The sequence below is a fragment of the Meles meles genome, chromosome 14 (assembly GCF_922984935.1).
Source record: "Meles meles chromosome 14, mMelMel3.1 paternal haplotype, whole genome shotgun sequence".
Classification (NCBI taxonomy): Eukaryota; Metazoa; Chordata; class Mammalia; order Carnivora; family Mustelidae; genus Meles; species Meles meles.
In genome coordinates, this window is record NC_060079.1 from 24,536,269 (window position 1) to 24,642,287 (window position 106,019).

The 106,019-nt window shown below is 37.3% G+C and overlaps 1 protein-coding gene across 1 annotated transcript; it reads left to right on the top strand.

Moving 5' to 3' along the window:
* The first annotated feature begins 356 nt into the window (after positions 1-356).
* Positions 357-103,880, top strand: KPNA3 (karyopherin subunit alpha 3). Its single transcript, XM_045978347.1, has 17 exons — positions 357-508; positions 48,753-48,797; positions 68,634-68,723; positions 68,915-68,944; positions 69,035-69,087; positions 69,213-69,308; positions 73,019-73,104; positions 75,098-75,184; positions 75,534-75,703; positions 77,245-77,289; positions 90,302-90,433; positions 91,632-91,760; positions 94,375-94,479; positions 94,792-94,863; positions 95,015-95,177; positions 97,017-97,111; positions 101,320-103,880. The coding sequence occupies exons 1-17, from the start codon at positions 440-442 to the stop codon at positions 101,416-101,418; spliced, it is 1,566 nt and encodes a 521-aa protein (XP_045834303.1). The 5' UTR covers positions 357-439; the 3' UTR covers positions 101,419-103,880.
* Positions 103,881-106,019: the final 2,139 nt, after the last annotated feature.

Below are 106,019 nucleotides of genomic sequence, written 5' to 3' on the forward strand. Positions count from 1 at the left end.
CATGCTGGGAACTGTAGTTTTTGCCCGCAGCTCCGCGTCTCAGGGGGCAGTAAAAGCCGCTCGATCCGGCTCCATGGCTGGCACATGACTTGCATCCTCCAGAGATTGTGGGGAGCCCCTAGGGGAGGTGGGAGTCATCCCGAGAAAAGTCGGGTGGCGTCCAGGCGGTGGCCGACCCGGCCACGTGACCCCAGCAGGCCCGGCGCGCGCGACTCCTCACTGCTGCCCCGCCCCGCCCCGCCCCGCCCCGCCCGGCAGTCGGCCTGCGCCTCCCCCGGCGCTGCTGCCACCTCGCGCTCGGAGGCGTCACGGAACGTGCTCTCCTCTCCCCCTCCCCCTCCCATCCCCTCCCGCCCTCCCCCACCTCCCCCTCCCGCGCCGAGACTCGCCGCCGCCGCCGCAGCCGCAGGAGTAGCCGCCGCCGGAGCCGCGCGCAGCCATGGCCGAGAACCCGGGCTTGGAGAACCACCGCATCAAGAGCTTTAAGAACAAGGGCCGCGATGTGGAAGTGAGTGTGCTTCCGTGGTCTGGGCCCGTCCGTCTCGCCCGCCTGGCCGCGGCGGCCCCACGGCGGCGGGGAGGGGCGGGGGACCGGCGCCGGGCTGGTTCTCGCCGGCTCGCGGTGGGTCGGAGTTGGCCGCCGCCTCCCGTCACCGCGGCGGCGGGCTGGGCGGAGCGGGCGACGGAACCGCGGGCCGGGCTGCAGCCACCCTCCGGAACTGCCGGCACCGGGACCGGGAAATGCCGGGGTTTTCGGCCCCGTCACGCGGGCGCGGCCTGCTGTCGGCGAGGAGGGGATGTGGAACTGAGGCGGGGTCCGCGGGCCGGGGCCTCGCGGGCCGGGGATGCTGCCTCCCCTGTCCGTCGACCGCACCTCGTAGGGGGCAGCCGCGACTCGCGCCGGCCGCCGGTGCAGCCTCCCGCCCGGCGCTGCCCCCTCGGTGTCTCCCGCGCTGCCGCACATGGAGCTGGGGCTGTGCGGGTCCCCGCGCATATCTCCTGCGAGCCGGGCCCAGGCGGGCGGTGGCGGCCCGCCGAGGGGGGTGGGGACCAGCCGGGTAACTGACTTGTTTGAGGGTGGTGGATGGGGGAGGGTAGGATGCGCCAGGACCATTTTCTCATATTCCAGTGCTGTCCTTTGGACCAGTCTTGATAAGCTATTCCAGCTCGTACTCCTGTTACTGTTGGCATTTGGAGCAAGCTGAAGGTGGACAATAGTTTACCATCTATTGTGTTCAGGCTTTGGAAGAGACGTTGTTCGACCTCCGCTCACAGGACCTGTTTTCTTAGCCGTTCTTGTAGTGGGATTGTGCATGGGATAATAATTTCTTTGACATATTCTACCGGAATAAATTGGATACATAGCTTCGTACGGCCTTGTATATATCTCTTTCTTCAAGCCGGTACAATTTCCATGTGGTTGCAAAACTGTAAACATCTTGGTCACTTGGTTCGTTGCTACTCAGCACGTTGCCATTGTTTCATTAAGGTGACATTAGCAGGTACTATTTGCAAACTCGGCTTATTGAAGCAGCGCTAGAGGTCTCTCTGCAGCTACTGAAAGCAATGTAGTATACAGCACAAACTTCCCTGGGACTCTGACCTCTGGAATTGTTAGGGAGAACGTGGTTTTAAGTCCACAGCGTCCTTTTCTAATACGAGGTGACATGATTTGCAATTTTGCAATTCTTGATACAGGGCCAGTGTAACTAAGAAGTGTGCATTTTTCCTGTCTTAGAGAAGGTGGTGGAGAAACAGTCCGTGTTCTGTTTTGTAGAGAAACACACAAAACCCAGGCGATTTTTCAGAGCTACAAAATTAAATGCTAATTGGGAAAAACCCATGGAATTCCCATTTGAATAACACAAAAGTCATCTATCTCTATCCTGGTCATGGTTAAATTTCTTTTGCGAGAAGTATTTTTAAGCAAAAGTGAAACCTAGGAATGGCAACAAGACATTTTGGAACTGCCTCCTATTACTGGTCCACTTGATGATAGTTAATTTTGAACTTTTCCCATCAGTAATTGTTTTTGAAGCTTACCACTATTACAAAGAAAAACTTACGTAGTTTGAAAAATACTCATATTGTTTGTACCAAAGAACTAATAACATTGTTTCCTCTCTTGGATATTGGTACAGGGTTTTGTTTTATTACTTGCCTGTATTATTGTGTTCTGGGAGCTCAGTGCTACCTGGTAAGGATTCCTGCACTTAATAGGTATGCAATAAATATTTGCTGATGATCAGAATATAATTAATGACTTCTGTATGCATGAAATAGAGGCATTCCTGCCAAGCTTTTTAGCCTGAAAATAGTGGTCATAACATTACCTTTCCCAGGATACATTAGGGTAACTAAGGCATGAAATAGACATTCAAATGGTAGTTCTATGGGGTGGACACTATACTAAGAACTTCATGAGACTTCATTTAATCCTTATAAGAACTTTATGAACTAGGTATAGCATTATTCCTACTTTACAGGAGGAAAGTACTTGAGGGGAGGGAACGTGACAGTGCTTATGTAGCATGTACAATTTCATGAAGTGGGTATGAGCATTCATTCACTAATTGTCAATTCGATGTCTAACTGTTGGGTCTTGGGCATGCAAAAGAGAAAGGTCTTGCTCAGCCTGTACCTCAAGGAGTTTACAGTTCAGTGGGGTAATAGAAAAGTAAACTGATAATTACAATGTAGTACATCAATAAGTATATTCTGAGAAAATTCTAACTTGGGGCTGAGCAGTGGGGGGTGGGGTGGGGGTGGGGGAGGTATGTTCTGGTTGATTTCTAGTGGATGAATTGGAGTAAGCTGATCCTGAAAGATGAAAGAACCTTGACCCGGTAAAATGCAGGAAAAGGGAGGGCACAAGGAAGGGGCATTGCAGGCTTGTGGGAGGAGTAATTCAGCAATCCTGAGAGAATGCTGTAGGATTGCTGAGAGAGAAGGGAATATGACTAAAGGGTAAACTGGGGTCAAATGTGATAAGTAAGTGTCTCTGTTGTGGTTTTAGGTATAACCAAGACTAGACACTGTGTCTAACTTAGTTTTATCCTTTAGCAACTGTGTTAAATCAGAAACTTACACAACAGTTTATTTGTGACTTAAATAGTTGTGATTATCAGGCTATTTCAAAACAGTGAGATGCACTTTGATGAGATGTGATTCCTACCTTTTCATGTGTAGGATAGACAAAAGATAAAACATAAAATATACAACCAGCTGATATGTAAATAAGTTACTATGTGCAAGTATAAAATACATATTTTCTAAAGAAAATAAAAGTAAAGACTTATGCCTGTTCCATTCACAGGAAATTGTGTATGGGGAGAGGGTGGAGGAAGAGCATAATTTCATAGTCAGTAAAGAATGGCTTCATAGAAAAGAGGTTGGTGAATTTTATAGGAAGTATGTGCTAAACTTGAACAGGGCACAGAAGAAATTCGTGAATGAAAACTCAGGCGAAAAAGAGGAAGGAATAGTTTAGGGAGTGAAGAGATGAGACTTCCATATGGCCCATGGTGGTCTGAGAAATATGTCTTAGCAAAGAGTTGCTTGGACACTTACAGGGAGAGCTGAAGGAATTTATTCCAGAGTAGAGTTAGAAGGTACAACATGATTAGAGCAATTGAAAAAGGTCACTGGCAGTAATATCTAAAATTAGTTCTGGAGGAATAATGCTCTCATCCCATATGTAAGGAGGAATTTTCAAAAAAGTTGAGATTGGGGATGGTCATAACATCCAAATAGGATTTGAACTTCTCCTCCTCCTCCTCTTCCTTTTTCTTCCTGTTCTTCCTAAAACTGAAGTAGAGAAAAGGGATAAAATGTGTCCTGAGGTCTGTAGGTACAGATAAGGGAGGGGAGTAATTATCACAGATAGCAGTTCGGAGCTTGAGTAGGGGGAATGGATTTTGTAGCTAAAAACCAGGGAATAGATTGTGAAAAGGAAATTCTTAATTATCTTCATGTGCTTTGGAATGTGTGTTTTAATAGCAGTTCTTTTTATGTAAGGCATTGTTCTTGGACTTTTTTCCCTTTTACGAAAGTATTTAAAACTTTACAATCTACTTACAGAAAAGTGCACAAAATGGAAATTTTCCATTTAATGAATAGCTATAAATCAAACATTCTGGTAATTGCCACCCAGGTCAACTTTGCTTTTTCTTGCCCCTGTACACCTCAAGAATGTAACATTTTTTATCAGTAACAATAACTAATAATAATTATTTTTAAAATCTTAACATTTATTGTTTGCAATTTACCTGTACCAAGTATTTTATGTGGATTATTTAGTCTTCACAACAATCCTGAGAAGTATGTACTTTTATTATCCACATTCACTGCTGAGGAAGGTTGAGGCCCACGATTCTTAAGTAACTAGCCCTACATCATGGGTGAGGGGGTGTAAGCGGCAGAACCTAGTCTTCTAGTTAAGCAGTATGACACTAACACCAGAACTCTTGCTCATGTTCTTTGCCTGCGTGGAGCCTTAGACCTGACTTGTATGAAATACATCTGAAACTTAATTAATGGGAAAAGTATTTAAGAAATCTTGGCTATTTCACAGAAGCTCCTGTGTTGGTGTTTTAGAACCTTGCTAATAAAAATTTCTGATATCTTAATTATCATTTGGTTTATTTGTCTTTTTCACTATAAAAAGTTTCCTTATTAGTAAGGAGCTAGTTAGTTGGTTTTACCAAGGATGTAACAACCCGTATCCTTGGGCTTAACACTTAAACTTTATGCTTAAGTTTCTCATACTGGGGATAATACACATTTTCTCATCTGCAAATCTGACCAGCATTACCAAACTTGCTTCTTTTTCTGGACCCTCTGTTGCTAAATGGTATTACCTAATTGCTCAAGCTTGAAACCTATCCTTGACTCCCTTCTCTTCCTTTCCTTCACTTTTCTGTACTGGTCAGTTATCTGAAGAGCCCTCGTAATTTTACCTTTGATATTGACCTTATTTACTATAGCTACACTAGTTTGGGTCGCTGTCTGTCCACCTGTGTTAAATATGATAGTGCACCTGGTTTCCCTGTCACCAGTATCTTCCCTTCCCATTGTATCTTGTGGGTTGATTTTTCTGAAAAGTTTTCTTGTGTCGCTCTCTTGGTAAGATCATTCCTTAAAAGTCCTTAAGATGCCACACATAATTCCTTTTTTCCCAGCTGTGATTAAGGACAGCACAAAAAAAAAATCAGTATGATTTTCTCTCCATGCCTCTGCACACACTATTCTCTGTATAGCTTCTTTTACTGTCGGTTTAGTGGGGCTCACTCTAGCAAACTCTTGTTTCACTCAGACTCCTTCCTGTATCTCTGGAACACAAAGATTATAATTCTGCCTAGGATACCATGTCATCCTAGTTAAAAACAAAAAACAAAACAACCCTTCAGAAGTTCTCTATAGAGCCTTTCCTGACTGACCAATAACATACTTAGTACTGTTATTTTCTAGTCTTTTCCATCTCTCTAAAGCTTTCCTAAGTGAATTTTCCTTTACCTCTTTGGGATAAAGTGCTGTGATCTACAACAACTTGTGTGTGTGTGTGTGTGTGTGTGTGTGTGTGTGTGTGTAGCTGTTAAAGTATGTGGGCTCTGGGGAGGTGGGTGTGGGTATGGGCTAACCGGATGATGTTCATTAAGGAGGGCACCTGATGGAATGAGCCCTCGGTGTTATGTACAACTGATGAATCACTAAATTCTATCCCTGAAACTGATAACACACTATATGTTAACTAAATTGAATTTAAATAAAAAAAAATTTTTTTAAAGAAGTATGCGGACTCTGTAAAGAATCTCACTGAGGGTAGAGAGCTTGGGCTGTGAGTGGTCATTTAATGACCAGTTTTTAAAATTTAATAAATACTCTTGAGAAGAGAGACTAGATAATATACCTAAAAACACTGTACATTTGGGAGCGAATGGTACATTGTGATTCTAGGACATCAATAATTTCTTTTGGTGTTGACTCCATGGCATTGCTATTGTTGCCTAGCCCTCCTCTGACTGTCTGTTCTGCTGTATTTTTGTAACATGAACTAATTCATACTTGAATGCTGAAGAGGAATTGAAGAATTCATGTTGGTTCATATTTGTTTTTTGAGTTTATTTTTACCAGCACATTAACTGTTTAGCACTCCCGAGTAACAGCACTTGAACATAAACATGGGAAGTACAGGAACATTGTTGAACACAGCAAGTCCAACAGTATGCACATGGCCCTTCACCCATATTCTGCCTCTAGGCCCCATTTAACCCGGAGTTCTGTCTTAAAGATGCTTATTGCCCTAACCACCTTGATGTGTTACCCTCTTTTTTCTTAATTTTGCAGACCATGAGGTTTTTCAGGAATCTATATATCACACAGCATAGAGGTTATAATTATCTTTTCCTGAATTCACTAATGGCATAGAATCTCTCCTTGTCCTTCTGCCTCATTGATTACTTCTTTTTAGTTGATTTTGCCAACTTTTCGTCCTACCAATTAAGTGTAGGCATGTTTAGGATTCTGTCTGTGACTCTGTTCTCTATAGACTACTTTTCTTGCCCACATCAAGCAGCTCCCTTAGTTTTAACTATCATTTCAGTGTGGGGGACTTAAATCTGTTTTAAGCATCTGCTGGAAATTAATCAGTCATATGAGCATCACATCAGCTCCTTAAGCTCAAAGTGTTTAAAACTATGCTCTGCCCTTTTTTTTTTTTTCTTTTTTCTGTTTATGGCATTATCATCACCCTCACTGTGACCTGAACTTGAAACTTGAGAGACTTCTTGGACTCCTTCCTCATCTTCCACATTCAGTCAGATGCCAGTCATGTAGCTTGAATCTCTGTGCTGTCTCTGGATTTTGGCTCTGCCTCTCTATTCACTGCCTCCTGCCCACTTTTGGGCTTCATACTTATCATGTGGCAATTTAAAAGTTGCCCCCAAAGTGGTGTTCTTCCTCCAGTCCATGAGATCTTTCAGGGAGTCTGATAACTGATTATTTTTCCAGGCTCAACTTTCCTTCCCCTCTCTCCCTGCCCCTTTAAGCTCTAGCAACACTGGACTTCTTATATGCTTATACATAATCTGGAATCCTGCCCTCCCGTGCTTGCCAATGCTATTTCTATTCTCAGGGCAATCCTGCTGACTGGAATATCCTGCCCTGCCTCCTGTTGCCTGGCTAATTCCTACCCCTCTCTAAATACTCGACTCTGGGTTTAGCTCTTAGGAGAAACCTTTTTGGATCTCTCATCTTCCCAAGTTGAGTTAGGTACCATTCTTCGCTCCTGAATATATATCTTTCTCATTGCAGTTACACTAATGTATTTCAATTATGTTTTCTCTCTTTCTCCTACTAGATTGTGAACTTTTTAAGCACATAGACTCTATATCTCCTTTGCCTGCTTCTTATTACAGTGGCTGGAACAAAATAAGCACTAAAATATTTCTTGAAAGACTGATCTATAATAGGTACCACCAGCACAATAATTTCCTTAGAATACATTTTTGAACTGATGCTTTTAATCTTTTAGTGCCTTTTCCTACTGCTTTCCAAATCAAGTTCAAACTTTTATTATAATAGGTAAAGTGTTGGGAGGTTAAGACACATGCATACTGAAATAATTTTAAATTTTTTAAATTATTCTATTTTATTTTTTTAAAGATTTATTTATTTTAGAGAGAGCATGTGAGCAAGTTGGGGAGGGGCAGAGGGAAAGGGAGAGAGAGACCCAAGCAGACTTCACACAGAGGGCAGAACCCAACTTGGGACTCAGTCCCCAGACCTCACGGTCACAACCTGAGCCGAAACCAATAGTCAGACACTTAACTGACTGTACCACCCGGGTGCTCCTCTTGTTTTTTAATCATAGAAATATTCTAATATGTAGTAAGGTAGAGAGAATAGTATAATTCCATATGCACATCACTTGAATTTAATAAGTAACGGTTTGCTCTCTTTCATCTTTTGTTCCATCTGTATATATAACAGACATCATGACATTTTACTCCTGAAGACTTAAGGCTACTTCTCTAAAAATAATGCATTCTTAAATAAATACCATATCATGCTGACACAATAATTTCCTAATAATGTTTAATCTAGTCCACATTTTAAATTCCCCAGTTGTCCCTTACTCTTTCTTCCTTAACATTTGGTCATTAGAACCAGGATTAAACAAGGTCAGATAACATTTGGTTGTTTCCTAAGTCTTCTTTAATCTAGAATAGGCTCCTCCCCCCATTTTTTTTTAATTGTAGTGAAATATACATAACAGAATTTACCATTTTAACTTTTTTAAGTGTACAGTTCTGTAGCATTAAGTGCATTCACATTGTTGTGTAGTGATCATCACTACTCCATCTACAGAACTTTTTCGTCTTTCCTAACTGAAATTCTGACCTCATTAAATAGTAACTCTGCATTCCCTCTTTCCCCAGTTCTTAGCAACCTTCCCTCTACTTTCTGTCTTTTTAAATTTGACTATTTTAGGAACCTCACATAAGTAGAATCATACAATATCTGTCCTTCTGTGACTGGTTTATTTCTCTCAGCATAATGTCTTCAAGGCTCATCCATGTTGTAGCATGTGTCAGAATTTCATTTCTTTGTATGGCTGAATAATACTCAGTTGTATGTAGGTACCACATTTTGTCCATTCATCACTGATGGAGTTGGGTTGGTTGGCTGTTGTCCCTCACCATTTTATAAATGCTGTTAATTTGTTGAAGAAATCAGGTCAGTTTTCTTTTATTAGGTTGAACCACATGAAATTTCCATTTTTGAGTCAAGTTATCGTCAAATATCATCAATTTCATATGGCTCAACCTAATAAACTGTCCTAATTACTGGATATGTCTGTTTCTTTGTGATATTGCTTAACTTGTTCCTCCTTTGTTTTTTTTTTAAGATTTTATTTATTTATTTTACAGGCAGAGATCACAAGTAGGCAGAGAGGCAGGCAGAGAGAGAGAGGAGGAAGCAGGCTCCCTCCTCCTATTTCTTACCACCCTCTAGATTTTCTGTAAACTGGAGGTTAGCTTTAGAGGCATGATTGTCTTCAGTTTAAGCATTTTTTATTAAAAAAAACAAAAACCAAAAAACTTCCAGTGGTGATGCTGTGTACTTCAGACTATATCCCTACGGTGATACTAAGATCAGTGAGAGGGTTCAGATAATAAAGAATAGATAAAGATAGTTTAGATAAAGATAGTTCAGGTAAAGACTAGGGATGCCTGGGTGGTAAATTTAATAAGTTGGTTAAGTGTCCAACTCTTGATTTCAGCTCAGGTCATAATCTCAGGTGAGATGGAGCCCAGTGTTGGGCTCCACATTGGGCGTGTACCCTGTTTAAGATTCTCTCCCCCACCCCACCTCTTTCTTTCTCTCTACCCCTCCCTCCCTCTCTTGAATTTAAAAAAAAAAATAGTTTAATGTTACAATGTCATAAGCACTATATTTGGTGAAATGAATTTTAGTTATTTGGGTGCAATGTGATACAGACTGGGTAACATTTGAAGTGAAAGAATAACCTGACTTCTTGGTACCCAGCAAAGGAGTTAGAAAATGTATCTGGAGAATCTAACTTCAGAGTCAGTGACATTCTCTTTCCATGACTGTTCCTAAGTTGACTTTGGTTTCTTAGCATAGAGTTCAGCTATATTCAGCTATATTCACTTCCCAGTCTCTGTTCCTTTACTTTGAAGATAAAGCAATAGCAGAATCGTAAGGAGGATATATCTGTACTATGTGTAGTTTTGCTATTAAGAAAAATTTTGTCACAGCCTAGGATACCAACATTAATAGTTAAAATATGGTAAAAATAAATCAAGACTATACTTACTTGGAATTAGTCTTTCCGAATGGTTATTTTTTGTGGGCTGTACATTTTATTTGTTTACATATCAAACTTTCTTTTATTTTGAAATGTCAGTGTTTTCTGTGTCCTATACATTTCTCTTCTTTCTTAGTTAGAATCTAATTTACTTATTTTCTTGTTTCTTGAGAATTACCATTATGCATATGGATATCAATTTTTACTTTTATGTAAGTAACACCTTTTGGTTCTTAAATTTATAGAATTTTATCCTTAATTTCTGTGTTTGTGGAGTTCTTGCTCTTCATAATTCTTTTGACTGTCCTTCCCTTGCACAGTCAGCTTTCTCTTTGATATTGTCAGCGTGTTTACTTATAGTAGTTCTCTTCCCTTTTAATTTGATTCTTTGTATATCCTAGTGACTTGGATAATAGATGTATTAAACACATATTTATCATTTGCTATGGGCTGGGCAGGCATTGATAATGCCAAAGATAATAAATATAAACAATATTGTCCTTACTCAGTTTAGTCGGAGAGACTGATAACTAAGTATACTCTTGAACAACATGGGGATTAGGAATGCCCACCCTTGTGCTGTCAGAAATTCACGTGTAACTTTTGATTCCACAAACACTTAACTACAGATACCCTGCTATTAACTGCAAGCCTTACAGATAAGATAGTCAGCTAACACATATTTTGTATATGTATGTCTTATATACTGTGTTCTTATAATAAAGTGAGCTCGAGAAAAAATGTTAAAACCATTAGGAATAGAGAAAAAATAAATAAAATGGTAAAAAACAAAAACAAAACAAAACAAAAAACCATTAGGAATAGAAAATACATTTATAGTACAGTACTGTAAAAAAAATTGTGTGTAAGTAGACCAGCATAGTTCAAACCCATGTTGTTCAAGGGTGAGCTATACTCTGTGTATAGCATGGTACAGGTACATAATTTGCAAAGTACCATGAGAGCATGGCAAAAGGGAGTGACTATACCTGGGGAAAGTGAATGAAGTTATGCAGAAGATCACACTTGAGCTAGGTCTTGAAAATGAGTAGGAGTTTGCCAAAATGAAAGAAAAATAATGAAAAACAGTGACTGTGTCATGGAGTCTTAAGTCGTGATGTGTTCAAGCAGTAGTTGATGTGGCAACCTTTCATATATTCCCTTCACTTGGAGACCACATTCTGTTTTGACCTTTCTTTGCAAGGTACTTTTCTGCTATTAGATATCTTTTGGGGAGATTTTTAATCTAAGTGTTCCTGCCTCCTTTGGTTAATTAAAATGCCTTACTCTTGGGGCACCTGGGTGGCTCAGCGGGTTAAAGCCTCTGCCTTCAGCTCAGGTCATGATCCCAGGGTCCTGGGATCGAGCCCCGCATCGGGCTCTCTGCTTAGCTGGGAGCCTGCTTCCTCCTCTCTCTCTCTCTCTCTCTCTGCCTGCCACTCTGCCTACTTGTAATCTCTATCTGTCAAATAAATAAATCTTTAAAAAAAAAAAAAATGCCTTACTCTTTCTGGTTAACACAAAGCCTATCAAATGCAGTCCCTGGCATTTAAATCTTAAATGAGCTGATAGTGGGACCTAAGTTGTTCGCCTTGCAGAGGTGCTATGAAGGAATCTTTCATTAATTCCTGCCACTTAGATCTGCAGAGTTGTTTTCATCCTGAGTTTTTCATAGATTAGATTCTACAGCTTTTCATTTGGTTCTGTGAATTACTGTATATTTTTCAGTAAACTCTCCTGCACTCCTTCTCCACCTTTGTTTCTTAAACTAACTCAAGTCTGTTTTCATGGTTGGCAACATAACTCTAATTTAAGGTGACCAGCTGTCCTGGTTTGCCCAGGACTGAGGGAGTTCTCAGGACGTAGGACTTTCAGTGTTCGAACAAGTAAATTCCTGAGCAGATCTTAAGTTGGTCACTTTATTGTAATTGAAACAGTTTGGGAGTAAAGATAATGAGTTTGGGGAACCAAATGTTCAGATGGAAGTATCTAGTATGCAGCTGAAAATAATGTGTGCAGAACTAGCTTGCTTTGGTTATTTCACTCAGCAGTTTTTTGAAATCTGAACTACGTATGAGAGATAAAACAGTGAATACGATGATAACCAATAACTCCCTATGTATAAGGCACTATGCTTCTTGGAATAATAATAAGTAATTCTCACATAGTTGCCATTATGCAGGTGAAGAAAATGAGTTAAGAAATCTGCTTAAGGGGGAGCCTGGGTGGCTCAGTGGGTTAAACCTCTGCCTTTGGCTCAGGTCGTGATCTCAGGGTCCTGGGATCGAGCCCCACATTGGGCTCTCTGCTCAGCAGGGAGCCTGGTTCCCCCACCCCCTCTGCCTGCCTCTCTGCCTACTTGTGATATCTCTCTCTCTCTGTCAAATAAATAAATAAAATCTTTAAAAAAGAAAAAAAAAAGAAAACTGCTTAAGAACATACAACTAGGAGGAGGCAAAACTGGAATTCAATCCTAGATTTCCTACTTTAAAGCCCTCTTCCCTTAATAACCATTCTTCTACTCTGCCTCAGGATCCCTACTCAAGGAATTTGTGGATTAATATGGAAATGATGTAAAACCAAATAAACACTTACAATGGAAGTATGTTGAGAAAACAGTGGGCACGTAGGAAAGACTCACCATGCGTCAGTCAGAGAAGGCTTCATGGAGATGATTGTCCTTAAGATGAAACTGGAAAGTGTATAGGTCTTTCTTTGGTAGTAAATCTTGGATGGGCCTGGAGATAAGAGACAGCATCATATATTCTGGGGAGTAAAGTAAATCAGTATTTTTTACAGGTGGAGTGATTGGAAAGTTGGGTAGGATAGGCAGGGTGGGCAGGACCAGATTGTGAAAGACCTCTCCTGGGTTTTGTGCATCTAAAACCATGGCTTGGGGCACCTGGGTGGCTCAGTGGTTAAACCTCTGCCTTCGGTTTAGGTCATAATCCCAGAGTCCTGGGATTGAGACCCGCATCGGGCTCTCTGCTCAGCGGGGAGCCTGCTACCCCTCCCCTCTCTGCCTGCCTCTCTGCCTACTTGTGATCTCTCTCTCTGTCAAATAAATAAATAAAATCTTTAAAACCATGGCTTCAGTTGCATCATAGGAGATAGATTGGTGAGGGTGAGAAGGGAGCTAGAGAGGAACAGTGAGAAAACGCTCAGAGGTCTCAGAGTTGAATGGTCTGACTAACAGCGCTGGCACCGGGGTCCAGAAGCAGGAAAAGATTGTTTATTTGGCATATGTTAACCTTCTCTGTGTGTGTGGTTTGTTTTGTTTTGTTTTAAGATTTTATGTATTTATTTGAAAGAGAGTGAGAGAGAGAGAAAGAGCCAGCGCTTACGCACAAGTCGGTGGGGTTGTGGGCAGAGGGAGAGAGAGAAGCAATTCCCTGCCAATCAGGGAGCTTACGTTTGGCTTGATCCCAGGACTGGGAGATCTAACCTGAGCTGAAGGCAGTTGCTTAACCAGCTGAGTCACCAGGTGCCCCTTGTGTTAACGTTCTAGAACAGAGGTTAGCAAACTTTTTTTTTTTTTTTTTTGTAAAGGGCCATAATATTTTTCAAAGCGTAAATATTTTAGGCTTTGAGGACCATATTATTTATGTCACAACTATTCATCTCTGCTGGAGCATGAAAGCAGCCATAGATGATAGTTTGCCAACAGATGAGTGCGGCTATTCCAATAAAACTTTATTTATAAAAAGCGGTGGCAGGCTAGATTTGTCTTGTGGGCTGGATTTGGCTCAAAGGCTGTGGTTTACCTAACCTCTTTCTAGGATGATATGGCCAGTAGTGAAGACTTGGAATATAGTTCAAGCAATGGTATTTAGTGATTAAGATGATAATGTAGATGAGGGTTCTTGGGTATAAGAAGAAAAGAAGCTAGGGGAGGAAAGAACCCGAGGAAGTACATCATCTTAGGGCTGTAGTGAAAATGCCACTAAAGAAAAGTAGTGTATCAGAACTTAGGGGAGAAGAGTTTCCTGAAGGAGGGTCAGTAGTTGCAATATCAATGCTGCAGAAAGGAGAGGTATGGTGAAGGACCTGGAGTAAGCCATTCATTTTATTTGGCAATTAGGGCCAGGGAAGTGGAAAACTTAGACAGTGGAAGAGGCTGGGAGCTAGATTATGATGGAGTGAGAAGTGAATTGCTGTTGAGGTAGTAGAACCAGTCAGTAGAAACTCAATTTAAAAATGTAGTAGCCGTGGGAAGGAGGAACCAGAGGTTAGCGTGCAGAGGAAGTAGGGGTAGAGGAAGGCTCTTTGTTGTTTTCTATTTGTTTACACGCATGGAATTGACTGTTGTTTGTAGGCTGAATTGAAGAAGCCAGAGCAAAAGAGTTAAGAGGCTGGGTAGAAAAGGAATAAGTGCTTGTGCCAGGAGTAAGCAGGGAGCTGTTAGGGAGGTGATGTAAGAGATTGTTAAGTTGTGGTTGGATTTGGAAGTGCCTCAGGTAGAAACCACTTGAAGAAGAACAGACAGGAGTGAGGATGGGCTGAAGTATGGTAGGGAAACTGAAACAGATTATTTCTAATAGCCTCTATTTTCTTTGATATTGTTATCGCTAGAGAATAAAGGGTCTAAGAGAGGTAGTACCTGAAGAAAGGGTGATTTGGGAAATGCAGGTTATTTGAGGAGGAAAATACCTAGGAATAAAGGCCCAGCTGAGTAAGACTATATTGTTATTTTGTAATAGTTGTAAACAGTTTTCAGTTGATTGTATCAGATTTAGTGTAATTGCATTTTAGATTATAGTTAGAATTGTTAAACCAAATTCAGAGTATAGAGGTCATATTCAGTTGAATCATAAAAAAATTGAACTAACAGGAATATTAGGATTTAATGAGTCCAAATCCCATTTTCCATAGATGTGGAAACTGAGCACATAGAGAAAGAATGAATGTTGTCCACTCATCTGGATGGTAACCAGGGATTTTTTTTTTATTCCAGTACTTGTGTTATTTAACACAACACACTTAAAGATGACAAAAGCTATACTTTATTGATTGACTGATTAATTGATTGATTATAGGCTCCACGCCCAGCATAGGGATTGAATTTATGACACTGAGATCAAGAGTCGAATGCTCTACCAATTGAGCCAGCCAGGTGCCCCGACAAAAGCTATATTTTAGAAAACTTTCAAACATATACAGAAGTACGGAGAATGAGATACTGAATTACCATGTACCATTTTAAAACAGTTACAGTTTATGGCTGTTTTCGTTCATTTATATCCCTTACCACTTCCGTCTTCCTTTGGATTATTTTGAAGCAAATTCTAGACTTTTTTTTTTTTTTAAGAGAATGAGAGAGAGCAGGAGGAGAGGGAGAGAGAGAATCTTAAGCTGTCTCCATGCCCAGCTTGGAGCCTGAAGCTGGGCTCAGTCTCGTGACCTTAAGATCATGACCTGATCAGAAATCAGGAGTTGGATACTTACCTAATTGAACCATCCAGGCACCCCCAGGCATCATTTTTTTATGTGTCAGTATTTTAACATGTATGTCTAAAAGTTAGTTTGATTTTGACACCAATTCTAACTTTGGAGTTTTTCCTCACACCAAGTAATTTCTTCCATACCAGGAGTGTGTCCTATAATTCAGTTCAGTTCTGACACTATGTACCTGATAACATCAAATCCCACAGGTTAAAGGCTTAGTTTTATTATAAGATTTCATGTTTGTCCCCTACCTCCTTGATCTACCAGGTATAGATTGGAGGTTCTCACAATCTACTCCTCCTCCTGTTTAATATGCTGGAGTGACTCACAAAACCCAGAGAAACATTCTACTTACTAGATTACCAGTTTATTATAAAAAGATATAACTCAGGAATGGCCAGTGAAAGACATGCTTTCTCTTGCAGAGTGCCATTCTCCGTGTACCTCCACGTCTTCACACCAGGAAGCTCTCTGCACCTGGTCATTTTGGATATTTATGAGGCATGCTTAATTAAATCATTGGCTATTGGTTACTGAAGTCAATCTCCAGCTCCTGTCCCTTCCCTGAAAGTTGGGGTGAGTGGAGGGACCAGAATTTCCAATCCTCTAATCACATGGTTGTTTCACCTGGCAAATAGCTCCCAGCCATAGGTGACCTAGGGGGGCTTTCCAAAAGTCACTTCATTAACACAGTGAAAGACACCTTTATAGTTGTCAACACTTAGGAACCCTTGAGGGTTTTAGGAACTATCTGCCAGGAACACTGCATGGAAACCAGATATATATTTCTTACTATAAATCATAGTATCACAGTAAGACGTATAGTATTATCCTACTTAAAAACCCCAAAACAATGTTTGTCATATCATTAGCCAATTAAAAATGTACCTTCTTTTTTATTTTTTTAATAGATTTTGTTTATTTGAGAGAGAGAATGAAAGAGCACAAGCGGGGGGGTGGGGGGCGGAGGCAGAGGGAGAGGTAGAAGCAGGCTCCCCACTGAACAGGGAGCTCGATGTGGGGCTCGATCCCAGGACTCTGGGACTGTGACCTGAGCTGAAGGCAGATGCTTAACCATCTGAGCCACCCAGGCACCCCAAAAATGTACTTTCAATATAAAATTTCAAAGTAAAAATACTTGCTATTATATCATACATTTGGAGACCAAAAGACCCTTCTTGGTCAGTTGTTTGGGGTTGGGTGTGACATAGGAAATAAATAAACAATATTTTAGATAATTTTTCCCTTCTCTACTCCAACTAAAAAGAGAAATAAGGGAATAATCTTACCTCTGTCACAATAGGTCGATATTAATGTAGTTAATTTTTATGAAGGTGGAATAGAAATTGTTACAGAGGAGACTTCATGGAAATCAAGCTATCTCTGTGTTTGCAATATTTTAATAGTGATTTTTCTTTCACTTTTTTAAAATGAAAATGACTAATGAATGCTCTGCATTATCAGAAAGATATTAAAGTACTTATGTGTCTTTGAAACGGTTTGATACATTCCAGTTTATTATACCTTGACTGTTAAGAAAACATAAAAGTTTTCATATCAAAAGTAGAAACATTAGAATTATAGAGAGATCAAGTGGGACAGCAATGAATTTGTGTAATGGTTCTTTTTTTTTTTTTAAGATTTTATTTATTATTTGACAGACAGAGATCACAAGTAGGCAGAGAGGCAGGTAGAGAGAGAGAGAGGAAGGGAAGCAGGCTCCCTGCTGAGCAGAGATTCCGATGTGCGGCTCTATCCCAGGACACTGGGATCATGACCTGAGCTGAAGGCAGAGGCTTTAACCCACTGAGCCACCCAGGCGCCCCATGTGTAATGGTTCTTATATATTAAACGCTATGTTCTGGGATGCCTGGGTGGCTCAGTGGGTTAAGCCGCTGCCTTTGGCTCAGGTTATGATCCCAGGGTGCTGGGATTGAGTTCTGCATCAGTCTCCTTGCTCAGCAGTGAGCCTGCTTCTCTCTCTGCCTCTGCCTGCTTGTGTGCATGCTCGCTCACTCTCTTTCTGACAAATAAATAAATAAAATCTTTAGGAAAAAACCAAACCAGTGTGTTCTTTCTTTGCATTCACTATCTCAGAATTGCAAAGCTGGTAAAGATTCAGCTTTTCTGGATGTCTTTTTGATGTATACAGAGGGTGTTAAGGTAGATGTTGTCATTTTTCTGTATTTAAGGTAACAGTAGAGAGACGGGTAGAAAGCTGAACAGAGTATGGAGGAAGGTAGCTGGACAGGCATTGAAATAACTAGAGATTGGATAGTGTCTTCATCTTACTCTTAAATTCACATGTGCAAGAAAAAAAGGAGTTAGTAGCCTGAAAAGGATGATCATGTTAGCTGGGTATTGGGCTATAGATGGTAGAGGTGCAAACAAAGATGATAGAGAACTATGTGTTATACAGAGTTAATCTCAGCTAGCAGAGAGCTAGGATCTTTTTGTAAATTTGAAGCTTAATTTGCTAAGTTGAATCTAGTTCCAAGAATACCATTCATACACACATACACATTAAACATATATTATATAACATATAATATATATTATGTAACATATTATATATATATCTTGGTTTTAGAATAAGGTACAATTAGGAACATTTATTGAGGCTTTTTTTAATACTTCATAAAAACAAATTTTTAATTACTTCAGCATCTGGTGTTTTAAACAAAAACATAGGAAGTGGGTAGAATGTTTTGGGAATGGTGCTGCATAACACTGATTTGTGTACTAATTCATATTAGTAATTATTCACTTATTAGTTAAACTTGTAGTATAACTAACTAGTTATATTATGCTTTTATCTTAAATTTATTTGAGGGGGGAAGGGAAGATGAAAATATAAATCATGATTTTTTTTTTTTTTTTTTAAATAGAGATTTTTTTTTTTTTAATTTTATTTATTTGACAGAGAGAGATCACAAGTAGATAGAGAGGCAGGCAGAGAGAGAGAGAGGGAAGCAGGCCCCTGCTGAGCAGAGAGCCCGATGCGGGACTCGATCCCAGGACCCCGAGATCATGACCTGAGCCGAAGGCAGCGGCTTAACCCACTGAGCCACCCAGAATGAGAGAATTTCAGCACATAGATATATTCACAAATTTTAGGGAGAAAGTTTATAAACTGATAATTCCCAGTTAGAGCTATCACACTCTTTAATTATAAAATGCAAATTTACTCCTGTATGAAAATAAGTTCTCATTGACTGAAATCCTGTAGTAAGAGTGACAATAATTTGATGTGCCTGAGTACCGCAGTTAAGTGACTTTTGGTTTTGGCCTGGGTAGTGATTTCATGATTGTGAGATCGAGCCCTGGGGATCTACTTAAGACTCTCTCTCCTTCCCCCTCTGCCCCTACCCCCAAATCAATCAATCAGTCTTTTTTTTAAGTGGCAATAATTTAAAATGCTTTCTCATTCCCCTTGGACAGTTTACAGTTACTGTCATGGACTATGGCTGCAGGCAGCAATGTGGTGTTCAGTTATGCATTGCGTTTTGGGAACCTTGTTTTTGCTGGAATAAAGGAGTTTGTACTTAAATGTTTAAGTTCTATAAGGGCTCGATATTTGCTTTTTGTTTTCTAAACTTTGTGAATGTGGGGCAAATACAAACACTTTTCTTCATCCTTTTGAGCTTTGAAACTTTGGGAAAGTGGAATATTTGAGAGACTTGGAGCTAAATTAATCTAGATTTGGAGTATAGAGGGAGAAAAAACATGGACTATATACTGTGACTATGGTATAGTGCAGATAGCATTGTCACTGGATATGACTCGTGCAAGTTCAGATTTAACATTGGTTGTGTAGGATACCCTTATGGTATTGTGGAGCAGAGGGAAATAACGAATGAAATAAGATTCCTACTTTCACGGGGCATTTAACTTCGTAGGGTAAATAATACAGCTAAAGGTAACTATAAGGCAGAATGCAGTGGTTTAATAAAAGTAGATAGTTTGAGAACACAGAGGAAGGACAGGTGAATTCCACCTTTGATGATTTGGCAGAGCTTTATAGCAGAGCTGACATGAAGTGGACCAAACGTTTCATGGTTTGAACAAGATGTTGAATTAGAACAGCAGAGAAAAACACATTTTTTTTCCTTAAGCTAATTTATTTGTGAGCATGTGTGAATGAATTTCCCTCTGATTCATTGCACTGACCCAGAGCATTACCATGAAAGTCTCTGTTTCCCATTTGGTGTACTGCCCTGGGGGCCAACTGAAGACCTACTAGGTGGTGGAGTCCTTGCAGTCTTGTTCCTTAATCTCTGTGTACTATATAAATATTTTCTGTGTGTGCCGTGATGTGAAAAAGATCAGGATTTAATTTTTTTTAAGATTTTATTTATTTATTTGGCAGAAAGAGATCACAAGTAGGCAGAGAGGCAGGCAGAGAGAGAGAGAGAGAGGAGGAAGCAGGCTCCCTGCTGAGCAGAGAGCCCAATTCTGGGCTCCATCCCAGGACCCTGGGATCATGACCTGAGCTGAAGGCAGAGGCTTTAACCCACTGAGCCACCCAGGCGCTCCGAGATTAGGATTTTAGATTAATTTTAGATTACTTAATAGTTCCCTCCTGGTCATATGTTCTTTAATATATTGTTTAGCTTTTGTCAAAAATAGTTAGATAATACTTATAATAAGAACACATGCTGAGTACATTGTATTAGTTACCAGTGCAGTCTTCTGATATATTAGATATTAGTGTTTAGGGGGGCCCCCCAGCCAGGTTTTTCACTTTCATTCTGTGATTTTGTATTTATGAATATGATGGCATTAAGTGAGGATGTGATGATGCATTTAGGGTCATGACTAAACTTTAAAAATAATGTGACCAAAATATCCCTCCTTATGCTTTTCCTCTTGGTGAACATAGTAAGTACTGGACCTGTTTCTGAGAGAAGTATGTATACTCTTCACAGCAGAATGGGTATGGGGGAGGAAGGAAGGTTGGGCAAATCTGTGTAGGGCAGGGACAGCTTGAGAGGAAATCTAGAGCTGCCTTCCTCTCCCTTCCTCCCTGAAAAGGGAGAAGGAACCAGAAGACAAACTTAGTTTTAAAGTTTTGAATTTATAACCCTGAAGAAATCAGGCGGCTGGATACCCAGGCCTAGGTGTTACAGGAGCACTCTAGTTGTGTGATTGTTGGCAAGTGTTAAATTCATGCTAGGGCTCTAGATACTGGGGCTAGTGTGACATGAAATACCACCTCCTCCACCCGCAGTAGTATCGGAGAGGAGAAACTGGAATTCTGAATTTCTTACATCACAGAAGGAGGCACTAAGATGATTCTAGGAGAGTGATAGTTTTGTGCCACAGATTTTCAGAACACGTTACTTTGTGTGTGTGTGTGTGTGTGAGGTGAAAGATATCTGGTGCCTAGGGGTGTTTTAGGGGTCTTCAGAAAAGATTCAGCACCCTCTTAGTCTTTTTGTTCAGTTCTTCTGCTTAATATACTTTAGTAATGTTAGTTTGGCTACATAACAGTACTGTAAATAAAATGATCACTTTTGCTTAAAATAAATGTGACATTAATTAAATGTCATGTAAACATCATTGTAAGTTTTATTATAACACTGTTGAAGGTTAGCTATTGACCACTTACAAAATTTGTTTAATTATAAGGAATATGTATCAACTGCCAAGTGGTGATAAGCAATACAGCCAGTACATAATACAGTTTTTATTAGGAGAAAAAAATTAGAATGTTATTGGTAATTATATATTATAGAGAAATTAATCTTTGAAGGAAATTAATTTAGGAAGGGTTTTACATAATTTGAGCATTTCTCAGTAGGATAATGAACTTGTTTTAAATTAGAGGTAATACACATAATCGGTAATATAAATTCAAAGGAGAAAATGACACGTCACCCTCACTTGCCACCTCTCTTTCTGCAAGTAACAACTGCTTTTAATAAATTTTATTGGGGTATATTTATCCATCTTAAGTATTTAGCCTGATGAGTTTTGCAAATGATTACTTCCTTGTAAGCGCAATCACAGTCAAGATGTAGAATATTTCTGCCTCCTTCAGAAGTTCCCTCATGTCCCTTTGCAGTCCTTTCCTCCAGCCCCAAGCAGATACTAATCTGATTTCTGTCACTCTAGATTAGTGTGCTTTTTCCACAATTTCACGTAAAGGTAATCATAATACATACTCTTTTGTGTCTGTTTTTGTGATATAACATTAATTTTTTTTGTTCACTTGGAGTTCAATATTGTTAGTTGCTGACACATATTCCACTGTATGAGTGTATCACAATTTGCTTTACCATTCACCTGTTACGGACATTTGGGTTCTTTTCAGTTTCTGGCAGTTATGAGTAAAACTGCTGTGATACTTGTTTACAAACAAATGTGGGTTTTTTTCTCTTGTTGGATAAATACCGAGGAGTAAAATGCCTACATTATATATAGTAGGTGTGTATTTGGCCTTATAAAAAACTTCAAAACTCTTTGGGACCCCTGGGTGGCTTAGTCAGTTAAGCGTTTGTCTTCAGTTTAGGTCATGATTCCAGCCAGGGTCCTGGGATTGAGTCCCGCATGGGTCTCCTTTTGCAGTGGGAACCTGCTTCTCCCTCTGCCTCTGCCTCTGCCTGCTGCCCACCCCGCCAACTTGTGCTCTCTTTCTCTAACAAATAAATAAGTAAATAAGATCTTTAAAAACAACAACAACAACTTTGGAACTCTTTTCCAAGATGGTTGTAGTATTTTACATTCCCACCGTAAGTAATGTGAGTTCCAGTTATTCCACACCTTCACCAATACTTTGTATTGGCAGTCTTTTTAATTTTCAGCATATAGTGAGTATATGTTGGTATCTCATTATGGTTTTAATTTGCATTTTTCTGATGACTGATGATGTTTAGCAATTTTTTGTTTATACACTCACAATTTTTTGTTTATATAGTATCTGACTCTTGTTCATTTTAAAAGTTGGGTTAATTTTTCTAACTACTAAGTTGAGTTTTTTTATAAGCTGAAGATAAAAGTTCTTTGTCTCATACATGTATCATGAATATTTTCTCTCAATCTCTTGTTTGCCTTTTCATGTTCTTAACAGTGTCTTTTTTTTTTTTTTAAAGATTTTATTTATTTATTTGACAGACAGAGATCACAAACAGGCAGAGAGGCAGACAGAGAGGAGGAAGCAGGCTCCCTGCCAAGCAGAGAGCCCGATGCGGGGCTCGAACCCAGGACCCTGGGATCATGACCTGAGCTGAAGGCAGAGGCTTTAACCCACTGAGCCACCCAGGCGCCCTTAACAGTGTCTTTTGAAGGGAAAAGGTTTTAAAGGTTTGAAGCCCAATTTATCAATTTTTCTTTTATGGTTCATGCTTTGTGAAACATTTACCTACCCCAGAGTTTTTCTTATGCAAAGCTTTTTTTTTTTTTTTTTTTTTTTTTTGCCGTGTTTCCTTCTGAATTTGTTACTTTCATTTTTTACATTTAGGTTCATGATTCATTTTGAATTAATATTTGTGTATACCATGAGATAAGTTCTTACAGCACTTCAGTTACTGTGGCACTTTTGTTGAAAATCAATTGACATGGGCGCCTGGGTGGCTCAGAGGGTTAAAGCCTCTGCCTTTGGCTCAGGTCATGATCTTGGGGTCCTGGGATCGAGCCCCACGTTTGGCTCTCTGCTTGGTGGTGATCCTGCTTCCTCCTCTCTCCCTCTCTGCCTGCCTCTCTGCCTACTTGTGATCTCTGTCTGTCAAATAAATAAATAAAATCTTAAAAAAAAAAAAAGAAAATCAATTGACATGTATACATATGGGTCTCTTTCTGATCTCTGTTCAGTTTTATTGATCTATGCCATTATCTCACTGTCCATCGCTCTAGCTTTGTAGTAAGTCTTTTTTTTTTTTTTTTTTTTTTTTTTTAAGGAGCAGTGTGTTTGTTATAACCCCATTGTTCTGAGAAAACATTTTATAGAAAATATGGGTATGATTAAGTTTTGAAGTCAGCTTTTGTAATCTTCTAACCTTGTTCCTCCTTTTCAGGATTTTTTTTGGCTATGTAACCGACATCCGTAGAAAACTTTACCCAACAAGGTTAGAATATACATATACATTCTTTTCAGGTTTACAAGGGACATTCTATAGGCTAGATCACGTTAGGCCATAATGAAATCTCAATAACTTAAAGGATACTAAAATCATGCTAAATATGTTTCTTGACCCCAGTGGAATAAAATTCACAAATTATGTGTGAATCAAACAGCACACTCCTAAGTAACCAGTGGGTCAAAGAAATCACAAGGGAATTAGGAAATGAAGAAGTTAGAGAAGATTAGAAGAAATTTAAGATGAATAAAAATGAAAACACAGTATGTCAAAACTTACTGGATGAAGCTACAGCCATGCTCAGGAAAATGTATAGCTATAAATACCTGCATTAAGGAGCACCTGGATGGCTCAGTTGGTTAAACATGGACTCTTGGTTTCAGCTCAGGTCACGATCTCTGGGTCATGTGATCAAACCCCATGTAGAGCTCTGCGCTCAGGGCAGAGTCTGCTTGAGATTCTTCCCTCTCATTCTTTCTCTCTCTAAGATAGATAAATAAATAAACAAATAAATAAAATGTTTAATACTACATTAAAAATGAAGTATAAAGTGAACTTATAGCAAACAGAAGGTCAGAAATCGTAAAGATTAGAGAAGACAAACATGAAATCGAGAATAGAAAAACAATAGAGAAAACCAGTGAAATCAAAAGTTGGTTCTTTGAAAATGTCAACAATATTGACAAACTTTTAGCTAGATTGATGGGGAAAAAAGAGAAGACAAATTATCTTATAGAAATAAATCAGATAATAAGGGAATACTGTGAACAATTATATGCCAGCAAATTACATAACCTAGATGAAATGGAAAATTCCTAAAAAGATACAAACTACCAAAATTGACCCAAGGGGAAATAGAAAATCTGAATAGATTCATAACAGGTAAAGAGATTGAATCCATAATCACAAAACTTCCCACAAAGAAAAGCCCTAAACAGAAGGTAGAGGGAACATTTTCCAACTCACTCTGTGAGGTCAATATTACCCCATTGCCAAACTGGATAAATGTATCACAAGAAAAGAATATTACAAACCCATGTCTCTTATGAGTATAGATATACATGTCCTCAGGAAACTGGGAGCAAACTGAATTCAACAATATATTAAAAAGATTATACATTATGACCAAGCAGATTTATTCCTGGGATGCAAAGCTAGTTCAATATATGAAAATCAGTCAGTGTAATATGCCATATTGATGGAATAAAGGACAAAAAACCCCACATGGTCATCATAATAGGTATAGATATAGCGCTTGATAAAGTTCAGCACCCCTTCCTAAGAAAAATATTCAAACTAGGAATTGAAGGGAGCCTCCTCAAGCTGATAAAGAGCATCTACAAAATACCTACAGTTGGCTTCATATTAATGGTGAAAGATGGAAAGAAAGCTTTCCCCCTAAGATCAGGAACAAGACAAAGATATTCATTGTTCTTCCTATTCAACATTGTACTGGAAGTTCTAGGCAGGACAATTAGACAAAAAAATAAAAATTTTTTTAATGAAAAAAGCAAATTGAAAGTAAGTATAACTATTCTCTTTTTCAAGATTACATAATCTTGTGTATGGACAATCCTAAGGAATCCACTAAAAATCTACTGGAGCTCTAATATGAGTTCAGCCAGGATATATAAGATCACTGTATACCTAGCAGTTGTATTTCAACACACTGTCAATGAACAATCTGAAAGTAAGAAAACAGTTCCATTCACAAAGAATAAATACTGAGGAATAAACTTAACAAAAGTTTAAGACTTCTAATTAAAAACTATAACTTCATCAAAAGAAATCAAAGATCTAAATAAATGGAAAGACATTGTGCATGCATGGATTAGAAAGAGTTAATACTGGTAAACTGAGATACTCCTTACATGATCTACAGATTCTATGCAATTTCTAGCAGAGTCCAAGCTGGCTTGCTTTTTTTCTTTCTTCTTCTTGACAGGTTGATACTAAAATTTACGTGGATATAAGTGACTCCAAATAGTCAAACAATATTGAAAAAGAACAAAGTTAGAAGACTCCTATTTAGCAATATCAGAACTTAATACATCCCTACAATAATCAAGACTGTGCAGTACTAGCATACGAATTAAACTGTACCTCACAGCATATACAAAAGTTAATTCAGAGTTGATCAAAAATCTAAAGAACTATGAATGTCTCAGGAGAAAACAGGTATAGATCTTCATAACCACAGATTAAGCAGTGTTTTCTTAATATGACACTAAAAACACAAGTGATAAAAGGAAATATCTAATTGAACTTCATCAAAGTTAAAATCTTTTGTGCCTCAAAAGACACCAAGAAAATGAAAAGGCAGCCCACAGCTGGGAGAAAATCATATATCTGATAAGGAATTTTTACCTAGAATATATAAAGAACTCAGTAGAAAGACAGTCCAGGGCGCCTGGGTGGCTCAGTGGGTTAAGCCGCTGCCTTCGGCTCAGGTCATGATCTCAGGGTCCTGGGATCGAGTCCCGCATCGGGCTCTCTGCTCAGCAGGGAACCTGCTTCCCTCTCCCTCTCTCTGCCTGCCTCTCTGTCTACTTGTGATCTCTCTCTGTCAAATAAATAGATTTTAAAAAAAAAGACAGTCCAGTGGGTACCTGGCTGGCTTTGTTGGTGGAGTGTGCAATTCTTGGTCTTGGGGTTGTGAGCTCAATCCCTACTTTTGGTGTGGAGATTACCTGAAAAAAATCAATAAAATTTTTTTTAAAAGTCCAATTTTTAAATGGGCTAAGGATTTGAGTAGAAAATCCTCTAAAGAAATTACACAAATGGCTAATAAGCACGTGAAAAGATTTTCAATATTATTAGTCATTAGGGAAACATAGATCAAAACTACAATGAGATATCCCTTCATACACATTAGAATGGCTTAAAGAAACAATAAATAACAGGGGTTGGAGGAGGATATGTAGCAGTTGAAAAACTCATATACTTCTGGTAGGATTGTAAAGTAGTGTAGCCACTTTGGAAAACATTTTTGCAGTACTTCAAAAGATAGAATTGCTGTATTACCCAGCAATTTTACTGCTAGATAAATACCCAGGAGATATGAAAGCACAGGTACACAGATGTTCTTAGTCACATTATTTGTAGTAGGCAAAATGTGGAAACAACCCAGTGTCCATCAATTGATGAATGGATAAGTGGTTATATTCATACAGTGGAATATTATTCAGTAATAAAAAAGTGAAGTACTGATATGTGCTACACCCTGGATGAATCACAAAAACATTATGCTGAGAAACCAGACAAAAAAAGTTCACATACTGGGGCGCCTGGGTGGCTCAGTGGGTTAAGCCGCTGCCTTCGGCTCAGGTCATGATCTCAGGGTCCTGGGATCGAGTCCCGCATCGAGCTCTCCGCTCGGCGGGGAGCCTGCTCCCCTCTCTCTCTCTCTCTGCCCGCCTCTCTGTCTACTTGTGATCTCTCTCTGTCAAATAAATAAATAAAATCTTAAAAAAAAAAAAAAAGTTCACATACATGATTCCATTTATATGAAATGTCCAGGCAGTCAAATTCACAGATACAGAAAGTAGATTAGTGGTTGCCAAGAGTTGTGGAGAAGTACAGAGAATGATTGATAAAGGGTGTGTGGTTTCTTTTTATGATAATGAAAATGTTGTAAAGTTAGGTAATAGTGATGGTTGCACAACTCTGAATGTACTAAAAATGAACTGAATTTACCCTTTATAGAGTGAATTTTATGGTATGTGCAGTCTCTGAATAACTGTTATTAAAAGAAAAAAAGGTAAAGTACACCTAATATTAGCACAAATTATGTAATGTAGGCATTTTCAGAATGGAAAATTATATATAAAAGGATAATGTGGAGTTCTGGTATTTAGATTCTAAGTTGTTGGGTTGGGTTTTTTTGTGAAAGGGCAATGTTGTTAAGTTTCAGATTCATAAGCTGTGAGTCTTTGAGAAAAAAATCACTTAAGATATGTCATCTTTTTTGGGAAATTCCTCTAATACTCCAGGGCAGAACCATTCGGTGTTTCTATTGATCACAAACAATGTAACCCATACTTAAAGGCTAAGAAAAGATTGAAAAACAAATTGTAGCCAACACTATTCTAAAGTGGAGTATCTTTAATGGGATAAAATATGTATCTAGAATTCTATGTCCCTGTGCAGCTAAGTCGGCCTTTTCAGTCTGCATCCATCCCAGGAGGTGTTCTCTTCTCAATATGCAGTCAAGGGCCTTTTAATGGCTTTCTGCCATAAAAATTCCGTGTTCAGGAGTAGTAATAGGATTTAAAATGGAAAATAGAGATCACAACCTGTAGAAAAGGAAAATAAACACTGATGACTACCTACTTTGTGATACAAACAGTGCTTTTGTTAATGTTTATTCTCATTTAATTCTCAGAACCATTTTTTAAGGTAATTTAATATCCTACTTTTGAAAGGTGTTATAATCAATGGATAAGATAAAAACAATGGGTGAGACAAGATCAATGAGAAAAATGGTAAGCTCCGTTTTGAATATGTTAAGAGACTTGGGGTTTCTTGGGGAGTGATACAGGAGGCACTTCAGCTCAGGAGAGAGTGTTGAGCTTAAGTTTTAAGGTGCTCAAATTCCCAAGGGTGTTGGTTTTTCAGAATATACCAAAACCTGTTTGTTTACAAATACAGCAGTTTATTGAAAGTATGCTGACTAAAGGGAGCCATAGTTGAAGGGATGATTCAAGTCTGGCATCTGAAATTTACATCAGCTGCCTTTCCTCCTCAGAAACTAAGCTTCCTTAATACATTCTCTCCGTCCCCATCACACATTTTATTTTTTATGGGTAGCATCTTAATTTTCTTTTTGATTGTACACAGACTGATCAGCTGGAGTAGATAGTCACTTTAATTTTTAACTAATTTTGTATTTTGGGGGGGGCTTATTCTTGATGTCTTCACATATTAGTAGTACTGTTTTAACAGCTTATCAACCAAAAGTAATGGTTCATTACTCAAGATTGTGTGGTACTGGCCTAAGGATAGGCATACAAATCAATGGAATAGAACTGAGAGTCCAGAAATAAACTTTTACATTTACAGTAAATTGATTTTCAAGGGTGCCAAAGCAATTCAACAGTAAAAAAGTCTTTTCAATGAATGATGTTGGAACAACTGAACTGGATATTCTGATGCAAAGGAATGAAGTTGGACCCCTACCTTACACTATAAAATTAACTCAAAATGGGTTGAAGACCTAAATGTAAATGTAAGAGCTCATCCATAAAAAACTGTAGGAGGAAAAAAAATCTATTCAAATCTTTGTGATCTTGTATTAGTTAGTAGTTCTTAGCAACGACATCAAAAGCAAAAGCAATCACATAAAATGGATAAATTGAACTTCACTAAAGTTAAAAATCTTTGTGTTTCAAAAGACAACATCAAGAAAGCAAAAAGAAACCCATAGAATGGAGGAAAATATTTGCAAATCCTACTGATAAGGGACTTATATCTAGAATATATGAAGGACTCTTAAAAAACTCAATAGTAGGGGTGCCTGAGTGGCTTAGTTAAGCATCCAACTCTTTATTTCAGCTCAGGTCATGATATCAAGGTCCTGGGATGGAACTCTGTGTCAGGCTCCCTGCTTGTACTCATGCACATGTGCTCATCTCCCTCTCTCTCAAATAAGTAGATAAATCTTAAAAAAACAAAAAATCCTCGATAATTAAAAGACAGCCCAATTCAGAAATGAACAAAGAAAGTACTTAAATAGACATTTCTCCAAAGAATATATATAAATGGCCAATAAGCATATGGAAAAATGATAAATACCATTGATCATAGGGAAATATGAATCAAAACCACAATGGGTTACCATTTCACAAAATGGATTTCACAAAATACTAGGATGGCTAAATAGTAAAAACATATTAATAAGTGTTGGTGAGGATGTAGTGAAATTGAAACTCTTGTCATTGTTGGTAGGGTTATAAAATGGTGTAGCCACTTGGGAAAACAGTTTGGCAGTCTCAGAAGGTTAAACATTAAGTTACCATATGACCCACTAATTCCAACTCATATGCCCAAAAGAAATAAAAGCATATGTCACCATAAAATTTATTCATAGTAGACAAAGAATAGAAGGAATCCAGATGTCTATTAGCTGATGAATAGATAAATAATATGTGGCATATCTTTATAAGGGAGTATTATTCAGCAGTAAGAAGGAATGAAAGCTAATTAAAAAGCTAACATGGATAGGGATGCCTGAGTGGCTCTGTTGGTTAAGCATCTGTGTTTGGCTCAGGTCATGATCCCAGGGTCCTGGGATTAAGCCCACATTGGGCTCCTTGCTCAGTGGGGAGCCTGCTTCTCCCTTTGCCTGCTGCTCCCCCTGCTTGTTCTCTCTCTCTTTCTGACAAATAAATAAAATCTTAAAAAAAAAAAAAAAGCTAACACAGATAAACCTTGAAAACGTTACACCGAGCAAGAGAAACCAATCACAGAAAACACATACTGTATAATTCCATCTATATGACTATCCAGAAGAGGCAAATCTATAGAGCCAAAAAGTAGATTAATGGTTGTGTAGAATTGGAGTGGGAAGGAGGGTAGAATGGGGGGAGGGTGACTACTGAAGGATACAAGGATTCTTTCTATAGTGATGAAAATAACTCAAACTGATTTTGGTGATGGTCACACAACTCTGTACTAAAAGCTTCAAATGGGTGAAACATATGGTGTATAAATTATATCTCAAAGCTGTTATGATACAAAAAGAAAGAGTAGTGGTTCCATGATACATTGAAATTACAACCTAGACTATATACAGGTAGAAAAAACAATATACTGTACTATTTTAAACACTAGATATAAATATAAATATTTCTCTATATTTAAAGATGAAATGTTTCCTATTATGTGTATTCTGTCTGTGACCCTACTGAAAAGTTACACTTTAATATATTTCAGAATTCATCAGGAAACAAATCCAGATGATTCCGTTGTTTATATGTAGTTGGTAATTGAAGCCACAGAAATATATGTGACATGCTAGGTAGAGTGAGTAAATGAATAGGCCTACAGGGTTGTAGACAGAACATAGGGAAGAACAACATAGATGAGTGGAGGAAGATCCTAGAGGATGATATGGAAGTTAAGGAGGTGAGAATGAATGGTTAACTGTTTTTCTGCAGAGATGCCACATACGGTTTGTGTTCCATGAATAGAAGGTTGCTGATGATCTTGGCAATAGCAGTGTCAGTAGAACTTTGGTTGGGAGTGGGCTAAGTGAATGAAAGTGAAGACAGTATAGACCACTCTTCCAAGAATTTAGCTAAGGAGAAGAAAATGTAGGGTAAGGAAAGGCTTTTAAAAAAATAAGATGAAGGAGACATGAGGTTACTTATGATGATGGGAAATAGAGGTTGAAACATGGAAGAGAGGCAATAATTGGTGAAGTAAGCCCCCTAGGAAGATTAGAACAAAGACATATATCTCTTGCTCTGTCATTTGTGATAGGATGAAAGGTGACAAGGTTGTCAGGGGATGCGGGTTATTAGGGATGGGATTGGGGAGGAGATTTGGATGTGCATGCTGGGAAGTTGAGGGAATTGCTATTGATGGTTTCTGCTTGCTTCAATAGGAGACCTGGTCTTCTGTTAAAAAGGAGAATATAGAGAAGGGGGTTTGAAAGCAGTAGTTTTTTGTACAGAATCGAAGACAACCTGGAAAGATTTCTGAACAGCAAGCATTGAGATCTTATTTGAGATTAGAGACCTAGAATTGGTAATACCCATAATGGAGGGAGGTTGAGTCTTTTTTTTCCCCCCCGTCTCAACAGCACTTAGCAGCCCAGCTTTTAGAGTGAGAATTGAAGTGACCCACGGTGAGCTTTTTGCCAAGGCAATAAGCTAGAATCACAGGGGCCAAGACTGTTTTAAGTATGAAGTATGTAAGAGGGAAGCAAAACCAAGAGAGGGTTGATAAATTGGGAGAAATTGAAGGAGTTAGAGATTAAGGTAATCTTTCTGGATCTAGGTCAATCTTTTGAATGGCTAATTAAGGGGAAATTGTTCAATGCCTTAATTGGATCTAGGGAGAGTTTTGCTGCTAGGGTCAGAGATTTTTCAAATTAGAGAACACTGTACAGGGTTTAAAATTCATCATATTAAAATGTTGAGCATTTCATAGTTTTTGAATGAAGTGTAAAACATCTAGAAATTATCCTAACTGGACAGGCAGCTCTGTGGCTGGTTCTTGATTGCTCAGAATCTTGAGTCATGGCAAAACTGAAATTTAGGAAAAAAGAAGAGCCTCGATATGTCCCTGACCAGCCTCTTGAACTGGATTATTTAAAGAGTTGTTGAAGGTACCAGGGATATTGTCAAGGCTTGGTTTGGGGAGGAAAATTGAGCTAGCTGCTAGAGTCTTCAGTGAATATGAGGGAGATGGTGACAGAAGTGAGAATGGACACAGGAGGATATGTGGCTAAATGATCTAAGCCTTTTCCACAACTGGGTAGAAGCAGTTGTCTTGCAGTGGTATAGGGTTAGATAAGATGTTGACCTTGATACATGTGGAATATGGGAGCATTAACAATGATGATGAAGATAACTAACATTTATTGAGGGCTTTCTATGCTAGACATTGCCCCTGTAATTCACAGTTAGCATGAATTTGATGTATTTGTTTCAGTAACTCTGTGAGGTATTGTTATTTTATATTTATTTTATGGATAAAGAAACTGAGATATGCTGGTGATATTCCTAAAATATCATGAAGTTTGCATGTGAGGGAGCCAGGATTTAAACCTGCTGACTCCTAAGCAGGGTTTCTAACCACCATGTTGTGCCAGCAGCAGTGCGCTAAGGTAATTTGTCTAATATATATGTATTCCATGTGCATTGAGTAATTTACATTGTTTATAAGTATCTTAGAGGAAAATTGTTCAGTAGAATTTTTTGATGCTTTCTGATTGGTGATTGTGTTAAATGTTTTATGGACATATCCTAGAGTTGTACCCTAGAATTGTGATTCTTAATAATGTGGGTCCTGGACTAGCAACATCAACCTGAAATCTTGTTTGAAACAAATTATTTTTTTTAAAGATTATTTATTTATTTATTTGACAGAGATCACAAGTAGGCAGAAAGGCAGGCAGAGAGAGGAGGAAGCAGGCTCCCCGCTGAGCAGAGAGCCCGATGCGGGGCTCAATCCCAGGACCCTGAGATCATGACCTGAGCTGAAGGCAGAGGCTTTAACCCACTGAGCCACCCAGGCGCCCCTTGAAACAAATTCTTTTTTTTTTTTTTAAGATTTTATTTATTTATTTGTCAGAAGGAGAGAGACCACAAGTAGGCAGAGCAGCAGGCAGAGAGAGGGGGAAGCAGGCTCCCCGCTGAGCAGAGAGCCTGATGTGGGTCTCGATCCCAGGACCCTGAGATCATGACCTGGGCTGAAGGCAGAGACCTAACCCACTGAGCCACCCAGGCACCCCCAAATTCTTAACCCTTACTCCAGACCTGCTGCTCAAGAAATTCTGGGAATGGAGCCCAGAAGTCTTATAACAAACCAGGTCAATTCTGATACAGGCTAAAGTTGGAGAACTAACCCAGAACAAAGTGTAGTATGAGAAGGTGAATCAGAGTTTGAATTAGATGCTTAGAGTAGTATTGAGATTGTAAGCATTTTTCAGATCATATTCTATGAATTGAAATCTGATGGGGAATTATTAATATTAGTTTATGCTTTCCATGGCTGCAGTTTGGTATGTTGATGCTAGACTCAAGTGAGATGAGAGGCAGAATGTCAGTGGATCACAACTATTGACAACTCAAAATGCATAGTACTACACATCAGCAGTATTATTTTCTTTCCGTTAAACATTTTAAAAATATGTAATATTTGATATACAAAAATAGGTAATGTCCATACAAGTTTTGAAGCAGTAAGAAAACAGACATTCATGAATCTAATCAATTTAAGAACTAGGACAAAAATGCCTGTGTTTTCCTCTCTGATCACACTCCTAGCTCCCTACTGGAAATAATTCACTGTCACAAATGTGTGTAAGTCATTACTTTGCTTTTCTAGATTTACCATACATGTCTGTATCCCAAAATAATAGATAGTATTTAGTTTTGCTTGTTTGTTTTATAAAAATGATGTGAAATACTCATATTTATGAAAAAGGGTGGTTTTTTTTTTTTTTTTTTTTTACTTCATGTAATGTTACATCTCTGGATTTGTTCATGTAGCTATAGTTCATTCCTCCTAGTTGCTGGGTTGTACCTCACAATTAATTTATTCCCTCTTGGTAAATATTTGGGTTGTTTTCAATATTTTTGGTTTTTTGCTATCACAAACTGATGATAATGTCAGAATCCACTTGTATGTGTCTCATGGTGCATATATGCAAGAGTTCCTGTAGAGCTATACAGTGGTAGAGAATTGTGTGCCCTTGGTGTTCTTCAGCCTTACCAGATTTTTGCCAAATTGTTTCCCAAAAATTATTGTACCAACAGACCTTTTTATCAGTTGCTCTGCATCTTTATGAACACTTGGTGATATTATACCTATTAATATTTGGCAGTCTTAAGTACAAGATGGTATCTTACTGTGGTCTTAATTTATTCTTTGATTAATAAGGTTGGCTGCCTTTTCATGTTGGCCGTTACCTTTTATGAAATGCCTTTTCTTGTCTTTCTCTTGTTTTTTCTGTTGTCTTATTGATGTATGAATACTGTGTATATTCTGGGTATTTATTCACTATTTGTACTTCAAGTATCCTTCCAGTTTGGCTTGTCTTTTCACATTCTTTGTAGCATCTTTCAAAGAACAGAAATTCTAAGTATTAACAGTGTTCTTTTGGTTTTAGCATTTTTTATGTCCTCCTTAAGAAATCTTTGTCCACTCAGGGATCATAAAGATAATTTTCTTTAAAAATTTAAAGTGTTGGGGGGCACCTGGGTGGCTCAGTGGGTTAAAGCCTCTGCCTTCGGCTCAGGTCATGATCCCAGGGTCCTGGGATCGAGCCCCGCATCGGGGCCTCTGCTCCGCAGGGAGCCTGCTTCCTCCTCTCTCTCTGCCTGCCTCTCTGCCTAGTTGTGATTTCTCTCTGTCAAATAAATAAAATATTTAAAAAAAAAAAATTTAAAGTGTTGGGGCACCTGGGTGGCTCAGCGGGTTAAAGCCTCTGCCTTCAGCTCAGGTCATGAGGGATGGAGCCCCGTATGGGGCTCTCTGCTCAGCAGGGAGCCTGCTTCCTCCTCTCTCTCTGCCTGCCTCTCTGCCTGCTTGTGATTTCTGTCTGTCAAATAAAATCTTTTAAAAAAAATTAAAGTGTTGCTTTTATAAGTGTTCATACAATCTGGAATAGATTTTTCTGGATGGTGATATAGTAGGAATCCATTTTCATCCCTCCTCCCCAGCCCCCCGCCATGGATAATTATTTGGCCCAGCACCATTTACTGAATAGTCTATTTTTCCTAGTGTTCTGCAGTGCCATCTCCATCATATCAAATTCCCATATGTGTTTAGATTTTGGGGGGGTTCTTTCTATTGGTGAATTTAATTTTCTTCTTTAATGTGTGTATACTTTTTACATGCCTTTAAAATTTCTGTTTTTAAAATTATAGCTAAACATGGTTAGTAATCGTAATTTTCCATTAAATATCCAGTCAGTGTTAAAATTTCCTCAGCTGTCTTTTGTATGTAATAAACGTGTATTTGGATTAGTATCCAAATAAAGTCCACTTACTGTGACTGGTTGATGTGTTTCTTAAATTTTTTCGATCTGTAGGCTCCTACTCTATTTGCCAAACCACCCCTTTTTTTGCTTTGTTGCCTGTTGCTAGAGAAATGGGGTTATTCTGTATTTGGCTTTTTGTAACCCAGTGATGTTTAGTGTGTCTTTCTGTTCTCTATATTTCCTGTAAATTGGATATAGGGGCTCAATTTGGTTTGCTTATTTGCCACGATTGACTTACAGATGGCATTATATACTGTTTTTAAAAAAAGATTCTATTTGTTTGCCAGAGAGAGACAAGCAAGGGGATTGGCAGGCAGAGGGAGAAGCAGGGTCCCTGCCGAGCAAGGAGCCCGATGCTCATGACCTGAACCAAAGGCAGACGCTTAACCAACTGAGCCATGCAGGTGTCCCAACTTTTAAAAAAAAATTTTATTGAGATACAATTCACATACATTTCACATACCATATAATTCACTCATTTAATGTGTATTCAGTGGAGTTTTTAGTATATTCAGAGTTGCACAACCCTCACCACAGTCAATCTTAGAATATTTTCATCACCACAAAAAGAAATGTTGGGTGTCTGGGTAACTCATTCAGTCTGCCTCCAGCTCTGGTCATGATCTCAGCGTCCTGGGATCAAGCCCTGCGTCTGGCTCACTACCCAGCATGGAGTCTTCTTCTCCTTACACCCCAGCCCACTTGCATGTGCACTGCACATGCTCCCCCCGCCCAAATGAATAAATCATGAAAGAAACATTATGCCCTTTAGTAGTTCCTCCCCATTTCCCTATCCTCCCTAAACAGCCACATTCCCCAGACCTAAGCAACAATGAATCTACTTTCTATCCATAGATTTGTCTGTTCAGGGCATTCATATAAATTGAACCATGTAATACGTGGTTTTTTGTGACTGGCTTCTTGCACTTAGCATAATGTTTTCAAGGTTCTTGCATGTTATTAGTATATAATGTGTCAGTATTTCCTTCCTTTTTACTGCTGAATGTGCCGTAGTATGGATATATCACATTTATTTATCCATCAGTTGATGAAGGTTTTGGTTGTTTACTCTTTTTGGCTATCATGGACACCATTGCAGTGAACATTCGTGTTTAAGTTTGTGTGCAGACATATGTTTTCCTATCTCTTGGGTATTTACCTAGGAGTAGAATTCCTATCAATGTTGATTTGATGTTTAACCTTTTGAGGAACTGCCAAACTGTTTCAGAGTGGCTGTGCCATTTTACGATCTCAACCGGCAGTGTGTGAGTTTCAATTTCTCCACATCCTCAGCAGTAGTTACCTGTCTGCTTATTTTATCCGTCCTAGTAAGTGTTTGATTATAGTTCTGATTTGCATTTCTCTGACAGCTAATTTTGTTGAGCATCCTTTCATGTGCTTATTCACCATTTGTTTATCATCTTTGGAGAACTGTCAGTTCAGATCCTTTGCCCATTTTAAAAATTGTGTTGTCTTCTTATTGAATCAAAAGAGTCCATTATATTATCCTAGATAAAAGTCCCTTATCATGTATGTTATTTGCATATCTTTTCTCTCCTGAGATGGCTTTTTAGTTTCTTGGGTATTATGTATTTCTACTAGGTGGTACGTAATGTCATGTTCTCTCTTTTTGTGATACTAGCAAGCCTTGATGATAATTGCCTAGATCCATTAATTTATTAACTGTTGTAAAGTGGTGGTATTTGAATTCTATCATTCCTTTTTTGTTAGAATTCTGAGTTTGAAGTTAATATTTCAGCACATTGAAGGTATGATTTCACCGTTTTTGGTTTCCATTGCTTTTCAGAAGTTAGTTTTGTCGTATATTCCTTGAAACATGGATGCCCAGTTGGTGGCAGTCTCAGAGTATCAGCACAATACCCTTTAGGTTTTGTTTTGGTTTTTGCTTTTCGGGCTTTTGTTTGTTTGTTTGTTTTGTCTCAGAGATACAGTTTTGAGTTTTCTAGCTCTATAGCCTCTTGAAAAGGGAATTTTGTATCCTTTTATACTCTCCTACCTCCTTCGTCCTAAATAAAATGTATACATTTGCTTCAGTTGGTATACTTAGAAAAACAGAGTTCCTAGCCCAGGGAACAGTATATAAATACCATACGACAGAGGATTTTTAAAGGAACAGGTTTATTGAGGTACTGTTTGTATATCATATAATTCATTCATTGTTAGCATAAAGTTTGATTTTTAATAAGTTTTACAATTGTGTTACCATCACCTCAGTCCAGTTTTAGAACACTTCCATCACCCCAAACCCTGTCCTTTTCTGAAATTGTTTATTTATTATTATAAAGATTCTTAACCTGCGGTTGACATAGGCTTCTTTTTTTTTTTTTTTTTTTTTCCTCTTAAGATTTTATTTTTAAGTGATCTCCACAGCCAACATAGGGCTCAAACAACCGGAGATCAAGAGCCACATGCTTCACAGACTGTGTCAGGCTTTTCGTAGCTTTAGAACCACCTGAAATTGCATGTCAACAATATGTTGTATAGGTCCCGTGTTTTGAAAAAGCAAAATTTTAGTAAAATGACAGTTATGAATTACTGTAAAAACCAAACCATTGAGTTATCTTGTTAAAGTGAATCCAAATTGTTCCTGTGACTAAAAAGCTTTAGGAAAGGAAAAGATGGGGATATGCTGTTTAAAAAATAAAAATAAATTAAAATTACAATTTCATAATAAAGTTATGGACCTATAAAATATAGCCATTTATAAGGCCCATCTGTAGTGAATATAATCAATAGAGAAATTTTTTAAAGTCTGTTTTCAGACTGTTATGTTTTAAAGATAATCTGTTTTTCTCTGGCTGTTTTCAGAATTTTTTACTTTTTGTTTTTTTCCTTTTGTGTCTTGCAGTTTTACTGTGATTTCTTTTTATTTTCCTGCTTAATGTTGTTTGGCTTCTTCAATCTGTGGTTCAGTGTTTTCATTAATTCTGGAAAGTTCTCAGCCAGTGTCTCTTCAAATATTTTTTCTGTGCAGTGTCTCTGCTATCTTTGTGAACCCACATAAGCCCTGTTTTGTAACGTCTTACTATACCTCTGTTTCTTATCCTTTCGTCTGTAATTATAAAATTTGTGCTTATTTTTCATTATTGATCGTTTCTTCTTACTTGCCTTACAGTTCACTGAATCTCTGTTAAACTCCATCATATATTCTTATAAAACCTATCTGTTGAGTTCTTAATTTTGGTTGTAGTACTGTATTTCAGCAATTATTTTTCACATCTCAAAGTTCTGTTTGGTCCTTTCCCCCCCCCCCCCTTCCAGATCTGGCTCTTTCTTTTGTTTCTTTTCTTTCTTCTTTTTACAGTAATCTCTACACCTAGTGTGGGGTTCAGACTCCCAACCCCAAGATCAGGAGTTACACGTTCCATTGACAGAGCCAGCCAGGTAACCCTAAATCTGGTCTTTTCTGATAATTTCTTATGGCTTGCTTATAATTTCATTTTTCTGTTCCTTGAATATTTGTTATAATTATTTTATCTTTTGTAATTTAATTTTAGTATTCCAATTCCAAGGAGGGTGGGATCATGACCTGAGTGGAAGACAGAGACTTTAACCCACTGAGCCACCCAGGCGCCCCTCTCTCTCTCTTTTTAAAGATTTTATTTATTTGAGAGACAGAGATAGTGAGATAGAGCTTAAACAGGGGAAAGAGGTGAAGGAGGCTCCCCGCTGAGCATGGAGCCTGAAGTGGGGCTCTATCCCAGGACCCCGGGATAATGACCTTAGCTGAAGCCAAATGCTTAACCAGCTGAGCCACCCAGGAGCCCCATGACTCTTTACTGGCTTATTTTCTTGTTTATTTAGTGACTTTTCCTTAATCCTGAGAACCTGATGGAACTGCTTTTCAGCAGAAAAGGTTTGCATCTGTTGAGGAACAGTGCATTTTGGCCATCTTGAGAGTTTGGGCTAAATGAGAAGTTCAGCGTGGTGTTTTTTTTGTTTTGTTTGTTTTTTAACATTTTATTTATTTATATGACCGACAGAGATCACAAGTATGCAGAGGCAGGCAGAGAGAGGGGAAAGCAGGCTCCCTGCTGAGCAGAGAGGTGTGATGCGGGGCTTGATTCCAGGCTCTTGAGATCATGACCTTAGCCGAAGGCAGGGGCTTAACCCACTGAGCCACTCAGGCACCCCAAGAAGTTTAGTTTTTTTAACCCTGCATCAGAGTCTGGACTTAAATTTCTGTTCCCAGTGTGAATAGATTATTAACCTCATACTTTCCCTTTCACATATTTGCTTTTGACAACTTGCCCCATGGTGAACTTTACTGACTCCTTTTAACCTTAGTACTTATGTGAGTTTAGCAATGCATTTAAAACGTATTTCTTCTGTTACAGCTTGGATCCAGTTTAATGAAACAGAAGACTTCTCAGAAGTATGAGGTCTTCCAGAAGTGACATATTTTGTTACTAGAAAGATGTATGCATAGTATTTAAAATAAATGTCATTATTGCATTTCTCTTTCTCTTTCTCTCTCTCTCTAACACACACACCCCCACCCCTGACCCTAACAGTAACTTCTTTAAAACTAACAAAGTATCCAATTGTTCAAATTTCCAGTTATCTCAAGTGTTACATATTTTTTTTTAAATTTATATATTTTTTGACAGACAGAGATCACAAATAGGCAGAGAGGCAAGCAGAGAGAGAGGAAGGGAGGCAGGCTCTCCACTGAGCAAAGAGCCTGATGTGGGGCTCGATTCTAGGACCCTGGGATCATGACCTGGGCCGAAGGCAGAGGCCTTAACCCACTGAGCCACCCAGGTGTCCCTGTTACATATTTTTAAACAGTTTGTTTGGATCAGTATCCAGATAAAGATCTGTAGCCTTACTCTGAGTGAATTTGAAGTCTCTTTTTAAAACTATAATCTTTTTTTTTATTCAACTAGCCAACATATAGTACATACTTAGTTTCAGATGTAGAGTTCAGTTATTCATTAGTTGCATATAACATCCAGTGTTCATCATATCACATGCCTTCCTAAATGCCACCATCCAGTTACCCCATACCCTCACCACCTCCCTCCAGCAACCCTCAATTTGTTCCCTATAGTCTCTCTATAATCTTTTAATCTCACTTTTTTTTTGCCTTTTATAGTATCATTTAATGTGTTTATTTGTCCTCCGATTCAAGTTCAAGACAAAAAGAAGGGTTTTACTAACCATATATCTCTATCTCCTTTGTCCCAGGTTAAAATTCCTTGTTTTCTTTGATCAGGGTTGGTAGAATTAGAGTATCATATTACTACTGATTTCATCTATTCCGAATACATACACAACAGTGTCAGAATAATAATCTCAATACTGTAACCAGTAGTAGGATTACTGAAAATGGTATAGTTTTCTTTGTATTTACCTTGTCTTTAAGGTTGACTGGGAACATACAAATTACTATGTTGAAAGTTATATGGGATAGTGTAACTGTGTCACCAAGTGAATATACATTTAGATTAATTAATCTTTAAAATTCTTTTCGGAATTGCTTTGCAAGTTTAATTTTGTCATACTTATATGTAATTCATTTTCATGTAGGTCTGAAATCAAAGGCTGCCTGGTTTCCTTTAGCTCTTTACCCTGTTTCCTCCCTATTCTTGTATATTTTTCTATGTGATCTGTTTCATTTACTATTTTTTAGTTTATTTTTGGTATTTTGGAAGGTTCATATATTTGTTACAGTGGTTAACTTAACTAAGTCCCCGGTTTTTAAGTCATTATTGTCTGTTGATTCCCTATTATGTGCATTACTGAAATTGATTGTTACCTCTTTTTTCCCTTTTCCTCAGCATCTGATAGGAAGTATATCCTGTTTTAAAAAGTTTTTTAAAAATTGACCATTATTTTGAGATATAGATTGACATGCAGTTGTGAAACGTAACATAGAGATATCCATTGTACTCCGTACTCAGTTTCCCCCAATGGGAACTTCTTGCAACACTCTAGTAAAATATTGGTATTTATACAGTCAATATACAAAGCATTTCTATCACCACAAAGATCTCTCCTGTTGCCAATTTATAGCCTGCTCCCTCCTTTCCACCCTACCTCTCTTCAACCCCTGACAACTAATAATCTCTTCTCCATTTCTATAATTTTGTTGCTTTAGGAGCAACATATAGGAGTGTTATTTAAATGGAATTGTATGGTATGTAACCTTTTGGGATTAGCTTTTTTTCTGTTAGCATAATTCCCTGGAGAGTCATCCAAATTGTTGCTTGTCTGAATAGTTCCTTCCTTTTTGCTGTTGGATAATATTCTATGGCCTATATATAGTTTGTTTAAACTGCAAAGTATATCTGGGGTTTTTCCAGGCTTAGATTTTTATGAATAAGACAGATATAAACGTTTGTTTACAGATTTTCTGTGAACATAAGTTTTCATTTCTCTGATACAAAGTTCTAGATGTGTAGTTGCTGAATACTGTGGTGTTTAGAGTTTCATTTTTTAAGAAACTATTTTCCTGATGGCTGTACCATTTTACAGTTCCACTAACAATGCATGAGTTTCTACATATCCTTATAAACATTTGGTGTTGCCACAATTATTTATTTTAGCTGTTCTGATAGGTGTGTAGTAATATCTCATTGTGGTTTTAATTTGTATTTCCCTAATGGCTAATGATATCGAACATCTTTTTTCTTGTGCTTATTTGCCATCTGTATATCCTCTTTAGATATACACTTCATTTCTTTTGCTTATTTTCTAATTTAATTAACTTTCTGTTGGGCTTTGAGAATTCTCTATATATTCCAGATACTAGTCCTTTATTGGATATATAGTTCGCAAATATATTTTTCTGTCTCTAGCTTGTCTTTTCATCCCCTTCCATGGGGGCTTTCTCAGAGCAATGTTTTTTAATTTTGATGAGGTCCAACTTACCAGTTATTTCTTTTTTTTAAGATTTTATTTATTTATCAGAGAGAGAGCACAGGTACGAAGAGTGGCAGGCAGAGGCAGAGAGAAGCAGGCTCCCCGCTGAGCAAGGAGCTGGATGCGGGACTCGATCCCAGGACCCCAACCTGAGTCGAAGGCAGTGGCTCAACCGACTGAGCCACAGACGCCCCTATTTCTTTTACGCATCATGCTTTTAAGGTCAAATTTAAGAACTCTTTGCCTAACTCCAGAACTCAGAGTTTTTTTTTTTCCTCAATGCTTTATAGTTTTACACTTAAATGCAATACATTTTGTATTAAATTTTGTGTAAAATATGAGACTTAAATTGAGATTTCATACATTTTGTCTAGCAGTGTCTACCTATTCTAGCACCATTTGTTGAAAAGCCTCTTTCCTTTATTGAATTGCTTTTACCCTTTGTCAAAAATCAGTTTGAGCATATTTGTATAGGTCTATTTTTTTTTCATTCTGTTCTGTTGATCCACCAGTATCCCACAGTGTTTATTATTATAGCTCTGTAATCTTGAAATTGGATAGCCTGGTCCCTCCCACTTTATTCTTCTTTTTCAAAAATTATTTTAGCTCTTCTAATTACTTTGCCTTTCTGTATAAATTTTAGAATATTATTTTCTGTATCTACAAAGAATGCTACTGGGATTTTGAGAGGAATTGTGTTAAACCTGTGTATTATTGTGGGGAGAATTGACATATTTATACCATGTCGAGTCTACCAATCCATGAACACAGTCTATCTCTCAATTTTTTTTGATCTTTGGATTCTTTCATCAGTGTTGTGTAGTTTTCAACATGTATGTCCTATGCATGTATTGTTAGGTTCATACGTAAATATTTTTTGAGAGATTATAAATGCTACTGGGTGTATTTTTAATTTTGGTACCCATGTATTCATTGCTAGTATATAGACATACAATTGATACTTGTATTTTTATGTTGTGTTCTGTGACCTTGTTGAACTGACTTCTTATATCTACCTAATAAATCACTAGATTTTTTTTTTTTGGACTATGCATTTTTCTTTCTTTCTTTTTTTTTTTTTTTTTGAAATTCATTCATTTTTTCTGATGTATTTTGGTATTGGTTTCTTTCCGTTAAATGTCCCAGGAATCAGTGTACTCTTTCAATATTTCATTTAAAGACTTGTAGTTGTAGGACTTTTTTCTCTTTAATTATAGTTTTTGGTATTTGCTTTATTTCATTGCTTTGGTTTTATTCTTTGAAGTCTCCTTATTGTATGGATGTAGCATCTTTGCTTAGCTTTATTGTCACTTTCATTCTAATATTTTCACCTTCCTTCCTTCATTTATTTATTTATTTGATTTTAAGTAATCTCTACACCTGGTGTGGAGGTTGAACTTACAACCCTGAAATCAAGAGTCACATGCCCTGCTGACTAAGCCAGCCAGGTGTTTCTCACCTTTATTTCTTTTGATTAAAAATTTATTTGCATTTTCTTTATCTCTTACGCATTATCTGTTGTGTACTAAATCTTATAACTATAACATAACTTTTTCTTTTACTTCAAATTCTTTTCTGATTTCTAGCACCTAATTTCTGAGTTTTTTACATTCTGATTTGGAATGTTATTTCACATTTTCTTGGATTAAATTTTTATCAGTTTTGTAGGTATGGCTTTTTGGTGGCAAGCTTTTAGTGTCAACATTCTGCTCCTTCTTTTCTTTTCTTTTTTTTTTAAGATTTTATTTATTAATTTGACAGAGAGAGAGAGGGATCACCAGTAGGCAGAGAAGCAGGCAGAGGGAGAAGGAGAAGCAGGCTCCCTGCAGAGCAGAGAGCCTGATCAGGAGCTCAATCCCGGGACCCTGGTATCATGACCTGAGCTGAAGGCAGAGGCTTAACCTACTGAGCCACCCAGGCACCCCTATTTTCCCATTTTTTTATGGCATGGAATTTGATCTCAACCCTTTTCTGTTGCTCGTTTATAATAGGTTTTCCTGAACTTTTTGGAGCAAGGGATTGGTCAGGATAATTTTTCTAGCTTTACCACTCTGTACCCCCTTCTTCTGTTGATTTTTACAAAGTGATAAGCAATATTTAGCTTTCTGTGTTCTGAGATTGTCTCTTTAATTAACCCACGTTTGTCTGATACCTCCTTTTCTTTGCTTCATTGTGCCTGTCTTGCTCAACTGAGATTCTTCTCCCAGAAGTGTAGGACTTTGTCCAGGAAGGGAGTCTTCAGTCCTTAGTTTTTGAGTGTAGAGCCTTATACCTTACAGTGTTGGTATATACAAAAGAGCTTTTCCATTTGTAGCTATTTGCATATTGCCTTTCTAAACTCTAATAATTTACAATTTGGGGTTTTTCTGACTTCAAGTCCTTCAGTTACTACCCTATTACTTGAGCTCTTCTGTTTCCTTCTGTGTATACATGCTATATCATGTGACTCCTATAGTTGACAGTTTAACCCAGATCCTGCTTGTATTTGAGAATTCGTGGGGATACCCTGTCACTTAGCCTTGTAGATTTTGTCCATGGGATTTGGGTTTGGCTGTCCTGGTGACTGTGTGTGTGTGTGTGTGTGTGTGTGTGTGTGTGTGTGTGTGTGTTTCTCTTTCAGGGGAGTTTATAGAAGATAAAAAACTTCATTGAGAACTTTTACTCAAGAGAAAGACCACACAAGTAGACTAGTTAGGAGGCTATTGTGGCAATCCAGGTGAGATAACGGTGGCTTAGTCTAGGATAATGGCAGTTGAGCTAGAAGGGTTGAATCCTAGTTTTGGTGCCTTGTTGGGTATCAAAGAGTGAGAGACTGTGCAGACATGGATGATCTCCTCAGATTGGGGTTCTTAACAATTGTTTGGATACTGGTGATTTTTCCTAATACTGGGAATATTCATGGAAGAGTTTTTGGGGGAGAAGGGTTTTTTTGGGAGGGGAGGAGGAAAGGGATCAGCTATTAAGGGTATTTGTTAAGCATCCTAAATGTGAAGTCTTGCAACAGTCTATCCCCAAACCACATATAGATATATTTCATTTCTTCAGGGAGCTTTTTCCTGATTCCCTAATTATGTCTCCTTCCAACATTAAACTGTATTTTCCTATCTTAACATTTAACACTTTTTTTTTTTTTTTTTAAGATTTTATTTATTTATTTGACAGAGAGAGAGATCACAAGTAGGCAGAGAGGCAGGCAGAGAGAGAGGAGGAAGCAGTCTCCCTGCAGAGCAGAGAGCCCGATGCGGGGCTCGATCCCAGGACCCTGAGATCATGACCTGAGCCGAAGGCAGCGGCTTAATCCACTGAGCCACCCAGGCGCCCCTTAACACTTTTTTTTTTCATTTAACACGTTTATATTACTGCTTATCACTAATGTGTTTTTCACTAGACCGACTGTTGGCAAACATTCTGTTAAAAGGAGAGAAGGTAAATATTTTAGGTTTTGGGAGCCAAGAGACAAAAATAGGTAAATTACATGGATACTTAATATCATTTATAATACAACCACTTGAAAGTGTCAAAACCATTCCTGTTCATTCCTACAGAAAACAGCCCAAGATTTGGGGCATAGGCTGTGGTTTACTGACAACTGTACTAGACTGTAAATTCTGTATTTGTCTCCAGTTGCAGGCATATTGCCTGGTCCATTTTAGATGAATTCTATGAATTTTTGTTGAGTGAGTGAATATAGTACTTACATATTTGAGATCAGTCAAGAGGACTGAACTAAAGATAGATATTTGAGAGTGGTCATCAAATAGTAATTGAAGACATGAGAGTAAATGAGATCAGTTGGGAAGAATGTTAGGGAGGAGAGGGCCCAAGAAAAAGGCCCAAGAGCCTTTTTCTGTAATTCAGAGAACAGAATGTGTCATGACTAATTCAGTGGTGCTTTTATCATATACATAGTAGTCAGTACCTGTTGCTGATTGACCTAAGCCATCTGGCTATTTTACATGCATATGGTTCTTTTGGGTGAGTAGGAAGCCTTTTAACTATTAGAGATAGGTGAAGTAATAGATATTTTTTCCTTAGAAATTTTACTACCAGTGAGTTATGTTATAATAAAAGAAGCTTTAGAATTCTGCCACTTATACAAACATGTGTAAGCAAGCAATTACCACTTTGCAGTAAAACTTGAACAATAACATATACCACAAAGAACTGATTAGGATTAGGTGACAGAATCTTCTAAGAAAGGCTGCTATATAGGATCAAAGAGAGGCATAGATTCAAAAACTTACCTGAAGGCAGACTGCTGGACTTGCCAGATTCTTAAACTGCAAATAGACAAGAATCAGGCACATGTACAGTATTCCTAGTCAATCTATATATCTTGCACAGTTCCATTTCAGCAATAAAAAAATTATTTCCAACATCTCTTACACTAATTAACAAACCATTGTCTAAATTCAGATGTTGATATTCGAAGCACTTACTTAACGGGGAGCTAACTTCTGATATGAATGCTTCAAATGCTAATAACTTACTTTGAAGTGTGGAGTCCTAATTTAGGGAACTTTCAAAGTTGACTCACCACTCCTATTGATGCTGAAGTATTTAATGTGAATTACAGTATAGCATTAACTTGACCATATTTTGTAAGGGATATGTTGCCTAGATCTTTTTTTTTTTTTAAAGATTTTATTTATTTATTTGACAGAGAGAGAGAGATCACAAGCAGGCAGAGAGGCAGGCAGAGAGAGAGGAGGAAGCAGGCTCCCCGCTGAGCAGAGAGCCCGATGCGGGGCTCCATCCCAGGACCCTGAGATCATGACCTGAGCTGAAGGCAGAGGCTTAACCCACTGAGCCACCCAGGCACCCTGCCTAGATCTTTTTTTGTTGTGTGCCTATCATCTTATTAATAGTTCATAAATAATTAAGTGTAGTAGTTATTGCAATGAAAATATTTTTCCTTCTCAGTTCTAGTAACAGTTTGATTAGATATTCATATAGGCAAATTTTATCTGTAGTGCAATTCTAATCTTCAAGTAAATCAAGACATTTTAGAGTTATCAAAATAACATTGGTACTTGAAAATGGCTCCACTTTTATTACCATTCTACATGATGAATTTATACATGAAGCAGTCTGTGTATTCATCATATTAAAGTCAAAACACAGAAACATAAAATTAGATTCAAGGTTGAACCCTACTAGTGATAATAGTTTTATCAGTGCATCATTTCTTTACATTAAATGAATGCTACTAATTTGAATTTTTTGGCAGTTTTGTTTACATTTAATATATATATATATTTAAGCATAAGTTAAATCTAGGTTAATATTTCAGTATATTTAACAAACTTTGTAATTTGATTTTCATGGGAATTTTTTTCCTAAAAAGAGAATTAATTTATCATTGCCATTTACGAAAACTTGGTAGAGATTCCATAACAAAAGAATTATTAAATAAAATAATACCATACTGAATCTGGCAATATATTAAAATAATAATATACCATGACCATGTAATCTTTATGTAGCCTTTAATCCAAAAATTTAAGGATTTTACCATACTTATATGTGTAATAAGATAATCCATCCTATCAGTACATCAAGGGGAGAGAGGCTATCTGATCATTTCAGTCATTCCTGGTAAGACCAGGCCTGATAGAGCCTCGCTATAAACTTAGAAGGACTCTTTGCCTTTTGATGCAAAATATCTATCCCAAATTTTTATTCCTTTTCATGTGGTTTTAAGGCCATTACAATGAAGTCTTTTACTTTTTTTTTTAAAGATTTTATTTATTTATTTGACAGACAGAGATGACAAGTAGGCAGAGAGGAAGGCAGAGAGAGAGAGAGGGAAGCACGCTCACTTTTGAGCAGAGAGCCCAGTGCGGGCCTCGATCCCAGGACCCCGAGATCATGACCTAAGCCGAAGGTAAAGGCTTAACCCACTGAGCCACCCAGGCGCCCCAAGTCTTTTTATGTTAAAAACATGAATCATTTGAGATAGATTTCATCAGTTGCAATGTCAAAAACCAACTCCAGCCAACTTAAGCAAAACCATAATTTATTGGAAGAATATCAGTAGTTCATAAAATGAGTAGGGACACCTGAGAACTGGGACTAGAGCAACTCCAGGATATAAGTATTATTCACTATCTTGTCCAGATATTTCCTTTGGAAATTAATGTACTGCCCCTCTTTTTTTTTTTTTTTCCTTTCCATTTTGCTCGAGGTTCAGAGTCATGGGAGAGAAAGCTCTGCTAGCATGATTTCAGTCTCATGCCCTATTCAAAACTAGGAGAGAATGAGATACTTTAATAGGAGTTTGATCGAGGCAGTCCATCAGTACCATACAGGAAGGTATATAATTCCCCAGAGAAACCTGGGTGCAGTTAGACAAGGGGAATGGATTCTAGGCAGCCAGGCCCCACCTTCAACTCCCCCAAAGTTAAAAAACTCCCCACAAGATTAACCAACAGATATCCAGTAAAATAGGCAGGAGTTTTGGCTTTTGAAATTCCCATGGTTCATTTAAAGTCTAAAAATGACCAGTCCTTAATCCTTAACAAAAAATGACTTCCAGAAAATTATATATATAAAATGCCTTAGACCTTAATTTTTTTTATTGTGTTATGTTAGTGATCATACAGTACATCATTAGTTTTTGATGTTGTGTTCCATGATTCATTGTTTGCATATAACATCCAGTGCTCCACGATTTGCATCAACATGGATAGAACTGGGGAGGATTATGCTAAGGGAAATAAGTCAAGCCTTAGACCTTAATTCTACTAGTAGTATCAGTATTCAGTACATATGTGTTCTTTATTTTTCCTTTTAGACAATGAGAAGACACCGGAATGAAGTGACAGTTGAACTACGAAAGGTAAGGATGATTGCATTTAACAGAAAGTAATTAGGAGGTTTTTCTGATTTTAAAATTCTCTATAACTTGAATAATGAAAATATTATAACAAATTAGTGGTCATCCCTAAACCACACAGCATGAAAATGTATCATTAAAATGGTATTTACTTACAACAGCTTTCATTTATTGAGGTACTGTGTTCTGTGTGAAGTATTTTAGTGCCTGCATTGAAATTCTCACATCTGGTGAAATTAGATACTCTTCTGTTTCATTTTTACTTTTTTTCTCAAGATCCTCTTTGGGCTGTATGGTAGACAGGATTCCTCTACCTTTTTCATGTAAAAGTTATACATACTTGTCAAAGATACTTTAGAAAAATATAAGTAAAATAACCTTTTATATTACCAGTTAAATGAAACTGCTGTTAAAAATTGCATTTTTTTCTGTTTGTTTTTTTTTAAGGACTTTAGAATTAACCTTCATGAGATTGTGTATTCATGCAAGCTCATTTTATTTGAATTTAGTATTTTAATTCCCAGTCAAGAAAGTATATATAACTAACTCTCTGTATTACATGTACATTAAAAAAATAGATTTTAAAATTTATTTGTAAATCTTTGTGTTCATCTTAGATTAGCTTCTTTTCTTGATCTTAATTCACTCCTGAAATTTCTATATTAAATTACCATCTTGAAACTTTTCAGTTTTGGAGAAAAGAAAGGTCTCGATTCTGAGAGTAACACACTCCCAGTTACTAAAACTATAAATAGACCTGTGCATTTATTTAAATAGTATTTATTAAATACCCACTTTAGGTCATGAATTTTTACTCAGCATCAGTATTAAGCTCATTGGTATCGTATATAGTTCCTGAAATTCATTTTCCTAACTCCCTATGCGCCCTACCCCCCCCCAGTCTTTAGTAGAAAGACTGCTTGCTAATTCCAGTGTTCTTGCAACTTAAATTCTTCAGAGATACTTACAGATTAACAACGGTGATTTGACAATCATATTTTCAAGTTTTTTCAGATCCTTGTTTCATTTGGACCAGAGAAGTAAACTAAGCCTTAGTTTAATAAAGAGAGTGAGGTGAGCTCCTTGTCAATCTTAACACTTCAGACCTAGCTTCTTTTTTTTTTTTTTGGCTTTTTAACTTTATATTAGCATAGAACATACATAGAAAAAGATCAACACATCTAAGTGTGCAGCTTGATGAATTTTCACAAAGTGAACACATCTGTGTAATAAGCTCCTAGATTATGATATCTTAACTTTTTCTATATATTTAAATCATTTATTGAACTTCTAAAAAATCATTTATTGAATTTTTAATACAAATACTATAGATACAAAGCAGTACTATTTGAAAGTACTAATCTGTGACAAATTAGGGAGCTTGTGTCAAAATATTAAACAAGGAGCTGTTTCCTTTACCAAAAAATCCTTCTGCCTAAGTACATAAATAATGGAACTAAACAATGTGTTTAGTTCGTAGTTGATTTCTGGCACAAGCCCCATATCTTGTAGCAGACTTGTAACAAATGGAGAAATTTTAGCCAGTCCATAGATCATACTTTGAATAAGACTGATAGTGCTCTGTCAAATTGAGAGTGAGATCTAATTATTAATATATACTCTTTTTACTAGCCTCACATTCTTTTTTTTTTAACTTTTTTGCCTTTTACCTCCTTGATATCTTACTTTCCTATTTAAGTGGGTACTAATGCATTAGCACTTACACAGAAGTCTGTACTTCTGTTTTTATCATATTGTAAACAGATTTACATAAGAGTTATAACTTTTTTCTAAAATCATACAGCTGATAAATGATAGCTGAGCTCTTAATCATTATCCTATAATGCCTCTCAAAGTAAATGTTTGTTGAGTGAATAATACCTCATGAGTTGAAAATCAGTCCAAAACTTATCACTGGCATTCTTAACTTTAGCACATTATATTAAACTTTATATAATCTTCTCTTGGTGATTGATCAGTGAGATATTCCATTAGGATTTTATTGTCATTAGATCTGGGGATAGGACTTAAGTTCTTACATAACGAAAAACACCACAAAAATGCCCCACTTGACTAATCAGATACAGTATAATTGTTTTAATTGGTTGTACTTTTAATAAAATTTTTTTTTTAAGATTTTATTTATTTGTTTGACAGAGACACAGTGAGAGAGGGAACATAAGCAGGAGGAGTGGGGGAGGGAGAAGCAAGGATCTTGCTCTGCTGAGCAAGGAGCCTGACACGGGGTTCAATCCCAGGACCCTGGGACCATGACCTAAGCTGAAGGCAGACGCTTAATGACTGAGCTGCCCAGGCGCCCCTAGTAAAATATCTTTTTAAAAATAGCCTGAATTGTCTTATGTCAACAAGATAATAAAGTTCATATGATTGTATCGATTAATATGGAAACAAAATCCAGCATTCATTCCTGATAAAACTCTCAATAAATTACAGATAGAACTTGCTCAACTTGATAAAGAACATCTGCAAAAAAACCTACAGCTAACATCATACTTAATGGCGAAAACTGAATGCTTTCTCCCTAAGATCTAAGAACAAGACAAGGATGTCTACCCTTATTGTTCTTACTTAGTAGAGTTCTGGCAATTCTAGCCAATGCCATAAGTCAAGAAAAGTAAATAAAATGCATTAGTTTAAAAAGGAAAAAATAAAACTGCCCCTGTTTCTAGATGACATGATTGTCTATATAAAAAAATCTGAGGAATCTACTACAGGAAATCTCCTTGAATTAATAAGTGAGTTCAGCAAGGTCACAGAATACAGGAGTAACATATAAAAGTCAATGGCTTATATATGTTAACAGTGAACATGCAGAAATCAAAATTATGAATACAATACTATTTTTTTAAGATTTATTTATTGATTTTAATTTCTTTAAATTCAGTTAATTAACATATAACGTATTATTGGTTTCAGAGGTGCAGGTCTGTGATTCATCAGTCTTACATAACACCCAGTGCTCATTACATCACATGCCCTCCTTAATGTCTATCATCCAGTTACCCCATCTCCCCACTTCCTTACCCTACAGCAACTCTCAGTTTCTTTCTTATGGTTAAGAGTCTCTTGTGGTTTATCACCCTCTCTGGTTTCATCTTGTTTTATTTTTTTCCCTCTCTTCCCCTATGATCCTCTGTTTTGTTTGTTTGTTTGTTTGTTTCTTTTTTTTTTTAAATTCAAGGATATCATACATCCTGCTTTTTTAAAAAAGATTTTATTAATTTATTTATTTGTCAGAAAGAGAGAAAGAGCGCACAAGCAGGCAGAGTGAGAAGCAGGCTCCCTGCCGAGCAAGGAGCCTGTTGGGGAACTTGATCCCAGGACCCTGGGATCATGACCTGAGCTGAAGGTAGTGGCTTAACTGACTGAGCCACCCAGGTGTCCCTCTCTGTTTTGTTTCGTAAATTCCACATATGAGTGAGATCATATGATTGTCTTTCTCCAATTGACTTAATTCACTTAGCATTATACCCTAATTCCATCCATGTTTCAAATGGCAAGATTTCTTTTTTCTTTTTGATGGCTGAGTAATATTCCATTGTATATATGTGTGTGTGTGTGTGTGTGTGTGTGTATGCACCACATCTTGTCCATTCACCTGTTGATGGATATCTGGGCCTTTTCCATAGTTTCACTACTGTGGACATTGCTGCTATAAACATTCGGGTGCATGTGTCACTTCAGATCACTACATTTGTATCTTTGGGGTAAATACCCAGGAGTGCAGTTCCTGGGGTGTAGGGTAGCTCTATTTTCAACTTTTTGAGGAACCTCCATACTGTTTTCTGGAGTGGCTGTAACAGCTTGCATTCCCACCAACAGTGTAAGAGAGTTCCCCTTTCTCCACATCCTTGCCAACATCTTTTGTTTCCTGAGCTGTTAATTTTAGCCATTCTGACTGGTGTGAGGTGGTATCTCACTATGGTTTTGATTTGTATTTCCCTGATGCCAAGTGATGTGGAACGTTTTTTCATGTGTCTGTTGGTCATTTGTATGTCTTCTTTGGAGAAATGTTTGCTCATGTCTTCATCCCATTTCTTGATTGGATTACTTGTTCTTTGAGTGTTGAGTTTGATAAATTCTTTATAGATTTTGGATACTAGCCCTTTATCGATATGTCATTTGCAAATATCTTCTCCCATTCTGTCAGTTGTCTTTTGGTTTTGTTGGCTGTTTCCTTTGCTGTGCAAAAGCATTTTATCTTGAAAAGTCCCAGTAGTGAATTTTTGCCTTTTTTCCCTTGTCTTTGGAGACCTGTATAGCAAGAAGTTGCTATAGCCAAGGTCATAGAGGTTGCTGCCTGTGTTTACCTCTAGGATTTTGATGGATTCCTGTCTCACATTTAGGTCTTCCATCCATTTTGAGATCATGTTTGTGTATGGTGTGAAGAAATGGTTCAGTTTCATTCTTCTGCATGTGGCTGTCCAATTTTCCCAGCACCATTTATTGAAGAGACTGTCCTTTTTCCATTGGATATTCTTAACTGCTTTGTCGAAGTTTATTTGACTATAGGGATGAAGTCCATTTTGGGGTTCTCTGTTCTGTTCCATTTATCTCTATGTCTGTTTTGTGTCAGTACCATACTGTTTTGGTGATTACAGCTTTGTAATGGAGGTTGAATTCCAGAATTATGACACCACAGTTTTGGTTTTCTTTTTCAACATTCCTTTGACTATTTGGGGCCTTTTCTGGTTCCATACAAATTTTACGATTATTTGTTCCAGCTCTGAGAAAAAAGTTGGTGGTATTTTGATAGGGATTGCTTGAATGTGTAGATTGCTCTAGGTAGCATAGACATTTTAACAATATTTATTCTTCCAATCTGTGGGCATAGAGTGTTTTTCCATTTCATTGTGTCTTTCTCAATTTCTTTCATGAGTGTTCTATAGTTTTCTAAGTACATATTCTTTTTCTGGGGTCATTTTTGCCATTTTAGTATTTTTTTTTCTCTCGTCATTTATTCTTCTCTGGACAGAATGACAAGATGGAAAAATTCACATCAAAAAAGAGAAAAAGAGGCAGTACTGACTGCCAGAGACCTAATCAGTATGGACATAAGTAAGATGTCAGAACTAGAGTTCAGAATAACAATTACAAAGATACTAGCTGGGCTTGAAAAAACATGGAAAACACTAGAGAATCCCTTTCTGGAGAAATAAAAACTAAAATCTAACCAAGTTGAAATCAGAAAGGCTGTTAATGAAATGCAACCAAAATGGAGGCCTAACTGCTAGGATAAATGAAGCAGAAGAGAGAATTATTGATACAGAAGACAAAATGATGGAGAATAAAGAAGGTGATAAAAAGATAAACAATTACTGAATCACGGGGGGAGGGTGGGAATTTGAGAGATAAGTGATACCATCAAGGGGAACACTATTAGAATAATTGGGATCCCAGAAGAAGAGGGGGGCAGAAGGTATATTGGAGCAAATTATAGTGAAGAACTTCCCTAATATGGGGCAGGAAACAGGCATCTAAGTCCAGAAGCCACAGAGAACCCCCCTCAAAATCAATAAAAATAGGTCAACACCCTGACATATAATAGTGAAACTTGCAAATTTCAGAAACAAGGAGAAAATCATGAAAGTAGCTCAGGACAAGAGGTCTGTAACCTACAAGGATAGAAACATGAGATTGGCAGTAGACCTATCCACAGAGACCTGGCAGGCAGAAAGAACTGGCATTATATATTCAGGGTGCCAAATGAAAAAAATATGCAGCCAAGAATACATTATCCAGCTAGTGTGTCATTCAAAATAGAAGGAGTGATAAAAATCTTCCAGGACAAACAAACTAAAGGAATTTGTGATCACCAAACCAGCCCTACAGGAAATATTAAAGGGGGTTCTTTAAAGAAAGAAAGAGCCCAAAAGTAACATAGACCAGAAGGGAACAGAGACAATCTACAGAAACAGTCACTTTACAGGTAATACAATGGCACTAAATTCTTATCTTTCAGTAGTTAACTCTGTAAATGGGCTAAATGGCCCACTCAAAAGACACGGGATTTAGATTGGATGAAAAAGCAAGACCCATCAATATGCTATCTACAAGAGACTCATTTTAGACCCAAATCCAGATATAAAGTGAGGGGATGGAAAACATTTATCATGCTAATAGATATCAAAGGAAAACTGGCACTGGCAATCTTCATATCCGACAGGTTAGATTTTATTTATTTTTTTTTTAAGATTTTATTTATTTACTTGACAGAGATCACAAGTAGGCAGAGAGGCAGGCAGAGAGAGAGAAGGAAGCAGGCTCCCCACTGAGCAGGAAGCCTGATGCGGGGCTCGATCCCAGGACCCTGGGATCATGACCTGAGCTGAAGGCAGAGGCTTTAACCCACTGAGCCACCCAGGTGCCCCCGATTTTAAAGTTAGATTTTAAACCAGACTATAATAAGAGATGAAGAAGCATACTATATCATAAAGGGTCTGTCCAACAAGAACTAACAATTATAAATATTTATGTCCCTAACATAGGAACAGCCAATTATGTAAGCCAGTGAATAATAAAAATCAAAGAAACACATTGACAATAATACAGTAATAGTAGGGAAGTTTAGCACACCACTCACAGCAATGGACAGATCATCTAAGCAGAAGACCAACAAGGAAATAGGGCTTTGAATGTCACACTGGGCCAAATGGACTTCACAGATATATTTGGAGTATTCCATCCCAAAGCAACAGAATACACATTCTTCTTCAGTGCACATGGAACATTCTCGAGAACAGATCACATACTAGGTCACAAATCAGGTCTCAGCTGGTATCAAAAGATTGAGATCATTCTGTACATATTTTAGGACCATGATGCTTTGAAACTGTAATTCAGTCACAAGAGGAAATTTGGAAAGAACTCAAATATGTGGATACATGGAGTCTAAAGAGCATCCTACTAAGGAATGAATGGGTCAACCAGGAAATTACAGAACAATTTAAAAAATTCATGGAAACAAATGAAAACACAACTGTTCAAAACCTTTGGGATGCAGAAAAATGGAGTCCTAAGAGGGAAGTATATAGCAATATAAGCCTTTCTCAAGAAACAACAAAGTTCTCAAGTACGCAATCTCACCTTACAACTAAAGGAGCTGGAGAAGGAACAGCAAATAAAGCCTGAACCCAGCAGAAGAGAACTAGTAAAGATTACAGCAGAAATCAATTAAACAGAAACTAAAAAAACAGTAGAACAGATCAATGAGTGTAGGAGCTGATTCTTTGAAAGAATTAGTAAGATCGATAAACCCCTGGCCAGATTTATCAAAAAGAAAAGAGAAAGGACCCAAATAAATAAAATGATGGATAAAAGAGGAGAGATCACAACCAACACTGAAGAAATAGTTATAGGAAAATATTATGAGCAAAGCCACTAAATTAGGCAATCTGGAAGAAATGGAAGCATTCCTGGAGGTGTATAAACTACCAAAACTGAAACAGGAGGAAATAAAAAACCTGAACAGACCCATAACAAGCAAGGAAATTGAAGCACTAATCAAAAATATCCCAGCAAGCAAAAGCCCGGGGCTAAATGGCTTCCCAGGGGAATTCTACTGAACCTTTAAAAAAGAACTAATACCTACTCTTCTGAAGCTGTTTTTAAAACATGGGAAGGGAAGGAAAACTTCTAAACTCTTTTTATGAGGCCAACATTACCTTGTTCCCAAAACCAGACAAAGACCCCACCAAAAAGGATTATAGACCAATATCCCTGATGAACTTGGATACAGAAATTCTCACCAGGATACTAGCACAGCTCAACCTCATGATCTGAGCCCAAATCAAGAGTCGGACACTTAACTATCTGATATACCCATGTGCCCCCAGACGAGCGTATTTTTAAAATGTTTATGGAAAGGCACAGGCTCTAGAAGACCTAAAACAGTCTTGACAGAGAATAAAAACAGGAGCAATTGCTCCAGCCAATATTAAGGCTTATGGGATAGCTACAGCAATGAATACTACATGATATTGGCTAAAGGATGGACACATTTCTCAGTGTAACAAAAGATAGAACCCAGAAATAAACCCACACAGATACACCCAAGTTTCTTTTGGCAAAACTAATTCAGTGGCAGAAGAATAACTTCTTTAGCAAATGATACTAGAGCAAATGGAAATTCATAGGCAAAAATAAATAACCTCAACCTCATTCTCACACCTGTACAAATACATAAAATGGATCCTACACTTAAATGTAAAAGATAAAACTATTTTTAAACATTTAGGGAAAATATGGAGGAAAATTTTCAGGATCCAGAGCCAGGCAAATGTTCATACAGTTGACCACAAAAGCATAATCCATAAAAAGAAAGTTGGACCTTAATAAATAAAAAATTTTTATTCTATGAAAGCTCATATAAAAGGATGAAAATACAAGCTGGAGATAAAGAAGAAAACCACACATCCAATATAGGGCTAGTATCTATAATGAACTCTTAAAGGTTAGCAGTAAAAACAAACAAAAAACCCTAATTTTTAAAATGGGCAAGGATGAGAAGAGACGTTTCATTGAATGAAGTATAGCACTTATTGTGATTATGATTATTAATATATTATTAGCCATCAGAGAAATATGGATTAAAACCAACTATGCATCTGTTAGAATGGCTGAAATAAAAATAGTAACATGAAATGATAGTGAGGATGTAGAGAAATTGGATCACTCATCTGTTGCTGATGGGAATGTGGAATGGTACAGTCACTCTGGAAGACATGTTGCTAATAAACAGCCTACCAGTTAAACTCCTACTCATTTATCTCAGAGATATGAGAACTGATGTTCATACAAAATCTGTACTTGAATGTTTGTAACAACTTTCTTTTGGATTAGCTAAAACCTAGAAACAATCCAGATGTCTTTAAAAGGTAATTGGTTAAACTTTAGTAGGTCTTTGCCATGAAATACCACTCAGCAATTAAAAGGAACCAACTATATATTTTTTTAAAGATTTTATTTTTTTATTTGACAGAGATTACAAGTAGGCAGAGAGGCAGAGAGAAAGAGAGGAGGAAGCAGGCTCCCTGCTGAGCAGAGAGCCCAATGCGGGGCTCAATCCCAGGACCCTGGGATCATGAACCGGAGCCAAAGGCAGAGGCTTTAACCCACTGAGCCACTCAGGCGCCCCTAAAAAGGAACCAACTATTGATAGAAGCAGCAGCTTAATGTGAATTTCTTGGGAATTATGCTGGTCAGGGAAAGCCTATCACAAAAAGATTATATACTGTGTGATTCCATTTATGTAACATTTTTGAAATGATAAAATTTTAGAAATGAAGGACTGATTAGTGATTGCAAGGGTTAGATTCAGGGACAGGGAGGAGACAACAGAGAGGTTGTTTGCTTTAAAAGGGACAACAGAAGGGCATCTTCGGTTTTTGGAACTGTTCTGTATTTTGAGTATAATGGTGGATACATGAACCTGTGCTTGTGATAAAATTGTATAGAATTAATATACATAAATTTCATACAGTGAATGTAAATAAGACAGGAAATCTGAATAAGATCAGTGGGTTATGTCAATGTCAGTGTCTTCTTTGTGATATTATACTACCATTTGGCAAAATGTTAATTAAGAGAATCTGGACTAGGGGTACCAGGGTGGCTCAGTTCATTAAACATCAGCCTTAAGGTCAGGTCATGATCCCAGCATCCTGGGATTGAACCCTGAATCAGGCTCCCTGATCAGCAGGCAGTCTGATTCTGCCCCTTCCCCTGATTAAGCTCATGTGTACTTGCATGCGTGCGCGCTTGTGTGCGCGCTGTCTCTGTCTCTGTCTTAAATAAATAAAATCTTTTCTTTAAAAAAAAAAAAAGATGTGGTTTATATATACAGTGGAATATTATTCAGCCATAAAGAAGATTGAAATCAGGGCGCCTGGGTGGCTCAGTGGGTTAAAGCCTCTGACTTCGGCTCAAGTTATGATCCCAGCGTCCTCCGATCAAGCCCCGCATAGGGCTCTCTTCTCGGCGGGGAGCCTGCTTCCCTTCCTCTCTCTGTCTGCCTCTGCCTACTAGTGATCTCTGTCTGTTAAATAAATAAATAAAATCTTTAAAATAAAGAAAGATTGAAATCTGGGGCACCTGGGTGGCTCGGTAGGTTAAAGCCTCTGCTTTTGGCTCAGGCCATGATCCCAGGGTCCTGGAATCAAGCCCCACATCGGGTTCTCTGCTCAACAGGGAGCCTGCTTCCCCCGCCACCTCTGCCTACTTGAGATCTCTGTCAAATGCATAAATAAAATCTTAAAAAAAAAGGAAAGATTGAAGTCTTCCCATTTGCAATGACATGAATGGAGGTAGGGAATATTAGGCTAATAAGCAAAATAAGGGAAAGACAAATACCATATGATTTCACTCATATATACAATTTAAGTAACAAAACAAGTGTGCAAAGGGAAAAAAGAGAGAGAGAAATCAAGAAACAGACTCTTATTAATTATAGAGAATAAACTGATGGTTACCAAGAGGGGAGACTTTGGGGGATTGGGTTAAATAGGTGATGGAGATTAAGGAGTGCACCTATTGTGATGAGTGGGTGTTTTATGGAAGTATTGAATCACTTTATTGCACACCTGAAAGTAATATAATGCTATATATTAAGTACCTGGAATTAAAATAAAAACTTAAGAAAAAACTAATTAAGGGTTTCATTAATTGAAGTTTTGATTGATCAAGGTTTTACTAATTGAAATTTTGATTGAGACCATTATAAATGTGAGTGCAGTTATAAGAAATAATGCAAAAATCCCTAGCCCAGGTTCTCTTTTTAAAAGATTTTATTTATTTATTTTGAGAACGAGAAAGCAATAGAGTATCTGAGTGGGGAAAGGGGCAGAGGGAGAGAAAGAATCCCAAGCAAACTCTGCACTGAATGTGGAGCCCGACATGAGGCTTGATTTTATGACCCTGATATCATGACCCAACTTGAAATCAAGGGTCAGACACTTAACTCTACTGAGCCACATCTTCTTTATCTGTTTATCAGTTCATGGACACTTGGGCTGCTTCCGTATCTTGGCTATTGTAAATAATGGTACAGGTAATCCCTTTGAATTAGTGTTTTTGTATTCTTTGAGTAAATACCCGGTAGTATGATTGCTAGATCATAGGGTAGCCCTATTTTTAACTTTTTTTTTTTTTTTAAGATTATTTATTTATTTATTTGACAGAGAGAGAGAGAGAGAGATCACAACTAGGCAGAGAGGCAGGCAGAGAGAGAGAGGAGGAAGCAGGCTCCCTGCCAAGCAGAGAGCCCAATGTGGGACTCTATCCCAGGACCCCGAGATCATGACCTAAGCCGAAGGCAGAGGCTTAACCCACTGAGCCACCCCGGCGCCCTATTTTTAACTTTTTGAGGAACCTCCATACTGTTTTCCAGAATGGGTGCATTAGTTTGCATTCCCACCAACAGAGTAAGAGGGTTCCTTTTTTTTTTTTTTTTTTTTTTTTTTTCACATCCTCACCAATACTTGTTTCTTGTGTTTTTGATTTTAGCCATTCTGATGGGTGTGAGGCAATATGTCATTGTAGTTTTGATTTGCATTTCCCTGGTGATCAGTGATGATAGGCATCATTTCATGTGTCTGTTGTCCATCTGTATGTCTTCCTTTAGAGGAATGTCTGTTCATGTTTTCTGCCGTTTTTTAGTTAGATTATTTTCTTCAGATACCCTTTATCAGATATGCCATATGCAAATATCTTCTGCCATTGCATGGATTGCCTTTTAGTCTTGATGATCATTTTCTTCACTGTGCAAAAGCTTTTTATTTTGGTGTAGTACCAATAGTTTATTTATTTTTGCTTTTGTTTCCCTTGCCTCAGGAAACATGTCTAGGAAAAGGTTGCTATAGCCAATGTCAGAGCTTACTGCCTGTGCTCTTTTCTAGGATTTTTATGGTTTCAGGTCTCACATTTAAGTTGCTAACCCATTTTGAATTTATTTTTATGTATGGTGTAAGAAAGTGATCCAGTTTCTTTCTTTTGCATGTTGCTTTCCAGTTTTCCAAAGGGCCATTTGTTGAAGAAACTGTCCTTTTCCCACTGGATATTCTTTTCTGCTTTGTCAAAGATTAATTGACCATTTAGTTGTGAGTTTACTTCTGGGTTTTCTATTCTGTTCCATTGATCTGTGTGTCTATTTCTGTGCCCATACCATAGTGTTTTGTTTTTTTTTTTAAGATTTTATTTATATGACAGACAGAGATCAGAAGTAGGCAGAGAGGCAGGCAGAGAAAAAGGAGGAAGCAGGCTCCCCGCTATGCAGAGAGCCCGATGCGGGGCTCGATCCCAGGACACCAGGACCATGACCTGAGCTGAAGGCGGAGGCTTAACCCACTGAGCCACCCAGGTGTCCCCATACCATAGTGTTTTAATTACTGCAGCTTTATAATATAGTTCGAAGTCTAGAATATTGATGCCTCCAGCTTTGCTTTGCTTTTTCAAGGTCATTTTGACTACTCAGTTTTAGAATTGTTTGTTCTAGTTGTGTGAAAAATGCTATTGATATTTTGAAAGGGATTGCATTAAATGTGTAGATTGCTTTGGGTAGTATAGACATTTCCACAGCAGTTGTTCTTCTAATCCTTGAGCATGGAATGTGTTTGCATTTCTTTGTGTCATTTTCAGTTTCTTTCATCAGTGTTTTATAGTTTTCAGAGTACAGTTCTTTACCTCAATAATTTGATTTATTCCTGGGTATCTTTTTATTTGGGGTGTAGTTGTAAATGATATTATTTTCTTAGTTTGTCTTTCTGCTGCTTCATTATTGATATGTAGAGATGTAACAAATTTCTGTATACTGATTTTGTATTCTGTAACTTTACTGAGTTTATCAGTTCTAGCAGTTTTTTTGGTAGAGTTAGGTTTTCTGTGTAGGGTATCATGTCATCTGTAAAGAGTGAAAGTTTTAATTCCTTACCAATTTGGATGCCCTTTTTTTTTTTTAAAGATTTTATTTATTTGACAGATCACAAATAGGCAGAGAGGCAGGCAGAGAGAGAGAGAGAGAGGAGGAAGCAGGCTCCCTGCTGAGCAGAGAGCCGGATGCAGGGCTCGATCCCAGGACACTGGGACCATGACCTGAGCCGAAGGCAGAGGCCTTAACCCACTAAGCCACCCAGGTGCCCCAGCAATTTGGATGCCCTTTTTAAAGAGAGGGAGTGGGGAGGAGTAAGGGAAGAGGGAAAGAATATTAAACATACTCCACACCTGAAGCTGGGTTTAATCTCACAATCCTGAGATCATGACCTGAGCCAAAATCAAGAGTCCAGATGCTTAATTGTACTGAGCCACCCAGGTGCACTACCTTTTGTTTCTTTTTGTTGTCTGATTGCTGAGGCTGGGACTTGCAGCACTATGTTGAATATAAGTGTTAAGAGTGGACATCCCGGGGCACCTGGATGGCTCAGTGGGTTAAAGCCTCTGCCTTCAGCTCAGGTCATGATCCCAGGGTTCTGGGATCGAGCCCCGCATCGGGCTCTCTGCTTCACGGGGAGCCTGCTTCCTCCTCTCTCTCTGCCTGCCTCTCTGCCTGCCTCTCTGCCTAGTTGTGATTTCTCTCTGTCAAATAAATAAAATATTAAAAAAAAAAAAAAAGAGTGGACATCCTTGTCTTGTTCCTTACTTGGGGAAAAACCTCCCAGCTTTTTCCATTAAGGATGATGTTAGCTGTGTGTTTTTCATATATGGACTTTATTATGTTGAGGTATGTTCCCTCTAAACCTACTTTGTTCAGGGTTTTTAATCACAAATGGATGTTGTATTTTGTCAAATGCTTTTTCTGTGTCTATTGAAATGATCATGTATAAAACCTTAAATTAGTTAAAAAAAAAAACACCTTAAATTAGTAAAGAAGAATCCAAAAGAAAGCGGCTATTTAATAAGATTTGTTAAATGATTCTTCAGGAAAAATAATTTCTGTTATGTTGTCAGATTTTTACATGATTGGTGAATCAGTAGTGTTTTGGTTTTTTTAAAAAAAATTTTAAGAATTTATTTATTTGACACAGAGAGAGAGATCACAAGTAGGCAGAGAGAGTCAGAGAAAGGTGGGGAAGCAGGCTCCCCGCTGAGCAGAGAGCCGGATGCAGGGCTTGATCCCAGGACCCTGAGATCATGACCTGAGCCGAAGGCAGAGGCTTAATTAACCCACTGAGTCACCCAGGTGCCCCTTAACTGATATTTTCTAGATATACAGTTTAATTTAGGCTGGTTCTCTGTATCCCCATACTCATCTGTGAAATAAGAGATTTTAATTTTACAGGAACTAAAACTAGATAAGACAACACAATGAGTATTATTGCTTAATAAAAACTTATTTAATTATGTCACATTCAAAATGCGGCTGATAAATATCTATTTTTTTTTCATAATGTGTTTAAGAAATAATTGCTGATTTATTCCACAAATTTAGATATAGAATATTCAGCCACTTTTTTAAAGTAAAGAGAAATTGGGGAATGAAAAAGAACTTTATATAGAGGTCAATATGCAGAATTTGTTAACTCAAAAAATATTAGGTTGAGTCTTAGAAATTACCCATAGTTAACCTTCTTAACCTGCAAGGTGTTAATTCTGTGTGGTTCAACCCTAATAGAAAACAGAAAGTCAAAAAAGAAATTAAATACATAGTTGGGTAAAAGATTAATAACAGATTTTTAAAGGAACTTTAAGAAATGGATCTAATGTGTGTGTGTGTGTGTAGATAAAGTAGGTGTTGAAACTAGGTTAGTTTCCATATCTTCTGCGCTCTCCTCCCACTTGACAAAAGAAAGAGATACCTTTTATAGATGCTGAATTTTTTGAAGTACAGTGTCCAGGAGAGTAAAAAGCTCTAGGTTTTTAAGTAAAGGGACAGTTTAAGTTACTGGTTTTGATGAAGCTTCCTTTAATGATTAATTAGATCACCAGAAACCTGCCCAGAGATTATCTTTCCTTAGCTCATACATAGTTTTTGTTTTGTGAAGCATAAAGTTTGATGGGACATCTGGGTGGCTCAGTCAGTTATGATCAGGTCATGATCTCAGGGTTCTGGGATTGAGTCCTGCATTGGGTTCTTTGCTTAGCAGGGAGACTGCTTCTTCCTGTGCCCAACCTCCCACCCCCAGCTTGTGCTCGCTCATGTGCTTTTTCTCTCTGACAAATAAATAAAATCTTAAAAAAAAAAAAAAAAGAATAAAGTATGATTTTCTGCCCTAAGATATTTTTGGCTTATTTTAGGATGCTATCAATTGAAATTTGGGAGTTATCACTTAATTTTTGATAAAAGAAACATTTTACTGTGAAGCTACAATAACTTTAAACTTGTATATGCTTAATAACATATGTCCAAATACATATAAAGCAAAAATTGACAAAATTAGAAGGCAGAATTTGTCAAAGACATAATCATTTGGGAAACTTTCTTGTCGTTAACAAACACACCAATTAATAGGGGAAAGAAAAGTTAAATAACTTAATTTGTAACTATTGTTTAAAAACACATATAAAACCCCATGAAAAATAGTTTTGTGATAGTATAAAGCTATAATTTCCAAACTGTGTGCTGAGGTACCATGGGGCTCCGTGATGAAATCAGAGAGACATTTGGGATAGTCTAAATTTTTAAGAGACACATAGCAACATTTGACGTCTTTCTGATACCACAGAACTATTAGGTATTGAGGTAGTTCACAATTTAAATATTAGATCTCACTGCATTCCTTTTAATCACATATTTTGTTTAAGAGTGAAGTGAGATTTATTTTTTCTTTCAATTTATATACCCATAGCCCCCCATCCTTCACAGCCCCACAACCCCCTGCCAATGACTATTAGGTTGTTTGGACCTGACTACTTGAATAAGAAAACTTAGGTATTTCTTTTGGCCTATACTGTGGACTGAGAAGGTTCAGGAAATTCTGATGTAAAGCAAATACCAGTTAATTTGAGACTATTTCTGATCACCATACAATTAAATTAGAAGTCCAGGAATAAAAATCTCATAATTGTGAAAAAAAAAAAGAAAGAAAGAAAGAACGAACTTCTGAATACGTTGAGCATCACAGAAATCCTAGTTGCCATTAGGATTACTTAGAAAGGTTGGGGGAACCAGGTAATAGGGAGGGCATGTATTGCATGGAGCACTGGGTGTTGTGCAAAAACAATGAATACTGTTATGCTGAAAAAAAATAAATAAATTTTTAAAAAAAAAGATTACTTAGAAATGAACAATAGGAAAAATATTACATGTCAGAACCTGTGGAATACAGTTAAAAATGTACTTCACAAGAGAAATTTATAGCAAGTAGAGATACAGAACAAAGAATAATAGTATTTAAAAGGCATATTAATGTGTCTATAGCACAAGTTTTAAAAGATTAGTACATCACTTAGTTTTTGCTGCATAATAAACTACTCCAAAACCAAGTAGGTTAAAATAGTTGCCATTTTAGTCAGCTAATAATTCTGTGGGTTGGCAGAGTGGTTCTACCGGTCTGGGCCAATTCAGCTGATTTCTGCTGGGCTCCTTCATTCATCTCTGGTCAGTTGGTGGGTTAGCTGGTGACTAGATGATCTAAGGATGGTCTCACACAAGTTTCTGGCTTTTGGTTGAGACCTTGGTTGTCTTCTATGTAGCCTCATCCTCCAGCTGGCTAGCACAGTGTTGTTCACGTGGTGGTTTTAGAATTTTAAGAGCAGCAAGAGAGGACATTCTTAGATGTGTAAGCACTTTTCAAGCCCATTTGATTAATGTCCCATTGCCAAACCCAGCCACACAGCCACACCTAGAATTAGTATAGGACCAAACTGTCCAGAGGCATGGGTATGGGAAGGGGAATTATAGCCATTTTTGTAAACAATCTACCACAGTTTGAATGTAAACAATTTTTTGCCAATAGATTTGAAAACTTAGCTGAAATGAACAGTTTTCTAGAGGAAAAAAAGATTTACCCATTTAACTCAAGAAGAAATGAAAAACATGAAGAGATCTTAAAGTAAATTATATTAGTAGTGAAACACTTAACCTCTTCCAACCTAAAAAAGAAAAGGTAATCTTGTTGATAGAACTCCAGCAAACATTCAAAGAACAGATAATTTCAGTCTTATTAAATGATTGTAGAGGAGGTAAGGAGGTAACAATACCCAACCCATTTTGTCAGGCCAGCAAAGCCATGACTTCAAGAATGAGACCAAGACAGCATGAGAAAAGGTGCTTATAAGCCAGTTTCACTTATTAACATAGGTAAGGAAAAAAATTATAAATAAAATATTAGCAAATTAAGTCCAGTAGTGATTATCTTTTTAAAATTTGCAGGAAAGATTTATCCCAGTTCTTGGAAACGTTTAACTTTTACATTGCAAGGTTCTAAGTTTAACATTAAAAAGTCAGTTAATTTACCACATTTACAGATGAAAGAGGAAAATTACATGTCCATATCAATAGATGCAAAAGAAGTACAGTTTAATAAAACTAAGCACCTGTTTGTGGCTAAAAAGAAAAAGGAAAAGATCTTAACAAATTAGTAATAGAAATGCGATTTCTTATGAGGTGGGGGGGCGGGAAAGACCGCAAGCATCATATATTATGATAAAATGCTATTCCTGTATTAAGCATCTGTGTATTTAGGAGGTTTTAGTTGTATTTATGCTATTATGTATTGTTTTTGTGCCTGAAATATCGGGTGGAGTTGGAGAAATGGAGAGAGTACAATTTCTAAAAGGCCTTTGGAAGTTTAATTGTTCAGACTCAAAAGGTTAAAGGAAAATAGAGAATAAAATGAGATAAAACCTTAGTGAAACATTTAAATGAATTCTAAGAAATGTTAGCATATAATAAATTTTAAGATTAACCCTTGTACGAATGACAAAGTACAATGCATAAATTTTTTTTAGGTTTTGAAACAATTTCAAACTTGCAGTTTGAAATTCAAATTTACATTAGTACAAAAACCACTGTGCATTCTTTACTCAGTACCCAGCTTCCTTGTTTGTTAGCTTTTTTCTGTATTTGCCTTATTCTTGCTCCTTTCTCTCTGATTTAAACACACACACAAACACACATACACACACGGGCACACACACACACACTTAAAACCGTTAAGTTGTTGGCATAATGCTCCATTATCCTTAATTTGTCAGTTCATATTTCATAAAAACATACACTTTCCTATGTAACCACAGTCCATTTGTCAAATTAACAGATAAATATCTACCATCTAATTCATGGACTTAACTCATATTTTGCTAGTTGTTCCTAATGTCCTTTATAAATCCAACTTCCAATCTAGGATTAGACATTGCGCTTGTCATGTTTCCTTAATCTCATTCAGTCTGACAGTTCTTCTGTCTTTATCTCTCAAGACGACATTTTTGAAGAGTACAGACTAGTTCTTGTAGATTGGCAGATTTAGGTTTGTCTCACTTTCCTCAGGTGGTGGTTCTTATTATGGTAGGAATACCACAGACATGATACTGTTTTCTCAGAACATGAGACCAGAAAGCTCATAATGTGGATTTGTTCTTTACTCATGATAATAACCTTTGTCAGTTCCTCAAGATGCTGTCTGCCAAGTTTTTCCACCATAAATTAATAAGTATTTTGTGGAGAGCTACTTGAGACTATAAAATATCAATGCATGGATTTTAATATTTGGAAGATGCATTAATTTAAAATAATGTAGAACTGATTGAGTAGTTGCTAAAGAACTATGCTGTGATAAAACTGCAAGTTGGTAGGTTATCTAATGATTAGCATATATATATATATATATATAGGCCTCAGTTTGTTTAAACATGTTTGCTTCTACATAGGACAAAAAATAGGTAGTATACAGATAAGCCAGTAAACTGCAGATACACATATATTTCCAGTTTTAACTTTCTACTCGATCTGAATTTTAACATAAATATTAATACCTCTTCGGATAATTTCTGTTATCAAAACTTCTATAAATATTGTATTGAAGACTAGATAGTATAAGCTCTGAAATTTTGAGTTGAAAGAATTTTAGAAATCATTCAGTCTTTTTTTAAGATTTTTTATTTGTTTGAGACAGAGAGAGAGCAAGCAGGTGTGTGCATGAGCAGTGGGGAGGGGCAGAGGGAGAGGGAGAAGCAGGCTCCCTGCTTAGCAGGGAGCCCTAAGTGGGGTTCACCTGGATTCCAGGATCTTGAGATCATGACCTGAGCTGAAGCAGGCACTTAATGAGCCAACTGAGCCAGCCAGGCACCCTAGAAATCATTCAGTCATTTATCTAATTTATTTTTACTTAATTCCATAGACAAACTATAAACTTAAAAGAAGATTGATTTATCCAATGTGATATGTGAAATGGCACATGTTGCTGCCATTACAAACAATTGAAACCCCATAAAATGTAGAAATATATTTGCTAGTAGAGAATTTTTGTTTTTAAAAGCCAGATAGCAAGAGTTTATATCTGAGATGATGGCAAGTAGGTGGCATTTATGCTGATGAATTCCCATTCCCCCCATTCCCAACAAGCATACGAACTTTAACATTTGAGCTTTGAACTCTTTCCCATCTAGCTGACTTCTTGCTTTAGTAAGTAGGTGAAAGCTATCATACCATTTAATGTATTTACTAGACTTTTATAGTAATAATGCATCCCCAAATTTGAATCTTTATTAAAAGACTGGGAGGCATGATGTTGGTCAGAACCACTGGTGTTTAATTGTGTGTATATGTGTGTGTGTGTATGTGTGAAAGCTATACTGTGTCACCAGTTAATTTTGTTACCAGATCTAGAAGGTAGCCTGTTTGTTACTGGTTTGTAGTATTCACATTTAATTCATGTTCTCCTTATCCAGAACAAAAGAGATGAACACTTACTGAAAAAAAGAAATGTTCCCCAAGAAGAAAGTTTAGAAGATTCAGATGTTGATGCTGATTTTAAAGCAGTAAGTTACTTTGGTGTTATAAAGTGTTTTTACAGTAATTTTTATTATAAGCAGAAAACTTCATTTGTAATCTAAGACCAATTTTACAATGATAATTAATGTATATTAACTCATAACCATAATAAATAGACAATAAATATAATTTTATTTAAAAGAACCTCTTTCCTGAACTGTCTTTTTTTCCTTTTAAGCAAAATGTAACACTAGAAGCTATATTGCAGGTATGTTATTAATTTAAATATAATTCTCACTTTGAAGTATTATAAAATTGATATTTTTAAAATTTCTTAAATTTACATTTGCTGTTACAGAATGCCACAAGTGATAACCCAGTGGTCCAGTTAAGTGCTGTTCAGGCTGCAAGGTAAATACTAATTTGTCCGGGAGTTATTGTAGGTGTCTTAGCTGGTAGTCTAGAAGTAATATGTTGTTTTTTCTGTTCATAGTTTGAAAATTATAGCAGTTAATTTCTTATATTTCTTTTTCTAGAAAGCTATTATCCAGTGACAGAAACCCACCAATTGATGACCTAATAAAATCTGGGATTTTACCAATTCTAGTCAAATGTCTAGAAAGGGATGATAAGTAAGTATGGATTTGAGTCTCTGTTTACTTGTTTTTAGTTAACTGAAAATTTAGGATTATAATTTAATGGGTTCAGTTAGGTTTTGCATTCCTTATGTTTTTTATTTGTCATATATTTTTATGTAACTTTCTAATTGTATGATCATATTCAGAAGACCTGAAGTTTTTTTTGTTTTGTTTTGTTTTTAGTTTTTGAAGTATATGTGTATTTTCTAGGAAAATTTTAGCTTAATGTTTATTGCCTATTCTAACTTACTTCAAATATTTATAGTCTTTATTTATTTTGTTTTTGTTTTGAATAATATTTTAAAACAACCCAAATAGTGTTTGAGTCACTCTTTGCTTATGAGTCTATATATAGATTAACCTCATGACTGAGTCAACATGAATGGTTTCCAGAACTGAGTGGCTCTTACCCTGGGAATATTCCAGCTGATCCACTGATCTTCTGCGAAGTCTTTAATAGAACTCCAACCATGATTATTTGTCTAAATAATATGCTTTTTATTTGTGGTAAATTAAAAATCAAGTTATACTTTTCCAGAATAGAAAGGGAAAAACACTACTTTGTATCTTTTGAGGTGTGGCCCCATTTCTGTTAATGTTTAAGAGATATGGGGCGCCTGGGTGGCTCAGTGGGTTAAAGCCTCTGCCTTTGGCTCAGGTCATGTTCCCAGGATCCTGGGATCGAGCCCCACATCGGACTTCCTGCTCATCGGGGAGCCTGCTTCCTCCTCTCTCTCTCTCTCTGCCTGCCTCTCTGTCTACTTGTGATTTCTATCTGTCAAATGAATAAATAAAATCTTAAAAAAAAAAAAAAGATATCCCAGTGTTCTGTATCTTAAAACTCATCAATTTGAATTAACGGAGAAGAACCTAAGTTTTAACTTCAAAGTATTTAATTTTTTTAAAAAAGATGTCATGTATTTATTTGACATCGAGAAAGAGTAAACAAGGGGAGTGGCAGGTAGAGGGAGAGGTTGGGGGGATGGGATGCAGACTCCCTGCTGAGCAGGGAGCCCAACACAGGACCCTGGGATCATGACCTAGGCCAAAGGCAGAGGCTTAACTGACTGAGCCACCCAGGAGCCCCATGAACCCCAAAATATTTTAAAACAAATGCTGATTTTTGCTTTTTGAGATCATTTAGACTAAAATTTGCTGTATTTTGCTAAATGTTGTGGAAAGAGTTTTCAGTTGGCTAGATAAAACAGTGAAATATAAATGTTGCCACAAAGGATTTTTATTATTTAAAAATATTTCCTTCTGTTTCATTATGTGCTAAGCCATCCCTCCAAAAATGCTTAACACTTATTTTATGCAATCATGTATATTTTCTGTAATGAGTATTTAAGTAAAAATACGTTTTATTTCAGCTGTTTAAAAAACAGTCTGTGGGGCGCCTGGGTGGCTCAGTGGGTTAAGCCTCTGCCTTTGTTTGGCTCAGGTCATGATTTCAGGGTCCTGGGATCGAGCCCCGCATCGGGCTCTCTGCTCTGCAGGCAGCCTGCTTCCTCCTCTCTCTGCCTGCCTCTCTGCCTACTTGTGATCTCTGTCAAATAAATAAATAAAACCTTTTTAAAAAAAAAAATAGGGGCGCCTGGGTGGCTCAATGGGTTAAAGCCTCTGCCTTCGGCTCGGGTCATGATTCCAGTATCCTGGGATCGAGCCCTGCATCGGGCTCTCTGCTCGGCAGGGAGCCTGCTTCCCCCTCTCTTCCCGCTCTCTCCCTGTCTTTTTGCATACTTGTGATCTCTGTCTGTCAGATAAATAAATAAATAAATAATCTTTTAAAAAAATAAATTAAAAAAAAATAAAAAAAACAGTCTATTCTACCTCTACTTTTAGGTACTCCCTTTTCCCTTGATCTCCTTATCTTTTTTTTACTTTACATTCCAGCCTTTGGCATAGGCTCATATTTTGTTTGTGTGTCTGTGTGTCTGTGTGTCTTTGAAATATAGCATATATATAAAAATTACGATTAAATATGTACAGGCCTGTACAACTACCACCCAAAGCAAAAACAAAACTGTCGGTTGTTTGGATTTGACTTTATGGAATTGTCATGGGAAATTGTGCCCATACACTTTGGAGCCAAATAGATGTTGGTTTAAATGGAGAGTTTGCTATGACCAAAACCCAAGTGACTTTTGAGCCTCAGATACCTCATCAGTAAAAATTAGTTAGTTGTAAGGAATGGAAATAATATACACAAAACACTACAGTATCAGACTTACAGTAAATGCTCATTTATTGTTTACTTACTACACATTATTTTTCTATATCTTCTTTTTTCTTTTTTTTTTTTTGAATGTGATCTTAGAATACTCCCTGCTTTATAATTTTATTTTTTATATCTCACTGTTTTCTCACTTAAGGGCCTAATTTCCAGTATTTTGCCAAGCTACCTGGACTAGCTTAATAGATTAACCCAAAAACACTTTCTTCTTCCAGCCAAGAACAACATAAACTCATCATCTTTGATCTTATTGTCTTTTTGCTTCTTCTCTGCCTCTGATTCCCTGACTTCACCAAAATTCATCATGTAGTTCTTATCTGCTACTCCATTTTCTTACTGCCCCCCCCCCTTTTTTTTAACCTCACTGCTTGTTCTGTCTGTGACATTTATTCTCTTTAAAATCTTTTTCCTTCTTGGATTTCTCTAACCTTATTACTAACAACCTTACTTTCTTTGATATTTATAGAGCTTTCTTCTAAGTCCCTAACCTTCGGCTTTCAGTTTTTCCCCACTACCACCCCCTCCCACCTTGGTATTCTGTTTAAAGGAACTTATATTCTTTCAGCCATCTATCCTAACTTGATGTATATAATTTACTTTCCATCAGCCTTTAACCTTTTTTATCCATTCTACATACCATGGACTCCAACATTATTTTCTTTACTCTCCTTTTCAGTAGCCCTCTATATTAGTATGTCTATAGAATAATTTCAAGTTTTGAAGCTTGGGATTTGAGTTCTACTCCCCTTCACCACCCCAGCACCCTGACCATACACACATACTTGATAACCTACCCTTTCCAGTTTCATCCCTTGTTAAATTTCTGCATGCTTTCTTAGCTTCCACTCTCTTGATCTATTCCTTGTCACCTGTACAAATCATGGTCATCCCACCCATGATACTTTTATTTGTATTTCCAGCTGTTAGTGCCTTTCTTTCATTATCTGCCTGAAAATCTAGTTCAGTTTTCACTTTCTGTGTGAGGTCTTTGATCATAATGCTAAACTGTAAAAATCTCATCTTTTCAGTAAAATTATGCAACCTTGTAATTCTCCAGAATGTAAAGCATATGATGTAGTGGATCAGATGGGGTCTCAGCTTTAAGACCAGTCTAGAGACTATAACAGTATTCAATTGAAATGGCGAGGGCCTCAACTAGTACAGTGATTTTAAGAGTGATGCTATAAATATAAGAAATATTTAGGGTGTAAAATCAACATGACTTTTTGATTAGATGTTTACGGGAAAGGAAGGAGTCAAAGAAAATAAGGACTGGCTAAATGTTGTGACTACCAGTGGGGATAAACAAGTAGGTTTATATTGTCTGACTTTGGAAGCCAGTGAGACAGTAGCCGATTGGATATAACAAGGTGAAATTCAAGGACAGGGTAAAGAATAACTGTATAGGTCTGTGGGTCCTAAATTTAACTGGTAGTTACTGTGTCTCAAGATTTTTTATTGTGTTTTACAGTCCTTCATTACAGTTTGAAGCTGCTTGGGCGTTAACTAATATAGCATCAGGAACTTCTGCACAGACTCAGGCTGTTGTACAGTCTAGTAAGTAAATTAACATCCTTACTTGCTGGGAGTTTTTAAAAAATAAAGGCAAGGAAGTGGAGTTTTATTGTAAAGACTGAATTTTTTACAACATTTTAAACTAGTGAATTTTATGAGTTTCTTTTGATGGTTGCTATCTTTCCCATAGCTATCATTAATCTATCACTAAATAATTTTAATTGTGGCTACTAAAAAGTGAACTTAGTTTTATCTTTTTGGGTAGAGACCATCTCTTAACAACAGGTTTTATATTTTCCGTTTCTAGTAGCTCCAATGTGCTGAGTAGCTTACGCCTTTTAACTTGTAACATACAGTTTTAAAATTTTGCCCACCTCAGGATGGGCTAACTATGATTTGTGTGTTGATCCAAACTGACAAAAAAAAAAACTTTGAAAAAATTAGATGTCACCAAGTACTCTTAATGTGTAGGTTAAGAAAACTGGCTTTAGGTGTCCCTGGAGATGATTTTAATGATAAGTAGTATATGATACAGCAATAAATTACATTGAATCTGTTAGTGAAAATACCAGTCTCTTTCAGATATTTCAAAGGAGAACATTCCCAGTTAGGTATTAGTTGTACCAGAAAGGTAGCAGGTTTTAGACAAGAACCTTTAATAGAGACTAGGAGGTATAATTTAATAACAATGTTTTATTTGCATGTTTAATTTTTTGGTTACTTTCTGTTTGTGATACTGGTAAATGATACTGGTCTTCTATTTATAGAGGTGATAAAATTAGTTAAATTACTAATGTGAAGTCAGTTGAAATTCATACATTGCTGGTAGCAATGGTGTGGCTTCTCTGGAGAAACAGTTTATCAAAAGACTAATCATAGAGTTACCATATGGCCACTGTTGGGGCCACTACTAGGTGGACCCAACAGATATGAAAATGTGTCCACACAAAGACTTGTATAATATCGCAAACATGGAAGTAATCCCAGTATCCATTAACTGATATAAGTAGATGAACAGAATGTGTTCTATAATGGAATACTATTAGGCAAGAAAAAAGAATGAAACATTGATATGTGCTATATACAGATGAACCTCAAAAACACTATGCTAATTAAAGAAGCCAAACCAGAAAAAAACCCCACATATTAATACAATTTCATCTGTATAAAATGTCCAAACTCTGAAAATCTGTAGAGACAGAAAGCAAATTAAATGGCTGCCTAAACCTGGAGGAGTGGGCAGTAGGACTGCTGTGGATATATGGCATTCTTTTGGGGTTGAAGGACATGTAAAATTAAATTGTAGCTATAACTGTACAACTCTGTATAAATACTAAAAACCACTGAATTGTGCACTTAAACAGATATATGTATATAAATTATATCTCAATAAAGCTGTTAAAAGTTGATTTTAGTATAACTGTTAAGTAAGTAATACAGGTAGTGCAGAGATACAACAAAAAATCCTGGAAGTAGTACACAGTTGACTGAAATTTAAGAAAAAGTGATCTGGCTTATATTTAGTTTCCTACGTGGAGTGAGTATGATACCAGTGTTTTACATTACACTTATATTAACGTGTAAATTATGTAAGAGTAAAGATTATAATGATAAATTATTTTAATTTATAAGATAAGCCAGATAGGGGAATGATCAGTTCTTTAGATAAACTCCCATATCAGCAATTGGGATCTATTGACTGAAGTATTATATTCTAAGTTTATGTGTTTGGGGGGAATCTTTTTTTTTTTTAATGCCTTAAAGGAAAAATTTCATGTTGCTGTTTTCTTTTAGTTAATGATATATAATAGCAACTTGTAAATCTTGTCAATAAGTGTGTTACTTGAATATTACTAGGGGAAAATACTAAAATGAACGTTTTTTATGGTAATGTTATTTGCCACATTTATTCATTCAATGAACTGTAATTGGGTAACCATAGTATGCCGGGCTCTGTATATTTTATCGACTTATTTAGTCTGAAATCTATAAACTCTTAAACATTTTGCAGTATCAATATTTGTTTTTATTATAGATGCCGTACCTCTTTTTTTGAGACTTCTCCATTCACCACATCAAAATGTTTGTGAACAAGCGGTATGGGCTTTGGGAAACATAATAGGTAAGTTGGATTTAGGTTTAAAAAGACTCTAATTAAGAATCTTAATTAACTTTTTTCCTACATTGGCATAGCCATTACATCCTATGTTTCCTCTAATTTTAATGTGGGTTGACTATCTTCTTGCCTCATAAATACTAACTTAAGGTGATAATGCAATTTGCTATCAGGATCTGTAGGTTAAATTTGTGTTCTCCAAATCAAAATCTAGAGAAAGAGCAAAACTTGATGCCCTTGACTAATGGTGAGGAAACATAGAACATCAGTGTCCCAACATGAGCCATTGCATACATTTCAGACTTTCTCATCCTGAATGTAATTTTTTTTTTAAATACAATTTTCATTTCTGTAGGTGATGGTCCTCAATGTAGAGATTATGTCATATCACTGGGAGTTGTCAAACCTCTTCTGTCCTTCATCAATCCCTCCATTCCCATCACCTTCCTTCGGAACGTCACATGGGTCATTGTCAATCTCTGCAGGAATAAGGACCCCCCACCGCCTATGGAGACAGTTCAGGAGGTAAATGAAGAATTGCAAAGCCCAGATGGTATATTTTCCCTATGTTTATGCTTTAGATTTTCATTCAGGGAATGAAATAATGCATATACTTCATTGCAAGTATGAGATCTTTGAAGTAACATATCGTATTTAATTTTTGACTCCTGTGAAATGAAAGTTGAGTATCTTATGGCATCTCACAAAATGTTCATCCACCCTAATTCTTATTTTTTATTGACTATTTTCATGAAAAAACAACTTTCAAAAAGAAAAATACAAAAGGAGAAAACCAAATCTCAGCAGTTTTTTTACTACATTGCATTGTTGGTTTATTACTAAAAAAAAAAAGGGATTGCTACAAATAAAACTGGTGTACTTACATGTAAATGTTCTCGAATGAATTTACATTAAGTCCAATTGAAATTTCTCTAGATTTCTGACAAAATCAGTGTTCTTAAGTGTGTGACATATTTTGTGTTAAATCTACAATTAAAGTAAAAACTTTTCTATCTACATTTAAGTTGTAAATGGATCTGAGTATTTTAAGTTTTTGAAAAATCCTATGCAACCTTTAATCACTTGACTGTCAAAAAATGTTAACTGTGAACCTTTGTAATAGACATCTTCACCAGTTTCTTTGTTTTGCTGTTAGAGAAAGGGTACTTAGTGTGATTCCCTCACACCCCCACTTCTTCCCTCCCAGATTAAAAGGAAAAAAAAAAAAGATATGTAAGGCCTGAATTCAGCAAACTATATACTTTGTACTGGTTATAATTTTCTTGACTAAATCTGAAATCAGAAACTTTAATTTGACTGAAGTAGCTAATTAAATAAAATCTTACCTTATTCTTTAAGCAGGTAAGTGAGATGACATTTTTAAGAATAGCTTTTTTCTTAGGGGCACCTGACTGTCTCAGTCGATAAAGCATGTGACTCTTGATCTTGGGGTTGTAAGTTTGAGCCCCACGTTGAGTACAGAGGTTACTTAAAAATAAAATCTTTACCAAAAAAAACACCTTTTTTTTTTTTTTAAAGATTTTATTTATTTGACAGATAGAGATCACAAGTAGGCAGAGAGGCAGGCAAAGAGAGATGGAGAAGCAGGCTCCCTGCTGAGCAGAGACTCCGATGCAGACTCCATCCTAGGACCCTGGGATCATGACCTGAGCCGAAGGCAGAGGCTTTAACCCACTGAGCCACCCAGGTGCCCCAGCTTTTTTTTTTTTAGCTAGCTGTATTGTATAATTGCATCTTCATTCTTTCCACTTGACATTATATGTTAGAAAGAAGGTTACAGAAAACAACTGTTTTTCCTTTAAGGTGCATTAATCTCTGCCAGACTTATTTGGATATTTTAATTGAATATCTGAACTATGTTCTTGGTTTTTTCAGATTGAACTGAAATCAGATTTTCACTTTCCTAATAGAGATTTAAACAAATTTACTGTTGTCTTTTCTTGCTTTGCAAGTAATATTTACTGCTTTTTGTATCAGTTTTTCATTTTTTACAAAGACGTATTCATCAACTCTAGTGTTATTTATTGTTTATCTTCTTTCCTCAGATTTTGCCAGCATTATGTGTCCTCATATATCATACAGACATAAACGTAAGTAAAGTAGAATCTTAGATTTGGGATTTTGCTCTTGATGGGACTGGAAGGGTTATTTATTTTTTAGACTTTTGTAAGTGTCAGCATGTGTTTTATTAACTTGTGAAGCTTCCACAATGTTAACCTTTTTCAGAAATAGAATTAAGATTATATTAACTGTATATCTTAAATCATCCAGATAGCAAAAATGCGAACTTCAGGGGCGCCTGGGTGGCTCAGTGGGTTAAGCCGCTGCCTTCGGCTCAGGTCATGATCTCAGGGTCCTGGGATCGAGCCCCACATCAGGCTCTCTGCTCAGCGGAGAGCCTGCTACCTCCTTCTCTTTCTTCCTGCCTCTCTGCCTACTTGTGATCTCTGTCTGTCAAAAAAATAAAAAATCTTTTTAAAAAAAAAATGCGAACTTCAGAGAAATCTCACATATGTAATTATTTATCTGTGTCATTCATATTATTTTAAGTATCAATATTTATAAAGTGGTAAAAACTTTATAAAGCACCTTCATATTTCTTTAAACCTCATTAGTTGGTTAAGAGTCTGCTTGTCCCTTTCCATCCCCCCTCTTGCTCTGTCTCTCTCTTTGTCTCTAAGTAAATAAATCTTTTAAAAAAATAAATCTCTTTTGATACTTTTAATAGGATTGATTTTATGCCATCATTCTATAGAATAAGAAACTGGGCCTCAGGGAAAGATTAAATGATTCATCCAAGGTTGAAGAGCTTATAAGAATTAAAGTTGATGTTCAAAACAGAGATCTTCTTAAAAATCAAAAACAAAAAAAAACTGAGATCTTCCAATGGCAGATTTTGTGTGCTTTGTGTGAAACCACACTGCCTCCCAGGACAACCTTTGGAGGTATATAGTATTGAAGAATATCAAGTATTCTTTTTAAGTTTAAGTATTCTTTTAAAGTTCAAATGGAAAGGCATTTTCAGGTGATTTGGTCATTACGTGAGATTTAGTTAAGAATTTACTATATGTATTCTAGCAGATTTTTTTTTTTATTAAATAATCTGAAAACTCCCCTTAATGGAGCAAAGCAAAATGTTATTTTTCCATGGAGTAAAATAATGAATAAATTTCAGTGAATCTAGAATTGATTCTAGTGTTCATCTAACATTGATTTGGCTTCTCTTATTCCGGCTAAGCTCTCTTTCTGATTTGCTATTTGTTTCTGTTTTTATAATGCTGTCTTTGTTTACATACATATATAATAAAAATGTATGTATTTGCCAGAGCTATGTGTGTGATTTATCACTGGCATGAAGAAAATGCATTTGCTAACATTGCTAACATTGATCCACTTTTCTCTTACTCATTTTAGAACTTTAAAGCTCTTAGGAAGGAATGTTTTTGCAACTAAATAACTTGTCATCTGTGCCGTATTACCTGAAATGTCATAAAAATTAAGTGAAACCTGTTTAGTCATATACTGTCCTATTTTTAAAATGAATATAAACGTGACTTAGTAAAAGTGAAAAAAGTAAAACTATCTTAGCAACAAGAAGGAGTAAAATTATATCACAAAATGTATTTGTTGCTAAATTTATTTCTAAGCATTCCAACCGCAAGATTAGAGGTAAAATAAACAAAATATCCGATATTGGCACCAAGACTTTTGCCCAGGACATTATGGAATTGATTACAGCCAGATGAAATATTCTACCATCTATCGATGATCTTTACTTGAAAGCCAGGGGTATTGAGTTACAGGTATATTTGTCGAGTTGAACAAATACTCATGGATTAACTACTTAAGCTAAAATTGTGCTTTGAATTGTAGGCTCAAAGATAAAAAAGACATAGAGACCCTGCCTTCTAAGACCTTTACATTAGTAGCAGGTAAAAAGAGTTGGAAGGAATGAACTTTTGTTGACAAATTGCTATGCTGAATCTGTTACTGTAATTTCCTTCTACCTTACTGTGTCCTTATGTGATAAGTTTTAGTCTCCTATGTTATTGATAAAGAGTTTAAAATTCAGTAAAGTAAAATAACCTAAGGGCCTATATGATAAATAAGAGCCATAGCTGAGACTTGAAGCTACGTCCAGGCCCTGTGCGTTTTTTATAACATGATCCCATAAATACAGAATATGGTGTGAAAACAGAGCAAAAAAATAGAGGAATGACCAAAATGCTAATTATGAGAGTGCATGTTCTCTCTGGCAACCAGAAAGCTTCACTGAGAAAGTAACATTTGAAACTAGTATCATGTGGAGAAGGATGGTGGTAGAAGTGGCAACAGGGGTAACAAAGATGGATTATTTTAATAGCTAACATTAAGAGTCGAAAATGTGCGGGGCATTACTTTAAGCACTTTTCATATGTTAACTCATTTATTCTTTATTAAAATGAGATTGGTACCATCATTATCTCCCTCTTACAAATTTGGTAAAAGAGGCAGATAGTTAAATTATCTAATGTCATACAGCTGGGACAAGTAGTACTTTGTCAAGTTGAAAAGTCATTTCAGGCATATGAGGAAAGATAAGAAAGACTCAGGAACATACTTGGAGGGTTTGGAGAATACAGGTAGTCAGTAACCCAGCACATTTGTTCGGGAGTTAAGTTGCAGGGTTTTCAATCCTGTGTTGAACAGTTTTGGCTTTATCTTGTGATCAGTGGAGAGTCATTGAAGATTTTTAAATAGAGGAGTGATGTGCTTGTATCTGTTATGGTCAGATAACTGAGAAGTATGCAGGGTTTGGAATGGGGAAGGTATGAATGTAAATAGGCTTTTTTACCATCCTAATTGGTTTAAAGAAGTTGATGAAGGTCAAAGTTAGAAACAGTAATGATTAAGAGAGGAAAAGCTTGGGTGTTAAGATAAAATAAGTAGAACTTTGAGAGGAAAGGATCGAATTGAAGGAAAAGTAAAAATTACTTTGGTTTCTAATTTAGCAGTCCACATGGATAATAATGCCATAACCATAGAAGGAGTAAAGCAAAAGGATGAGACTGGTAGAGAAGGTTGATGAGTCGATTGTAGGGCAGACACATTGATTCTGATTTACTTGCAGTTCCTCCATAGCAGTTTTCCTCCTTATTCTAAGAAGGAAACTCAATATAGACTTGAGATTTAATCAGTATTTAAGGGATTTATGAAAATATGGAAAAAGGGCTAAAAGTTGAATTCTAAGAAATGCTCTGCATTTGAGTAGTGGCATCAAGGGAGCCAGCAAAGCAGTTGTTAAAACTAGAGAGATGAAAGAATAAATTATAAAAACAAAGAATAGGGGAAAATACTGCAGAAATTTAGCAGTTTCTGAATCACACATCATCTTATATACTACCTTAAGGGCCATATGTCCTTTTTATGTAGCTGATCACAAACCAAAGAATAATGGTCTAATTTGTATCCTGGTTTAATGATTCATATCATTAAGTGGAATGTAGATTTTAGGGGGAAGGTGGAGTTGGGAAGACAAATTGGTGGTGATTTTCTGGTGTGGATGAGAAAAAATTAGTACCAGTACTAGAGCTTAGATATCAGGAAGATAAGCGAAGACTCTAGAAATGTTTCAGTGATAAATTTGCTGGGGTTTGATATGGGTGGTAGGAAAAGAGGAAGTCATACCCATCTTTCTAATTTGAGTTTTAAGGTGTAGGACACAACAGAAATCAAGAATAGCAGGCAGAGGAATGAAACAGTAGGAGTGACTTGATTTATGAGACAATGACCAGTGAGAATGCTGAGGAATCTGGGTTGGGGTGTGGAGATAATTAGTTGGTTTATGGATTGCAATATGCCTATGTGATATTAGAAGAAAAACTAAATATTGACAGGACTAGAGACAAAATCTGGACTGATTCAGGTTAGTCTCTGTTTATTGTTCTTTAGTTAGTGTACTTCTTTTTATTTTATTATTGTGTTATGTTAGTCACCATAAAATACTCATTAGTTTTTGATGCAGTGTTCCAAGATTCATTGTTTATGTACAACACCCGGTGCCCTATGACCTGGCAATTGCACTACTAGGTATTTACCCTGAAGATACAGATGTAGTAAAAAGAAGGGCCATATGTACCCCAGTGTTCATAGCAGCAATGTCCACAATAGCCAAAGTGGAAAGGGCTGAGATGCCCTTCAACAGATGAATGGATAAAGAAGATGTGGTCCATATATACAATGGAATATTATGCCTCTTTCAGAAAGGATGAATACCCAACTTTTGCATCAACATGGACAGGACTGGAGGAGATTACGCTGAGTGAAATAAGTCAAGCAGAGAAATTCAATTATCATACGGTTTCATTTACTTGTGGACATAAGGAATAACATGGAGGACATTAGGAGAAGGAAAGGAAAAGTGAATTGGGAGAAATCCAAAGGGAGACGAAGCATCAGAGACTGTGGTCTCTGAGAAGCAAACTGAGGGTTTTAGAGGAAAAGGGAGTAGGGGGGTGGGTGAGCCTGGCAGTGGGTATTAAGGAGGGCACGGATTGCAGTTAGTGTGCTTCTTAAAGTTAATTTGCAGTTGCAGTGACTCTGTAGCATTTGGTTTTCCTACCCTTTTCAAAGTTGTTCATCCATGGCTTAACATGCCTAAACTATTTTGAGTGTTACCTAACTTTTGGTACAAATCTAGCTTATTGTATTGCTGATGCACATGAAATTAATCAGTTGTAGCAGATTGGTTATTGTAGAGACTTGATTGTTAGTGACACTTGATGATAAGCGTGTCAGGGATCCCTGAGACCACCCTCAGGTTCAATGAACTGCTAGAGTGAGTCACAGAAAACTGTTACACTCATGCGTGTAGTTTATTACAGCAAAAGGATACAGATTCATTTAGGGAAAAACTTAAGTTTTTTTCCTTTCTATATAGGGAAAATCCCAGCCCTTCCCATCTGTGTGTTCATCCTCTGTATGTTCTCCTTTACTACTCACATGGACTGCTTCACTTCCGACAAGTCTGGTTGCCAGATGTATAGGGGTTTTCCCCACAACAAAAGGCAAATCTCAGTGATACCATCTGGGTATCCTATAATTTAATTTGATTGTGACACGGTCTACCTAGAAAGAGTATCCGATCCCACGGGTTAAGCATTCATTTCTCTCAGGTCCCCCACCCCCACCCCAGCACTCACACTTCAGATGCCAGTTGCAAGCCCAGATTGTCACCTGTGCTTCTGACTAACTGGCTATAGATAGGAAGTTCCAGCAACCCTGTCCTTGAGTTCAGCTGGGTTAATTTGTTAAAGTGGCTCACAGAACTCAGGGTAACACATTCGCTGGTTTATTAAAGGAGATGATAAAGGATACAGGTGAAGAGATACAAAGAGCAAGATCTAGGAGGGCCCTAAGAGCAGGAGCTCTTTCCAGGAAGCTCACTGAATTTTGTACTATTGGGATTTTTATGCAGATTTCTTCATTAGGCATGATCCATTATTAACTCAATTTCCAGCCCTTCTCCCCTCTCTGGATAGGGCTGAAAACTCCAAATTTCTAATCAGGGCTTGGTCTTTCTGGCAACCAGCATCCATCCAAGAGCCTACCCAGAGTCATCTAAATAGAACAAAAGATGCTCCTAGTTCCCTTATTACTTAGGAGTTTATAAGAGTTTAGGAGTCCTGTGTCAGGGACAGGGTCAAAGGCAGATACTAGAACAAGAGGTGTTCCTAGTGCTCTTACTTCATAGGAAATTAGTTTTAGGAGCTCTGTGCCAGGACACAGTGCCAGGGGCAGTCACTTATATATGTAAATATTTATACTGTTTACGTGTGTGTATATATATATATATATATATATATATATATATATATATATGACAGTGCTTTATTTTCCCAGCAGCCATGAGTGACGCATATGAATACAGGAAATATTGCTAACCAAGAATCTCCTGAACTACAGTGTGCAGGGTATTTATGGGGAGTCAGTCATATAGGCATCAATAGCCTGCATGACTGTCCTTATCTACTCAGTCTCCATCCCCTCTGGAGGACAAACTGATACAGTGTCGCCCGCAACTTCAAACTAAAAGAGATATTCAACATAAAATCACATTGTTACATAAGCTATTTGCCCAAGATCTCAGGTATACAGTGTAATCAGACAGGATAATCCAAGAGCGCAGAGGTTATCTCAAAGGAGCTAATCAAGGGGAGGTCCTTCTTTGGAATGTGTAGGATGTGAGTACCCCTAGTCTTCTAAGTTACCCATTGCTGCATATAAGGATAAAGTATAAGTACACACTTGTAACCCAAGTTGGCTCTAGTTGGCTCTGAAGCATGTGTGAATTTGACATTCTGTAGACATTCCACAGATACCTAATCTTCTAGGAAATGCTATACATGTTAATAGCAGTCTTCTGTAACAGTGCCTAACAGGACATTATTTGTTAGCACATTTATTGGAGGTGACTTAGACCAATGAAGGTCTTTGAGCCGAGCTTACTCTTATTGGAAGACTTCGAGTTGCTGGAGATTTTCGTTTGGTTCATATGCCAGTTTTCAAGTTTATTATCTCGGAACTTAACCATGTAGAGTTGTTAGTCTTTTGCGTGTGTGCATATATGCCCTCTATTGTGTGTCTAGACATCAGCTTTCTAGCAGTCTTCAAGTATCTGATATACTAGCTGAAGTAAAAACTTTTAAAGCTTTCTAGCAGAGAAAAAAACAGGCATGCATAGTGAAAAATAATTAAAGTAGCCCAGGATTACTGAAGACTTTGTTGGCACATCATTAATCAAATGATTATTAGCTGGAAGAAGAGTATACTCATTGACTATTAGTCGCTGTAAAACCCAGATAGTTTAGCATTGAAATCAAGAAAAAGGGAAAACAGAGAAAAAAGAATAGTAGGGGGGAAGGTATAAATTAACAGAAGCAGCTTACAGGGAAAAGGCAACAAAAAGTAAAATTACAAGCATCAGAGACATAGAGCACTCGCCGTTAGGCTGATAATGGAGATGAAAAATACTGTTGTGGAGATCCCACTGAAAATTATTAATTGACCTCAGCTTAGAAGCCTTAAATATTTCATTTTTCTAGGTATCTGAATATTAGGAAAAAGTGGTCTTCTGCCAGTAGTATGTGCCACATGATGGAAAAAAAGGTTGCATTTTATTTAACAGCCTCCTAAAATACAGGCCAAGGCAACCAGTTTTGTGAACATGATTTAGTCAAACATACCATTATGGATAGGTATTCAGACTATATCCTGAATTTTGCAAATATAAATAATATAGCATTAAATAATCCTTGTGTATTTTCATATTATTGGAGATACTCTTGAGGATAAATCCCTAGAAACACGATTGCTAGGTGAATGCATTATAATTTTGTTATATACTGCCCAAATTCCTAGTCTTAGAGGCTGTGCTGTTTTGTATTATCCAACAGCATCATACAAAAGTGACTTTCTCCATAGCCTTGCAAATAGAATGTGATGTCACATTTTTTAATTTTTGCCAGTCTGATAGGTAAAAAACTGTGTATCAGTTTTGATTTGCATTTTTTAAAATAAGTGAAGTTGGACATGACTTCATATATTTAAGGGCCATTTTTACATCTTTACAAATAGCCTGTTTTCATTTATTGCCTGTTTTTCTATCAGATTTTTGTTCTTTTTCCTTAGCTTTCAAGAGTTCTTTATATATTAAGGATATTAGCTCTTTATTTTATTTTATTTATTCAGATAGCTTCCTAATTTGTCTTTTGCCTTAGCTTTTAAGAGTTCTTTATATATTAAGGGTATTAGCTCTTTATTTTATTTTATTTTATTTATTCAGATATCTTCCTAATTTGTCTTTTGTCATTGATACATTTTGCTATGCAGACTTTTTGCTCTTTATATAAATAAATTTATCAATCTCTTCTTTTGTTGAATCTAAATTCGTTTCCTAAGTTAATAGATTTTTTTATTATGTTAAGTGAATATCCATAAAATCCTATTTTGAGTGTTGACATCAAGAATGGGTATTGAGGGGCGCCTGGGTGGCTCAGTGGGTTAAGCCTCTGCCTTCGGCTCAGGTTATGATCTCAGGGTCCTGGGATCAAGCCCCACATCGGGTTCTCTGCTCAGCAGGGGGCCTGCTTCCCTTCCTCTCTCTCTGCTTGCCTCTCTGCCTGCTTGTGATTTCTCTCTGTCAAATAAATAAATAAAATCTTTAAAAAAAAAAAAAAAAAAAGAATGGGTATTGAGGGGGCACCTGGGTGGCTCAGTGAGTAAAAGCCTCTGCCTTCAGCTCAGGTCATGGACCCAGGGTCCTGGGATCAAGCCCCACATCGGGCTCTCTGCTCAGCAGGGAGCCTGCTTCCCCTCCTCTCTCTCTGCCTGCCTCTCTGCCTACTTGTGATCTCTGTCTGTCAAATAAATAAATAAAATCTTTAAAAAAAAAAAAAAAAGAATGGGTATTGAGGGGCACCTGGGTGGCTCAGTGGGTTAGAGCCTCTGCCTTCAGCTCAGGTCATGATCCCAGAGTCCCAGGGGCACCTGGATGGCTCAGTCAGTTAAGTTTCCAACTCTTGATTTCTACTCTAGTCATGATCTCAGGGTTTTGAGATTGAGGTCTGTGTCAGACTCCCCACTGGGTATGGAGCCTGCCTAAGTTTCTCTCTTTCCTTCTCCCCCTCACGTCCCCTTAAAAGAAGGAATGGGTGTTGAATTTTTCAGTGTCTGTGGAGATAACCAGGGTTTTTCTCCTTAAATTGGTTAATGTGACATATTGATGATATTTCTAAAATTGAACCATCTTTGCATTTCTTTTTTTTAAAATATTGATTGATTTTAAGCGGCTGGGAGAACATAGTGGGGGAGGGACAGAGAGAGAGAGAGAAAATCCCAAGTGGACTCCCCGCGGAACATGGAGTGCCATGCAGGGCTTGATCTCATGACTGCAAGATCATGACCTGAGCTGAAACCAAGAGTCAGATGTTCAACCAACTGAGCCACCCAGGAGACCCTCTTCTTTGCATTTCTTAAATAATTCCACCTGATCATCATACATTGCTTTCTTAGTGTGGTTTGGGATCCTGTTTGCTAATGTTTTATTTAGAATTTTTGTACCAGTATTCACGTAAGTGATACCAGTCTGCAGTTTTACTTTTATGCTATATTTATGAGGCATTAATATCATGTGGGTTTTTTTTTTTTTTTTTGCTTTTTAATTGAAGTTTAGGTATTAACATTATTGTTCTTTTTTTTTATGCTCTCAAACAATTTATATAACATTGGGTCTGTCTGATCTTTGAAGAATGGTAGTGTTGCCCTTGAAACTTTTGGGTCTTAGTACTTTGTGGGGTTAATTCCTTGATGATTTTCTTTATCTTTGCTATGGAAATTATCTTGCTTAAACTGTCTATCTTTTCTGAGGTCAATTTTTTATAAACTATTATCCTAGGAAATTAATTCATTTCATCTAGATTTTTAACTTTACTTCCATGCACTATTTACTGTTCTTTTATTTTTAGCCTTTTGAATTACTTAATTTTAGATGTGTGTCTTATACACAGCATAGAACTGGATTCTGTTTGGGGAGCCAATTTAAGAATCTTTTTACTGTTTTTTTTTTTTTTTTTAAGATTTTATTTATTTATTTGACAGAGAGAGAGATCACAAGTAGGCAGAGAGGCAGGTAGAGAGACAGGAGGAAGCAGGCTCCCCACCGAGCAGAGAGCCCCATGCGGGGCTCGATCCCAGGACCCTGAGATCATGACCTGAGCTGAAGGCAGAGGCTTAACCCACTGAGCCACCCAGGCGCCCCTGATTTGACAGTTTTAAATAGTATTTTTTGACTCCTGTCTAATAGCTATACAATAATTGAAGAGCTTATTCTGCTTTCTTTTCTCTTGCCTCATCCTCCCCTTTTTGAATCTGCTTATCTTTTGTCAAATTTAGGAAATTTTATGCCATTATTTCTTTAAATATTTTTTAGCTCCACTTCTCTTGGGACTCCTTTTTTTTTTTTTTAAAGATACATTTATTCAGCATCATGATCAGACTATTACATTTAGCAATCAGCAACATGGGTGCAAAAAAAAAAAAAAATCTACATTAAAACCCTCTGTTGGAATGCTTTACAATTTCCACAGAACAGAAACTACAATAACCTGTTATACAATTAGTCACAAATACAGTCCTCGAGTTTTTTGCCCTTGCACCTGAGTATTGTCTAAAACATGTCTTCTTTGTAGCAGCTAGGCCCTGCCACCACTGTGCTTGAGTGACTTCACAAATCTGTTGTAAGCTGCTTCCCTGTCACTTCTCTGGCTCTCCTCTCCTGCTAAGCTTTGTTTCCTGGCAGTAATTAAAACCTTCTGCCACTGCCATAGCTACTGCTACTACTGGAACCACCATAGCCAGCTTGGTTTCGTGGTTTGGCAGAGTATTGGCCTCCACCAGTGTAGGGGCCAGAGCTTCTGCCTCCAAAATTTCCTCCTTTCATGGGTCCAGAATTTGAGGATTGATTGTTGTAATTGCCAAAGTCATTACAGCTTCCGCCACCTCCAAAGTTGCTTCCATCGTTACCAAATCCGTTCTAGCCATCCCCACTGCCACCGTATCCACCACCTCCTCGACTGCCACCAAAGCCACCTTGACCTCTGAAGTTCCCTCCACTACCAAAGTTATCATTCCCACCAAAACCACCTCCACGACCACCTCCAAAGTTTCTAGAACCTTCAGCTTCTTTGGCTGGATGAAGCACTAGCCATCTCTTGCTTAGATAGGGCTTTCCTTACTTCACAGTTGTAGCCATTCACAGTATGGTATTTTTTTTTTTTTAATATTTTATTTATTTGACAGAGAGAAATCACAACTAGGCAGAGAGGCAGGCAGAGAGAGAGGAGGAAGCAGGCTCCCCGCGGAGCAGAGAGCCCGATGTGGGGCTCGATCCCAGGACCCTGAGATCATGACCTGAGCCGAAGGCAGAGGCTTTAACCCACTGAGCCACCCAGGCACCCCAGTATGGTATTTTTGAATGACAGTCTTGTCTACAGAGTCATGATCATTAAATGTTACAAAAGCAAAACCCCTCTTTTTGCCACTGCCTCAGTCAGTCATGATCTCTATCACTTCGATTTTCCCATACTGTTCAAAAGAATCTCTTAGATGATGTTCTTCAGTGTCTTTAATGCCATCAACAAAAATCTTTTTCACAGTTTAGTGGGCACCAGGTCTTTGAGAATCTTGAGACAGCCAGCCCTCTTTGGTTCCACAACTCTTCCATCCACCATGTGTGGCCTTGCGTTCATAGCTGCATCCACCTTCTCCACAGGGGCATATGTGACAAACCCAAAGCCTTTGGAGCGCTTGGTGTTTGGATCTCTCATTACCACACAGTCCGTAAGCACTCTCCATTGCTCAGAATGGCTCCTCAAACTCATCGGTTGTTTGAAAGCTCAAACCTCCAATGAAGAGCTTCTGCAGCTGTTCAGGCTCTTTGGGAGGCTCTGACTTAGACATGATGGCAGTGGGAAGGGAACTTTAATGATGCTTACTCGGTGGTGCCCACCAGCAGAAAGTTCTCTTGGGACTCTTGATGGCACAATGTTAGCTCTTTTGTTACTGTTCTACAACCCTCATGAAGTTTGTTTTTCCTGTTACTCAGATTGGGTGATTTGTATTGATCTATCTTTGAATTTGATTTTTTTTCCTTTTCTCCATTTTACTAGTGAGTCATTCCAGTGAGTTTTAAGTTTGGATTACTGATTTTTTCAGTTTAAAATTTTCTGTTTGAGTCTTCTTTATATCTTTTGTTTCTTTGCTAAGATTTCCTATATTTGTTTTAAATATATTTGTAATTGCTCACTGAAGTATTTTTATGATAGTTCTTTGAAAATCTTTGTCAGATAATTTCAGTATCTGTGTCATCTTGGTATTGACATCTGTTGACTGTCTTTTCCCTTTTGAGTTGAGATGTTCCTGGTTCTTGGTATGACAGTGTAAGCCTGCACATTTTGGGTGTTCCGTTATACGACTCTGGTTTCTGTATAAATCTTGTTACCTGTTACTGCCAGACAGTAGTAGACAGGCTTTGCCCATACACACAACATCTGTAGACATCCTTCAGTAGGGTGGCCTTAGTGCTGGGTGGGATTGTAGGGGCGTTCAACTCTCAGGCATAGCTCCCTTTTGGCCTTCCATTTTTGAAGTTGCAATATTTCTATTTTTGCAGAACATACACCATTTGTAAATTATTCTTCCACTCCTATCCCATGTTTATCTTAGTCTGTGATTTATAATGAAATATTTCTTCAGGCATCTCTTAGTTGAATGAAACTCATCCTCTGGTATAGAAGGCATCAGCATATTTTTCTGAAAAGGACAAATAGTAAATATCAGAGGCTCTTGGAACCACATGGTCTCTGTCCCACTAGTGTGGCATAGTTTTACCTAGTATATGTTGCTTTTAAATACTTTGCTCTCTTTCCCTCTTCTCTTCTCTGAAAGCTTACATAGACTTAGGGCAGGAGGCCCAAACAAAAACTAGATTTTAATTTTTTCTTTTCTTACAGGTAATTTGAAGTTTGTAGTAGTCTCTGACTCCTACTAATGCTGAAGGTGTGGACTGTATTTGTTTGTTTGTTTGTTTTTAAGATTTCATTGTTTATTTATTGAGAGAGAGAGAGGGAGCATGCAAGCAGGGGGAAGAGGCAGAGGGAGAAGCAGACTCCCCACTAAGTAAGGAGCCTGATGTGGGGCTCAATCCCAGGAGTGTGAGATCATGACCTGAGCTGAGGCTCAGGTCTTATCCAACTCATGCGCCCAGGTGACCCCACCCAGGTGCCCCTCTGCTTGTTTTCAAATTCATCTGTCTGATATCTAAATGCAGAAGTTAGTATAGACATTGTCTCAGACTTGTCTCATTTTTGTGGAGAATGGTCTGAGGTAGGCATTGAGAGAGTTCTCTGCTGCTTAGTAGATTTATCAGGTAAGCAGATACTTTTGCTACCAAACTAAAAAATAAAGTGTAATTACTTTTTATGTAACCACCTCTGAGGTATGTTAATGGTACTTTAAGCATTCAAACAAATACCTAAACTGGTAATTCTTCTTTACTTTCTGTAGATTCTTGTAGATACTGTTTGGGCTCTGTCATACCTGACAGATGGAGGTAATGAGCAGATACAGATGGTTATTGATTCAGGGGTTGTGCCATTTCTTGTGCCCCTTCTGAGCCACCAGGAAGTGAAAGTTCAAGTAAGTATCTTATTTTTCTTACTTGTATAGAATTGTGTTTGCTATGTAACCTGTTAACTTGAACAACCAGGTTCCAGTTCTGTCTTCCATATTTCTGTATAAGATATGTACAAGATATGCACATATCTTCCATATTTCTCCTCTGTTTTACTGAACCTGATTTTGTTGGTTTCCAAATCTTTATCTCACCCAGATTCTTTGCAGAGTTTCAGACTGACAATAGCCAATTGTGCTCAAGGTCTTAGCTCCCCTAAGAACTACCTTCAAGCATTCCATTGCCATTTTAACCAGACAAAATTAAAATGTATAATCTTCTCCCACAAACCTGCTCCTCTTTTCATATCCCCTTTCAGTAGACCACATAGTCCAAGCTTGAAACCTTGATACCTCCTTTCATTTCCCCTCTGTTACAGAGTCCTGTTAATTTTTAATATATAGCTTTCAAATCTGTCTGCCCCTTATCTCTAGAGCCACTGAGTTAGTTCAAGACTCTTTTTTTCCCCACCAAATAATTGCAACAGCATCCTAACTGCATTTCCTTCTCTCTCATTTCTCCTTACTCTAATTAGGGGTGGGTGCCTGATAGAGATATTCATTCCACTTCTGCCAAAGTGACTGTCTAGATGGAAATATGTGCCCATTACAGGCCTTTATTAAAATATTTCTGTGGTACTAATTAAGTAATAAATTAAAAATAGCTGCTATTAGGGGCGCCTGGGTGGCTCAGTGGGTTAAAGCCTCTGCCTTTCGCTCGGGTCATGATCCCAGGGTCCTGGGATCGAGCCCCGCATCGGGCTCTCTGCTTGGCAGGGAGCCTGCTTCCTCCTCTCTCTGTCTCTGCCTGCCTCTCTCCCTACTTGTGATTTCTATCTGTCAAATAAATAAGTAAAATCTTTAAAAAAAAAAAAATAGCTGCTATTAAAATGAAACTTTACTTTTTAAATTTTCATTTCTTTTTAGTTTCTGAATCTTTTCAGCAGTTCTTCACACAATTTTTCTATATATTTCCATTTTTTACAAGACTTGCTTAAAATTCAAAATTACCTCTCAGTTCTACATAGTACTTTGTCTAAGAATACATTAAGTATCAGTCATTTACCCCTTGCATTTTTACATTTTCTCAGGACTGTGAAAAATAGAGAATCCGCTTCATCATAAACAAATAAATTTATAGAAAGTGTTTTTTATCCCCACCTAGACAGCAGCACTCAGAGCAGTTGGCAACATAGTGACTGGTACTGACGAGCAGACCCAGGTTGTTCTCAACTGCGATGTCCTCTCACACTTCCCAAATCTCTTATCACACCCGAAAGAGAAGATAAATAAGGTAAGGCATATAATTGCCTCACTGGTGCATTTCTTTCTCTCTGTATATTTCCTTTTTAACAGTCCCCTTGTTTTCTATTGCTATTTGTTTGATCATGATTGAGTTCAATACCACTATAGTTAAGATGAGAATTATTTCAAATCACCTCTGCAGTTATTTTATTATAAGTGCTCCCTATTTGATAAAATAACCAGTGTTTTTATTAAAATAGATTGGGCAGTAGCAAGAGTCAGTAAAGTAGTAGCCACTAAGTGAGAATACATACAAAATCTCTCATTGGATGGCTGGTATCTTTTATAAACGGAGAGATCATAATTTAATCTCCCTGTGAAATTAGGTTGGACCAAAAGAGGCAGTGCTTAAATTAAAGGATCAAAAAAGTCTTTTTTAAAATTTCAGAGTTGAAATACAAACTTAATTGTTAATTGTTAAATATATACTTAAGTACTTAATTCCTTTTATGTCTGCCTTATTTCACATTGCATAATTTTTTTAAGGTCCTTCCATGTTGGAGCATGTATCAGAACTTCGTTTGTTTTTGTAGCTGAACAAATATTCCACTGAACATATATATACCACATTCTGTTTATCCATTCATCTGTTGATGGACACTTGGAGTTTTTCTACCTTTTGGCTGTTGGGAATAATGTTGCAATGAACACTGGCAAGCAAGTGTCTGTTTGGGTCCCTGCTTTCAGTTCTCTTGGGTATATATCTAGGAGTAGAACTGCCCAGTCATATGGTAATTCTATGTTTAGCTTTTTGAGGAACTGCCAAATTGTTTTCCAGAGCGGCTGTACCATTTTACGTTTCTACAAGCACTGTATGAGAGTTCCAATTCCTTTTTTTAAATTATTATTATAGCCACCCTAGTAGCTGTGAAATGATGTCTTGCGGTTTTGATTTGCATTTAGTCTAATGTAGTTTTATCTTCCTGAATGCCACCATCCCCAAAACCAACATAACTGATCATTTCTTCTGTGTCATAGCTATATTTATATAGTTACCCAACTATAATTTGACAGTTGGATTCTTAAGAAAAGTATGTTGTCAAAAAGCGTATTTTATGAATACATTTGTTCCAATGAAGGGAAAGAAGCCAGAGTCTTTTAGACTCTGGGCCAGTTATTTTTACTGTAGAAATTTCAATAATATAGGTGATTTTTACAGCTAAAATGTATTCCATAATTGGAAACAGAGCTGAGAAGTGAGGAAGCCGGACAGAAGTGGGTGCAGAGAAGTTCTGGCCTGTGATCGATATGCTCTAAGTGAAGGTATCATGGGGGAAAGAAAAATGGTTCATATAGTTACCTACTCAGCCTCAGCAGCCAGTTAGTCTCCTCAGAAGTTTTTCAACTTGAGCATTTGTGTTATTTGCACTTGGGATCATCATGGGACCCTCATGGTGGAATAAAACTCTATTGTGTTCCCTCAGCATTTTTTAGAAACATTTGTTTATTTGAGAGAGAACACACACAAGTGAGTGCGCTGTCGTGGCAGCGGGGGCGTGAGAGGCCAAGGGAGGGAGAGAATCCCAAACAGATTCCCCACTGAGTGCAGAGCCCAACATGGGGCTCAATCCCTGGACCCTGAAATCATGACCTGAGCCCAAATCAAGAGTCAGACACCTAACCAACTAAGGCACCCAGGCGCCCCATATTCCCTCAGCATTTTAGTTTGAAATTTTTCAAACCTATGGGAAATTTATAAGAATAGTATCCCATATACTCTAAACACTGATTTACCAGTCCTTAGCATCTTACCACAATTGGATGGCAAAATATTTATAGTGAACTTTTTTAATTGTAGAAGAAGAGACAACATTTGACACTGAAATTGAAATAGAACCTGCTGGTTTGTGACTTACAGATTCTTTAAGGTTATAATAAAACTTGTTCTATAGACCCATTCCAGACTTATCAGGTACTTAATTTCTAAATATGTCTCCCAAGTAAATATTTTTATAATAAAACAACTCTCCTTTCCTAGAAGTTTTAACAGACTATTAGGAAATTGAGTCTTTTATTTATTTCTGTCCTTATATTTTTAGAGGGACCTTAAGCACCAAAAATGTAAGCTGCATGAGTTAGGGTTTTTGTTTGTTTTCTTCAATGCCATATTACCATTGTCTAAAATAGTGGTCTGTGGGGGCGCCTGAGTGGCTCAGTGGGTTAAGCCTCTGCCTTCTGCTCAGGTCATGGTCTCAGGGTCCTGGGATCGAGCCCCGCATTGGGCTCTCTGCTTAGCAGGCAGCTTGCTCCCCCCTCTCCCTCTGCCTGCCTCTCTGCCTACTTGTCTCTCTCTCTCTCTCTCTGTCAAATAAATAAATAAAATCTTTAAAAATAAAATAATTGGCCTAGCTTTTATAGGCATATGTTTTATTGAATAGATAAATGCTAGGTTATTGGGGTCCAAGTATTATGGGTAGAAGTTTGGTTTATAACTTGTTTAAAATGAGAGATTATGTGTTACTTAATTGCTTTTTGGATACATTCCCCCTAATGGAACTCAAGTGATTTTGTTATAGTATATGTAAACTACATTAAAATAAAAATATAAATGCATTAAAAATAATTTTTCAAACAAAGGTACCTTGTATTTTGTTCACTTATAGGAAGCAGTGTGGTTCCTTTCCAACATAACAGCAGGCAACCAGCAACAAGTTCAAGCTGTAATAGATGCGGGATTAATTCCTATGATTATTCATCAGCTTGCTAAGGTCAGTGGTATTATAAGTTTATCATGTACATTAATATATTATAACCAAGGGACGCCTGGGTGGCTCAGTGGGTTAAACCCTCTGCCTTCAGCTCAGATCATGATCTCAGGGTTCTGGGATCGAGCCCCACATTGGGCTCTCTGCTCAGCCGGGAGCCTGCTTCCCCCTCTCTCTGCCTGCCTCTCTGCCTACTTGTGATCTTTCTCTCTGTCAAATAAATAAAAATATTTTTTTTTAAAAAAATATATATATATAATAACCAAGATTTTTTGAATAAACAATTCATGTAATCATTTCTTTTTTAACCTTCAGGGGGACTTTGGAACACAAAAAGAAGCTGCTTGGGCAATTAGCAACCTAACGATAAGTGGCAGAAAAGATCAAGTGAGTATGGAGAAACTGTTGGGATTGTTAATACTGAAAAGTATACTGCTCTTTTATGTTTAGGAGCTGCAGATTGTTTATAAGTCCTGTGCTGTGTTCTTTTTGGGGCAAAGATAATTATATGAATAAAAATGTTTCCTTTGTTGCCTAGGTTGAGTACCTTGTACAGCAGAATGTAATACCACCATTCTGTAATTTACTGTCTGTGAAAGATTCTCAAGTTGTTCAGGTGGTCCTCGATGGTCTGAAAAACATTCTGATAATGGCTGGTGATGAAGCAAGCACAATAGCTGAAATCATAGAAGAATGTGGAGGTAAGAGTGGATTGAAGAAAAATAGTTGAGCACTGGAATGTTGAAACAGTAGTTCCTTTAAAGACAGCTAATTAGGGAGAAAACTGTCAGGAAACACTGCGGTTCCATCATCAAAGTATGTTGCTGTCCTTTGTTGCCATGTTAGCGTTCCAGGAAGATTTTCCAGCAAGCGTTAATCCATACTTTGGAAAAACTGGTTGGGAAGGTCACTCCGTGCCTTCCTAGAGGTTTATGTTGCTTTTTAGGTAACATAAACACTCCTCTTGAAGCCATAGTGCCGTAGAGCAAATTGAAAGCTCAAGAACCACTATAGCAGAGAAACTTACAAGCTTTGTTACAGTCGGCCACAGTGAAACACTTCTTTCATGTTACACCTAATATCATTTGATTCTGTGGACCATACTTTGCGAAATACTGTTCCATGTTGTTGGCAAAGGTTAGTGATTCAAGAGTCATCTAGATATTTTATTTCAGCCTTAGATTGCTAGAGCTGTGTGCTGAACTTACTACCACAGAAGTTGCTTCGACATTTTAATGAGAAAACTGTGATTTGAAATACTATATTAATTATTTCTCTGGTAATGACATATGAAATATATTTTTTTTAAGTTTTATTTTTAAAGGTACCTGTTCATTATGTACTAAATTGCCCAAACCTTAAATTAACTCATTCTGTTGTGATGTTTTATTTTCTATATCTTGTTGCTTACTACGTGTAGTTAATACTACCCATTTTATTTTTTAAGAGAAAGTAAACATAATAGCATCATAAAATATTCAGACTGAAAGTATTTTCTTAATAAGAAGAAGAAATTATCCTAGAGATGTTAAGGAGGTTAATCTATGGTCATAGAAGTAGATCTTCATACTATTAACTCACTGTTCATTCTGGTTTTAAGATATTTTGAGATAAAATGAAATTAGCATTGTAGTCTAATACAGAACAATTTATCCCCAGAGAATTTAAACTGCAGAATTTTAACTCTTCAGCTTTTTATCAATATAGTTGTTTTGGTCTATGGGAGGTATAGTTATAGTTAGGATACACGTTTAATTAGTATTTTATAATTTTATAAAGAACTTTACATCCATTATCTTTGTCACTTATATTCCCATTTTCTGGGTTTTATATTACTATATAAAGAAAAAATGCAACTATTTCAGAATAACCTAGCTAAAAAGACATTTCAAGGAAGAATACTGTTAAGGATTTAAATTTATAGACTTGTGCATCTGATGCATGGAGTAAATATATTGAGAATAAAAATGAAAGCATTCTATAGTTCTGAAAAATTGTTTCCCAGTTTCATTATGGTTATAGGAGATAAGGACCCTATTTAATTACTTCAAAATTTAAAGCTTTGTCTTCTGTTTATGTGAGTCAATCACGAAGTTTCTAAAAACTTGTTATATAAAAGTAGTAACATTTGGAAAACAAAGGGAAAGTTAAAAATTACTATATGAGATAGTGTGCTTCCACTAAAACAGACTGCGGAGGCCTTGGTTCAAGGTCTGTCACTAACTTGCCACACAGCCGGCAGTAAATCGCTTTACATCTCTGGACCATAGCTTCCTTGTCTGTCAGATGGAGTGCTTAGGTGTTTTCTTAAACCTTCTGCCTCAGATACAAGTGTACTTCAGGGGTTTGTAGAGAGGAAGAAATTAGTGAGATACTGGCCCCTCCAACCAGAGCAGCTCAGAGTTTTATTTGTTTTTTAGAAAACTGTTATCTTTGGAGAGTGGTGGGAGGTGTTCTGAGTTCTTTCAGATTTTCCGTGGTGAAAATGAACAGTTTTTGTTTGTGTCTGCTTAGTTATTTGATATTTTTGTTTTTACCAGGCTTGGAGAAAATTGAAGTTTTACAGCAACATGAAAATGAAGACATATATAAATTAGCATTTGAAATCATAGATCAGTATTTCTCTGGTGATGATGTAAGTATGCACTATGCCTGGATGTACATTAAAACCTATACATACTGTAAGTTTGCTAAGAATTTTCCTTTTATCATTAATACGACAAGTTTATATTTCTATCATATTCTTGAGATGGCATTCTCTAGTTATTTTTAATAATCTAAATTTTTAAAAAATTAATGATTGTTTTCCATCAGTGAGTTTTTTTTTAATTTTTTATTTTATTTTCAAGATTTTATTTATTTGACAGAGAGAGTGCAAAAGGGGGAAGGGGCAGGGAGAGAGGAGAAGCAGACTCCCCACTGAGCAGGGAGCCTGACTCACAGCTCAGTCCCAGGACACCAGGATCATGACCTGAGCCAAGGCAGATGCTTAACCAACTGAGCCACCCAGAAACCCATTATTCAGCTTTTTAAAAAAAATACTGTTTGAAACATCATTACAAGGTAAAAATACAAAAATAGGTCTTTGAGGGGCACCTGACTGGCCCAGTCAGTAAAACATGAGACTCTTGATCTCAGGGTTGAAAGTTTGAACCCCATAAAGATTACTTTAAAAAAAAAAAAAAACAAGGGACGCCTGGGTGGCTCAGTTGGTTAAGCAGCTGCCTTCGGCTCAGGTCATGATCCCAGCGTCCTGGGATCGAGTCCCACATCGGGCTCCGTGCTCCGCAGGGAGCCTGCTTCTCTCTCTGTCTCTGTCTGCCTGTGCTCGCTCTTGCTCTCTCTCTCTCTCTGACAAATAAATAAATAAAAATCTTTTAAAAAAAAAACAAAAACAAAACAAAAAAAAACACATCTTGTTGCATTTGTAATCTGTTAAATGGGAAGAAATAGTACAGTTGACTCTTGAACAAGTGTTTGAACTGCACATGTCCACTTATAGGTAGTTTTCCTTTGGTTTTTGGTTTTTGGTTTTTTGGGTTTTTTTTAAAGATTTTATTTATTTATTTGACAGACGGAGATCACAAGGAGGCAGAGAGGCAGGCAGAGAGAGAGAGAGGAGGAAGCAGGGTCCTGGGATCGAGCCCCACATTTGGTTCTCTGCTCCTCAGAGAGCCTGCTTCCTCCTCTCTCTGTCTGCCTCCCTGCCTACCCGTGATCTCTCTCTCTGTCAAATAAATAAATAAAATCTTTAAAAAAAAAAAATCCCTTTAAAAATACAGCATATAATACATATAATATACAAAATATGTGCTAATCAACTGTTTATGTTTATCAGTAAGGCTTCCAATCAACAGTAGGCTTTTCATAGTTAAATTTGGGGGAGTCTTGAAAGCTTTTCCGCTAAGGTCAGGAACACGGCAGGGATGTCCATTATCACCACTGCTATTCAACATAGTACTAGAAGTCCTAGCCTCAGCAATCAGACAACAAAAAGAAATTAAAGGCATCCAAATTGGCAAAGAAGAAGTCAAACTATCACTCTTCGCAGATGATATGATACTATATGTGGAAAACCCAAAAGACTCCACTCCAAAACTGCTAAAACTTGTACAGGAATTCAGTAAAGTGTCAGGATATAAAATCAGTCCACAGAAATCAGTTGCATTTCTGTACACCAACAATAAGACAAAAGAAAGAGAAATTAAGGAGTCAATCCCATTTACAATTGCACCCAAAACTATAAGATACCTAGGAATAAACCTAACCAAAGAGGCTAAGAATCTATACGCAGAAAATTATAAAGTACTCATGAAAGAAATTGAGGAAGACACAAAGAAATGGAAAAATGTTCCATGCTCCTGGATTGGAAGAATAAATATTGTGAAAATGTCTATGCTACCTAAAGCAATCTACACATTTAATGCAATCCCTATCAAAATACCATCATTTTTTTCAAAGAAATGGAACAAATAATCCTAAAATTTATATGGAACCAGAAAAGACCTCGAATAGCCAAAGGAATATTGAAAAAGAAAGCCAAAGTTGGTGGCATCACAATTCTGGACTTCAAACTCTATTACAAAACTGTCATCATCAAGACAGCATGGTACTGGCACAAAAACAGACGCATAGATCAGTGGAACAGAATAGAGAGCCCAGAAATAGACCCTCAACTCTATGGTCAACTAATCTTCGACAAAGCAGGAAAGAATGTCCAATGGAAAAAAGACAGCCTCTTCAATAAATGGTGCTGGGAAAATTGGACAGCCACATGCAGAAAAATGAAATTGGACCACTTCCTTACACCACACATGAAAATAGACTCAAAATGGATGAAGGACCTCAGTGTGAGAAAGGAATCCATCAAAATCCTTGAGGAGAACGCAGGCAGCAACCTCTTCGACCTCAGCCGCAGCAACATCTTCCTAGGAACAACCGCAAAGGCAAGGGAAGCAAGGGCAAAATGAACTATTGGGATTTCATCAAGATCAAAAGCTTTTGCACAGCTAAGGAAACAGTTAACAAAACCAAAAGACAACTGACAGAATGGGAAAAGATATTTGCAAACGACACATCAGATAAAGGGCTAGTATCCAAAATCTATAAGGAACTTAGCAAACGCAACACCCAAAGAACAAACAATCCAATCAAGAAATGGGCAGAGGACATGAACAGACATTTCTGCAAAGAAGATATCCAGATGGCCAACAGACACATGAAAAGGTGCTCCACGTCACTCGGCATCAGGGAAATACAAATCAAAACCACAATGAGATATCACCTCACACCAGTCAGAATGGCTAAAATGAACAAGTCAGGAAATGACAGATGCTGGCGAGGATGTGGAGAAAGGGGAACCCTCCTACACTGTTGGTGGGAATGCAAGCTGGTGCAACCACTCTGGAAAACAGCATGGAGCTTCCTCAAAATGTTGAAAATAGAACTACCCTATGACCCAGCAATTGCACTACTGGGTATTTACCCTAAAGATACAAACATAGTGATCCGAAGGGGCACGTGTACCCGAATGTTTATAGCAGCAATGTCTACAGTAGCCAAACTATGGAAAGAACCTAGATGTCCATCAACAGATGAATGGATAAAGAAGATGTGGTATAGATACACAATGGAATACTATGCAGCCATCAAAAGAAATGAAATCTTGCCATTTGCGACGACGTGGATGGAACTAGAGGGTATCATACTTAGTGAAATAAGTCAATCGGAGAAAGACAACTATCATATGATCTCCCTGATATGAGGACGTGGAGAAGCAACATGGGGGGTTAGGGGGATAGGAGAAAAATAAATGAAACAAGATGGGATTGGGAGGGAGACAAACCATAAGTGACTCTTAATCTCACAAAACAAACTGGGGGTTGCTGGGGGGAGGTGGGGTTGGGAGAGGGGGAGGGGGTTATGGACAATGGGGAGGGTATGTGCTATCGTGAGTGCTGTGGAGTGTGTAAACCTGGTGATTCACAGACCTGTACCCCTGGGGATAAAAATACATTATATGTTTATGAAAAAAAAAAAAAATTGGGGGGAGTCAGAAGTTATACTTGGATTTTTGACTCTGCATTGGGGAGGGGTTGGTGCCCCTTGCCCCGTAATGTTCAAGGGTCAACTGTAATTATAGAAATGATGTGTGTTCAGATAGGTAAAATAAATCTACAGGTACAGAAGCTTAAGAATGGACTAGGGATGGGGGAGGGGATAAAAAAATTGGAGCACTCTTTAAATGTGTGTTCAGTTTAATTAAATTGTTAAATTACTTGGGGCACCTGGATAGCTCGGTTGGTTGAGTGTCCAGCTCTTGGGCTCTTGATTTTGGCTCAGGTAATGAGATTGAGACCCCCTTTGGGCTTAGCAGTCAGCAGGGAGTCCTACCAGAGATTTTCTCTCCCTCTGCCCTCCCCTCCCCAACAGCTGGCACACCCGTACTCTCTCGAAAATAAATAAATCTTTAAAAAAAATAAATTGTTGGGGCACCTGGGTGACTCAGTGGGTTAAAGCCTCTACCTTCGGCTCAAGTCATGATCCCATGATCTGGGATCGAGCCCCAAATCGGGCTCCCTGCTCAGCAGGGAGCCTGCTTCCTCCTCTCTCTCTCTCTGCCTGCCTCTCTGCCTACTTGTGATCTCTGTCTGTCAAATAAATAAAATCTTTTAAATAAATAAATAAATAGTTAAATTTCTTAATATTATTGATTTAAATATTTTTATTGATTGAAACATACAGAATGATTTTACAACATTTGAATAGAACTCTCATAAGAAGTTCTGCTTATACCGTAACATGTAGTATCTTAACATAATAAGGACTTTTTGTTTTTTATAGATTGATGAAGATCCTAGCCTCATTCCTGAAGCAACACAAGGAGGTACTTACAATTTTGACCCAACAGCCAACCTTCAAACAAAAGAATTTAATTTTTAAGTTCAGTTGAGTGCAGCATCTTTCCCAATTCAATACGAAGCACCACCAGATGGCTACCAAATGACAAGAAGAAGAACAACAACAAAAGGCTCCAAAACACACATGCCTCTTCGTTTTGATGCTTCTAAAGCAAGCCATGTCTCAGTCACTTTGCAGTTGCCAAAAGTTACTATCACATGGACTGTAAATGCATATGCATGATTTCCTAAACTGTTTTAGAATTCTCCTTAACAATCTCAACTATCCTATTTTTCCCTGTTCCCTGGTGCCACATGCTGACAACTGCAATCTCCAGTTTAGAATATTCCATAGTGGTGGCATGTCAGCTGCCCACTTGATATTCCTTTGGAAAACGGTGCGCTGTGGATCAAGACACTTTGGTATGATGCATATACACGTTGGAAGACTTTAAAGAGGTACAGTCTGATCTGAGCCTCCATCATTGTCCTCCACAAACATATTTTCATATTCTTTATGTGGAAGAATAGATTTTAAAGTACAAGCCAAATGATTTTCATTGGTGGAACTGACACACAAAAAAGTAACTTAAAAAAAGAAACTTGATTATTGATTAAACAGATAAGTTTTAAAAAAACTGTGCTTCATCTACCAGTAATTGATGTGTTTATTATCTGCCTCAGAAGCCAGGGTTGGAGGAAGAACTTTAGCTATGGATGGTAATGCTTTCGCCATTATACCTAATTTTTGAGAACAGCAAGCCCTATTTGACCACTCACTTCAGCCTGTGTGTTCCTGCTGTTTTGAAGTAATCAAATGCTGTGCATGGTATTTTACCTGAGCTGCAACCTGTTACGGACTTGAACTTCTGTTTAAGTTGAAAGCAAGAGTCCCTGACTATAAAGAAAAAAACAAATATAAAACAACAACAAAAAACAAAGGTCTAAAGTACCAATTGGTGATGTTAAAAAAAAAAAAAAAATCTTGCTTTCAGCTTTCAGGAGTTAATATTTTTTGTTTTAAATTGATAATTGGATATGGTTGATTTATATTGGGTTTAAACTGTGGAGCTTTCATGTTTACTGTAATTTAGTCTTAAAATATTTTTTACTTAGTAACCAGTGCTTTTGATAATGTGGTTGGCAACAAACCAGCAACTATTTAGAAGTGTTATAAAACTTCATTCTTTGAGTATTGGGAAAGTTAATTCAGATCCTACTCTAAAAGCATATTCACATATTAAAAGATTCAGACAAGGATCTGTGTAGAGGAATAATCTGCAGTTATTTGACATAGACCTGATTTGCAGTGACCTTTGAGCAATTCTGCAAAATTTGGTATTACTATGTAAAGTCCTTGCTTTCAGTAAATTGTCTGACCCAGTTATTAATGAAAGAATATGGATTTGAAAATTTTTAAACTGAATAATTTGTGCTGTCACAGAAATGGTTTTGTTGCTATTGTTTACTGGGTATAATTTCCCAATGCATTGATGTGAAGGGATAGAAAAATCTAAACTAATCTAGTATCCGATGGGGGGTGTATTTACTGTGATGAAGATGAGACAGACACCATCAGAGCTTTGTGAATCAGCTGGGGTGTTTTCACTGATAAACAACACATAGCAGGTGTGCATTCATTACAAATATATGTATCTGCCAAGGTGGAGCCACTTTAAAGAGTGAGTTTTGTCTTGTATCTAAAATGGATACAAGCGTATGTTTAAACTGCAAGATTTTTACTTGCTAGAGAATCTGTTTTAATATAGTGGTTTGGCCTCTGATTATTTATAGGTTTTATAAATTTTAGAATCAATTTCTCTTTAAGGTGGCTCAGATTTTTCAACTCTTGTGCACATAAAATTGAGTTGAAATTCATTGTGCCTTTTTTCTTTATCCAAATTTTGAGTTAAAGCTTCATATGGTAACTGCATCCTGTTCAGACACTGTAGTCGAAATTTTTGAAACTGTGTGGTGTTCACTAAAAGTAGGAATAACAAAGTCAAAGCTAATTAAGGTCACAAACTTCGGTGAAACCCTTAAAGTCCAAATCTTCTCAATATTGTGAATTGTACCCCTTCCAGTTTAGTTACTTCTGGACTCTCCCTACTACTTACTGACAGTTACCTTTTAAATTTTGCACACATTGAGATTAAATTGGGCCTCTACTGTGCCGATTCCAATTTCCTCTTGTGTTTTAAGCGCGAACTAACATAAGACATTAGCATCAAGTAGTGCAGACATACGTATGCATTTGCTTGATTCAGTTTGTTGTGACCTTATCAGTTTGGAATTGGAATTGCACCATTTCGTAGACTAAGGAAACTAAGTATATTGCTGCACTTTTAAGTTTTCAGAACAGTGTTGAAAAATTGCATTGTTTTTATTTTTTTTAAACTCAGTTAAAAAAAACTAAAACGTTCTTTCAAAAGAGGCATCTAAATGTGTTCCTAATTTTGTATATGGGCTTAGGTTTTGTAACCAATAAAAAAAGCTGCTATCAAATATGATAAAACATTGAAGAACTTATTTCTAAGTTTCTTATTAAGAACTTATTTCTTAGTTTCTTAGTTTTGTTTACTGCATGGTTAAATTTAAATTTGGAACTATTTTTCAAACAACCGCAATGGGAGGCAAGTCATGCATTACTCTTTCGTTGTATTTTAATTTCTCTCTTCCATTATAACAAACCAGGACAGTAACAGTGCTAGATTTCAGAGTATTTTGTGAAAAATAAGAAATGCCCAAATCTTTATTATTTCCTGATTTGCCCTAACAGTACCGCAAACCAGGTGGCTTCAAACAGAAGGAACTTACTGTTGTCCAGTTCTGGAGGCCAGAAGTTGGAAATCAGGTGCAGGCTGGGACCTTCTCTGGAGGCTCTAGGGAGGACCCTTTGTCTCCTCCCAGCTTCTGGGTGCCAGGCAGTGCTCGGCGTTCCTCAGCTTGTAGTGGCATCCCTCCAGCCCCCGCTGTCGTCCTCGTCACGTGGCCTTCTCCCTGCGCACCTCAGGTTTAAATACCATGACTTGGGCCGTTTGAGAAAATGGTGTGATTATGACTTTCATGAACCAAACAACAAAATCAAACTTTACGGCCTGTCTAATCCTTGAGAACAAGTAACTGTGGAAGATAGGAATTGAAGTAAACTTGGAAGTTTTAACCTGTGAGATAGAAGTTGTGGCTCTAAATGAAATCTTGGATTAATTAAATGACAAAAGAACAACTGAACTTTTGAATATACAGATATTTTTACTTTAGTATAATGCCACTTCAAATTATTTTTGAAAGAAGCCAGTGTGTATAAGTAAATAAATGTGATAGTACTTCTATGTCATCTTGCCATGATTTCCTTCAGAAGAGTTGTCCTTTTTAGAGGATTATTTAATTATTACAAGTGAAAATTCATGAATGTCAGTTGTCTTACAGTGATGGTTGTAACCCTAGTTGAACCAGGGGATTTCAATGAAATCTATTTGGAGAAAGGGAGTATAATTTCTATACATTAAGCTATAAGTCTTAAGGCATATAACCCAAGGATTGTTCTATATAACCTATATAACCCACCACTCATTTGTCTAAAGCTTTTTTTTTTTTTTTAAGATTTTATTTATTTATTTATTTGACAGATAGAGATCACAAATAGGCAGAGAGGCAGGCTGAGAGAGAGGAGGAAGCAGGCTCCCTGCTGAGCAGAGAGCCCGATGCTGGGCTCGATCCCAGGATCCTGGGATCATGACCTGAACTGAAGGCAGAGGCTTTAACCCACTGAGCCATCCAGGCGCCCCTCATTTGTCTAAAGTTTTAAAGGGATGCTTTATGGTGTGCATAAAGCTAAAAAGTACTATATAGAGGCAGATGTGTAACTGTCTGTCCTGTGTATAGCTGGGGCTCAGTATTATATTAAGAGAAAGGGTTTGGGAAAAGGGTTTGAGAATGTAGCCTGTTCACCTCCTTTAACTGCCTTATTTGTCCCTGAAACTCCTCAACTAACTTTGACCTAAATCAGGGTTTCTCAAACCCCGTAATAGCGACATTTTAGGCTGGCTCATTCTTTGTTGCGGGGGGGCTGTCCTTTGCATTGTAGGACATTTAGCAGCATCTTTCAGCTGTGCCCACTAAGTACCTTTGTATTCCTCAGTCACCATGACAACAAAAATTGTCTCCGGGCATTGCCAAATGTCCATCCCCTGGTAGCCAAATTTGCCTGGGTCCAAACCACTGGCCTAAGTCAGGCCTTTTTGTTGTGAAAACAGTCCTGACTACGCTCAGACGCATCAGCTAAAAAGAGAGGAGACAAAAATATGCCTTTTCTTCATTCTCCATTTTAGGAGAAATCAGAGCCAGCCCTATCACCCACCTGTGGGAGCTCCTGGTAGTACTGAGCCCCATCTATTGCAAAGGACTTGGGATAGAAATGGGAATATGGAGGAACTACTAACTTTCTTGAATTTATCCCGTGGCAAAAAAAAAAAAAGTGTGTGAAACAAGCAAATGTGTTAATTGCCCACAATTTTCACAACACTGCCCTGTAGTAGTGTTTTTCAGACATTTTTAGTTGAGATATTTAAGTTCTCTGGGAAAGCTGGGGTGGGACCAGAAAATTACAGCATAGTCTGAAAAGCACTTCTTTGAATCCCTGTG

Excerpts from the sequence above, each read along its gene's own strand:
- KPNA3 (XM_045978347.1), top strand. The coding sequence starts at position 440 with ATGGCCGAGAACCCGGGCTTGGAGAACCACCGCATCAAGAGCTTTAAG. Across the intron at positions 509-48,752 it reads ACAAGGGCCGCGATGTGGAA|ACAATGAGAAGACACCGGAA; the intron begins GTGAGTGTGCTT and ends TTTTCCTTTTAG. Across the intron at positions 90,434-91,631 it reads ACCAGGAAGTGAAAGTTCAA|ACAGCAGCACTCAGAGCAGT; the intron begins GTAAGTATCTTA and ends ATCCCCACCTAG.